This window comes from Lampetra fluviatilis, chromosome 8, assembly GCF_964198595.1.
Source record: "Lampetra fluviatilis chromosome 8, kcLamFluv1.1, whole genome shotgun sequence".
In the NCBI taxonomy this organism is placed as follows: domain Eukaryota; kingdom Metazoa; phylum Chordata; class Hyperoartia; order Petromyzontiformes; family Petromyzontidae; genus Lampetra; species Lampetra fluviatilis.
In genome coordinates this window covers 16,249,045-16,390,193 of record NC_136282.1, presented here as the reverse complement: position 1 = coordinate 16,390,193, position 141,149 = coordinate 16,249,045, and the positions used below count along the sequence as shown (strand labels likewise).

At 54.0% G+C, this 141,149-nt stretch overlaps 8 protein-coding genes across 14 annotated transcripts; 5 read left to right on the top strand and 3 right to left on the bottom strand.

The window, feature by feature from the left end:
- Positions 1–4,737: 4,737 nt before the first annotated feature.
- Positions 4,738–17,406, top strand: LOC144933971 (mitochondrial glutamate carrier 1-like). 2 transcript variants are annotated; one of them, XM_078859356.1, is made up of 10 exons: positions 4,738–5,453; positions 9,060–9,131; positions 9,512–9,637; positions 10,174–10,229; positions 11,719–11,809; positions 11,977–12,095; positions 12,743–12,944; positions 14,153–14,319; positions 14,804–14,879; positions 15,020–17,406. In XM_078859356.1, the coding sequence occupies exons 2-10, from the start codon at positions 9,112–9,114 to the stop codon at positions 15,171–15,173; spliced, it is 1,011 nt and encodes a 336-aa protein (XP_078715482.1). In that variant the 5' UTR covers positions 4,738–5,453; positions 9,060–9,111; the 3' UTR covers positions 15,174–17,406. The 2 variants fall into 2 exon arrangements, with proteins under 2 accessions (XP_078715482.1, XP_078715483.1); XM_078859357.1 differs by lacking the exons at positions 4,738–5,453; positions 9,060–9,131 and adding an exon at positions 10,923–10,985 and having other exon boundaries at positions 9,566–9,637.
- Positions 17,407–19,661: 2,255 nt separating this feature from the next.
- On the top strand, positions 19,662–37,859 carry PACSIN1 (protein kinase C and casein kinase substrate in neurons 1). Of its 5 annotated transcripts, XM_078859352.1 has the most exons (11): positions 19,662–19,891; positions 21,876–22,040; positions 26,293–26,387; positions 26,837–26,993; positions 27,811–28,046; positions 28,298–28,453; positions 30,639–30,814; positions 31,555–31,675; positions 32,259–32,386; positions 33,249–33,466; positions 36,445–37,859. In XM_078859352.1, exons 3-11 carry the CDS (start codon positions 26,328–26,330, stop codon positions 36,552–36,554), a joined length of 1,362 nt encoding a protein of 453 aa, XP_078715478.1. In that variant the 5' UTR covers positions 19,662–19,891; positions 21,876–22,040; positions 26,293–26,327; the 3' UTR covers positions 36,555–37,859. The 5 variants fall into 5 exon arrangements, with proteins under 5 accessions (XP_078715478.1, XP_078715476.1, XP_078715477.1 ...); XM_078859350.1 differs by lacking the exon at positions 21,876–22,040; XM_078859351.1 differs by lacking the exon at positions 19,662–19,891 and having other exon boundaries at positions 21,713–22,040.
- A 1,589-nt stretch (positions 37,860–39,448) lies between these two features.
- On the bottom strand, positions 39,449–47,517 carry SPDEF (SAM pointed domain containing ETS transcription factor). The gene is made up of 7 exons (XM_078859390.1): positions 47,348–47,517; positions 45,401–45,921; positions 43,896–44,102; positions 42,991–43,180; positions 41,490–41,543; positions 40,793–41,028; positions 39,449–40,020 (listed from the first exon to the last, which is right to left on the bottom strand). Exons 2-7 carry the CDS (start codon positions 45,840–45,842, stop codon positions 39,842–39,844), a joined length of 1,308 nt encoding a protein of 435 aa, XP_078715516.1. The 5' UTR covers positions 45,843–45,921; positions 47,348–47,517; the 3' UTR covers positions 39,449–39,841.
- A 5,596-nt stretch (positions 47,518–53,113) lies between these two features.
- SNRPC (small nuclear ribonucleoprotein polypeptide C) lies at positions 53,114–57,729 on the top strand. The gene is made up of 6 exons (XM_078858825.1): positions 53,114–53,192; positions 54,778–54,820; positions 55,248–55,356; positions 56,007–56,087; positions 56,404–56,502; positions 57,234–57,729. Exons 1-6 carry the CDS (start codon positions 53,185–53,187, stop codon positions 57,347–57,349), a joined length of 456 nt encoding a protein of 151 aa, XP_078714951.1. The 5' UTR covers positions 53,114–53,184; the 3' UTR covers positions 57,350–57,729.
- A 1,869-nt stretch (positions 57,730–59,598) lies between these two features.
- On the top strand, positions 59,599–80,903 carry LOC144933968 (bridge-like lipid transfer protein family member 3B). Its single transcript, XM_078859349.1, has 20 exons — positions 59,599–59,892; positions 62,788–62,950; positions 63,716–63,754; positions 64,603–64,694; positions 65,469–65,658; positions 66,725–66,865; positions 67,055–67,225; positions 68,024–68,210; positions 69,001–69,087; positions 69,959–70,141; positions 70,561–70,685; positions 71,415–71,556; positions 72,152–72,342; positions 72,725–74,004; positions 75,294–75,445; positions 75,970–76,109; positions 76,688–76,838; positions 77,236–77,546; positions 79,070–79,178; positions 79,963–80,903. Exons 1-20 carry the CDS (start codon positions 59,849–59,851, stop codon positions 80,325–80,327), a joined length of 4,263 nt encoding a protein of 1,420 aa, XP_078715475.1. The 5' UTR covers positions 59,599–59,848; the 3' UTR covers positions 80,328–80,903.
- Positions 80,904–81,769: 866 nt separating this feature from the next.
- Positions 81,770–91,587, bottom strand: TH (tyrosine hydroxylase). Its single transcript, XM_078859348.1, has 13 exons — positions 91,446–91,587; positions 89,624–89,836; positions 87,561–87,753; positions 86,884–86,971; positions 86,401–86,469; positions 85,334–85,384; positions 84,688–84,833; positions 84,162–84,297; positions 83,983–84,052; positions 83,779–83,835; positions 83,469–83,564; positions 83,084–83,217; positions 81,770–82,407 (listed from the first exon to the last, which is right to left on the bottom strand). The coding sequence occupies exons 1-13, from the start codon at positions 91,527–91,529 to the stop codon at positions 82,248–82,250; spliced, it is 1,497 nt and encodes a 498-aa protein (XP_078715474.1). The 5' UTR covers positions 91,530–91,587; the 3' UTR covers positions 81,770–82,247.
- Positions 91,588–92,323: 736 nt separating this feature from the next.
- PAH (phenylalanine hydroxylase) lies at positions 92,324–119,433 on the bottom strand. 2 transcript variants are annotated; one of them, XM_078859346.1, is made up of 13 exons: positions 119,266–119,433; positions 116,650–116,757; positions 109,809–109,992; positions 103,224–103,312; positions 101,862–101,929; positions 100,362–100,558; positions 98,468–98,603; positions 96,568–96,637; positions 95,841–95,897; positions 95,410–95,505; positions 94,602–94,735; positions 94,080–94,195; positions 92,324–93,313 (listed from the first exon to the last, which is right to left on the bottom strand). In XM_078859346.1, the coding sequence occupies exons 1-13, from the start codon at positions 119,317–119,319 to the stop codon at positions 93,267–93,269; spliced, it is 1,356 nt and encodes a 451-aa protein (XP_078715472.1). In that variant the 5' UTR covers positions 119,320–119,433; the 3' UTR covers positions 92,324–93,266. The 2 variants fall into 2 exon arrangements, with proteins under 2 accessions (XP_078715472.1, XP_078715473.1); XM_078859347.1 differs by lacking the exon at positions 94,080–94,195.
- A 9,258-nt stretch (positions 119,434–128,691) lies between these two features.
- On the top strand, positions 128,692–131,096 carry LOC144933995 (achaete-scute homolog 2-like). Its single transcript, XM_078859389.1, has 2 exons — positions 128,692–128,816; positions 128,922–131,096. The coding sequence occupies exons 1-2, from the start codon at positions 128,692–128,694 to the stop codon at positions 129,355–129,357; spliced, it is 561 nt and encodes a 186-aa protein (XP_078715515.1). The 3' UTR covers positions 129,358–131,096.
- Positions 131,097–141,149: the final 10,053 nt, after the last annotated feature.

Below are 141,149 nucleotides of genomic sequence, written 5' to 3'. Positions count from 1 at the left end.
TCCAATGTTCCATGAACCGTGCATCTCGAGGTGAAATAGCCCCTCGAGTGGTTGATTAAGGGCATTTTTACCGGCCAATTGCCATTGATATTTTGCCCATGTGGCAGTAATGCAATGCTAGTCTAGTCTGTGGTAAACTACCCGAGCATTTGGCTGTGTGGACACCGTTCAGTAGCGTACGACAAGAGAAGAGTTGTCACTGTAGTTGTCAACGGTCCATTGAAACCACATCCGTTGCATTGATGATGTCGGTGTCCTCCCAAGATGCAGCAGCCCAGTAGCCCCTGCACTTCGACGCAGACTCATAGACAGGACTCGTGCTCGACACATCTCAGGATCATTGTATCATCATATTTAAGCAATAAGTGGTGTTGGGGCGACGGGGTTTTGTGCTGCCATTACCAGCGGCACCCAGCAAAGGCCTTGACCATCGCTATCACAGCGTGAAGCTGTAGCTGGGCATTTTGTAATTTTAACAGCTGTCACCACGCCAACCTCTTAAGATATTTAAATATTACATATTTGAGTTTGGGTAGATTCTCAAGAAGGAAGCAAAGCCTTACATGGGCATCTTTGTCAAAAGGGACTCTTGAATGTGTGTGTCCTTGTGCTATCGTTACTGGGGAGAACAAATAGCGCCCACGGGTCTCTATGCAAAGCCAGGCAGAGGCCGCAGGCCCTGCACGGCCCAGGGCCCTGGCGCAGGTGGCGCCGCGCGTCTCTGGCAGACAGTGGCCCTCACCCTTAGCGGCAGTGCCGCACTGGCGGTTTCCCGCTGACCCTTATTTAATAGATGTATTACAATGACGATAATCCTTTACGAACAAACATCCGTTTTTACAAGTAGGGCAGCATCTGTGTGCCTCCTGTGAGGGGGCGTCCAGCTATGATTTGGCGTCCGCGTTCGGCACGAGGTCCCTGTTTTTATCTCGGGTTATCGTCGCTCAGGGACCCAGGGGCACAGCGTGCTCGGAGAATATGGCCAAGCAACGCTGATGGTGATGGGGCCACTCTTGCCTGCGAACCCATCCGGCAGCTTCTGGCCTCTGGAAATGTGGCCACCAACATGCGCTTTCCTGTCTCAACTTGTCCAGCGGATTGTCTCGTGCGTCGCGGTTTATGCAGGTGGCACGGTCCAGTAATATGAATTCCTCACTCGAGTTACGTGTTATTTATGCGGCATGCAGAGGCAGCTGGTTTTAATATTTTTTCCCAATGTCAGGATCTTGTATCGTACTCATTCCCGATTGTGTTACGAGCGTAATAAAGTACATAGCCGTGAGGCAGCAACTGGAAAGATAAAGTCTTAGAGCTCCTTACAGGATGACCACTCCAGAGTGCATGTGTGTGAGCCTCATGCTGGCTGTTAGCACACACGGCATGAGGCTTTCTTTTGTGATAATTTTAATGCAGTTTAGTCAACCTTAGTTTACTGTAAAAAATGTCTTAAATGCGAGAGGTTTAATTATGAAATTTCTTAAATTTGTGTAACATATGCCTTGTAACTACAATAGACTGCAACATGGAAATGGGAGCGTCTGAACGTGAACGGACAAGTGTGGTGCAACTTACCCTGGGCAGCCGCGTGGTGCACGAGTGACACTGGCGCCTCACAGAATGGACCTGGGGTTGATTCCCCACTTGGCTGCCTTTCTGTGTGCAGTTTGTATGCTCCCCCCATGTCCTGCATGGGTTTTCTCCAGGTTTCCCGGTTTTCTCTCATAATTAAAAAAAAAAACCTATACAATATAACTGGTGTTGCTGAAATGTCACTTAACCACTGACTGTCGTGGCTAAAAAGCAATAACAAAGACACGATGGAATTGTACAGAAAAAACCGAGTGACCGATAACCTTGCATATATTAACAAGCTTAGCCATCTCCTTACCTCTAAAAAGATGAGTCCATGCTCTTGCTCCTTAACTCTAGCAGGTCTGTTGAACTCTAGCAGGTATTTTAACTCTAGCAGGTCTGTTGAACTCTAGCAGGTATTTTAAATCTTGCAGATCTGTTTAACACGTAGACTTTCACACCCAATGTTATGATTTATTCGTTGAGTCAGATCACGGGGGTACAATGTCCATTTGTGTCGTACATCCTTCTTCACCCGACATAGCCACCAGACAATGGGCGTCCCGGCCTTATCTCATGTGGCCCCTTCGGCTGTGAAATTAACTTCTATGAGATATTCAGTCTGCCGAGTCCCTCTTTATTTAAGTCTTATTTCTCAAAGGCATTTTCACTTCACAAAAAATCATGTATTTTCACCCATGGGGTGTTCTCATCACGAACATGCATGGCTTTTATTATGTTTTCACTATTTGTTAAGTTATTTATGTTTATGCTCCATACAACACCTTGTCACCTCAGGGTGTAAGGTTCTTTACAAGTGTAAATTATTATTAAACGTGGCAATTTGTATTGAAGAGCAGGTCCTCAACATTTAATAATTTTATTCACAACAATGTTCAGCGTTGTGGATTGTTCTTCAATACACCAGTGCACTGAAGTAATAAAAATAGGTGCGTTTGTTCACGTGACAACTTTATTTGGCAGTCGATTGGAGGAGGGTGTACGACACACATTGATATCACAATCGTTGGATCTGACCCAAAATATTCAATTGTGAATCCAGCAAGTCTGGCCCTTGTTCTCGTCGCAGACCTCGGGCTAGCCTCCCTTTCTAGGTCTTGGTTTGCACCGGGGGTCGAAGTAAGGCTGGACACGGTTCCACGCCGACCCGTGGCCACTGCTGCTCAAGGAGCCTGGCTTCTAGGGTGGCCCAAATGCGGCCACCGCTGTTCTACCTCACCCTGCGTCCACCCCCACTAATCCCCGCCCGCCAGGCTGCTTTGGTTGGGCAAGATATGTTGGCAAAGGTGAACTCGGGCTCATTGACGTTGACAACGCAATGATGCGATCGCTGACCGAGCCTGTCTGCGTGTGGACAGAGCCACGGGTCACCTCATCTCACGCGTCACTTCATCAAGGGAGGGGGGGGGCGCATCGGGCACGATGTGTCGCTGTCTTTAACTAAGAGTGCTGTCGCGGTTACACTTGTCAGGAATTTAGAATGTTACACGGAACTTTTCGTTTTAAACTGATGTCAACTTTGCTACGTCAATTCGGTTATGTGTTGTATGTCAGGGACGCTGTACAATAAACCTTTAATTAAGGCTGGTGACATTGCATGACTGACACTGCGGGGGGTATCGGGGCAATGCGTGGAGTCGGAAGGAGGAAGGGGGGTTGGGCGGCAGATGGAGCATATCGCCGCGATTCCCAGATCAGAAGGGTGGGGGGTGCAGTCTGTACGGATGCAATCCTGGGAGTGAGTTTGTGTTGGCGATGGAGCGCCAAGCCCTTCTCCTCTCACCCATAGCAGCCCAGCAAGAGGCCCAACACCATCTCTGTCCCCAATCTTACCCCTAGCCACAACTCTGATCGCTAACCAACACCACCATTAACCCTATCCATGTGACTACTATCTCCAAGGATCCCTATTACTAGCACGAACCCCAACACGAACCCTATCCCCGATTTTATGATAATTTTACCTTATATCACGCACAATATTCAGTCACTTTCGCACCTACGATTAGCACGGTTGTATGTGTATGGTGCGAAAGACGGTCAACATACATACCAAATTAGGTATTTCGTGATCGTAAATGAAATATGCGGATCGAAAATAAAATTGCAAACAGAGAGCACGGGGTGCCAGAACAAGTGAGGTCCATGTGCAAACTCTGGTTTAATAGCAACATAAATCGGGGGGCTGAAGGGGGGGAGCCACGCTGTAGTTGAGAGGCACGTGTATTCCTGGAAATTGAGCAGCAAAGCTAAAATTATTTTTACCAAAGTTTTAACAAAATGAGTAGGAATAAGGAGGCACTTCTGATGCTATGGAAGGGAGAGGAAATGTTAATTGGCGGATTTTTGTTGTTGTAAGAGGACGTTTAGGATGAACACAGCCCAGTGGTGGTTCCTTATTTGTCCAGAGAGGACAGTGTTAGATTCTCTAGGGGGGCACAACAACAAAAGGCGCAGTCGGCGTCAATTAATCCGGAGCTGTCCGGGGCTGAGCTCCAGAATGTTCATCCCCATCCCGCCGCCGTAGGCATCGTGGGGGGCGTTGCACATTGTCGGGATCTCAGCCCCAGGCAGCTCCGGATAAAATTAAGTCGTGACTTGCATACGACATTCGTTGAAGAGGAATTCATTTGTAACTTTCCGCTCCTTAAAATATTCCACGAGAAAGTTTCCCCAGGTGGAGGTCGCCAATGACGGCGCCTCACGCGGTTGTGACGAATATAAATGCCGCGTCCATAATTACATTTATAGCGCGATTTTCCTCAAGGATCTCAAAGCGATGTACAGGGCACAGCAGCAGACACTGCATAAAACAAATATAAATAAATACATTTTAAAAATAATTTACTCAAAATCCATGCCGGAGGGGTGGCTCACGGCGGGGTTCGCAATTTGTGGCTCATGCCCCACCCCGCCCCTTAGTCACATGCTGCCGCCCGCATGTTCTGCAGTGGAAATAACCGATCACGCCGCGATCACGTGAACATATTGCTCCCATTGGCCCACGCACAACCACACGATCGCTTCTTATTGGCTATGATGTCGGGTGCCCGCCCTTTTCTCCCGCGAGCCGCGCTCTTATTGGTTACTTGGGCGCACCGCCCCCGAATGCGCGCTTATAAAAGCGCGTCTCGTTGGGCGAGGCACCCGAGCCCAGGGGGAGATAGCAGTGGAAAGTCAGTGTCAATCTGATTCAAATTCGTTTATTCATTAATTCTGAATTAATTACGACTGCTATAAGAGACTTAAGTCGTGTTGGCTTCATTACCAGGCGAGCAGAGCAGACAAGGTTACTAAGTGCAGGAGAGACAGGGTTTATACAGGGAGCATAGCACAGCAATTAACTCACTAAGTAAGGGCTATTAGTCTATAAGACAGAAACCAAGTACGTGTACTGCACATTAAATTGCAAACTACTTCCGATTATCACGGTTGGCTACGTACGGTACGAAAGAAGGCCATCGTACTTAACAGACAGGCTTCTGGCTGCACTCGACACGGTGACTTGCATAACCAGAGTACTAAAGCGACGGCGATTATTTAATTATCACTTCAGTGTCCGGCACTAACGCAGACACCGAAGTAGCGTAGACTGGGTTACTCTGTATCCTGAACAAGTACTGCAGACGAATACGAAGACCAATTAGTTACAGATTACATGACTTCGTTCTCTAGACTCCAAAGCAAAAGCCACTACTGAGTGCACTCCACACGACGACTTGCATCTGAGTAGTTTGAGACACGGAACATTGTGGGCACAGACCTCTTTGGGGACTCGGAGTGGTGGAGATCCGTGACACGACAGACCCCGACTGCTCTGGAGATCGTCAATCGTCGACTAAAGCCGCCTCACAACCTCGGTGATGAGCCACCTTGCATCGCACGACACGTATCTTTAATATTGCGTTGTGCTTGTGGAGTAGTTGTGTTGCGTTGTGCTTTACAGCAATGTATTTAGTCGATGTGGTGACGCGTGTCACTTTAAAATGAGACTGCTACCCTGGCCTCTCGAGTTCTCGGCTGGGTGAACGCGTGATTTGAAACAAGAGTGGTGGTCCCTGTGGCCAGCAGCAGGAACACTTATAATGTCCCTTAATAGCCGGTGATTGGAATCTGAGTGTGGCGGGTTTGTGTTTGATGTGACCGTGTCCATGGCGAGGCTTCCAAGTTTGTTTTGTCTAACGGGGGGAAAATTCAAGAGACGAGGAGAGTCATTGGCGTGACCTGGGTGGTGGTCGTCACAACCACGGCTCACTGGGGGCACCCCGAGTGAGCCCACGTCGGGGGGTGCCGAGCTGGACGAGGGGGACGAGGGGGGTGCCCCCAGGGTGAGTCCGTGACACGACACCACTCTGGTGAGTCGAGCTGTAGCTACGGAGTTCCTGAACCTGGCACGGTACCGCGATGCGACACTTATTGTGACGGGGCAGAGCCGAGACGCGGTGCCTCTCGGCTCTAAGCGAGGTCGCCACAGTTTGTAAACGTTACAGAATCACACGTTTATTTCCCGACTAAAGGTAAAGCTAAGAAGCAACTTTTCAAGGGCGACTCGGCAGGCAGACATCAAGTCGTTGCACTATTACAGATGTAAAGAAACGTAATAGCAGTGATGTTAGCGAAGACGCCCTGTGGGTGTCTTGGATGACGGCATTTAGCCACCGAGTCGCGCGTGGCGTGGAATGTTGGAGACGGCGGTCTCTGTGGTGGTGCAGGGTGGTGGGGATTGGGCGTGGAGGGGTGCAGAGGTGAGTTGGTGGTGGTTATGGTGACGTGTAACAATAGTTTGCAATGCAGTTGGTAGTGGAGGACATCCTGGATGGGGGTTTGGTCGTAGAAGGATGTTGGTGTTCGTGGTGGAAGGTTCGGGTGATATTGGTAAATGTCGGGTGGCTTCGATAGTTCTGGAATGCAGTTGGTAGTGGAGGCTTCGGCCGATTGTGAACGCGTCGTTTGACCGCTGAACCGACCACTGTCCACTACCCCATGCTATGGAATACGCGAGCCCCGACAAAGCCTGCCAAGTCGCATCAAGCAACGCCTCGTTCTTTATGGCCTATGAGGGGCACGGTGGAAGCGGCACGACGAACTCGTTTAGTGCGCTTTGTATAACGGGGGCATGGCATCTTGTGCTGATCGCCAGAGAAAGTTTAAAATGGAAAGTTAGAGAGATTGTGACCATTAAGGGTGCATGTGGCAGGGTAACGCGAGCCGGGCCTTCTGACGGGGGGGGGGGATAGACACATTCCTGTGGGTTCGTGACCACCACCTTGTGTGCTGGAGCAGCTCCACTTGAGCTTCGCATCACCGCGTCTCTACGTGCACATTAACATCCACGTGGTTGTTTTACATGATTTGTTTTTGTCAGGTGAGAACTCAAGAGACCAGAAGTTTTACATTCTCACGAGTGACGCGGGTAACTAAATTTAAGGATTCATCTTCTTGGTTCTTTCGGTAAAGTCACGTAGAAGGGAAGTAATAAAATAATACAAATAAAGCAATACTAATTCTCACGACGTTTTGGCCACAACGCAAGCAGCCGTCCTCAGATGAAGAACAGAGCTGTGGGAAAGACAGCGTCTTTCTGTCTTTCCGACAGCTCCGTTCTTCACCTGTCCACTATCCCATTCCACGTCGTGATAATTTTTGATGTTTTATTTTTGTTATTTCCCTTCCACGTGACTTTACCGAAAGAACCAAGAATATGAATCCCTACAGTCACGAAAGCTTTAAATCGAAATTTAAATTTAAGGAGTGGTGACATTTGAACGCTTATTGGTAGAATAGATGCACGTCCACATGCTCAGTGGTCAAAAGTTGCCGCATTGATACAAGTAGTAGGTCCAAGTATTTAATATTTGTTATCGCTGGCTGTGGTGGTGCCGCTGGTGTATTAGGTCTGTTTAGGTCAGGAATGTGTTTGGGCCACTGCTCGTGGTGGCACGGGATCGTATTAATCCCTCAATTTTAATCTGGTGGCTTTCGCGGCAGACCGTGGTGATGTCATGGATTCCATGTGAATGGAGCGATGCTTTTCCGTTGTTTCCACAGTATCTTGTTTCCACAGTCTCATACTTGTCAGCACATGCCTTGTGCCAAATGCTCTTGAGTCACGCTTCAGACATGAAACAATAATATGGTCGGTACCTGATTCGAGTGGTGGTGATGCAATGCGTTGGAAATGTAAATAACCGCACTCGCGTGCAATGCTGTATATCCATTGTGGGGAGTTCAGATTACATGCAGTGCCGAAGATGTTGACATACGCTGGGGTGGGGGGGATGCGTGTGTTTAGAAGTGGTACCTCCCTGCAGTGCAAGTGAATCGGCTGGAGAAGACTGGCAGTCCACTGTATTTTCTGTCTTCATCAGTAGACTTGGGTAGGACGCGTTATGGGGATAAGGGACACGATGGACGATGGTCAAGACTTAACAATGGAGTGGCAGCCATGGAGTAAAACGCAGATGGATTGTTGCTTCGCAAGACCATGAAAGCTTGCGGGATCTTGGGTATGTTTTCATGCAGCAGTGGATTCTCCAAACTTTTTTTTGGGGTTGGGTCGATCTTACACAACAAATACCTCTTGTGGATAATATTGGTGGCGAATGCTTACGTGTTAAAATTCCATACATGTTGAGCTCATCTTTCTACTGTCCATCGTGATTTAAGCACCCTCGGTTTCTGAATACAGTATGCATCTAGTTTTAAGTGCAATTCAAATGGTATGGTAAACGCATTTAGTACCGTTTTAAAACCTATTTATAACAATGGACTTGCAAACCAGAGGTCGTCAATTATATTCCAACTCCCATTGTGGCATTTGAAACAATGGTGCGAGTTTTTCAAATCTCCTGTGTTTGTCCACGCAGCAATATAAACACCACAGTCAGTTGGTGGGCATGTCGTGTGTCGGTCACCGCTTCCAACGCTTAGTCAACGGAGAAGAGTAGACCAAATACCCTCTCGGGTTCGCTCGAGTGGAGGCCCTTCTGTCAGCAGTGGCATGTGAGGCATTTCAGGAAACTTAAGTAATCCCTCCGCATGTCACAACGAAGAGAAACCGCATGGCGCCAGTGTGGCGACAGACTTGCAGAAGTGACTGTGTGTGTATGGCCCAAGTGGTGACGCGTTGAGGGGACAGTGTTGCATCAGCTTGGGTGAAGGACGAGGGTGGCCCCTACGCCCAGCCCTACTGCCGATGCCCTTAAGCAAATACAGTAGAGGGAAGTTAAGTGAAGGGGTTTGTGCATAGTGGCGGGTTACATTATCTAAATAAAGTAGCGAGTATTGGTTTCCTGTCTAGGTTTACCAGTGGGTTTCTGTGTCAAGGCTTACCGTGGGAACGCGGAAGAGTTATGAGGCAGTAAATATTACATTCATGGCTCGGTATGCTGAGGGTTGTGTACCTTGTGTCTACTGTGCCGTCCTTTTGTTGATATTCAGCTAATGGTCTAACTTTCTTCTTACAGATTTGACGCATTTTCTAACGACCAGCTCTACCCTTCAGTTGACTTCAATAGCATGGCGGACAAGCAAATCAGGTATGTGGAATACGGTTCTGGATGCACGTCGATTTCCGAGTTGGGTCCTACACTGGCAAATGCTGCTTTGTTCATTTAGTGGTTAAGTGCAGAATTTCCGTTTTGGATTTTTTTAAATAAAAAAAAAGACTTTTTCCTCATTTCAGTGCCTTAAAAAATGTCAGCTCACTTATACATTGCCACTCATGGTCTCTGCGAGCCAACTCATTGTGAAGAATTTGTTCACTGATAGTTTGGAAGTAGTTCGCAGCTTTTTAAGTATTCATGGTATCACAATCAAGGAAGTTAATTGGCCATTTCTAATGGGAATGTTTAGAAAACTGCACAAGATGTTTAACGTAGTAAAGCTGCTCCACTCTGCGCGATGCTTGTCTTCACAGTTTGCCAGCGAAGCTCATTAATGGTGGCGTGGCTGGCTTGATTGGCGTGACGTGCGTCTTCCCCATCGACCTGGCCAAAACCAGGCTACAGAACCAGCGACAGGGCCAGCGGGTATACCGCAGCATGTGAGCAAGTGCACGCACCCATTCACTGCTACCCATACACACCCAGCGTCAAAGACAAAGATCCCCACTGTAGCCTTTACAGGCTTCTTAGGTTTGCGCAAGTGCTGTGAAGAGAGCGCACATGAAGGCGGTGGGTGGCTGGCACTGCACCTGGCCGCATGTCTCCCTAGTGGTGATGTTTACACACCCCACCAGGTACTGATTTGAGGCGAAGTCGACCTAGGGAAGGGCCCAGGACCGGTTCAGATACTCGTCACTGGTGTTTGCCGTGCCTGGTTCGTAGTGCGGCGCGCCAACTGCTACACTACCGCTCCACTCCGCTACCTCCACACACCCATCCACACCCAACCTACACCCATACATACCCAGTTTCACACCCCCATCCACCTCTCCATCTACAAGCACCCTCATCCTGTTGGTATTCTTCTGGGAAATGTATCCGTCATGCGTTTACAGTGGGTCTAGAAGCACTATAAATAGAGATGTGTTGCGTGAGCCATGTGTGATTTCTAATAGTGTGATTTCTAATTGCATAGGTTTGATTGCCTGGTAAAGACGGTGCGTAGTGAGGGCGTGTTCGGCATGTACAGAGGTAAGCTTTTAAGTTTCTCACTGTAACCTTTTATGATTATGTTTTCATCCTAAAGCTCAACTATATTGGAAGGGAAATTGATTACCAGAATTGGCTGCAGAGAATTTTGCTGCCTATAATAATTGGGATGTTAACAGATACAAACGTGAGTCGTGAATAGCATTGCTAAGCAAGTAAACTGTCACGCTGTGGAAAGTGTTTTTAAAGATGATTTAAAAATATGACAGTATAAACTTTGTTGGATACTGGGCTTTTGCCAGCTTAGCTGGCTCTGGACAGGATGTATTTCACTGGACACCTCACAAATGACATGCTCCATCTCGAGAGGTTTTCCAGTTGAAATATTTATATACTGAGGATGGGGAATTGCATGTATGGGCAGTCAAAACGCGGTTAACACGGTCAGCACGGGTTTCTTGATATGACACAGTGTTCATCGATTTATTTGGGATTCTGTTGAAATCTTAGTTTGACATGGAACATGGCATTTACCAACCCGGCCTAGTGGTCGTGGGGCTGGCTGCACCTGTAAGATGCAGAAGGCCCAGAGGCCTCGCTGACCGAAAAGGTAGAGGCCGTGCGCAGTCCACGTGGCGTGCACGCAGAGCCCGGCTGGGAAATGTGCTGACTGTGTGGCCGCGTGTGGGCGCGCCGCTTTGTGTGCTTGTTGCAACTGTGTTTTTCATATTGCAGACACTGGGATCAGTTGATTCCTTTGCTCACTGGTCTCCATGGGACTGACGGCTAGCCAATCAGGCGAGGCCCCCAAGGATCATACTGTACTGTTTTTATTAATGGATTTGTCTCCCACTCTCTCTGCCGTACGAATTGTGGCGATGCCTCTTGCTCAGTTACCCTGCGACCTCCTCTCCTCCGCTCCTCCCTTGTTAACGAGCCCTGTCTGGGTTCGTTCTCCTGAACCCTTGCACTTCAGTCCTGTCCTTGATGGTCTTCATCAGTTTACTTTTCTCTCAGCTAAAATCTGAAGATAATTTTCTAATAAACGTTTAATTTTAAGTTTGTATTATAACATTTTCTAACAAGTAATCCATGTTAACTGCAGTAATGCTGTGACAGTAATTGCACATTTATAGTGTTGATTTTGCGTACATAATGGGGAATGTTTAAGGTTTTCATTTAAAATAATGTTTCACTATTTTATGAGGATTACGTAAACCTTTGCACAGTGGTGTTTTGCTACGATTTGTAATTTCCCCTAGCGCCGTCTCGACAGTTCTGAACGCCTTTGACTACTCGACCTTGGCCTCCTTCTGGCTCACACTGCACTCATCCGGTTATGTGTGGCTGCCTCTCTGAATCTTCTTTTTCTCTTGCATGCTCTTTCTTACAGTAAATGGCTGTAGTTGACCATGTTTATCTAAATAAGGGTGCACCCGGCTCTGCTGGCGTGTGAACACAAGGGGGGGGTATGCGGGGTATGTGCCCATGGCGGCGTGTGCTCACACCTGTTTTGTCTGTGCCCACGCAGGAGCTGCTGTCAACCTGACGCTCGTCACACCCGAGAAGGCTATTAAACTCGCCGCGAACGACGTCTTCCGCCAGCTTCTCTCCCGTGACGGGTGAGCATAACTTCGCCGTAGATTTCCACAAGCGACCTATTCAGGAGTGGTGACAGAACCTCCGAAATGTAAAATTGAGAGGTTTCATTTGTTCAGTGTTAAACGTTTCATGGAGCTACTTCAGCACAACGGTAGGCTTTGATGAGCAGTATCTGCTGTCGGTGTAGGAACGGCCTGAGCGTGTGGCGGGAGATGGTGGCAGGCTGTGGAGCCGGCGTCTGCCAAGTGGTTGTCACCACTCCCATGGAGATGCTCAAGATCCAGTTACAGGACGCAGGCCGCCTGGGCAAGTACCCCACCCCCCAACTTGTGATTTCACTCCCTCAGTCATGCTCTCACAAACCTATTGCACGTCAATATCGGTGGATTTTATAATATGTAGCGGAATACACATCTATGTACATGAGTACATGGCCCAACACTTACAATGTTCCGCATGCGGGCTTCGGTTCTGGCTCCAGTTTCCGCCAGTGGACGTTACGTGCCTTGTGCTGTGCCAGCCTTGCTCAAGTGCATGGGGGTGGGTTTTGGTTAATTAAACACGATACACTGGATGGTAAATCCACACCAAATGAGCCACACCAAGATAATGGAGTTCCAGGCTATGCACACAGACTAACTGACACGTGCACAAACATGCTATGCTCAGCACCTGAGCCACTGTTTTTATTTGTCTTTAAGATCTCAGACAACGTTGTTCAGCACTTGGTGATATATTAAACGTTTTAACTGTAAATAATAAGGTGGGAGGCCTGTATTGTCCCAACGTGTGTACACACGTAGTTAACTCATTGTTTGAAAGTATACTTACGTTTTAACTCTTGTTTGAACATAGATTTTGATCCTATGATTTGGGGCAATGTTAATTTTGCCCAAGAAGCATTGCAATGTGTGCACACTTTGGGGTAACGTTTAGTGACTGCTTCACTACAGTGGCACAGCAGAAGCTGTCTGCAAACATCTCTACAGCTGGACTGGGGAGCGCAAAAATGGGTGCCGTCACCCCAGTGCTAAGCCGGGCCTACGTGGCGCACTCGGCTCCGCCGCCACGCTCTGCGGTGAACATCGCCCGCCACCTGCTGCACACGCAGGGCCTGGGTGGCCTGTACCGTGGGCTGGGCGCTACGCTGCTCAGGTAGTGACACAACCTCAACGCATTCGTCAATAACACCGCTCTGTAATGGAAAATGTACGTGTGTGTGTGTGTGTGTAAAATAGGTGACGTTTCAGGCAATTACCATTCTTAATAGCGCATAGGGAAATTGGAGACATTGAATAAAAGTTGTAATCTGCATTGTATACCATATACACCACGGGGCCCTAATTTAATTATAAAAACGTTGCCAGTTGAACAGTCTCAAATTGGCAAATGAATGTGTTACCCTTTTCTGGTATTTACAAACCCTTCACAATTTGAAAAGTATACGCATGCATTCAATTGTATTAAAAGTAAAACCCTGAGGTGATGACAAACACCATCGCATTCACACACAGCAGGCTGTGATGTGCTAGCTGTCAAGCTTGTTAAATGTGCCCGAGGTCAAACCTATCGTTAACTCCGTTAGGTTCTGATCTGTTGTACTCAAGCAGGAACTACAGTGGTGGTGGAATGGTTTGTTCCTTGCAATTTGGAGATCGCCGATTTGATTCCATATTCTGGCACGACAGGGAAAAAATGGTTCAGGTTTCTCAGACCCCCCCCATCAACCGCTTGTCCACCCAGCAGTCTAATGGGTACACCACTGCTGATGAGCAGGCCATGCATGGTGGGGTAAAGCGTAGGTACGGTAAGACATCTGGCACGCATAAAGAGTAGGCCAAATACAGCAAATCCTCATGAAAAGTGCCACGTTAAGCGGAAAACTCTGAAAGCAAAAAAAAATCCCAATAAATAATGCAACAATCAAGTTTGGCAAGATATGATGCACGCACACACAGTAAGATGCCGGGACAAGTCGGGGTATGCCACAGCGTTACTTTAACAGTCCGTATACTGTATCACTCCGCTCAGCTGCGCAGCTCGAGAAAGTAGTTAATTGTCGACTGTAAAAGAAACGTGTTTTATAACGGTGCGCGTCCCACGTTATAACGGGAACATTCAGCGTGTATGCCCTAATGGAAGAACTGCATAGTGTGAACACGCGCTAAGCAAGGTCTCACCGTATCCTCTTCAGAGTTCGCTCTGGTGGAGGCCAATTCTGCCAGCAGCGGCGTGGGCGCGCGGTTGCAGGTCGTACCTTTACCTGTTACTCGAGCAGTGGAATTGTCTTCGTCTAACATTCATGCTGCATTTAATGACAGTGTTGTAACAAACCTGCTGCTGTGCTGTGCTTTGCTGTTTAGGGATGTCCCCTTCTCTGTCATCTATTTCCCACTGTTTGCCAACCTGAACGAGCTGGGCCGGCTGGCTGGCGAGAGTGGCCTGGAGGGCAATGCCCCTTTCTACCACTCGTTCCTGTCGGGTTGCCTCGCCGGCTCCGTGGCGGCCGTCAGCGTCAGCCCCTGTGACGGTGAGGGCCGGCCACGCTCCTCCAACTTCGGCACTCGTTCTCAGCCACGGCTCGGCTCACAATTGGCTCTGGCTCAAATGAGTCGGCTCACGGCCATGCTTAAATTGAGCTGGCTCTGAGCCCTACTGCTGAGCCAACTGATGAAATGTGTTTACATTTGATATGTATTTAAATATTTAATTTTTCAAAATTACTCTATAATCCAGGTCACCTTCAAAACAAAGAATGCTGTTGAACATTTGTGTCTCTTTTTACTTTTTCCATAAATTATAATGTGGGTGCTGCTAAAAACAGGCTGCCCCGAAATTCATGAACATCTCGGTGCACTCATACAGGCTATTTCACTTACGATCACAGAAATGTTGAATACCATTCCATGACATAAAAATTACTTAAGTAAGAACTGAATGTCCATGGATTATGGAGTCTGGATTACTACTGTAGTTGTACCCGTATGAAACGCTGCTCTGTATTTGGTGTGCAGTTGTGAAAACGCGCTTGCAGTCTCTGCACAAAGGCGCCAGTGAGGAAACCTACAGTGGCATCGTTGACTGCGCCAGGTCAGTCGCTGCCACCTCCGCATGGTGACATCTGCAGTATTTTCTTTACTTGCTGCAAAGATCCTACCGTTATTGAATGTGTTTTAACGCGTTATAGTCGTCTCAAGTTGACCGTCTGTTTGCGTCGCTGTCGTCCGCAGGAGGATCTGGGTGAACGAAGGACCGGCGGCCTTCCTGAAGGGTGCCGGCTGCCGTGCCCTGGTGATCGCGCCACTCTTCGGCATCGCCCAAGTTGTCTATTTCCTGGGGGTCGGAGAAACCCTGCTGGCTGCGTTGAACGAAGCTCGGGTGTAGTTGACGCTCGCGAGCGGTGCGAGGGACGTAGATCCTTTGCGTGGTGGTTGTGCGCATGAACGCCTGCGCTGGTATGCTTCTGAACGTTGGGGGAATGACGTGGACGCGTACGATCGGCGTCATTAGTGGGCCGTGAGTGCCGGCAGGTCGCCGGTGAGTTGCGGACGGCGCGCCGTTACCAAAGGAGATGCTCCGCTCTCGGTGGGATGAGATTTTCTCTTCCCGAGGCCCGTCTCGGTCGTCACAAACTCTTGGTGTCACCGGCACCCAAGAGGGCACAGATGCGCTGACGCTCGGAGGCAGGGCTGCCAAGTGCTTGGATGGTGTACAGCAGAGGTGTGAAGAGACCACCATACAGGAGGGTTGTTAGCTACACAGTGGGATTCTAGGAATATTGAAAAATATGTTATTTATATTTATGTCTGTCAATACTTGTATTTATCTGTGTTCAAAAGTTGTGCTATATTCTATGGTACCATGAACCTGAAGACAAACGCATCCAAAGATGTAGACAGTGTGAGGACCAACCCATGAGAGTTGCACTGCGTTGTGGTTGAAAGTGAAGCCAAAGACTGAGCGACACATGGTGCTGCTTACAAACCTGATTCTAGCCCAGCAGCCAGATGCTGTGTATTACTTGAAAGCACCGTAGGGAACATGAAAACGACTCCAAAAATTGGGACATGTATGGATAATTTAACCATTCCTAAAGTAATGTGCAGTGATGCATTACGAGTCCAGATTGAAGAGTTATGCAGGAGGAGCCTTACCGGACCCCACCTTGGATTGTTTGCAGTGACACCGTCGCTAAAGAATATCTCAGTATTTGGTCAAATGTATCTGCCATGTTGGATTGTTTGGGAACCAGTGCTTGTTTTACATGAACCTCAAGCTTGAATTGTGAAACCAAAAGCTACCCATGTGCACCTGCTCGATTGAGTGACGGCGCCGACATTGGCGCGAGGCCTTTGGTCCTCTCGGTGGCAACTGGATGAGTGCAGCCATCGCTGTCATCGTACCCGCAGCCCTAAGCGCCGTGTGGGTGGCGATCCCTTGACCACTGTAATATTTATAATTACTGAAAAATAGGAACAGTATTGGTGCTCTAAATATCTCCAGGGCAGTCTGATGGTAATATTGGCCAGATGCTGTGGCTGAGGGATCCCTGTGCCAATCCACACTGGATTGCTCAGTTTGTAATTACTAAAGTAGCATGTACAGGAATATGGAAATGTGCTGGTTGGGGGCCCCAGTAACCGTAGGACTGTCACTAATGACACAGCCCATTACTATGATGTAACGTATGTTAATGTGCATGACAAAAACTGGTATTTCTTATCGCTGCAGGGAAACTAATAATGAGACCGACGGTGAAGTGTTGTCAGGCCACCTTGCTGTAGCTGGTGCCAAGCCACACGCACTGCTTTCCCATCGTAGACGCGGTCGGCCTCGACCTTCTCCGACTGCCCGTCTGCCGTAGGGGTGGGCGGCTGCCCCAGTAGCACTGTCGTGGGTGCCCTGTCGCGGTCCCTTGACGTGGCTTCTGTGGTGGGATGGCCTTTCTGGGTCACCAAAGCATGTTCGGTCCAGCCCAGCGGCCCGCACTGCTGGCTTGGGTTAAAGGATCCATACACCTCCAGTCCCACATTCTAGGTGTGGCTCAGCTCCAGCTTGGCTCCCAACTTGGCACGGCCATGGCATGATCGGCGAGGTTGCTTTTAAAGACACGAGCGGCCAGGCTCTGCTCACCCGAGGAAGAGCCAAGTCTGAGCCGTACCGTGCCTAAGAATATGGGCCTCGCCAGCGCGTGACTGTGGACAGGCTGGTGCAGAGCGGTGATCGTGTAACCTGCCCTGTATGTTGCGCGCGTGTAGATGCACAGTCATATAAGCTTTAATACAACAGTGTTTATATGTAAGTGATGACACTTATTACACTTGAAAGGGTGACACTGACATTGCTGCCCTCAGGGCCGTCTCCTGCCCTTGTTTACCTGTATTACACCTGGAGGAAAACCATTTGAAATGCACTGCGACCTCGATCAGTAATTCTGTTTTCACATTTTGCTTGAGTGCCCTTGCGCGATTTTCCTCTGTAGCCTGTCTTGTAGTCGCACTGTAATTTGTACATAGTCTGTCACCTTTTATATTCATACCTTATTTTTTATTTCCTTTCTGTACATGTTGAGTGCGTTTTTGCATACGTGTTGGAATAAACGCTATGTCACAACGTCTGCAGCTGTGAGCGTTCTGTTGTAAAGGAGAACTCCACATGGGCGTCGGTGGAAAACCAGATGACGTGGTTCGTGTCGGCGCAGTGTACACGCAGCTTTGTCAAAGCTTTTGCCTTCACGCATCCGGGTTTGCAATACACATGAGTCTGGCTTGTTTTAAGTTTAGAAATCGCTGTTGCAAGGGGCAGATTGGCGCACTACTGAATATACATTCGAAGGCCACGTGCATTATCTTTCGTGACGGGGAGTACAGTCAACTCTCCTGCAATGCTGCGGTGGGATGTGGGTCCCAGGAGTGTTTGTCTCTGTGGTCGAGGCAACCCAAAGTGAGAGACAGATGACTGGATGCAAGGTGGTCCAACCTTCGTGCTGCACTACATACGAGTTGTGCACATCGTGTTTGGATATTTTGCATAAACTTTGACAGACTTTCAACTGCCACGTTTCTCCAAAATGTTTTGCAACTTCACTTTTAAAGAGGATTATTGTACCCTCGATCTATCAGTAATCCAGCAATCCTGGGTCCTAGCTGCTGCTGCTCTATCGATGCACACCACCACAATTTGCGTACCCAGGTGAGAACTGGAGCCAAGGAGGAGAGTATGTTGCAGTGGTGATGGGCTCGGTTTGGCCTGCGAGGGGAGTAGCTTCCCTTGTGGCCTTCCTGTGCGGGCGCTGATCGTGTGATGAGAACGATGGCTGAATTCATCAGCGAAAGGATGGAAATCCGTAAATGCATGAGATGATGCTTCGCAGGTTGCTGTTGATTACATCTCGGGTTATGTGCAAACTGTGAAGTGCAACATTTCTAATTATCACTCCGTATCGTCGGGTACATTCCCCACAACTTCATCCCAGCGCGCACTCGGCCCAGCGCTGTCAAACTACAAACACGGAGCTGTGGTGACGTCTTCCTAAAGGAGAAGTCCGTTCGTTGTGTGCCGATGTCGTGCTACAAATTTCCCACGTTTGAAAAACTTTCATATCGGCTGCATTCGGCCGCCTTATTCTAGCTGGTGCGTCGGGCTTCTCAGCGCCTCGCCCGTCGCCCCCATGGATGGATATCCTCGGGCCTTCTGAAATGCTCGAAACGTTTAGTTGACGGGCAAGCGAAACGCCGAGCTGTTATAATAGATTCCTCGTAAACTACTCAATTGGGATTGCACACGATATTGCCGCCTACTGTGAGCCTACTGCAGGCTGTGTGCGCCTGCTTGATTGATTACCTTGAGCGAAAAGAAGGCGCCAATACCAAGTATGCTCAATTATAATGATTGATAATTATGTATATGACGTGAGAAGTCAAGGGACGCGATACAAGGTGTCAGTCATGAAGGGCAGGGACGCCAGCGGTGTGGTCATGAGCATGACATAAACACCGTGGAGGGGATTTCACGGCATCGGTTGGGTTGTTGTTGCCTTGAGCGTTTCAAAGCGCCGCCCGTGCGCCAAGACTCAGTCGCAAGGAGGGTGATGGAGGTAATTGAAGCGCACTGCCCAGACGCCAAGTGGCGGCTTCGTGGATTGAAGCGCATTGCACACTCACGATTATGGATTCCCTTCCCCGGGTTACCAATGCTACCCATTCATTCGTACATCACCGACCAGATCGCATGATCCATAGTCACAGGTTTATGATGTGTACAAATACTTGTTCTGTCGGACAGAGCCGGCAGCTGTCTCATCAACGTGAATGGGACAGAGAGCGGCTCTGTCGCGTGGCACGCATTGCGAAATCAACACTCGCTCCAGCCAGCCCCTCACCCGCCAGCCAGCCCCTCACCCGCCAGCCAGCCCCTCGCCCTCCATCCAGCCCCTCGCCCTCCATCCAATCCCTCACCCTCCATCCAGCCCCTCACCCTCCATCCAGCCCCTCGCCCCCCAGCCAATCCCTCGCCCTCCATCCAATCCCTCACCCTCCATCCAGCCCCTCACCCTCCAGCCAGCCCCTCACCCTCCATCCAGCCCCTCACCCTCCATCCAGCCCCTCAGGGTGATGGATTGGCTGGAGGGATAGAGGGAGTGAGAGAGGGGTGCAGGGAGGAATGGAGGCAAGGAGGGAGGGATGTAGGGGGGGATGGAGAGAAGGAAGAGAGGTGGGGGGTGGAGAGGTTGGGGGGGTGGAGAGGGGGGATGGAGGGAGAAGGGGGAGTGGAGGGAGAAAGGGGGGGGGGTGGAGGGAGAAAGGGGGGGGGGATGGAGGGAGAAAGGGGGGGGGAGAAAGGGGGGGGATGGAGGGAGAGGGGGTAGGGAGGGAGAGTCTCCCTACTAATCCCAGGGCTGGGCAGATGGAGGGTGACCCAGGAAGTGGATGGTGCTGAGCTTCGCCAGGACACGCCTCCACCCCCGCGCCGCGTCCTTCACTCGTATCCCTCCCCGAGCTCCTCCATCTGGCGCGCTCCCCCCGTCACCTCTCTCTCTCTCCATCTCTCCCCGCGCGCCCCTCTGGCCGAGGCGGAGAGGAGCGGAGCCCCCTCGCACCCGGGTGAGTGGAGGAGATGCGGGGAGCCGCTGCCAGCGAGCCCCGTTAACCCCTCTCCCAGGCGCGGGCTACGCGGGAGGGAGATGGAGCGAGCGGGGCGGGCGCACCGCGGCGCTGTCCTCGATTTGTTTTCATCCCGGCATGTGAGCCGTGCGGCTCTCTCCGTGCCTGTGCAACTGACATCCCCTGCGTGTGGCGCGCGTGTGTCTCCTCTCCCTCCATCTCGCTCCCTCCGTCTCTCTCCCTTCATCTCTCTCCCTGTCTCTCTCTCCCTCCATCTCTCTCCCTCCGTGTCTCTCGCTCCGTCTCTCTCTTCGTCTCTCCCTTCGTGCTGCTCCGCCATCTCGCCGCGCGCGGTGCCGTTACGTCCGCGCGTCGATCCAAGCACAAACAATCCGCGGGGACCTCCACAGCGGAGACGGAGCGCGGATAGCGGCGCACTTCGCTCCCCGCGCGCATTGTGCAGCTTCGCGTGTGCGTGAGTGCAGCTGGCAGCACCTGGTGACGTGTGTTGGTGCGGCACCATGAGTGGGTGCAGACTGCAGTGTCGACTGCCATGCCGTGTATGAGCCCCCGCTGCAAATGTCACCCAAGATGATGATAATCGTAACCATCAGCTGCTGCTGCTGCTGCTCTTGCTGCTGTTGCGTAAACAGCGCAGAGCGCGCATCCACCCCAACATGCACGCGGTCGGACCGAGTGCAGCAAAGCTCTCTTCTTCACAGAGCTCTCTTCTTCACAGAGCTCTGCAGAGATGTCTTCACAAGGCTCTCAGAGCTCTCTGAGTGCAGGGCGCTGTCTCACTGCAGTGCGCTGTGCTGAATGCGGTGTACATCATCGAAGCAGTAGAATGTAGTTTGACGGGGTGCAGCGTGCGCTCTGTCGCTGTGTGCAGGTCTATCTGTGCGTGCACAGCCGTCTCAGACTGCAGGGTGCTGCTGTCTGTAAATAATAGCAGCCAAGGCGAGGGTTGCAGACCCAACCACGATACCCTGGCAGCCGTGTTGCTGGACACCGCTGAGCGAGGCCGGACAACTTGGCAGCATTTATTTAACAGGCCACGTCCTGCTGATGAGCACACGCAACAACAAAACACTCAACACGTTCGTCAATTACACTGTGGCCTGAAAAGGAAGCGTATATACAGTAATAAGGCAACGGTTCGGGCCATAGCCCTTTTTCATAGCACATATATAGGGTTCTGCTGATGAAGGTCCGAGTGTTTGAAGTCGGTCTCGGATTTGCGGTGGAGCTGTAACTCGGTGGGTTCAGGAGACGCAGAGGCCAATGGTGAGAGAAACTCGCCCATAGTCCACCACACAAGGGAGCCCCCCGCACGTGGGATGGGGCCCTGCACTGCTCCCTGCAGCACTCCCCTCCCGGTCCCCCCTCCCGGTCCCCCCCCCCTCCCGGTCCCCCCCCCTCCCGGTCCCCCCCCCTCCCGGTCCCACCACCCGGTCCCCCCCCTTCCCGGTCCCCTCCCCCCCCTCCCGGCCCCCCCCCCCTTCCCGGTCCCCCCCCCCTTCCCGGTCCCCCCCTCCCGATCCCCCCCCCCTCCCGGCCCCCCCCCCTTCCCGGTCCCCTCCCGACCCCCCCCCCTCCCGGTCCCCCCCCCCTCCCGGTCCCCCCACCTCCCGGCCCCCCCCCTCCCGGCCCCCCCCCTCCCGGCCCCCCCCCTCCCGGCCCCCCCCCCTCCCGGCCCCCCCTCCCGGCCCCCCCTCCCGGCCCCCCCCCCTCCCGGCCCCCCCTCCCTTCCAGCTCCCCTCTCACTCGCCTCCTCCCCTCTCCCTGCACGGCTCTCATCCCTCCCTCTGACCCTCTTCCTTTGACCTTCTCCCTGACCTCTGACTCCTCCTTTCCTTTGAACCCCCCCTCGCCGCCTCGTCCCCCTCCCTGACTTCCTCACCACACACGGCAAACGATTTTCGCATTCGGTTACCGGTTACGGGAGTGAGGAACCGGTAACCGATTCAAGCGGAATGTTTAGTGATGAATGCACCAATAGGCACGCGGGAACGCACAAACGCCACGGCGAGAGGGCCGAGTCACCATCCGCGCGGCGCGTTTGCTCCGTCGGTCTCCGTTGAAGGGAGAGGCGCCGCGTCACGCCGCCCCTTGGCCTACTCCTCCTCCACGTTGACCAACCGTGCTGGTAAGTGGTGGGAATACCCACACTTTACCCCACCGCACGCGATCTGCCCATCGACTGACTGCGGCGCACCCGTTCACGCTGCTGGGTGGCCGCAGGCAGCGGGGAGGGGGTTCAGGAACCCGTCCCGTCGTTGCGGCTGCCGCGCCGGGAGATGGAGTCGAAGCGCGACCTCGGCCCGCACGGCGAGCGCGGCGGTGTGCCGCTCACCGATTGCACCACCGTGGCACCTGCCACGAACGCAGTCCCTTCACCGTTTCTTTCCGTTCCTTTAATGCGGTCACCAGTAACGCAAACAACCATTTGTAACCACCCCATAACCACCCCAGTCTCAACCCCCCACGAGAGAGTCCAACACGCAGCGCGCGCGTGCGTCGTGGTGGACCGAGACGCCTGGGCCAGGGCGGGGGGGGGGGCTGTGCAGAGGTGGCCCCGCGTGGCCCCTCGCGCTGGGGCGGTGTGAGGAAGAGGCTCTGGCGAGGAGGAGGAGGAGTGGGAAGCCACGCGGCGATGTGATCACTCGTGCGGCGCGCTGTGCGGTGATGCGGTCACGTGATCCACGTCATCCGTGAATAACACACACACAGGGTAACACTGTGACTCACACACACACAGGGTAACACTGTGACTCACACACACACAGGGTAACACTGTGACTCACACACACACAGGGTAACACTGTGACTCACACACACACAGGGTAACACTGTGACTCACACACACACAGGGTAACACTGTGACTCACACACACACAGGGTAACACTGTGACTCACACACACACAGGGTAACACTGTGACTCACACACACACAGAGTAACACTGTGACTCACACACACACAGGGTAACACTGTGACTCACACACACACAGGGTAACACTGTGACTCACACACACACAGGGTAACACTGTGACACACACACACAGGGTAACACTGTGACTCACCCACACACAGGGTAACACTGTGACTCACACACACACAGAGTAACACTGTGACTCACACACACACAGGGTAACACTGTGACTCACACACACACAGGGTAACACTGTGACTCACACACACACACAGGGTAACACTGTGACTCACACACACACAGGGTAACACTGTGACTCACACACACACAGAGTAACACTGTGACTCACACACACACACAGGGTAACACTGACACACACACAGGGTAACACTGTGACTCACACACACACAGGGTAACACTGTGACTCACACACACACAGAGTAACACTGTGACTCACACACACACAGGGTAACACTGTGACTCACACACACACAGGGTAACACTGTGACTCACACACACACAGGGTAACACTGTGACTCACACACACACAGGGTAACACTGTGACTCACACACACACACAGGGTAACACTGACACACACACAGGGTAACACTGTGACTCTCACACACACAGGGCAACACTGTGACTCACACACAGGGTAACACTGTGACTCACCCACACACACAGGGTAACACTGTGACACACACACAGGGTAACAATGGGACACACACACGCGTGCGATGTATGTTCTACTGCGTGTGTATTGTGTGGGTAATGTGAGTGTTGTGTGCGATGTCGGCATGGGATGTGGGTGAACGCTGCTGCTGCTGCTGCTCCTCGTTAACATTCAGTGCAGCAGCAGCAGCAGCGCGGCCAGTGCGGCAGGGCGCGTGCAGGGGGTGCAGCGATCGTGACGGCGATTGGTGATGTGATGTGTGACGTGATGGTGACGTGATGGGTGTGCGATGTGATGATGGTGATGTGGGTGATGATGGTGATGTGTGCGGTGATGTTTTGTACAGTCGCTGTGTAATTCCAGCCTGAAACGCGGTGCCATGAATAATGTCGCCTCGTTACATCCTGAGAATGTCCTCGTGATCATGCTCCAGCCAGCCTCGCAGCAGCAGCATTACGGAAAATAGCGAGTGAGAACTGAAGCCATGGATACAGTGATGTGAGGGATGTGTGTTTGTATGGTGATAAGAGAGATGTGTGTTTGTGTGGTGGTGTGTGTCTCACACATTTGTCACTGGGTGCTTCTAATTTTTGTGAATGATGAGAAAGATGCCAAAGCTTGACTTGTGTAAGCATGCCATGTGTGCACGTCTGTGTGATATGTGTGCATATTGTTTGATGTGTGGGCATATTGTGTGATGGTGTGTCTGTCTGCTACATCAGAGGTGTAGAGAAATTCAAAAGGACCTACATCTTTGCTTTATTCATCTGGTCAAGGCCTATGATATCATCCATAGGCTAGGGCTTTGGGTCATGTTTCATGCTTTCAGGGTCCCTGACCTGCTCACAATCATTAAGGGCCTTCACAATGGTGGCCAGGCCTGGGTAAAGCGCGTGGCCTGGAGTCGGCACCATTCCCTGTTCAGCTTGGGGCGTGACAGGGATGTCCTCTGGCTCCTGCATTATTTAATATATTTTTGAGACTGTAGTTCAAAAAGCTTTCCATAGCTGTACCGGAGGAATTTCCATCTGGTGCAGACATAATGGGAGGCAGATCGATGCATGTGCGCGGTAAAGGCATGGCTCCCTATTGATCAACCATATTGTGTATGCTGATGATCTGGTAATTGCTGCTCACTCTGAAAATTAATTGAACCAACTGCTGCTGAACCTGGAACATACCATCAGCCCCACCAACACTAATCAGTTTTGTACCAGTTTAAAAGGGTAAAAACCTACTACTATATTTTGTCACTGGTAAAAGAGATCTCATAGTGTAAATGCTTACCCCGAGCTCTCATTACTCTGATATTGCACTGTGTTTGAGTTGTACGCCTTCTGGTGTCATCTGGTCCAACACCAATGGGGACTAGGCTCTAAAGGAAGCCGTCTCGGGTGTGGACCAATCAACTTCAAGGACAGTGCATATTATTATCATTATCAGAGTTGCTTCTTTTTGTTTGCTTTTTTGACTACTTGTGTTGTGGTTATTGCAAACATGATGCCTTGAATAAAGGTGTCAGTTTTATACCAGTTTAAAAGGGTAAAAACCTACTACTAATCACCTGCCTAGGTATTTTATGTCAGGAAATACTCCACCCCCTCAACTTCCCATGAGTGATGGAGTAGTCGTGGAGAGAGTGGAGATGTTGTTATACTTGAGCAATGTGCTTATAAGCAGGTGCAGTTTTTCAGCAAAGGTCTCACTCCGAATCAGTCGAGTGGCATCTTATCATCAGCTGAAAAACACTACCTGGCCTGTCACTGCACATTAAGCCGTAGGCTTGTGAAACGTGGACCCCTCTAATGGAAAATCTGTGCCAGTTTGAAACATTCAGGCTAGCTTGTCTGCGATCCATCTTGGATTTAACCAGGCTGGATTGTGTGAATACTTTGAAAGATCTGGACACTTCCTATTGGTGAGCTCATCCAGCATGCAATGCTGCGTTGGCTGTGTCATTTAGCCTGCATGCGCAGCCACCGCATGCCGAAGCAGCTTCTGTTTGGCTGGATAAATAGGGCTAAACTGGTGTGGAATAGGTTAGAACAGATCGGTGGAAGGGTACAGGATGTGAAGCTGAGTAGACTTGCCGATGTCTGGTACCAGCCATGCCAAGATCGGCACGGCTGGTAAGGATTCTACTGGACAGTTGGAGGTAGTCACCCTCCAACAACAGCGAAGGGCAGAGGAGCGGCGCTTACAACGACGAGCAGAGTGCTGGGCAGATATAACACATCGAGTTGGGACAGTAGGCGGCACAGGTGGTGCATCTGTCAGTCATCTCAGTCCTTCAACCCATTGGCACCTCGGTCTATCCCATGACCTCCTGCCAGGAGCGAGCCTTCACTTGGTCTCTAAGTCCAACGAGCCTGGCACAAGCGCTGTGGTGACGTCACCATCACTTGGTGGAAAATGGTGGCTGCTGTTGGTGCAGGTGGGGAGCGGTAGTGTAGTGGTTAGGGCGCTGTACCACGAACCCAGCGTCGGAAATTCGATTCCCGCGCAAGGCCAACACTAGTGATGATTATATTAACCAGTCTTGGGCCTCAAATTAGTACCTGGTGCGATGTGTAAATATTGGCATGAGGGAGCCAAAGGTGGCCATGCGTGGTGCTGACCACCCTTATGGGCCGTGCCGGCCTTCATAGGTATTCGCACCTCCGATTAGCATGGTTGGCTACGTTCAATAGAAGTTCAACATGCATATACATACATGGGTGTTTGCTAGCAGCACTTTCCCCAACAGTCTGTTAAAGGCTCTACGGTCAATCTGTGTCTTTGTGTGGTGTGCAGTGCGGCACGAGGTGTGAGCTGTGACCCAGTGCACGATGTCTGTGACTTACGATGACTGCGCGGGCGTGGAGACATCCAGCGAGAGCTTCTGGGAGGTGCAGGGTACACACACACTCGTGTACACATCACACAGACGTGTACACACGCGTGTACACATCACACAGGCGTGTACACACGCGTGTACACATCACACAGGCGTGTACACACGCGTGTACACATCACACAGGCGTGTACACACGCGTGTACACATCACACAGGCGTGTACACACGCGTGTACACATCACGTAATGGATTAAGGCCTGCCCACGACATGGCCACCTCTCTCGTGGTCCAGTGCCACTCCCATCCACTCCACTCCTCCTGCACGTGGACCGATCTCGTTGCTCCGTCTCCACGGCAGCTGTGCTCTTGGGAACGATCGCTGGACATCTGCAAAAAAGAGATTCCTAGCTCATCGGATTCCTCCAAATCAAGATTCTGACTCCTGTGGCTGCCGTTCCATCACCGGTCTCCTCCATCGCGCCCCCCCCCCCCACCCTGACAGGTGGGGAACTACAAGCGGACGGTGAGACGCATCGACGACGGATACCGGCTCTGCAACGACCTCATGGCCTGCATCCAGGAGCGGGCCAAGATTGAGAAGGTCTACTCCCAGCAGCTCACCGACTGGACCAAGAAGTGGAAAACGCTGATCGAGCGCGGTGAGATGCACCACAAAGTCCCATGCCGGTTCGAACCTGGCGGCAGCCCTGGTAATCACTGGTGTTTGATAACCGTAACATTGCTACGTGCCGTGCCGCCTGCTTCCCAGGAGACGTTAAATATCCCCTTATGGCATCGTGTGCTACTCAATGAGGATCATACACACAAGCAATCATCGCCTCCTACTTGCAGCAGCGTTCAGATGCTCTCGAGTTGCGTGCCGCGTGTAAAGCGCTCTTGAGACGCCGCCATGGCGTGAATGAACCATCGTCATCATCGTCACACGCATCTCTCTCACACCAAGGCACGACAGGTCTCCCTACACCAGCAAAGACAAAAATCCCCCGTATAGCCTTAACAGACTGTCGGGCCAAATGCTGTTAGCGAGCACCTATGAAGGTCGGCACGGTACACGAGGAGGTGGGCGGCCAGCACCACGCTCGACCACCTTTGTTTCCCCAGAGGGAATGTTTACTACACACCGCACCAGGTACTCATTTGAGGCTGAGTCGACGTAGCGGAAGCCAAGAACCGGTTCAGATATTCGTTACTGGTATTGACCGTGAGTGGGAATCGAACTCGGGTCGCCCGGTTAGAGTAGATGCCTATAGGCAACACCGCGTCCTCGCAGTGTACTGACGTCGCACGCACTGAACGAGTAGAGACGCCTGTATGTGTCCGGCTCGTCTCGGTGAAAAGCCGGTGGAAAAACACCACCCATGCCGTGTTGGCACGGCTCGGGTGTGCAGGAGAAAGTGGTATCGGTGGCGAATGGCGCTGGTGGTGGCGGCCGCCGCTGTTGTGGTCGTTGTGTAGGCCCGCAGTATGGCTCCATGGAGCGCGCGTGGCAGGCCCTGATGACGGAGGCCGACAGGGTGAGTGACCTCCACCACGAGATGAGAAACCAGATCAACAACGAGGACCTGGAGAAAATCAAGAACTGGCAGAAGGACACTTTCCACAAGCAGCTCATCGGTGGCTTCAAGGAGACCAAGGAGGCGGAGGACGGCTTCCGGAAGGCGCAGAAGCCCTGGGCCAAGAAGCTCAAGGAGGTTCGGAAATAAATCATGGCTTTGATATTAAAATAAATCATGGCTTTGATATTAAATAATTGTGGGCGAAGTCCTGCGGCCTCCCTTCTTGTGGCCGCAGTGAACTCGCACCACTGACGAGGGGCAATACAGAACGCACGTACTAGTATTGTGTGTGTACCCCGTGTGTGTGTGTGTACCCCGTGTGTGTGTGTGTGTGCTCCGTGTGTACACACTCTGTGCGTGCGTACCCGATCCGGTGCATGGCGCAGCTGGAGGTGCTCAAGAAGGCCTACCATCTGGCGTGCAAGGAAGAGCGTCTGGCCGTGAGCCGCGAGACCTCCACCAAGAGCGACCCCGGCGCGCCGCCCGACCAGGCGAAGAAGCTCTCGGACAAAGTTGAGAAGTGTCGACAAGACACTCAGAAGGTGTGGGGCACAGCGTGGGTAACGGCGGGGAGAAAGGACACGATTGGCGCCTAATCTTGCATCAAACCGACCGGCATCTGTCAAAACGGCAGCGTGTTGTTTACCAAGCCTCGCCTGCTGGTGAGATCCATGAAGTGGAAACCAGTCCAGGGTTTTGTTTGATTAAATGATGCTGCTCGATGATATCGGTCTGGAAAGCTCCGGGGCCGATGTGGAAGCACGAAACAGTTTTGCGTATATTGCCTCTCACTAACATTTGCTCAATTACAGCAATAATGATTGGGATGATAGTTGGTGCCGAGCCATGAGGTCGTGAGGTCGAGGTGCAGAATGAATTAATTAATGGGGGGATGATGGTCACCACCCATGTGCTCTGTAGAGGACCCATTGGGCATTGTTGCTGTGAAATCATTCTGAATGTGCAGAGCGTTCAAACCGAGTACCATACGCGAGGCATTTAGCGGAGAAAGTCTATCGTGTGAACTTGTGCGTGTGTGAAGGAGCCACACCAGGTTGAGCAAACATCCGTGTGTCTGCTAATGCCGCGTGACTTGGTCTCCTGACACTTGTCTCACGTTGTCTTTTGAAAGTAGAATTCTCGATTTCAAGACGACGTCTCTTATCCCCATGACTACCGAGCAGCTTAGACGTTTGCCCGTCCGTCCATCGCCCGTGCAGTTCTCCGTGTCCAGAGACTCGTTATCTTGTTATCTCGCGATTAACTCTGCGGTGGGCTGTACCAACGGTGTCAAGATTGGCCTCCTTGGAAGAGGCTCGCGAAGGTTGCTACTGGGTAGTTGAATGCAGTCGCCCTCCAGCAACAGCGGAGGGCGGATGAGCGATGCTCACAACAACGAGCAGAGCGCCGGGAGTCTAAAACACAGCAATTTGGCACAGTAGGGGGCATAGGTGGTGCATCTGCCAGTCATCTCAGTCATTCAATCCGTGGCACTTCGGTCTTTCCCGTGACCTCTTGCCAGCAGCGAGCCTTCCACATTTCACGTGGCCTCAAAGTGCACCTGGCCTGGCACGGGCGCCGTGGTGATGTCACTGTCACTTCGTGGCCAATGGTGGTTGTGTTGGTATGTGGGGTGCTGTGTGTGTGGTGTGGGTGTATAAAATAGGAGCGTGCTCAAGGTTACCAGATGTCCTGAAGGACAGTACTTTTTACTTGTCCTTTAATATGATAAACTGTCCTTTAATATGATAAACTGTCCTTTATAAGGATGCACAAATGTCAGTAAGATTAAAGCACGGGACGTGTGATGTTGCACACTGGAAAATATGCAGCGGGGAACGTAGCCGTGACTTCAGATGCAATCGCAGCCTGGAGCGGCACCTCACGCGCCTGCGTCTCCGGACGCTGTGCTCGCGCAGCGCGATGCAGGCACCCTGGGGACACGGTCTTTACTAGCCCGCGTTCGAGGCCTCAATGCGAGTCCCTCTATGGGTCTCTATGTGAGGCAGGGGAGAACAGAACGGTCTTGATCCTGGACTTGAACATGGGCAGAGTTTACAGCACGGGACAGCAAAGGGGAATGACAGAGCTCCCACTGAGCGAGGGTTGACTGGGGACTCCGACACGAAGCCTCGGTTGCCGGAGTGGAGGGCAGTATAGTGAGATGAGTGGGGAGAGTTTGGCATTGGCGAGTCTATGGAAGATCTTGAAGATGGTGAGTGCGATTTTGTAGTTGATACGGGAGTGGATTGGGAGCCGGTGGAGGGATGAGAGTAATGCGGAGGAGTTTGGCAGTAACATTGTGAATGACCTGAAGTTGGGAGCCGAGGGGAAGGGACGGCTGAAGGAATGACGAGTCTGTAAATAGGCAGGGGTCACCGATGCTGCTGCTGCTGTTAAAGCAGAGGACATCGAGTGGGATTGGGCAACAGGACTCATCATGGGAACAGTTGATGAGAGATGAGAAGCAAAACTCGCTACGGAGTGAAGATTGAGTGCCGAGAAGAGAGGCAAAGGGAGATGGCGGAAGGGACGGCAGCAGAGAGACGACATGACACCGGAGTTGGGAGGTCACGACCGGGCTAGGAGGAGAACGTCTTTCCCCAGCAGTGGGGAGTTACCGGCCGACAATAACAACACACAACAACATTGCCACTCGTCTGCAGGGAGTTGCGGTAGTCAAATGAGGATGCGACGATGATGATGATGAGGGCTCTCCACTCACAGGCGAAGGAGCGCTATGAGAAGGGGCTGGAGGAAATGGGCCGGCACACGCCACAGTACACGGAGAACATGGAGGCCGTGTTCGAGACGTGTCAGCAGCTGGAGCTCAAGCGCCTCTCCTTCCACAAGGAGGTGCTCATGGACATCCAGCGCCACCTCGACCTCTCCACTAACTGCAGGTGGGAGCTCGGCCACGGCTCAGCCGGCCCCCGGGCAGTCTGCTCTCTCTGGCCTCACGACGGGCCGGGTTTTTTGGTCGCCACAGAAATGGAGCGATGCAATCATTTTAAACGTTACTATTGCAGCGTCGCCGTCCTGCTGCGCACGCAGTGTGCCGCACGCGCCGTGTGTTTCATTGGCAGAGTCGTGAGTGGACTTAGCCGACAGTAATTGGGATGGAGGTGAAAACAGAGTGGACGGTGGAGTTATGGGGCCGCACGCGGCATCGTACACCTGGGCCTCCAGGAGCCCACCGACATGGCACAGCCTGCAGCCTGGTCGCAAATGGGCAGCGCAGCCTACAGCCGGGCAGAGCAGCCTACAGCCGGGCAGCACAGCCTACAGCCAGCCTCACAGTCCAGCCTAGAGCTAGCCTCACAGTCCAACCTAGAGCCAGCCTCACAGTCCAGCGTAAAGCTGGACTGTGAGGCTATCGAGCTGTGGACACAACCACCGAGCGACTGTTGGATCCCTTCATGGGGTTGCGAGGTTGGGGCGCGAGGCCAGGAGCCCGCACAGTTTCTACCTCATGCTGCTCATCGGGGTGCAGTGGTGTTGTGTCGAGTGGCGTTGTTTGTAGTGTAGTGGTGTTGTTTGTGTTCTATGTAGTGGTGTTGTTTGTGTTGCGTGTAGTTGTGTGCAGTGGTGTGTTGTAGTGTAGTTGTGTGCAGTGGTGTTGTTTGTGCCTCGTGTTTCCCAGCTACGCTAACGTCTACCGGGATTTCCGGCAGTCGATTCTGACGGCGGACGAGCAGGACGACCTCAAGTGGTTCGCGGCAAATCACGGCACCGGCATGGCCACGAACTGGCCCGCGTTCGAGGTGAGACGAGTCCACTCCGCCGCCACAATCGTCAGCGGCCACGCTCGATCCGCTGCCGGATGAGGGCCTTCCCAAGCAGCCACCAACCCTTTACGATCCCCGTCGCGCCAACTCGTTGTATCGCTCCGTCTCCTCGTAGGCCACAACCCCGGGGCGTGTTCCCTCATTGATTTTGGCCGCTGGCCGGCATCCCTCCGAGCCGTAGTGACGCACCGTGCCCACGCCCGCTTGCGTTCGGCAATCGCGCGGACGATGTAATCCACCTGTGGTTCCGCCACCGTGTGGCTGATTTGAGCGGTGAAGCAAATCCATGGTCGTCCATTGATAGTTACCCCACTCGGATCATAATCTGGGGAAAGAGCTCCGGCGCGCGCCTTCGGGCTGCGCCGCCGCACCATCCGGCACGACGTCCGACGTTTTTCCCTACGCTCCAGAAGATATAGCCGAACATGCCATATCTGGACGGTGAATCCGGTGTGCGAACCGTTGCCGTGGCGGTGCCCGTTGTTCGTAAAAAAATAAAAACCGAGAAAAAGAGAGCGACGGGATCACAAACACGGGGATGCGTGTTTGTGGGCGGCAGGAGTACTCGCCGGACGCTCCACAGACCACGAGCCGCAAGGAGAAGGGGGGGGGGCCACGCAAGACGGCCGAGGGGGGGGTGGCGCAGGGCCCCACGGAGTCGCCCAGCGTCCACGGAGGCTCGGCACGGTGAGAGCAGCGCAGAGACACCCAGAGCAGAGACGCCCGGTGTAGAGAGAGACACTGGAAACAACCAACAAGCACACTCGGCACAGCAAAGAGCAATTGCACACATACCAACCACACTAATCATAGATGTACACCCACTACTCGCACTGAGCAGGGAAAGACACACGCACCACAGTTATATTACATGCTGCGGAAACACACGCAACTACAGCCACACGCCTTGAATTTTTTAAAAATGCAAACCTTGTCCAAGATCCCACAAGTGAATCTCGGTTTCCTGTGCCATCACTCACTGCGTATTGCACAACTAAATCACGTGCGTATGCGCGCGTGTGTATATGTGAGCTACGATGCGCCGGGCGGCTAAAATGCAGCAAGGTGAGACAGTAGGGGGAACAGCTGGTGCATCTGTGAGTCATCTCCGTCAGTCAAGCCATGGCACCCCTGAGTATGTTGCGTGCTTTGTCAGCAAGTCTTTGACATTTCACGTGGCCTCAAAGTGCACCTAGCCTGGCACAGGTGCCGTGGTGACGTCACCGCTACTTAGAGGCGAACGGCGGGTGTTGTTGTACTACAAACCGGGCGACCCAAGTTCGATTCCTGCTCACGGCGAACACCGGTGACGATTATCTGAACCGCTTTTGGGTCTCCCCTAGGTCGACTCGGCCTTAAAGGAGTACCTGGTTCGGTGTGTACATTGTCACTGGGGAGACAAAGGCGACCGGGCATGATCCTGGCCACCTATCCTCTCGTGTACTGTGCCGACCTTCATAGGTGCTACAAGCTAGCAGCACTTGCCCCAGCAGTCTGTCAAGGCTATAAGCGAGACCTTTGTCTTTGTCTCACGTGCCGCGGGTCTCAGCGCGAGCACGAGCGAGGCGTCCGGCCCGGCGGACTGGTCCGATGACGACACGCCGCTCGCAAGGGGTGGTCCTTCTGGGGGACGCAGCAACGGGGACAGGAACCCCTTCGACGAGGCGGACGGGGGGTCCGCGGCCGGCTCCGGGAATGGCGGAGGCCGAATCCGCGCCCTCTACGACTACCAGGGCCAGGAGCAGGACGAGCTCAGCTTCAAAGCCGGTGCGGCACGCCGGCATCACCAGCACCACCACCACCACTACTACCAACACCACTACTACTACCAACACCACTACCACCACTACTACCACTACTACCAACACCACTACTACCACTACCACCACTACCACCACTACCACCACTACTACCACTACTACCAACACCACTACTACTACTACCACTACTACCAACACCACTACTACCACTACTACCACCACCACCACTACTACCAACACCACCACCACCACCACCACTACTACCCCTACTACCAACACCACTACTACCACTACCACCACTACTACCACTACTACCAACACCACTACTACCACTACTACCACTACTACCACTACTACCAACACCACTACTACCAACACCACTACTACTACTACTACCAACACCACTACTACCACTACCACCACCACCACCACTACTACCAACACCACCACCACTACCACCACTACTACTACCTCCACTACTACCAACACCACTACCACCACTACTACTACTACTACCACTACCTCCACTACTACCAACACCACTACTACCAACACCACTACTACCAACACTACTACCTCCACTACTACCAACACCACTACCAACACTACTACTACCTCCACTACTACCAACACCACTACCACCACTACTACCAACACCACCACCACTACCACCACTACTACTACCTCCACTACTACCAACACCACTACCAACACTACTACTACCAACACCACTACCACCACTACTACCATCATCACGACTACTGTTACCAACATCACTACCTCCACTACGACCAACACCACTACTAGATCCACTACTACCAACACCACTACCAACATTACTGCTACCAATACTAACACTACCAACACCACTGCTACCACTACCTCCACTGCTACCACTACTACCAACACCAATACTACCACCACCACTACTACCACTACTACCACTACTACCACTACTACCACTACTACCACTACTACCACTACTACCAACACCACTACTACCACCACTACTACCAACACCACCACCACCAACCACTACTATCAACACCACCACCACCACCACTACTACCACTACTACCAACACCACTACTACCACTACTACCACTACTACCACTACTACCAACACCACTACTACCACTACTACCAACACCACCACTACCACCACTACTACCAACACCACTACTACCACTACTACCACTACTACCACTACTACCAACACCACTACTACCACTACTACCACCACTACTACCACCACTACTACCAACACCACTACTACCACCACCACCACTACCACCACTACTACCACCACTACTACCAACACCACCACTACCACCACTACCACTACCACCACCACCACCACTACTACCACCACTACTACCACCACTACTACCACCACTACTACCACCACTACTACCAACACCACCACTACCACCACTACCACTACCACCACCACCACCACTACTACCACCACTACTACCACCACTACTACCACCACTACTACCACCACTACTACCAACACCACCACTACCACCACCACCACTACCACCACTACTACCACCACCACCACCACTACCACTACCACCACTACTACCACCACTACTACCACCACTACTACCAACACCACTACTACCACCACTACCACCACTACCACCACTACCACCACCACCACCACCACCACTACTACCACCACTACTACCACCACTACTACCAACACCACTACTACCACCACTACTACCACCACTACTACCACCACTACTACCAACACCACTACTACCACTACTACCAACACCACTACTACCACCACCACCACTACCAACACCACCACCACCACCACTACTACCACTACTACCAACACCACTACTACCACTACTACCACTACTACCAACACCACTACTACCACCACCACCACTACTACCACTACTACCAACACCACTACTACCACCACCACCACTACCAACACCACCACCACTACTACCACTACTACCAACACCACTACTACCACTACTACCACTACTACCAACACCACTACTACCAACACCACTACTACTACGACTACCAACATCAACCACTACTGTTACCAACACCACTACTACCTCCACTACTACCAACACCACCACCACCACCACTACTACCTCCACTACTGCTACCAACACCACTACTTCCACCACTACTGCTACCAACACCACTGCTACCAACACCACTACTACTACCACCACCACTACTACCACTACTACCACCACTACTACTACCACCACCACTACTACCACTACTACCACCACTACTACTACCAACACCACTACCAACACTACTGTTACCAACACCACTACTACATCCACTACTACCAACACCACTACCAACATTACTGCTACCAACACCACTACTAACACTACCAACACCAACACCACTACTACCACTACCTCCACTGCTACCACTACTACCACCACTACTACTACCAACACCACTACCAACACTACTACTACCAACACCACTACCAACATTACTGCTACCAACACCAATACTAACACTACCAACACCAATACTAACACTACCTCCACTGCTACCAACACCAATACTAACACTACCAACACCACTACTACCAACACCACTGTTACCACTACTACCTCCACTGCTACCACTACCTCCACTGCTACCACTGCTGTGGTAGTCGTGGAGTGGCGAGTGGTCGTGTAGCGGCTAACGCCTGCACCGCGCTACAAATCCACGAACCCAGTTCGATTCCCGCTCACCACTAATAACGGTGCTAATATCTGAACCGGTCCTGGACTTCCCCTAGGTCGACTCGGCTTTGAAAAAACGAGTACCTGGTGTTGTGTGTACACATCATCAACGGGCAGAAAAATATGGTCGGGCATGGAGCTGGCCACCCACCCCCTTGTGTGGTGTGTTGGTCCTCACGAACAGCACTTGCCCCTATGGTCTGTTAAAGGCTACACTGGGTATCTTTGTCTTTGTGCACCTGCGCAGGCGACGAGCTGACCAAGCTGGAGGAGGAGGATGAGCAGGGCTGGTGCAAGGGCCGCATGGACGATGGGACGGTCGGTCTCTTTCCTGCCAACTACGTGGAGGACATCTGAAGCTCCTCCAAGCGACGCACGGGCACCGCCCAGCGGTGTCCGTGCCGGCGGCCCGCACGGATGTACGAGCTGGGCGTGCACTTTCGTAACTCGCAAAGCCCCGCGTGCGTGCGTGCAGCGTGCATGCAGCGTGCGTGCAGCGTGCGTGCGCGCGTGTGGACGTGCACGGATGTATACACTCGGAGTGCACGTCCACGCGTGGTTGTACGTACTCGCTGACCTGAAGGGGATAAACACGACCGTGTACATGGACACACACCACACATCTGTGCAATGGAACATACGCCCGCACGCACGAACAGTGGCCGCACCACTGCCCCTTCCGTGCTGGTTTGTCCAGGACTTAAATACAGCATCGAATACTGCCATAGTCACAGCCTATTCACCTGTACAGAACGTAGCTGAGGTAATTTAATATCGGGTCGCTGGAATAGAGGGGTTTATTTGCCCAGTAGCTGGGGAGGAGGCGCCACACGTCGGAGCCCCCCCCCCCCCCCCCCCGTGCTTCGTGTGCATGAATGGTGCGTGGCTTGTGACGTGTGCTGCATGACGTCCATGGTGCTTCTTGTCTCGCGCGCCGCGCGCACACCCTCTGCACTTCCAGTCCCGCGGGATCCTAACCCCCTCGGGGGTAAAGGTGCAGCCGCTGCAACCGCCGACTTGCGCCCCTGCTGGCGGAAGGGGCCTCCGCCAGGGGGAGTTCCGCGCGGCGTGAGGTCCGCCGGGCCACGACGACCACGCGTGGTGGGAGCGGTGGACGTTCCGCCGCGGTGGGGAAAGCGACTTTGGAATCGCGAGACGTGGGCGCGTGCCACCAGATGGGTCCCCGCACCCGCTCGTGAAGTTCCACCGCTGACGACTCTTATCCGTGACAAAGTGGGGGGGGAGGGGGGGGGGGCGAACTTCGCAGATCCTGTCCGTGATCTTCCCAGGAACCGGCAGGCATCATTCTCTTTGTAGGACGCTTCCAGCTTCCAAAGTGTGTGTCTGTGGCCTACATAGGGACATGGGCCTCGGTTACACGGCAAGGGCCTCCGTCCAGCACAAGCAGAGAAAATGGTTCCGGGCCTTAAACGCTGGAGGAGCAGCACAAAGCTTTGACGGCACGTGCAGTAAATACTCTGAACATTGCTTGTGCTCACCTCCCTGGCTTTCCACATTGACATTGGGAATCCCCGTCCGTGTCACAACCGGGAGGCCCTCAAGAGCAAGTGGGGAGGCGACGAGACGACTCTAGTCGCTGGCAAAAACCAACTTGCCGTACTGCACGGTTACGTTGACCCCACCCAACCTCCCCCCCCCACCTCCCCCCCCCCCCAATAAGAAATAGCGACACGCACAGGGGTGCTGCTTTCAAACAGCAGGAGGGCCCGACTCCCATCGTGTCTTGCGTGCACGTCACGTGACCCCCACATTGCATGTGCAGTACTCGCTGCATGTTAGGGTGGCCCCATTGTTCAGCTCTCTGAGTTACAGCCATACTTCTTTCAATGGCAATACACCCAAACATGCAGCCCTTGAGCGGGTGGTCTGGACAAGGCTGAGCGTATTGCGCACGCAATGTGCTGGTCACATGATATGCACACAAGGCACTATGGGAGTCGGGTGCTCCTGCTGTTGGTGAACAGCATAACTTTGTGTTTTTATATTTTTGTGGTGATGCAGCGTTGGCAGTGGTGCACAAGCATGTATAACAACACCCTAAATGGTGAATAAGACTGGCCTTAAAATGAATAATACAACATACGACGTTTCGTGCAATCGTCCTTAATGGCACAGATAAGGAACGAACGTCGCCTGTCGTGCATCGTTTTTCCTTTCAAGGCCGTGGCGTTATGAAGGCACGCGTTGGGTTCTGTGGTGCTGTGTGCACCTTCCTGCTGCGAGGGGATTCCCCATCGTTCACCGACAGGATGGCCGAGACTGCCGAGGGCGCGGGTCCATGCGGCCCGCGTCTACGCGTGCGGCGGGGACGCGCGGCCAGGGGGCCTCCGCCCTGGAAGCGCTGTCGAAAACTGTTCCGTGCGCTTTCACCCTCCCACCACGTTTTATTTTTATTCCATGGAAAAGTCACTTACACTTTAGTCCATGCATGTGTGCAGCCGCACACTTCTCAGTGCCCAGTCCACACTCCTTGCTTCAGAGGCCGCTTCATGGACGTGCGATTTGCGTTCGGAGTTTCTGCGGCCGCTCCGGGCCGAGTCGGTGTCGGGGCAGAGGGGCGCGCGACGCTCCCTGCGGCTGGGATCGGGGGCGGGATGGAATACAGGGAGGTCACTGCGGTTTGCGTCCTCGTTCTAGCGTTATTTATATTGATCGTGAATGTGGAATGGGTTCGTGTTCGATGGTCCCGGGTTGTTGTGGATCGGGTTCTGGGGTTCTTGCCGTCGAGTTGGATGGCCGCCGTGTGGCAACATGGGCAGTGAAGTGGTTCGCACTGTCGGGGTCGCAGACACGACAGGAGTGGGATTTGTGTTATTGGCTAAGGGTTCGTGCATTTGGGTCATGGTTCATGTGATGAAGTTCATGTCTTAGGTTCAGGGCTTGTTCTAGGGTCCGGGTTTGTGTGTTTAGGGTTAGGGCTTGTTATCGTGTGAGGATTCACGTTTTGGGATTCCGTAAGTCGGGCAGGGCATTCTCAATTAGAAGTCTTCTCATTGTGACGACCACTCTGACCCGCCAGAGTGTGGTGAGCATGAGAGTGTTCCACTGAAGTGTGCTTGTCTCTTCCACAACCCCATGACGACATTTTCTCTGTTACCGTCTGTGGTCCCGGTCACCTCGACCCCCCCCCCTCCCCCGTGCAGCCGTGCTCTGTAGTTCGTGATCACCGTAGATTGAAGCAATACGTCGAGTAGTGACGTGAGTAGTGCCGTAGGCTCGTCCATGTGCTCGTTTTTTGCTGTAACTTTACCATTAAATCTATAAGAAATGTGATAAATATAAAATACAATTTCTTGAGTATATTAAAGTGATACATGAGAGATGATTTGCTGGTCAATGTGAATTATAATGAACAATGTCATAAAATAAAAATTTAAAATCTGCTCGTGTGGAGGCTTTAGGGTGGATTATCAGGTCAATTATACGACAGGATCGTGACTGGTGGTGGTGGTTTCGGGCCAAGTGCCTCGGGGAGGCCTTCATCTAGCAGTGGATTGACCACGTCTGACGATGTCACGGAACATCCCCGGCCGGCACTGCAGGCGCTCCGCTTGACGCAGCGGGGGACACCGCACCCCGGCGTGCCGGGCCGGGTGGGGACACCGGCAGCTGCGTGCCGGGGCCTAGAGCGGCTTCACGAACTGGTAGACGAGCCTCTGGGAGATCTCCGTCTTGCGGATGATGCCCTTCTTGTAGTACTGGCGGATGGAGCGGCTCAGCTTGTCGTAGTTCATGGCGGGGCGGTTCTTCCTGATGCCCCACAGTCGCGCCACCTCCACAGAGTCCTCGATCTTGAAAATTCCTAAACAACAATAACAACAAAGGCCGCGTTCCTGCACAATCCGCTGCGGCCGTTTCACCGCCCCTTTACGGTGGTGACAGAACGAGGGGAGTTTTAACCACGGCTATCCTCATGACATTCACCAGATTTCATCACCGCTCGGCTGCAACCGAAATGGTGCCTGCCCGTGCCACAAACCGCTCCGTGGGGCGGTGACGCGGCCTAGCGGGGGAATCCAGCAGGCAGCCCTGGCCAATTTTGCGAGTGTATCGACCATGAATACGCACCGTCTCCTTGACGGTGGACGTTAAAGGTTGTGGTATCTTTTGGATTGAATAGACCATTGTGGGCTGGTGTAATGGTCCACATTTTAAAATAAACACATTGACAGACTAATTCATTGCGATGGCCTGTAGCAATCATCACCCACTCCTGGCAGACTCATGCAGACGGACGACTGCCACTGGGGGTGCCTTGGGAATGTTGGTGGTGAGATGTGATGCAAGGCGCTGTGAGTTGTGAAGGCATTTGAGCGGTGCCGGTTAAATGCAAGAATAATTGTGTTGTTATACCACCGGAGCGGCTGGGATATCTCCATGGATGCTGGAGATATCCCAACTCCCCAAAGCCCCTGAACTGTCCTCACAGCATGACACGGGAACTAAGAACACGCGTGTCCCGTGTCGTAGGAAGAACAGAGCCAGTGCATGGGTCTGGGGTGGAGGGTGCAGGAGTGGGAGGGGTGTGAGGAACGTTGTACGTGCGTCGGAGTCGGCTAGTGGTACCACTGCACCTTTGTCACGATTCAGCCAGCGGATGAGGCGGCTTCCGTCGCGCGGGTTGAGAAGCAGCTCCCACAGGAACTGCCACAGGTGGATGGGCTGTGGGGGAACCGGGGGCTGTGCCCGGGGCGGCAGCTCGGGGGCTCGGGTGGGTGGGGGCCCCTCCGTGTGGCTGCTGCCCGGCGGGGCTGGAACACAGGTGAGGGGCCAGGTGGTGTCAGCTGTGACCCTCTGGACGTCGGTCGACCTGATTGTGTTTGTTCAGTTCAGTTGCTCTGGCGTCGCGATGATTGCTGCTGCTGTGTCACCCCAGTTTAGTAATTTGCGGTGTATTTTTTTTTTCAAATTCGGAAAATGTTAACCTTGATACCGACACACAACCGTCTACTTACTCCTCAATTCGAATGACGTCACGAGATCTGTAACGTCGACTGTGAATCATACAGTGCATAGTATTTTAAGGTTAATGCACCGCTGTATTAACCAGGGTGACCTGCCAAATATGAACCGCGAACCTCTGCAACGAGCGGTAAACGCGCTCCTTCTGGGGAGCGCCACCACCCCTGGAGTTGGCCATTGTGTGACGATGCCCTATCTGACATTGAGGCACTCCTGGGAAAGTACCTAAATAAAACAAATCACAAAGACAACTGATTACCGAAGAGACATCATCGTCAATGTGTGACGATCGCGCGCGATTGTGCTCACCTGCGCACTTGTGGCTCGCGTCCCACGTGTAACCTGTGCCCCCGGCTGCTTGGTCTGTTGACACAAGTTACGCGTTCATTAGTCAGACGGGACGACGGAAGCGCACATCCCAGGGAGATTTGCCATCTTGCGGTCTTCCTTAGAAAAGAGGCTTTTAGTCTTAATCAGCTCTTAACTGAAAATGTTTTTTTTGTATTGACGAGTTACCAACATTTTGTCAGCAGTGGTAACACTCGTGCCCTTAATGGCAATAAGTCCCTGGGTTCGATTCCCAACGCGGGTGCCTCTCTGTGTGGAGTCTGTGTGGAGTCTGTGTGTTCTCTCCCCCTGTTCTCCAATGCATTGCAACTGATGTTTACCAAAACACATCCCAATGCTGAAAAATAGCCTGCAAATTACTCAATGGGAATTTCGCACAACAGCAACATCGCCCATACTGCAAAAACCTGGCAGGATCCTCCTGAAAAAGAGCATTGAGAGGATTTCCTGGGTAAACAAGTGTAAAAAACAATAATTAATAACACATGTCATATACAACACATATTTGGTTGGATTTAATGTATGCCATATTTGTTCAAGCCTCTAAATATTACCGTGTTTCATGCATATGGAGAGTTTAAAGCCATCCGTTTAAAGTAATTTCTGAATAAATTACACTTTGATAAATATTGCATACGTAGCTTTCAGCAAAATACATTTAACACCACAAATGAGCCATTACTGCCTGTTTGATAGAGAGTGGTGCAATGACACAAGCCACAAATATTTGACCGCAACCACAACAGAGGGATATTTCCAGAGTCTCGTGATTACATTTGGGTGCGAGGAGGCAGCGTAAATGGGCCGTGACAAAGCCGAGTGGGCACGCGTTCGCTGCTCGTCGCTGCAGAGATTCGCGGTTCGAATCCAGCGGGGCGCCCTGGTCAATACTGGGGCTGTATTAGCCAAACAAGACAGCAGACGTTAAAGATCCCGTGACATCATCCAGTGAAGAGGAGCGCATTCTGTGCTGGAGCCATAGTCCACATTTTAAAAATAGCCTCACAAAGCGCTTAATTGCAAAAACAAAGTAATTGTTGCCCCCTACTTTGAAAACACAACAGGAGTTTCCTAAAAAGAGTGTCGAGACACAGTGAGGCTTCTCCTGGGTAAACCCGTGTCTTTAAAATCACGTACGATGGTGGTGAGGTGCTTGCGGCCCGTGCCAGGGTAAATTAAGTTACATTTAAATTTTTTTATTTTCGCAGCAGCAGCAGCAGCACACAGTTGCACATCAGAAAGCAAGAAACAGTCTCCACCTCGGTGATGCGTGCAGGTGGATTTATCAGCAACCTGTGTAGAGGCATTGGCTACATCAGCTTCCTCCACTGGAGCTCGGGGCAGAATGCCACATGGGACCCCCTTATTCATTAGTGGCAAAACAGGCCCATTGGGGATCTTTGTGTGAGGCCCAGGGCACTGGTGCGTTACACATTTGCTCCGCACTCCAACTATCAGTCACCTGCACGCGTCACCGCAAAGCGAAAAACCCGAAACGGAGCAGCGCTTCCCTCCTCCCAGGCCACCGGTGCCGCTGTTGTCCTGCGCGGGGTCACGGAGGTCGCGATCGTCGGCGTGAGGTTCCCTGTCGAGCCCCGCGCCGTATCGTGCCAGGTTCGAGTCGTGGGCAGAAGCATCCTGGAGCTTGGCAGCTACAAACGCACACAGAGATGCACAAATGAAAACTCTCCTCTGGTCAGTGTGCGGAGACTGTGGTCACCACCCGGAACAGAACCATGGAACATAAAACAACTTAATGCCCGATTCACAAATACGAAAAAGGAGGCATCACAGCGACTCACTAGTCCTGACACAATCATCTTGCTCAATCAGCCCAACGGTAAATTACAGCTGTTGCCCGACATCAACGTCAGCCATACGGATATTTTTTATTTATTTATTAGGTATAACCCTGTGAGCCATGCGGCTCTTGACTCGGGTGCAACCGCAACAAAACGAAAACATGAACAAGAAACATCTTCAAGTGACTACACGCGACAGGAAAAAAATCCTTGAAAAACAGCAAAGTCTTCCAGAAAAAGCACCGCATTTCAACGCTCTGTGCAAAAATCCCAGTGGGATGCAAGTCAAACAATAACAACCATACGACAATGCAGATTAAAGTTATCAGGCCAACTCTATACTACAACAAACAAACATGGCCAGTACTCTTAGGTTGTTTCGGTAAAGTCACGTAGGGTAAAAATAGATAATAAAAATAAAATAATAGAAATAGCAATAGAAATAAAAAAACATGGCCAGACCAAACGGAGAAGCAGGAGAAGACAGCTGGGACCTTTACTCCCAGCTGGGGCTGTTTCCCCTCCACCCGGGACGTACTACCGAGCCGGCGGGTGTCGCGCGTACCTGTCTTCCAGATGTCCAGGTGCGCGTGGAGCAGCTCGCCGCCCGCGGGGGCGCGCGTCCTGAAGTCGCCCTCGCCCAGGAGGCAGAGCTGGGCGCCCCGCAGCCCCGAGAAGGCGGCGGCGGCGCCAAGCCGCGGGGGGAGCGAGTAGTGGCGCTCGGCCCACGCCAGCCAGCGAGACGCCTCCACGCCGCTCCACCTCAGCGGGTCTGCAGCAGCAGCAGCAGCCACCGCACACACGCCGCACCACGCCGTCCATGAGGTAGCGGAGTGGCGCAGCGGTGACAATCCTCGAGCCTCACGGCAAGAAAGAGATAGGTTCGATTCTCGACTCGGGCGCCTTTTTGTGTGGGGGTTCCATGTTCTCGCGCTGTTCTGCAGAGTGAGTGTGTGCGTGAGTGGCCAACACCAGTGACGAATATCTTAAGCGGTCTTGGGCCTCCCCTAGGTAGACTCAGCCTCAAACGAGTACTCTGTGCGATGTGTGAACATCACCACTCAACAGTTTGTTAAGGCTATACGGAGGCTCTCTGTCTCTTTGTATGTGTGGCTCTGTGAGTGTGTCAGTTGGTGAGTGAGGGTGAGTGTGTCGGGACCGGGCGTTGTGATGATGATCATTCACCCCTCATATGCCACGCCAGTCTTCATAGGTGACCTCTTAACAGCTCTTGCCCCAACAGTCTGTTAAAGGCTACACGGGGGCGATGTGTCTGTGGTGAGTGTGAGTGCGTGTGTGTGCGTGGAGTTTGCTTGTTCTCTCTGTTCTGTTTCCTCCGGGTTCTTCACATTCCTCCCATAGCTTAAAATCGCAAACTATGCCACTGGTGTTGGCCAACCATCCTCATCCTGACACATTAACTGCAAATTACTCAGTCGGGATTACACAGCAGCAACATCGCCTCTGGTGTGAAACGACTTCAGACTGTGCCTGTACATGAGAACAGTACCTTCCTCGTGATAGCCTTGAGCTCTTACAATGAAGGTGCGAATACCAAATGTCCTAAATTCTTCTTGTCGTGGTTATTATTATCTGTCGACTGGCTCTAAGAAACCCGGCATGAACAGGAACATGTGTGTGCTAATTCAGGATTGTGGGTTTATAGTCCAGCTGTATGGATTCGTAGCCTAGGTTTGTGGGTTCGTAGTCCGAGTACCGGGATTCTCAGCCCGGTTCATGCAATGAGTAGGGTGCTGATGGTGCAGCGAACCGAGTGTTGAGCGTGAAGCGTGTGCAGGGTATTGATTGTGCAGCGTGCCAGTCGACACTGTGTTTAAGTGGAGTACAGCTTGAACACCATCCGATATAAGGAAGGTGTTTCGTTTTTTTTAATTAGGCGAAATGTGTATTTTATAACATATTTTACATACGTTGAACATTGTATACTTTTTATTATTTTGCGTATCTCAAATGTTAACGGTGTAATGATGTTAGGTTTACATGTGAAGCGCTCTGTGACGATGTTATCGTCAAGGGCGCTATAGTAAATCATGTTTGGTGGGTGACCACCTGCTGGGATGGACAGGAGCTTGCAGGCGGCAGCGATGTCGCTGAACACCTCTGCCACCACCAGCGCCTGCACCTGCTCCAGGGCGCTGGCACTGCCCAGCGCCTGCTCCAGCAGGGAGCTCTCCGGCGAAGACGTGTGATGCCCGCAGCTTCCGACGAGCTCGTCACCCTTTCTGGGCATGTGGCCCGAGTTCTTCACCGACGAACACAGCAGGCCGGCGAGTTCACCGTGGCCTGGCGTTCCACAGAACACCGGCTCCTCCTTTCCAGCGTGCAGCGCGATGGCGCACCGCAGTGGCGTTGACGTGCATCCACCTGGGAGCAGCGCAGAGGGGCGGCCTGCGTGCTCGTGTCGCCACGCTGCTTCAGGAGTTCCTGACGGACTGAGATGCGTGTGAAGACTGGCGGTCCGTTCGGCCGGGGAGTGTGCCGGCCTCTCCATGGCCTCAGGAGAGCCGGTGACGGAGGCCCTCTCTCAAGTCTCCAACGGCCGAGGGGAGCTGGGGCGGCGACGTCACTCCCTGACGAGAGAACGCACAGCGGTGGAGCACTCGCTTCCCACTGCTGGCTTCTCTACGCGTGCGCGTTGCCTGCCGGGCAGCGGTGGAGCTGTCGCGTGAGTGTGCAGGGGCTGTAGCTGCGCCGGAGCCCACGGGCTGGAGGGGCCTCGGGCGTGAGGCTACCAAGAGGAGGGGAAGTTGGACAGGGGGCCTCCGTTCAATTTTCCCTCAATGAAGCATTTGGCCTTATATTCGACTACGGTGACTTTATTTCTGTGCACAGTGGTCGAAATGTAAACTTAGATAGAAGTCCAGGTGTTTTGAAACATGTTCGTCCTGCAGCGGCCCATGTTCACCGTCGTCGTGTTCCCTGTGTGGAATCATCGTGGTGCAGGAATAGGAACCGTTTTGAATAGTGCCACGTGTCTGGTGTTGCGAGAAGTGCTGGTGTGGCTTAAGGCATTACCTGCCCTGACTATGCTCTTGCATCGCGGTTCATATTCGCGGTTACACTCCTGCATATGCCTGGTCACCCATCGAGCAGAGTTTGGACAACTCAACAAACCCCCACTGCACAGGGCTGCTGGAAGACCACATTTCTCTAGTTTGGACTGCAAACTAAATCTCGCCACTTGCCTCGAAGCGCTTGCGAGAAAAACAACCTGCTCGCCAATTCAATGAAATTAGAACACTCGTTCATCGTGTCCGCTCTGTGGAGTTTTATGATAAGTTTTCCACACAGTTGGGTGATTTAACTCGTAAAATAGCATGAACGCAAAGGAATGTCGGTGTATTACTTCATGAATGAGGGAGGGTTTAAAGCTAATAATAATATCCAAGATATCCGCACTGAAACTCATCAACTCTGCTCACTTATTTTAACTCTGAGCATTCCGATTATCATCAGCCAAGTGACCACGGCCTGCATTCCGCTATCATTATCATGATAATCCTAAACAATGGTCAATCTACTGCTGGATGAAGCCCAACCCCCCCCCCTCCACAAGTCGTGCCAACCTCTCACGATCCCGCAATGCAACAACCCACCCTGTCCCTGGACACGAGCTCATTTCATGGTTACATCACCCGGTGGTTGACCTCTAAACGCCTTTCACCCCTTGGCTGCCACTCCGTTATTATTCTTGACCATCGGCCATCAGCTGACGATATTCTCTCTCACACGTGACATCTGCGTGTAGCCACATTGCTCACGGCTGCGATGCACTTTCACCAGGGCAAGTGACGTTCGTATTTATGAAAACTTCGGTTGGAGCACAATATATTTATTGCAAGAAAATAAAACAAATCGCTGCAAGTAGAGGCAGATTAAAAATACATTTCAAGTGACTGATAACGTACTTGACTAAGTAGTGGATTGATAACGCACGTGCGTAATGACGCAGCTTCCTGAGAAAGTTCTTGATAAGAGTACTTGAGTGAAGGTTACCTGCGATGTCGCTCCATCAGTCGAGGAAACCCTCCTTTGAATCCTCACGCCGCTTCAAACCAGAGTCCACAGCTGCTGCCGGGTGAAGGCGGCAGCCTCCACCTCCTCCTCCTGTCAGGGGCAGTCAGGGGGCTGTCAGGGGCCTGTCAGAGCCCGGTCTCGTCTCCTCGCCGTGTGAAGGCGGCAGCCTCCTCCTCCACCTCCTCCTCCTCCACCGCGGCGCCGTCTCCATGGCAGTAAAGGCGGTTAGGGCGTCCGTGGCCATTGCGCCTCCGTGCCGCGGGCTTCATTACGAGATTCGTTTGAGCAGAGCCAGGATTAGAGACGGGGGACGGGGCCCCAAGCCCCGGGGACCCGAGACCACGACGCGTGATTAACGCGGGGAGACAGCGGCAGGGGAGATGAGAGGGGATGAGGAGGGGAGGGGGAGGAGAAGCGACGAGGGAAGGGAAGAGGAGGGGAAGGTGGGAGAGAACGGGAGAGGAGATGAGGTGAGAAGATGGGGAAGATGGGATAGTCGGAGAACATGGAAAATATGACCAAATCGAGATGAGAGAATATGAGAACACTAGAGCAGGGGAGGAGGGAGGGTGGAGCAGATGAGGGAAGGAGGAGAGAAGATGGAAAGAACTTCGGGAGAAGTTCACTTGAGTGCTGATGCACCGCAAGGGGGGGGGGGGGGGGGAGCAATTTACGAGTTCTCAATAACACATCCACTAATTAACACATCCACCCATTAACACATCCACGCATGAACACATCCACTCAATAACACATCCACTCATGAACGCATCCACCCATGAACACATCCACTCATTAACGCATCCACCCATTTACACATCCACCCATGAACACATCCACCATTAACACATCCACTCATTAACACATCCACCCATTTACACATCCACCCATTAACACATCCACCCATTAACAACATCCTTACTGCACGGCGTTGGATACATCGCAGCAAATTGCTGATGCAACACGTTTCTCCAGATGTTAAATCTGTAATCATTACAGAGAATCGCGGCCATCATTCTGCCCCCTTTTGGTGGAATCTTGTATCAAACCTACCCCTGGTACGTTCCATCACGCACGGCAGATTCTACTCGAGGGGAGACAATTCCGAATGTCTTCTTTAGCCGGATTCGCGAGGGGTTATGGTGGTGCCTAGAAGGAGCTGGGCCAGGGTTATGGTGACATGTCTTCCGCAGGTTCTCCGTACATTAGAAAGTAACCAGCCAAGTTTACTTTCTAAGTTCTACCAGAGCGCGTGTGCGTTCTACGCGGTGTAGAGGCGGGATTTCCAGAAATCCGAAAATAAAATTGTTCGCGAGTTTGGTTCCACGACCTCTGAGGTAGACGCGGCCAAATTGCTGCATTTATGTTCATGAGTAATCAGTGTTGTTGTCCACCCGTAGCCATTCAACGCTGAGATGCTTCACAACGTGTCTGCAAATACCACGGCCGCGTGCCTCTCGCCATACCAACGTAGCCCCAACGTTGACACGTGGACTAACGTTGGGCCAACGTTCGATGTTAACTGGGTGTGAGAGGATGTGTGATTAGCACACGAATAATAAGTGCTATACTCCATTGTGTGTGTGTGTTAGTCTCACACGCCAAATCCCCTGCCTGTATGTTGATTTGAAGTGGATCGCGTACTGATCTGCACTTTTACATCGCGATTTCCTCTGCTTATGGGCAAGTGAGCGCCCGCCCTTCACCATGAGCTCAGAGCTCGCGTTTCCCCGCATAATCAACACGGGTGCAGTGACGGTAACACCGCGAGAATGTTATACGAGTCATGGTGAAACTCTGAGGGCATCTATGTATAGTATATTGAACTTACTGTAACGTTGACCCAACGTTTGGCCGATGTTACATCTCTACTGGGGGAGTGACTGTGAGGGTGACACCGTGAGTATTTAAGGTGATACTGGTAGGAACGAAGTGGACCAGACCACCAATAGATTAATGTGTCCGTCCGTCCGTCCGTGTATCAACATCGCCCCCTACTGCAAACACTTGGCATGACCCTGTCCGACAAGATGGCCGCCCGCTCCCCCTGCGATCTGTGAACTAAACAAGATGGCCGTCGCTTCCGGCGCCTCACGGCGAAACTTTAAACTTCGCTTCAAATTTACTTTACTGAAACGCAGCACGTTTTTTTTTAACACAGATACATTTATTAACACAGAGACGAGATACATTTAATCGCCTTATTTATGCACGAAAAGCACGGCGCGAGGCCTAGTGCGGCAGGCTTCGCGAGGCCTAGTGCGCCAGGCTTTGCGAGGCCTACTGCGGAAAAGGCATCGCGAGGCCTACTGCTGAGAAGGCTTCGCGAGGCCTACTGCAGAGAAGGCTTCGCGAGGCCTACTGCAGAGAAGGCTTCGCGAGGCCTAGTGCAAAAGGCTTCGCTAGGTCTACTGCAGAGAAGGCTTCGCGAGGCCTAGTGCGGCAGGCTTTGCGAGGCCTAGTGCGGGAGGCTTCGCGAGGTCTAGTGCAAAAGGTGGTGGTGGGGGGTGGTGGGGTGGTGGTGTTGGGGGGTGGTGGGGGGTGGTGAGGGCTGGTGGGAGGGGTGGTGTTGAGGGTGGTGTTGGGGGGTGTTGGGGGGGGGCTGTCAACTGGTGTAGGAGGCGGTGCACTTCTCTGCTTCAATTTTCTTGCGATTTATTATCTGCACACAAACAAAACCACCGAGAAGTAAGACGCGCCACCCAGCCCTGCCCCCCCGCCCTCTCCCCCAACCAATATTTGAGTGATATTATAATTAAAAACAATGATGCAGCACCCCCGCTTTTACATTAGTAAGCAAATCACAGCAAGATGAGTTTTTTGCACACTACGGGCAACACATTTTCTCCAGTCACTGCCTTAAACCCGTTCAGTCGACCGAGTGGAACAACAGAATAGGCGGCTAAATACGGACTGAGTGGCACATAGAACACATTCCTGCGGATGGAGCTGGTAGGAACGTTGGGTTGCTCGGTCAATGGCCAGGGTCAACGGCGGCGTGGTGTATTCCGCAAATATGCCCGACTGTGAGGGCGGGCACAAGCCGGCGTGAGTAGGTTAAACGTTGAGTTTTATAAGGACACCACGGGGTGACCAGCCCCTCCCCACCCAGCCCCTCCCCACCCAGCCCGGTCGATATCCCTGTACCGGTACTAAGTATTATTCCTACCAGCCCACCCCGCAGGGTCCTGTTTTATCTATTCAACCAGAGACAACGATAACACTGGTCAACAAAAAAAAAATTCTGGCCTGGACTTTTGCAGCTGTTTTAGACACATTTTAGGGTGCTGATTCCAAATCTGATCTCAGATTTGCTCTATCACATCTCATTTTTATGCTATCGGCATACCCCATTTTCATTGATTTTACCCGAAATTAACTCTGTCACTTATGATTGCAAGTTGTTGCGAGTCAGTGACTGCTTTAGTGTTAAAATATGGTGCTGTATTTTTAGGATAGTGTGTTTATAATACCATTTTATGTAGATATCCACATTTATTTAATATTTTTTTTCTGCAGGGCGTGATCTAACAATGTCTACAACATCCGAAAGAAGGAAATGCAGTAATGACCCAGATATCTTCTGCTACATCTGTGGCAGCTTCACTTTGCAGGATCAAAGGCGCAACATCAATACCTTTGTCAAGAAAGTATATCTTGCCTACTTTAAAGTACGACTTGGAGACCAAGACAAAAATTGGGCTCCTCACAAAGTGTGTAAAACCTGTGTTGAAACTTTGCGATCATGGTCTGAAGGAAAGAATGCTAAGCTGAAGTTTGGTGTGCCAATGGTTTGGAGATAACCTACAAACCATTTGGATAACTGCTACTTCTGCCTTGTCAATGTAAAAGGTTTCAATAAGAAAAACAAACAACACTTACAATACCCAGATATCCCATCTGCCAGACGACCCGTTGAGCACTGTAAGGAAATACCTGTGCCTGTATTTACTGAGCTACCAGAGATTGATGTTGAATCCCTCAGTTTACCTGCTTCTACAGATGATGATGATGCTCAGATCGAATATACGCCATCTGATGCAGATTGTGATAAAATGTCTCTGTTTAGTCAGCCTGAATTGAATGATCTTGGAAGAGATTTGTATTTGCCAAAGCAGTCTGCTGAATTGTTGGCTTCCAGGCTGCAAGAGAAAGGACTACTCAGACCTGACACTAGTGTCTCCTTTTATCGTAACAGAGAAGCAGCACTGCGAAAGTGCTTTCATTCAGATGGTCAACTTGTTTATTGTAATGATGTTGAAGGGCTTCTTCTCAATATGGGACTGCCCGCATATGATTCAAGTGAATGGAGACTTTTTATTGACAGTAGTAAAATGAGTTTGAAATGTGTGTTACTTCACAACAGAAACATATATGGTTCAATCCCAATAGGACACTCTGTAAAAATGAATGAAGAGTATGCCAACATCAAGATTGTTCTGGATAGATTAATATACCATGTTCATGGATGGCTAATTTTTGTTGATTTGAAAATGGTAAATTTTCTGCTGGGTCAGCAAGGAGGTCACACAAAATACCCTTGTTTCCTGTGCTACTGGGACAGTAGGGCTACATTAGAACACTGGGTTAAAAAGAACTGGCCACCAAGAATCAGTTTGACGCCTGGTGACAAGAACATCAAGAATGAGCCTCTGGTTGATAGGGATAAAATTGTATTTCCCCCACTGCACATAAAACTTGGGTTAATGAAGCAATTCGTCAAAGTTCTTGATCACACTGGAGACTGCTTCAGCTATATATGTTTAACCTTTTCAAGTCTCAGTGCCAAGAAGCAAAAGGCAGGAATATTTGATGGCCCTCAAATAAGAACACTCATCAGGGATCCACACTTTGTTACAACAATGACTGCGGCAGAGGCTAGAGCTTGGAATGCATTCTCTGATGTGGTGCGGAATTTCCTTGGGAACAGGAAAGCGGACAACTATCGAGAGATTGTGGAGGAGCTGCTCTTGAGTTTCCAAGCACTTGGATGTAGAATGAGCATCAAGGTTCCCTACTTACATAGTCACTTGGCCCAGTTTCCAGAGAACATTGGTCACGTGATCGAAGAGCAAGGTGGACGCTTTCATCAAGACATTACAGTTATGGAAGAACGTTACCAAGGCCGATGGGACTCAAACATGATGGCAGATTACTGCTGGTCCTTGATGAGAGACATTCCACAAGCTGTACATCGGAGATCGTCAAAGAAGAGGTCGTTTATGCAGATGCAACATCACTATTGTGAATGACCTTTTTGTACATATTTTTCTTATCTTCACAATTCAATTCTTACATGGTAATATGCATTCACTCACATTGATATGCAGTCACTCTCACAACGTTGTGCTACGGCTCATTAAATGTTTGTTTCATTATTATTGTATACTATCTTATTCTTGTATGGATGTCTGTTTAGATATTCGTATATGAGCATAAATTTGCTGTTTTTATTGAAAATGCAATATTTGATATCTCAAAAACCTGATGTGATAGACAAAAACTGATGCCAGATTTGGAATCAGCACCCCAAAATTACCTTAAAGCCATTGGAATACCTTATGCCAGAAAAAGTGTGTTGACCAGTGTAATCGGTGACGCTGTAATTGTGTCACCGCCATGGTGAGGGTAACCACAGCAACGCTGATGCCGCATTGCCAGGGTGACGGTCGCCAGGGTAACGACGTTGCATTGCCATGGTGATCGAACTTCGCATGAACCAGAGCGCTGCCACGTGACCGCCGTCATCGCTATAAGAGCGCGGCGGCGGCGCGCGCGAATGACGTCAGTCGGGGCCTGTGCGGGGAGGCGCCACCATGCCGAAGTGAGTCGCCGCGGAGCGCCATCGGCCGTGGGCTCTCCTCTGCTTGATGAAGGCCTCGTCACTAATAGTCGTGGTCTCTCCACTGTTAGATGAAGGCCTCGTCATTAATAGTCGTGGTCTCTCCACTGTTAGATGAAGGCCTCGTCATTAATAGTCGTGGTCTCTCCACTGCTAGATGAAGGCCTCGTCACTAAGTGTCGTGGTCTCTCCACTGCTGGATGAAGGCCTCGTCACTGATAGTCGTGGTCTCTCCACTGCTTGATGAAGGCCTCGTCATTAATAGTCGTGGTCTCTCCACTGCTTGATGAAGGCCTCGTCACTAATAGTCGTGGTCTCTCCACTGCTAGATGAAGGCCTCGTCACTAATAGTCGTGGTCTCTCCACTGCTTGATGAAGGCCTCGTCACTAATAGTCGTGGTCTCTCCACTGCTTGATGAAGGCCTCGTCACTAATAGTCGTGGTCTCTCCACTGTTAGATGAAGGCCTCGTCACTAATAGTCGTGGTCTCTCCACTGCTAGATGAAGGCCTCGTCACTGATAGTCGTGGTCTCTCCACTGCTAGATGAAGGCCTCGTCACTAATAGTCGTGGTCTCTCCACTGCTGGATGAAGGCCTCGTCACTGATAGTCGTGGTCTCTCCACTGCTAGATGAAGGCCTCGTCACTAATAGTCGTGGTCTCTCCACTGCTTGATGAAGGCCTCGTCATTAATAGTCGTGGTCTCTCCACTGCTGGATGAAGGCCTCGTCACTAATAGTCGTGGTCTCTCCACTGCTGGATGAAGGCCTCGTCACTAATAGTCGTGGTCTCTCCTCTGCTTGATGAAGGCCTCGTCACTAATAGTCGTGGTCTCTCCACTGCTGGATGAAGGCCTCGTCACTAATAGTCGTGGTCTCTCCACTGCTGGATGAAGGCCTCGTCACTAATAGTCGTGGTCTCTCCTCTGCTTGATGAAGGCCTCGTCACTAATAGTCGTGGTCTCTCCACTGCTGAATGAAGGCCTCACCATCATCATCATCATCGTCGGCCTCTGGCCATCCGCTTCTGGATAAAATTATTCTGCCATCTAATAAATAATCCACCTATCACCTGCACACCAGCTGATGTATCATTCCCGTTTTCTCCTCGCGACATCATCGGGTGTCCAATACACGGAGGGCGCTTTGTAATGCAATTATGTTCACGTCTAAAACAATTAAGTGTACAAGAGACGTATCAGTAGATTCGGCAATGAAATCGGCTCGTGTGCTGGGTGGATTGTTACATCGTAAGAACACGAGGGATGGCGACTTGGGGAGACCTTCATCCAGCAGTGGGCTGATCATGGTTTATGATATTGACGCAGCCGATTCCGTGTCTAGAATCTGCCTTCGCTGTTAGATTGACGTGTCTCCGAGGCCTGTTTCATCCCTGTAAGCGGGTGTCTTTTGTAGTTCAGCGTCTTCCGTGAGGGCGTGTAACGGCACTGCCCGTTGTCGTGGAAGCTGGCACGGGTAACTTGGTTCATGGGTCTTCTTTAAGTGTCTGCGTATTGTGGGGTCACTGCGATTTTGACTTGTCTCGTGTGTGCCCCCCCCCCCTTCTAGGTACTACTGCGACTACTGTGACACGTACCTGACGCACGACTCGGTGAGTTTCCAGCTGCAGACCGCAGCGCTCTGTTCTGCTTGTTGAATAAGCGCAGCCTGCGTCTTTAACAAGCTGCATGGGTTTGGTGTCAATACATTTGCGGTATTGCTGCGCGATACGTTTTTGGGTAGTATCTCGTATTAGGCATTTTGTGCAACGTTTCGCACCACGTGTTGAAACCTTCAAGACACTGATTTCGGTTCAAAACTTAAATTAAAAAATCTCTGGGCACTGAATTCATAACTGTTGCTGAAATGAGTTTCATTCATGAAGCTCCCAGAACATGGAGTGAAACGTTGGACATGCCGAGCAACACGCGGAGAGCTATACAACACAACCACAAACATCTTGTGCGGGAGTAAAGTCGTAACGTGTTTGTGCGCGAACTTGTGTGCTGCGTGTAACAACGTGTGATCTGTGCTGTCAGCCCTCGGTGCGCAAGACGCACTGTGGCGGTCGCAAGCACAAGGAAAATGTGAAGGACTACTACCAGAAGTGGATGGAGGAGCAGGCGCAGAATCTCATCGACCAGACGAGTATGCGCGTCCTGTCAGCCAAGATGAACACAACTTCCCTTTGTCCAGTTAAACGGTTTCCGGGATCCGTTGGATTTGGCTCGCTAGCTGCAGCTTTGGTTTGCCATGCAGAGCAATTGCAGGGTGCACGCTGGGAATGTTGTAACTGCATTGCATTCGGTGACATGGATCGGTGGTAATGCGTTCGTCATTTGTTGCAGCGGTTCGCGATTCAAATTTGGCACTCCCTCGTTAGTACTGTGGGTGCATATTAACCATAAAATATGCAAAGGCTGGTTTATAGTGGATGTTAAAGATCCTATGATCTCATTTGAAATTATTAGGCCATTGTGTGGTCCAAATTTTAGAAAAATAGCCTGCAAAATACTCAACTGAGATTAGACATTAACATCACTCCCTGTAAAACTACTGCAAACTGAAATACAGCACCTTTCTGATAACCTTGCAGTATAAGAATGCACATATTAATTGCACTAATGGATTGATTTGATTCTCAAGCTGAGCACTGCTGACCTAAAGGCAACTGACTGTTTTTTATAGTTTGATTATTCTAGTATTTTGTCTTCACAAGCATTTGCAAAGAGAAATTGCCTCAACAGTATTATGTAGGATACATAGGAGATGTTCTCTTTATGTGCACGTGTGTGTAGCGGCTGCGTTCCAGCAAGGCAAGATGGGATCTGGTCCTTCTGCAGCTGGAGGGTCCATGATTCCGCCTCCCCCAAGCCTCGGCAAGTTAATTTCCTCCAACTGTGTTCTTTCAGGTTGGGCTGCGTGTTGAGCATATCTTCCACATGCTTTCACCACACTACTGAGGATGCCCTCAGTAGCATGTGGCGAAAGTCTGAGAGGATAAATTCTCAACGCGTGGTCTTGTATAGAAGACCACACTTGAATTAAAAGTGGTTACAAAATTTGTATGTGCTAAAAGGTGCATTTCCTCATTTGCCTTCTCAGGACAAAATGTTGTGTACCCTGGTGTATGGATACTATAAGTTAGATACGAGTGAATATTTTTTATACTTGCTTTGTTCCACATGGGTTCAGGAGGGCCTGGCCGACCACCTCTACTGGCAGCACCCATCGGAGGGCCCCCCATGATGCCTTTGTTGGCACCGCCCCACGGCATGATGCAAGTTGGACCGGGTAAGATGAAAGCCATGGAATACCGTAGAATTGCTTTTGACATTCTAAAGTAACTGAAATTAAACGCACCTCCAATTAGAATGGTTGGATACGTACGGTGCGAAAGAAGTTGATCATACATACACACGTCATGAAAAAATTCTAAATTATTAAATAGCCATGTGTCAATGGCAAATCATTCAAATAATTAGGTTTCATATCAATCCTCTAAAAACCTTATTGTGTTCCACTTGAAATGTTGGCATGAAGTACCCACCACAGTGGATGTACATTTTGTTTTCCTTGAGCTGTTTTATTCAATAATTAGCAGAGCAAATATTTGTATGCTTACTTACAGTAGCTTCAAATTTACAGTTTTTAAATATTATCTGGAGTATATTGGTTTAAAAATAATATCATTTAGAAATGGAAACCCTGCAGTTGATACAAAATCAATACTTAATGTGCTATAAATATGTGTATGTATATATATGGCATATGCACACTTTGCACCTGGGACTGACCTCTTATTCTCTGCTGCTCCCACAGTCTGGAACTCCCTGACCCAGCCATCTGTGTTGTTGACTCCCTTGCCTCTTTCCAAGTCCAGTCCTTAGACCTTTTTTCCTATGTCTATGACCGACTGCTTCGAAATGTGTAATCTTCCCATTGTTCTCTGTACAGCGTCATGAGATGCAGTTGTTTTTCGAGACTATATAAATCCATTGTTTTCTCGCTTGTGACCTTTGCAGGAATGCGTCCCCCAATGGGTGGCCACATGACAATGCTTCCGGGGCCCATGATGGGCCCCCCGCGTCCGCGCATGCTGCCCGCTCGCCCCGGACTGGGCCGCCCCATGGACAAGTGACCTCCCACATGAGTGCCCGCTATTGCTCACAATGGGGGAAGCAGAGTGGCTACTCGGTGCACTGACACGGCTTGGCCTGAAGCAGTGTTTATCCCAGGATGTGTTAAGGAAACATTACATACTCTTTGGGTCTTTCGGTGAAGTCACGGATAGAAAAATAATAAAAAATCACGACGTTTCAATCGTAACACAAGCAATCGTCTTCAGGTGAAAAAATACAGCAGGCGGACTGCTGCCGCAGCATTCCGCCTGCTGTATTTACTTAAAAGACCCAAAGAGTATGATTTCCTGCAGTCACGAAAGCTTTAAGTCGAAACATTACATGTTGGCATTCGTGACATCTGTCTTTCTCGTTTTTTAGTTTTTACATTCAATAAAACAAAGAAGAAACTTGTTTTGATGCGTATTTATCGAATACATTAAGTTTGTGGGAAATATTTGTGACGTGATTTGGTAAAACGACATTATACACTCCTTCATGCAATCATCTTTGTCACCCACCTTGTAGCTGTAAAATATAAATTGTATTAAGCGTAATATTCCAGGCAATACACTTTTAGAGCAAGAGGGAATATTAAGGCTTGTGTACTACTTGGTAGGTGTAATTTTGACAGTGTGGTACCATATAATATAGTAAATATATAAATTATTAAGATTGTAGCGGACGTGAGGCCGACGGCACTTATTGTATGGTTAATACACACGCGTCTTTTACCGGGGTGGTCTGCATTGGAACCGGCAGCAATCTGCACATGCGTTTGTGCTGGGCCATGTCACTGTGCCATGTGACTGGCCAGTAGGAGTTTCTGGCAGCTCGCGGTTACCAACTCGGACATACGAAGGATTAGGAAAAGCACTGCTGCTGAACTCGCAGTTGGAATGGGACCGAATTGAAGCGTTGCCTTTATACAGAATTGTGGGATACGGTCAGGCAGGTCTCGTATCGACTGCAGCAGCTGCAAGATCTGGTGAAAAGAAAGTGTTCACGAAGTGGTGACGCCAATGGCTGTGGCCGTGAGATCCTGATCTATGCACCACGAAGATGTCCCAACATGTCGCTGGCTGTCCACCTGTCGAGCTCCACTCAACTCCAGTAGACAACTTTTCCCGTGTTCGTCGTGTCAGATATGAATGAAATTCGGGACTAATCAAGGGCTCTACTTTGCATTGAGGGGGGAGAGGCATATGGCTAATTGGAGGTGCACCGAGGGCGGCAATCGTCTACCACCTGCGAAATGTTCATTTGGTCGCCGTCCGTCATGGACCAGTTTCCAACTTATTTTGACCTGGGGACCACTGTCAACACTCGACATCATTTTTTGGACCAGCTTAGACCGATGGCATTCTTCTAAATTTAAAACTTTCCTAAAACGGCTGTAAAATGTGAAGAATTGCAAGCGATTAACCTGCATTTGACTCTCATTAGTAAGATTGTGAGTTGTGCGTTGGGTTAATCTGGGGTTTTGTGCAAAAAATTGGAGCTCCAGCAATTGTTGCATGGACCACTAGACCACAGGTGGGGCATCTGAGGTTTTTCATTTGTGAAATTGTAAATGAGTTGCGTTTCTTGATGTATATTTAATTTTAGACACATTTTTCGCTGCGTGTCTACGTTTCCGTGTCTTGTGTCTCCTTGTCTTGTGTCGCCATGTCTGTCTCTTTATGTCCAGATGTGTGCCCTGATGTGACTGGAGAATTCGGGACACTTCATGCAAAAATGTCAAATATGTGGACAAAGGGGTCTGCAATTATGCATCCCTACTCTGTCTCACGTTGTCTCTGTACTGGTCTTAATGTCCCTCTGCCCGGCTCTGGATCCCTGTCTGTGCCTTACGTCTGCTCATGTGTGCGTCTGTACCTGTGGCCCACTGCCTTTGTCCATGTGTCTGTAACCCTGTCTGTGACTGTCTCCATGTCCCGCTGTCTGGCTCTGTTTTCCTGTTTCATTGTGTATCTCAGGTTCTTCCTGTCATGTGTCTCCATGTCCCTCTACGTGTCTCCGTCTCCCTTTTATCCCGTGTCTATTTGTACCCCTTGTCTCTGCACACCTCTTGCGTTTGTCGGTGACAATTGGCCCCCCGTATTGTATTGCCTGACTGAGGGGCGCTCTCCCCCCCCCCCCCCGTTGGTTCCCCCTTTTCCTCCACCACCTCCCCCCCCCTCAAATTGGGGGATTCCCCCCAAATCCCCCCTCCCCCGAGCTCCCCTAGCCCCTCCCCTCCAACGGGATGTGTACCGGATGCCCCGGAAGTGGTGGCGGGGGATTGTGGGTATCGCGCGTGTCTGTTGGGGTCGCGCCGCCTCGGCCACACGAGACGACCGCGGGTGGCGGTGCAGCTCCCTCCGTGCCGCTGCTGCTGCTACTGCCGCCGCTGCTGCTGATCGTGGGTTTGGGGGGGAGGCGAGGCGAGCCGCTGCTGGAGCCGCGAGCCGCACGGGGATGGCGCTGGGAGGAGAGGCGCGTCGCGTCTCGCAGTGACACCGACGACTCCGCGCACAATGGCGGCGCTCATTAAGAAGCAGATTCTGAAACATCTGTCCAGGTGAGACGCGAGACGCGGGTCCAGGTGAGACGCGGGTCCAGGTGAGACCGGGTCCCGAGACGCTGGTCCGGGACAGTGTGTGGTCCTGAGATTCATACCTAGAGATACGGGCGCTGAGACTCGTGTGAGCGTGTGGTCCAGAGACTCTGTCCAGGTGAGACACGGACCCAGGTTTTGACACCTGTGCAGGTGCACATACACGTGTAGTATACTGCCTCGCTCCAGAGCCCTCTTGCATTATGCACACCTAGGGTGCCTTGTCTGTATTTGTACCATTAACTATTAAGTGTATGGGCGGTGCAGACGTAAATAACCAGGTTTCTATGAGGTAACCAGGTCCCCGTCGAAAATGAGCATTTCCAGTGGGGTTTACATGTGCCAAAATAAAATACCCAAATAGTTTTATTATATAAAAAGTGTTCCACAGCAATTAAGGGGAAAATTAAACGGTATGACCGAAGTGTAGTATGATCACGTCTGTGTTATTGTCACACTCTAAACTACGGTGCGGAATTTAGTTATTTTAATCATGAAAGTGAGGTATATTACGTGTTATTATATAGTCTCCGCATTATTTGTTTTATAACTGCATACTATTTAACATTACTGTTACAGTATTGAATGCGTTTTTAAACACGTACTGTATTCTTTGGTTCTTTCGGTAAAGTCACGTAGATAAAAAAAACATGTAAAAATAAAATAATAAAAGTGAGCGTACTGGCAGTCTATAATGTAGGCTTATTCTGGTTCTTTGAGTAATACAAATAAAATAAGAAATAAACACAAAAACCACGACGTTTCGATCGCAACACAAGCGGTCTACTCAGGGGGCAATGTCAACAATATGCGACACAGTCTGTCGCCAAACACATCCACAGAGCGGGTTGTGGTCACCTTGGCTTTAGGTGTTAAGGTCGGCTCTGTCTACGGACTCTGGACGGAATCTGTTGAGCAGGGCCCATGACCGGCACCGCAGATCGAAGCCAGGAAGGTGATTGGTGGGGTCAGCGATGAGGACCACCGATGAGTTCCACTTTGGTGCACACAGGGTGTCTCTATGGCGAGCGGGTGGCTGGTGGGGGGTCGAACATGTCCAGATGTAAAGCAAGACTTGTATTGGGACAAATCTTCACCATATTGGCCGTTGTTTCCTCACAATGAATGTGAGGGGGAGATGTAATCGAGAATACAATCTGTGTGTTCAATGTAACCAGTTTCGGACTTTCTGTTCCATAAGCGTATTTGGTACCATTAAACTCATATCTTTAATATAATGTTTTTCTCAGTGTTATGCCTAAGGGAAATGCGGAAGATGTTGTAGTTGATAGGATACAGGGCTACTTTTGGCACGCTTCTTCAGTCTCTGCTTGTGCTGCACAGCCCTGGCGTCTGTGCCGTGGACCTTCAGGCGTTACTTGTGATTGCCATGTCAGTATTTCAACAATGTGGTCACCTCGGCTACGTAAAGGGTGCGACCCTGGTACCACTGTATACGATTGTGGTGCTGTAAAACTGGCGTTGTCTGGCCAAGGGTTAAGGAGGAGGGGCAGGGCTCTGCAACATGGGATGATGTCTCTTGTTTGATAGTGCAGGCTTTGCCATGGTACGGCGATACACCGCAAACCGACGCAGTTGCACTTCACAGGGCCCCCCTTACAAGTCCCATCTTGAAGTGCCACTCCCCTTTGGAGCTGAGCGCCATGACTATAAATAACCTGGATGCAATTCCTCATTAACGGCCACCAGGAAATGGCTACTGTCAGTCCATCACTGTGAGTGGTGCTCACCCCTTATTGAGACGAGGAATGGTAATCCACGCTGCAGCCCCACTAGCCTGCTCACCTGCTCGTGTTTTCTGCTGCTGGATTGGCCAGGTGTTAGATGATGGGGTGCGAGCGATAGGAGTTGTGTTTGAGACTTTGGCATTTCCATCAGGTCCGTCACTCGGCACGGCCCACAAGTCTCGCACTTACTTCTAATCCTGTCGCGTGACCTTGTTTAAAAGTGAAAAGTCAAAGTGATGTCCTGCTCAAACGAGCATTGAGGTGGTGGACATTCTCTCTTTACAGCTCTGAGCCAGTAGTGTAAGTTTCACATTGCTATGGTAGGGTTGAGTCTGTCCATACTACTACTGCTGAATATCCATAGCGGTACCTATTTTATTCACCCTGGAAGGTTGATGGGCTGGGTCAACACCCAAACAAGATTTGAACTTGCAACCTTCTGATTGCGAGCTGTTTGTTCTACTGCTGTACTGCTGAGCCACCTGGCTCGATTGTTTATAGGGAGAGAATAACAGTCAATGATTAACAAACGCTAAACAGGATGAGTAGTGATATGATCTACTTTTGTCCATTGTGTTCTGCACTGGCTCTCACCCCTTGTGTATAAGAGGAAAAGCTGCAATGCCCGTCGGTTAATTGTAATGCATTTTGTGCCAATACATTTTTATTTAGGAAGGGAGGATTTTCATATTTGTTGTGCCAAGTGAAAGTCTTACATCTTGATGACTACTGATAATACCATTGGTGCTTTGAGTGGCAAATTTGTGCCAGAAATGTGCCACGTGTATAAGCAAAAATAAAATTGGCTTCACTTGATTTGACCATTGCTCTAGAATGGTCATGAATATATTTGGAGTATCATCATTCATGTAATGAAGGTATTGTGACAGTCGTTGGGAAATTCATCAAACCTTAGTTAACAGCTCTTGTCCTCCAGATAGACTTGACCACCTTCACCATATGATAGTAGAATTTCTACCCCTGGCTTAGGGCTTTAAAGAACAGATGAGCACTGCCTTAAAGAGCAGGAAATAACTTTGACTAGTGACACTATTTACAGTCATCAATTATTTGACCGTGTGTTCTTGGCGTTCGTGTGGGATTTGGGAAGGTTTGCCAAAAACCTGTCGCCAGACAAGATCAATGTGAGCACGCTCAAGGGCGAGGGTCACCTCAGCAACCTGGAGCTCGATGAGTCGGTGATACAGGACGTTCTGGACCTGCCCACGTGGCTGGCAATCACACGCGTCTTCTGCAACCGTGCCGCTGTGCGGGTAAAGTTTACATGCACACACGAGACAACGATCACTCGTGTAGTCTATGCAAGCTTGATCTAGCAACACAAAGGTGTGCATTGGATTGAAAAACACCTCTTCCAGACCACCAGTGCAAAATAATAGTGATAGTGCAAATCTAGATTGCAAGTGCTGTTTGCGAGCACTTATGAAGGCCGGCACTGCACCTATGAGGGGGTGGCATGGTTAGCAGCAAGCCCTGCCGTGTTTATCTCCCCAATGCTGATATTTGCACACTGGCCAAGGTACTCATTTAAGTCGAGTTGACCAAGGGGAGGGTCCCGACCGGTTAAGATATGCGCCACTGATGATGGCCGTGATAAGGATTCAAACTCATATTGTCGGGTTCGTAGCACAGTGTGCTATTACACTATTCTTGTGCAGAATGCACACAAGCACACACACTAGCAGAACCTCACACACTGTTGAAGTTTCAATTGGTTTCCATTTTTCTGATTTTACAATCAACATGTTGTGAAAGTGACGGGAGTCAAATCTAATGACTTTTGCGACAAGAATGGGATGCATATTTACGCGCGATTCCTGCATTAGTTTATGTTTAATGCTTGGTAAATTGTTTATTGACATTTTTGCAACTTAGATGGTTTATTTAGCAACTTTTTGGGGGTACGTTTACTAACTTTACACGTTAAGGAGTCGATGATGCTGTCGCTACACATGCAACAGGCACTCTCTGATACCAACGGATCTGCAACATGTGCTGACCGTGCCTGTTTTTTGCAGATCCAATGGACAAAGCTGAAGACGCATCCAATTTCTCTGGTAAATTATTTATCATCTGTGAACTGCGCTTTGTAATGGATGTATAGTCAATTCAACTAAGTCGCAGACGTACTCTTTGGAGGCAACACATTTATTGATACCAACACAAAGGGGTAACTGCCCCTTTACCAGATAACAACCTATGGTGGTTGACCACCAGGCTAACTACGCTGATTACACTGGGAGTAGCTACAACGGACTGGATCCCGGCTTGGGTCTCTTCTCGGATGTAGAACGTAGATTTTCAGGATAACAACAGCATCGCTGAACCCTGGTCCCTCTGGGAACCCGGTTTATATCCTTACTGGTCGTGGCTGGCTCTGCTCTTGGCCACGACCACCTTCTCAAACCCTCTAGCAGAATATATCGCACGCCGTGCCTCGCTAGAGCCGGCATTACCCAGTGACATCCATGATGTCACTACAGATGTGTCAGATGGTTAGTCATGACTCGAAACACCAAGCAACGCTTATTATTTCTCTGCTTGTTTACTCAGGAAAGCCTCACTGAGTCTCAAGATAATTTTTAAGGAGGGTCCTGCCAAGTTTTCGCAGTAGGGGGGCGATGTTGCTGCTGCGTGTAATCCCAATTGTGTAAATTGCAGGTACTTTTTCAGCATTGTATGTTTTTTAGTTATGGGCGGCATTAAGAGAAATATGAAAAAAACCCATGCAGAACAGGGGGACAGCATACAAACTATAAATAGAAATGTGCCCAAGTGGAATTTTGAAATCAGGTACCTTCTTAATGTGAGACACAAGTGTTACTACTGCGACACACCACCCTGTCGCCCAAACCACGCTGCTGTGTTTACAACAATTAAAACTACGCTGCTCTTTTTCTCACAGTTTCTCGACAAAGTCGAGGTGGAGATGATGACGTGCGAGGAGCCAAGGCGGCCAAACGGGCCCTCGCCCATCGCCACCATCTCAGGGCAAAGGTGAGTTATAGTGCTGGCTAGCCTGTCGTGTGTGACTGCTTTTGATTATAATTTAGAGCATTATTACTCTACTTGTTTACCCAGGAAAGCCTTGGAGTCTCAAGACCCTTTTCCAGGAGGGTTCCACCAAGTCTTTACAATAGGGGGGTGATGTTGCCACTGTGTTTAATCACAATTGAGTAATTTGTAAGTACATTTTCAGCATTGGGATATTTGGCCAATACCAATTACATTGTGTGCGTTTTTAGCAATGCGAAGAAACCAGTAAACCGAATTCGAATCTTATCCTTGAGGAATCTGATGAGCTATGAAGCTGTTGCAGAACAGGGGGAAAACATACAAACTTCATACATTAAGGTTGGCAATTGGATCCAGACCCTTCTTGTCATGAGGCCCGATTGTGACCACTGCGACGCCCTGCCTCCTCCCGCAATGGTTGGGCATAATGTCTTGCACTTCCTGGCACTTGTTGATAAGCGCATCTTGAATTTACTACACGTGATTAAGTACAGAGCTTTTCTCATGCACTCGGATGGATGGCAGAACACCGCTTCCTTCTGTGCAATTAGTTGTATTTGTTTTATTTGTTAAATTTGAGAAGCTTTTCCAGCTCACCCTGAATTATGGATTGTCTGGCTTTGAGAGTTTATAATGTACCATTAATCAGCTGGTAATTAATTCAATGTGCCAGGCATGAGTATCTGATGAATGTGCTGCGCAGTAGGTGCTGGTTCGTAAAAGTGTTTGCTGGGGTGTGTGCATGCGTATCTGCAGTGAGTACGGGTTTGCAGAGAAGGTGGTTGAGGGCATGTCCCTGTCGGTGAGCTCCATCGTGGTCCACGTCCGAGCCCAGGCCTTCAACGCCTCATTCCAGCTGTCGCAGCTCCGCGTCTACAGTGTGAACCCCAACTGGGAGGGCAGTGACCTGCGCTTCACACGCATTCTTGACCCCAACCGCGGACAGGTGATGACCTTTGAGCCTTCTAGCCTAGTGTGATTAATTGAGAAAAAAAGTGCCGGGAGAATATTTTCGTCTATTAGATGACTCAGGGCCCTTTAGAAAATTGCAACCACCTCAATATTTTGCTTATGCGTATGCTGTAAGATAGCTCCACAATTTATATGGTGGGTGAGGCTGTACATTGCAGTGTTCTTGAAGATTATCATTGTTTCAAATTGCGGTGATGGTTGAGTGGCAGTCATCTCCATATCAGGTCTGGAGGCGGTGATGGAATTCCACAAATGTAACTCCACCGCTCAAGTAACTGTTGTCCTGGCATTGCTGAATGGTCAATGGTTATTGCTGTGTTTCACTGACCAACAAGTTGTATTCCATTGTTTCTGGCTGTGAGACTTACACCTTTAAATGCCAAAACGCGACACTTTTTTTTACTGATTGGCCGTGTCGAGTAGTGGAGGGCTGCGACACATTTATAAATAACGCGATCTGACCCAAAAACCTTTATTATGAAAAAGCTTCATGTTCGCCATAAAATGCATTTCTTGATGCCCCAGTGACTTCTAATGGCCCCCTTATTCTTTTATCAAGAGCTAGCAGTGCAAACGGTGGTTCCGTGTCCCACAGGAGAGTGAATTGAATAACTAATACATCACATTCATTCGAAGCATTAGAGCCGCTATTCTCAACCTGTGTCGCGTGCAAATCTTGGGGAGCACGAAAACTATTTAGGGAAGGCGAAGGCTGCGGCATGAACACTGTGCGGGAGAAGTTTTAAACATGTATGAGGAACGCGTTGGCTAGAGGTGTGAAACTGTGATTGGTGTATCGTGGGAGTGTAACCTTCATTGTGTTTTTGAGACTGGGGGTGGTGGAGGTGGCAGGGATCGGTGGTTTGGTTTGGGGGGCTGCCAAACGAAAAAGGTTGAGAACCACTGGATTAGAGGCTTTGAATGAACGTGTAATGTTATTTATAACATCTCCCCATTAAATTAGGAGGGTCTCCAAAATGGATTGGCGTGTATTGTGAATGAATGGCTCGAGTAAACGGTACGCATTGCGGATCGTGCAGGTGCTGACATTTAAGGAGGCCGAGTGGCAGACGTTGCGGATCGAGGTTGACGCCATCCACTCGGAGGAGCAAGAGGCTGCTGCCACGCCGCTGCGACTCATCACCAACCAAGCGCGCCTGCGCATCGTGCTCAAGCGCACCGTAAGCGACGCTCAGCCGATCCCCTCCGTGGCCCATGCACGCCTACAGTAGCTCGTGTAGAGTGCACTCAGCCCATGCAGTTCGCCTGTCGATGACCTGTGTCTTCTCTCTTTGCTCTTCGGATGCCTTGTGTCTTTCCTCTCTCTTTGCATTGTGGGTGACCTGTGGCTTTCCTCTCTCTTTCTGCAGTTGACAGATTGCAATGTGATCTCCTCCAAGCTGACTCTACTGCTGGATGACCTGCTGTGGGTGCTCACCGACTCGCAGCTCAAGGCCGTGGTTAAGTACGCTCAGTCGCTCGCAGAAAGCATCGAGAAGTCTACGCAGCAGCAGAAGAGCCTCGCTTCTCATCGTGTTCAGGTAATGTGCAGCGCTGAATGCATTTAACGAGTCAAAGTTTTAAGAATACATTAAAATGGCGCTTTGCTGTACTTCTGGGTTGTTTGGCACGATGTCTGAGCTTTCGCTCCAGGCACTGGGAGCTTCTCATCTCAGTTTCTGAGCAAGCTCCCAGCATGTGGACAAAAACATCTGCCATTGTGCCGAACAACACACGGCACAACCGTGAACACCTACAGAGTACATGTTTAAATGCTTTAATTCAGTAAAGGTGCCGTTTGAAAACATTTCTGAATGCACAAAGGACCTGGTGCGTAAAACAACGTGAGGTGAAAATATCTTAACGTCATTTAAAGCGGTCGGAAGTTAAGATGACATTTTTTAAAACACGTCATCCTAAAGTGTTGTCTGGCTCAAGATGTAAGTATAAATAATAGATTATGTTTTTTTTAATGCATCCAGTCGCATTGAGTGCCTGTGGTGTTGTGTGTGTACACATGGTGTAGTGATTAGTTGAGTGGTGGTGCAGTGCTAAGTGCACTTCGCAAGAAACCTGGCAACCTCTGGTAATTTCCAGGCCAGGGCTGACATCTATGACAATTATCTCAGCCATTTCTGGGCCTGCTCAATGTCTGCTCAGCCTTTAAATGTGTACCTGGTGCCGTGTCTAAGCATCGGTACCGGGGAGCCAAAGGCAGCTGGGCGTTGTACTGGTCACCCAACCCCCTCGTGTGCCGTGCTCACGAACAGCACTTGCCCCAAAATCCTGTTAAAAGCTACACGTGGGATATTTGTCTTTGTAAACACGTGTGCGTACAGACGCCAGCAAACCTGTCGCCCGGCAGTCAGTCAAACACCCAGGTGTCGGAGCAGCCTGACCCCAAAGGATACAAGGAGGCGATCAGCTGTTTCTTCGAGCGCCACGACGTCAAAGAGCCGTCGTATCACTCGGTCATCAAGCGACTTGACCTGCACCTGTGTGACGACAACTGTACGGTCAACCAAGGTGGGGCGGCCGTCGTGTGCGGCCCCTGTGCTGTGCACGCCCACATTGCACCTATGCTAAGAGCAAGATTCCCCATTCACTCGCCTTTCACTGGAGTACACACTTCATCACAATTCAGCACAGTTTGTAATTAAGCTGTGACTTTCATCATTGTCGGACATTGTCTATCCACTGCTGGATGAAGGGCTCCCAGCGCCGTCGCCATCCCACAAGGTCCAGTGCTGCTACCTTCCATCCCACTTGTGCATGAACTGATAATCAAGGCTGCTTTAACTTTAGAATATTAAATAATTAAAATGTACACGTCATTATTTTGTTTAATAGTGTATAATTGCCATGTTTTTTGCATGATTAAATCATTTTGCCGAGGTGGCTCAGCGGTAGAACAAGCTGCTCCCAATCGGAATGTTCAAATTAAAATCCTGGTTGGGTACCACTTTGTGTGGAAGTCAACGGTAGTTATCTTATGTACAGGCTAGCAACCTCAATAGGATTGTGGAATTCCCCCCACTGGCTCAGGGTTGTAAACAGGAGATGAGCCGGAAACTCTGACTTCATTTTAGAAATGGTTTCCTCCCAAAGCTAAGACACACAATGTGTTGGCCAAACACCCAAATTCTGAAGTGACCTACAAATGACTCAATTTGGATTACACACAACAGCAGCATTGCCCCGCCTGCAAAAACTTGGCAGGACCCTCCTGAAAGTTATTCTTGAGACTGGGGATTTTCTGGATGGAAAAGCGTCGTAGTAATAATAATTGTTGTACTGTGCATTGCTGTGTGTGAAGAGCCAACCAAGCGCCGGGTTCCCGGTGGGGCCATGCAGCTGACGATCCACCGCCTCACCCTGGACTACTACCCCTACCACAGGGCCGGTGAGCGTGCCTAGCGACAAGTTTCCCGCAGTCGGTTCGGTGCGGGTATTATGGTTGCGGTTACACGATAATACTGTGACGTGCCGTACGGTGAAAGGTGCCACGATAATCACCTCGTCCGCTTTGTCGAATATCGCGGTGTTGTGATTATCGCATTTGGCACTGTCGCTGTTCTTATAAGTCATCGTAGTAGTGGTCATTTAATTATTGTGTAGGTGACAGCTTTGCGATATGAGCATTCTGGATTGTGCAATGATGATAAGACTTTTGGCAGGCTTCTGTTGATTGCACTGTAGTTGAAGAACTTCAGTTATTTATCTGAACTGGATCATACAGAAAAGTTAATTTGAGTGGGAATGAGAACTACTTTTACAATGTTATAGGATATGGATATTGCGATAGTATGTATATCATGACATTAATATATATATACACATGTCACCGCTGTGCTGTCATGGTCCAGCGGTAATGCAGTTGTCACTTGTTGCAGAGGTTTGTGGTTGGATTCTGGTAGGCAGCCCTGGCTAATGCTGCAGGTGTATTAACCGTAAAATACATTGCCGTCTATTCTTCAGTGGACGTTAAAGACCCTGTGACATTAGTTGAAGAAGACTAAGCAATTGTGTGCCGGCTTTATGGTTCTACTTTAACAAATTTTACATGTTACCCACAAATTACTTGATTGAGAAACAGATCAATTGTCACCCCCTCCTGTGAAAACTTAGCAGGACCCTCCTGAAAAAGACTCCTGAGACCCGGTGAAAGCTTTCTGCCTAAGCAAGCAGAATACAATAGAAATATATTTATCAATGTGTCGTGAAAAGTGATGTGGCAACCGGAGCGGGTATAACTGCGGGTATGTGGCCTGCAGGTCAGCCGTGCGAACACTGGGAGCACTACAACGAGTCTACAGAAGCGCGCATGAAGTGGGCGTCGGGTCTGCTGGAGGAATTCAGGAGTCAAGTGGCACAGCTGAAGGTCGCAGCTGGAGACGCGGGCACCATGCCCCCGAAACTCTGCACCACTAGGTCCCTGTCTGACTTCTCCATCTCAAGTGAGACCCCAACAATGCTACCCTGATCCCTAACCCGAACACCGCCCTACATCCACGGTGATGTAACAGGGGTTGTAGGGTTACCTTGATGAATTGTCCCCAAAGCCCTGGGCGGCAGAGTGGCGCAGTGCTAACGCTTGTGCTATTGATGCCCAGGGCCGTAATATGTGCTCACTTGTGGTAACCGCAACAACTGCAGGATCTGGCAGAGGGCAGGAAAGTTTGGCCGCGAGCAGTGGTGGCATCGGTGGCTTTGGCCACGATGACACCTTTATCCTGATACTCGGCTTATCGAGCTTGGCACGTGAACTATGCAACTTGTTGTCTATGTTGGATCCCCGCCACAGCAAGACGTGGGTTCCGGACATATTTGCTGATGAGTGCGTTTCTGTGTTGGTATTGACCGGGCAATGGCACAGATGACTACAAAGCGGAGGGAGTGAGCAGAGGCATGGGCGCTTCAGCTTCCGCAGCGCAGCCGTCAAACACCAAGCTCCTGTCAAGCTGCCTCGTGCTGCGGGTGGAGGATATCGACGTGTATCAGGTATTCCCCACGCTCCGGTAGAATAAGGAAGGCAGAATACCAGACAATACAAACGAGACGATACAAACTCGGCAAAAAAATATAAATTGCTGAATCAAATCGTGACTTGAAATCATGACAATTCATCGAGTCCCCCAGCAAGTGAATGGTTGCGTACTTACTGCGCAGCCAACGCTTACACCGTTGGCCAGGGTGCACTGCGTTCCCACACGTGCAATCTCCTCCTGTGTAGATCTGACACCATGTAACGTGTCCCGCTCACAAACAGCAGGAAGGCACGACTCCCATCATGCGTGCGTGTCCTGACTATGGGCCATATTATCGTCGAGTCCATCAACTCAAAAGTTGACGGTGTGGCCATCCCAGCAGGCCTAAACAATAATAGTGCCACACGTTCATCTCCATTGAGTTGGTGGATGAGACACGGCTGAGAGCACCATACCTGCAAGGTGGTGGTCACATGACGTGCACGCAAGGCACGATGGGAGTAGGGCCCTCCTGCTGTTTGTGAATAGTACCCCTGTGCGCGCTATTTAAATTTGTTCCCAGTTGGCACACGTTCTGCTGCGCTGGTTTTTCTCATCTTTCATGGAAAGAATTGGATTTGAAGATCCTGCCTGTTGTGTGCATTGTTGCCAGTGTAGTGTGTGTACACAAGCCCTCTCACCCTTGTGGTATTTGATGAATGTTTGTGTTTCAAACAATAGTTCTTGACGTGTGTATTTGCAGGTATCCACAGCTGACATGAGACAGGGCACCCCTCAAAAGCTGCTCTCCTGTAATAAAAAGGCACTGTTTCTGCCACCCGAGATGTCAGCCATCCACATGGAATTTACCGACTACTACTTCCCGGAGGAGAGGCAGTTTCCCAGTAAGCTTTTGCCTTTGCCTGTTCACCACTACGTCGCTCTTGCTCAGCTCTGCATGGCACTGGTGTACTGGTTAGAAAGTGATGCGTTTGTGCAACTTGTTCTTACACTGTAAAGAAGACAACTTGGCACACCTTTACACGAAATATTGTGCTGTGTTAATGTACATTTTCGTATGTGCTTGTACATTGTATGCAACATTCATGATTGGCCATGGTCAATCCACTGCAGGATGAAGGCCTCTCCAAACTGATGCCGCCTCTTCCGTTCCTGCGATGTAACAATCCACCCAGCACCTGTACAGAAATGGATTTTGTCGGTCCGTCCCCTAGCTGGACATACTATTGGACACGATTCCTTCCTTAGCTGGCACTCCGTTATTATTCTTCACCACTGCCCATCATCCCTCCTAGCATGTGACCTCCAAACCCATTTTGACTACAGTGTGCATGATCTCGTTAACCTACATTATATTGTCTAATCCATGTGTTCCTCTTTTTGTCTCTGTGAAATTCCAAGCATGCATATCTCTCCACGCTTTGTTTGCACACTTCTAAATGTTTTTTCCCGTACTCAAGCCTATGCAACTGTTTTCAGTCCCCAGTTCCAACCTATACGTGCAGCTGAACGCCCTGCAGTTCACCATGGATGCACGCAGCATCCTGTGGATGAACCGCTTCATGCTGGACGTCAACCAGAGCCTGGAGCACTTCAAGGCCCTGCAGGGTGCGGAAGAGGTGCACCCTGCGGAGCACATCGACATCCGTGTGGATGGCCTCATGCTCAAGGTGATCCCAACACGACCCCGAATGACGGTGCCACTTATGCGGCAGGGTGGCACGGTGGCGCCGCTTGTGCCTCAGCAGGAAGGGGCCGGGGCGCTGGGTTCGATTCCAGACTCGAGCACCTTTCTGTGTAGAGTTATTTTTATTTTCTCCTGTCCTGAATGGGTTTCCTCGGGTTTCCGGTTTCCGCCCATAGCTAAAAAACACACAAACATCCCAATGCTGAAAAATTTCCTGCAAATGACTCAGTTGAAATGACATAGCAGCAATATTGCTCGCTTATTGCTCGCCACTGCAGAAACTTGGCGGCACCCTCCTGAGAGAGTCTTGAGACTCGGTGAGGCTTTCCTGGGTAATGCATCTTCTTTCCTGTGTCGTCGTTTAGGTTGTCTTTCCAGCGGAAAAGGTTGTAGAGCAGCCCGGGCGACCGCACGCAATCTCCCTTCAGATCTCCGACATGGTCACTACCAATGTACGCCACGGCCTCAATTGCCAGCGCTCCGATCTCAAACATATCCTCACGCGATTCCAAGAGTCGAACTTTTACCACGGCGACTTCACTAGCTTTCCCAAATCGGCGGAAAGCGTGCACAGCGTGAGTCCCATGTTTTGGCGCCATGCAGAAGGGATGGACACCAAGCTGTACCGCATCGAGCGGGACGACGTGGCAGCAGACCTAACCCGCGACGCACTCAAGACCCACGCGTCCGGCGACGTGTGGGCCATGCACCTGTCGCAGTTCTGGGTGGACTACGAGGGGCGAGGACGCCCGCTGGGATGCGTCGACTCTTTCCCCGTCACCCTGTGGCTCTGCCGGCCCCTTCTGAACTCTTGCGACGCCACGAAAAGCGCTGGAGTGTCCGCCGGAGGGCAGGTCACCGCCGCCGCCCGAGAGCGCGGTGCGACGGAGCGACCGCGAAGACGCCCGGAGGAGGATGGGAGCTCTCCGGAGTCGGGGGGGGGATCCAGCCCGGGCACGGAAGAGGGCGCCGGCACGTTCCCACAGGCGGATCTTCACGTGTTGATGTACAGCCCGGCGCACGTCAGCGCCCAAATCAGCCATCTGCAGTACGTGTTCTTGCTGCGCCTTCAGCAGGCCTTGCTATGCCTGCAGGAGCAGGTGCGAGAAGACCACCAGAGCATGACGGGGGTGCCGCCACAGCACGGGAGCGTGAGTCTCGCCGTGCTGGTGCCCAGCGCGGAGGTGGCACTGCTTCTGTTGCCTGCCCCGGAACCGGCGCCCAGCAGCAAGGGCCACACCTCTGAGAGCACCAGCTTGTCAGGGTCCGACATCTCGCCGGGAACCGGTGGCTTCAGAAGCCGGGGAAAGAGTGACGCCGATTCCGGTGCCAGTGGCGATAGGGCAGGAGACCGCACGTTCTGCGATGCGCCGGACCTCTTGTGCTCCCCGACACCCGAAGAGGTTGACGGGGGTATGTCGAGCGAGACGGACCCTCTCCATGCCCACAATAGCACCAGCGTGCACCTGGCCAGCAACAGCCCGTCGTTTGGTCAGAGTGTGGAGGAGCTGGCCACCTCGCAGCGCCTGCAGACCGACATTGTGAACGCCTTAACCATCACCAAGGACAAAACCAAGGACGCCTTCATCATCACCAAGGTGGCGCTGAATTCCACCATGCAGAAGATTGGCCTCTCCACAAGCCGGTAAGATATCATTGTTCACTGAACACGTAGGTTTTCGCAGACAATCCTGTGATTCATAATTGATTATTGGATTAGGCCGCATGATTTTCTGGCCACAATCCGTGTCACCCTAACAACCCTGGAATGATTTCCCGGATCTTGTCCTGATGTGTCGCTTAGTTCAAATGTTTTTTTTGAGAATTGTTCTTCAGTTTACCGATGGGCTGAAATGACGTTAGATGCTTGTACATGTGGGAGAGTCTTAATGACACAAATTTGATCGGATCATTACGTGGCCTAACCCAAAGAACAATTATGATTCATGATATAATTGTGTTTGCTTTTTCCTGCTCAGCCACATGCACAACAACAACTGCTGCCATTCGTCACTTGAGACATGACCACTGCACTTGTGCCAGGATCGATGCCACATGCACACATACACACACTCAAATCTTAACGACCTCCATTGACCTTGCATTCCTTCAATCCGCTGACCCAGAATCTATTTGAATGCAACCGTTGCTGTAATAATTAACTCGAGTCCACAGGCCCGTCAGTGTTGCCCTTGTGGTTTTGTTTTTGTTAATACGTTAACCTTCCCCATCGTAAATGCCCTTTGCCCATTGAAGAGTTTACTTGCAGTCAATTTATATTGGTGTGTGTTTATTCTCGTGATGTTGTTCGTTCTGGTGTACGTCTTTAATTACCTTATGGCTCATTACATCTAAACAGTCACCTTTAAATACGTAATTTGCTTTGTGTTATCTCTCCATTTTATTTGTATGGCCATCATGACCCAGTTGGCCTTGTAAAGTATCCCATGTAGGCCCAACTTCTTACCTGGTAAAATAAACTCTGACACTGTCAGTGCATGTAATTGGCAAATGCTTACTTGGAATCAAAGTAGTTTATTTGAAATTATATGAGATTAAAGGGTAATTTTTACAACCAATAGTTTTTTTTAGGCTGTGCTGTCATACGTGCTGATGTACATGGCATGTGTGCGCAGGGAGTGGGGGTGCAGTGGTGAGCACACTACTATGATCTCGACGACTCAAATTCGATTCCCACTCATGGCCAACACCAGTGACAATTATCTGAACTGGTCCTGGGCCTCCCCTAGGTCGACTCAGCCTCGAATTAGCACCTGGTGCAATGTGTAAAACATCGCGACTAGGAAGACAAAGGCGGCCAGGTGTGGTGTTGGCCACCCACCATCTCCTCTTGTGCCGTGCCGGCCTTCATAGATGCTCGCTCAGAGGAATTGCCCCAGCAATCTGTTAAGGGCTATCTTTGTCTGTGCACAGAGAAAGCACAGGCAGACAACACATGGAGCCGAGCATGTCCATGAGCAAGCTAAGCGGAGAGTGTGGCGAGGGCATGGAGGAGGACTCCATCTCGGTGGACAGCGATGGCTCGGACAACTTCATCGTCTTACACATGGACACCCCTGCACGAGGTGGTGGAGGCTTTCCTCTATGGCCTTCGGCTGAGTCCTTGTCTCCTGGGCTCATACACTCCTCCCTCTTCCGCTTTGCGTTCTGTTTATAACTCTTTCCCACACTCATTTACCCGAGAAAGCCTCACTGAGTCTCATAACTCTTCGGGAGAGTCCTGCCAAGTTTTTTTCAGTTGGTGGCGGTGTTGCTAAGTGAAAATCACAATTGAGTAATTTGCAAGTAGCTCTTCAGAATTGGGATGTTTGGCTAATAACAGTTAGATTGTGTCTTTTTTTAGCTATCGGAGGAAACCGCAGAACCGATGGGAAACCCATGTAGAGCAGGGGAAGAACGTACCCATTCCACACACAAATGTGCCCGAATCAGGAATTGAACCAAGGCTCCGTCTTGTTGTGCGGCACGAGTGTTACCACTGCGCCACCCTGCCACCCAGCGTTTCGTCCCCTCTCACCCTTTCACCAGGCTACGCCGACTCGGGAGACACAAACATTGAGAGAGATTTCCTTGTATGCGGCGGTTGCAGATAAAATGTTGGGCGGATTGACCGATGGGGGGGGGCACCTCCAGAGCCCAGCAGAGAGCGCCGACGGAGCCCTGGGACGACCGTCCCCGGAGCCCAGCAGCTCCACTTCGTGGAACGAAGGCGACCCCGTCAGAGACCTGGTAACGAGCTGCCCCTTCCCTTTACAACCCTCGTGGCCACTCGCACGGACGGTTGCGAGTTCAAATCCCAGTTAGGGGTTGACTCGGCCCTTCGTCCTGTGGGTACGATAACACGAGTACCAATTCGTGGGGAAGTGAACGATGATTGTCCTCTGGGTAGACACGCCCCCACCATGGCAACGTGGAGTTACCACCACTGGCTTCGTGCTGTGAATGGCAGATGAGCACAACATCATTCCCTTTGTAGCAATAAATTACTAACTTGTTTACATTCAAGTTTCATTTGTTTAACCATGTGGGACCTTCGATTTCTCACCTCCGATTAGCACGATTGGTTGCATACGGTGCAAAAGAAGTTCTACATACAGACCCAAGAGACCAGGACTGTCTCGTTTGCAAAAGTGGTCTGCATCACGACAAAGCTAAATGTTAAATCGCAATGTAATGCAATCGCCACAGATACCTGCACGCCTCCTTACGCACCTACGGTTGCATGCACGAAGCGGCCCCTGCCCAACACGCGGTCGTACGCACCCTCACTGGTGGGCGCTCCCCATGCCCTGTGCCTGGCACCGCAGGCCTCGGTGATGCTGCTGCACGTGCAAGCGTTGGAGTGCAGCGTGGACGCGTTGGAGGGCCGCTCTACTGTCGCTCTGCAGCTCCGCGGCGTCCGCTGCGAACAGCTGGGCAACGTCAGCGCCAAACAGTACCTGAGCGCCCGCAGTGCCAGTGAGTGTGTGTGGCGGGGAGTGTGGTGGTGGCCGTTACATCAATTTTGTGGATGGACAGATTCGTGAAGGAGGCTTGTTGTGTGCTTTAGATATTCTGTTATAAATGGCAACGCAACCAGGGCCCTGGCCCACACTCCTACAGCTGTGGCCATGAGCTGGGATGATTAAACTCCATTCATCGAGGTCGGCAGGCGGCTCAGATGTCGGGAGCGCTGAGCCGGCACCACTGAGGACCTGGGTTCGAATCCAGGTGGCCTGCTGGGGATAGTCAAGTAATTAACCAGAAAAATTGGTAGATAAATCGATTTCTCAATTGGATGGCCCGGCTCGACTGTGGATGACATTTGTTACCGTGCACGCTTTCATTGACTCCTGCTGCTGCGGTGTTCGTTCAGGCTCGGGGGCACGGAGCGCGTCGGGAGGCACGCGGGGACCCGGGGAGCCCCCTCAGATCACGCTGCGCCTGGAGAGCCGGCTCGCTGACGACAGCGAGGCCCTCTCGCTCTCCGCGATGTCTCCGGCCACCGGCCCCCGCAACCTCCCCGTCCCCGTGCGAGACCTCCTGCAGTGCCACGTGCGGGCCGTGTCTGCGTCTCTGTCCACGTCCTATCTCTCCAATTTGGGCTACTTCGTGGAGGATGAGCTCATCCCAACCGAGGTCCTGCCGCTGGTGCTGAGCGTCTGTGACTGCAGCATCACCATCAGGGTCAGCGCATGATGATTTTTATTATTATTTCTGTCGGTGAAATGGCCAAGTGGTAGCATGTTCGCTGCTCGTTAAATATCCCATGACATTCGAAAAAGAGAAGGCTGTGTGTGCCGGAAGTCATGGTCCAGATTGTTTTATTTTGAAACATTACACCACTAATTGTTTCATTTGAATAACAAAGACAACATTGTTTTTACTCTAATTCCTGTTTGGCTGATCTCTGTCATCATGAGGTCCCCTAAGAGAGAAAAGGAAACTCCAGCTGGACACTGGAATGGTTGAAATGCGATGTCAGGCGCTTTGAGATACTGGGCATTGAAGTTTGAGTTTTTAGCTTGTTTTATTTAACCAGATTGCAACTCTCATCTCAATTATTCCAATGTCCAGCTGGAGTTTCCTCTTCTTTCTTAGGGGACCCCCTGATGATGACAGCTCCCCCTGTGAGGTGCAAGGCACTGCAGCACATGGACGTGCGGTCAGGGGAGGCAGGGGAGGCAGGGGAGGCAGAGCCTCACCTGCCATACTCCAATGAAAATAGCTGTTACGAAAAGTAAAAAAATTATCAAATCAAATAAATATTAAGATTTTTCCACCGATCTGTATTATAAATGTCATTTCTGTACGATTCCAAAAAATGTTATCGTCAAAATCGCCAAATTTGTGGAGCTCCGCAGCAAATACAGGAAGAGACGAGAGGTGAGGCAGCGATACGCTCAACCTCCCCTCTGATTGCGCAACCCCTCGGTAACTGGATGTAGCGCGGGCAATAAGCGCGTGCCGGTTGCCATCTCAGTATGTCACCAATGTAATGTTTGTAGACCCCTTCATTTCATGTCCCCACCTTCCATACTCCAGGTAACTTATTTCACGTACGTGTATACAGATATTTAGGCTCGCTGGTCTCGTCATGAAACTGCAATGAAAAAGCACCAGGGTAGGCAGCTATCACATCTGCCTCACTGAGGGGGATGTGTCTGACACGCCCCCTCAGTGAGGCCACGCCCCCCTCCGTGAGGCCCCGCCCCCCTTGGTGTGTGAATCTGCCTCCCCAGCCATTGACCTCACCACACGTCACTGCTGCAGCACCAACCTGCAAGCGGCCATTCGTCTATTAGTGCGGGAGATGTTTACGTTTCAAGATTATTTTGTTTACTCAAGTAGAAACTCGAGAGAGCCAGGAGTGTCTCATTTGCAAGAGTGACCAGAATGACAAAATGAATCACTTGAAAACTAGTAGAACAATCAAGCAAATGGAAATCGGTGCAAAATCAACTAAATTAAATTAGAGCATAAACAACCGTGAACACAGTGCAGATACCTAATCAATATTTAACAATATATATTCCCAGTAATATAATTTGGCTCAGACAATTACATTTTTAAGCAACATTGAAATTAAACCACGGAAACATTAAGTTATACTTGCGGTGATAATTGCAATTGTACATAAAGAGACGAGGGCCTTGTCAAATATCCACACTCCCAAAACGAGTGAAGATCCCTCTCGTTGTCTTTTCCAGGATGACGGCCCATCTATGAACGTGGCCTCCCCAGGCCCCGTGCCCGTGAACGTTGCCATCTCGCACGTGTCCATCCAACGCGGCCCCGACGGTGTCTTCTGCATCTCGGGTACCGGCGTCTGTGCACGCGGACCTCGCTGTCACGCACCGCACACCGCCACCGCTATCGTCATCACAGTCACTTTGACCGCTTTGTTATACAAATGACCGGTCAGGTGGTTAAGCGTTCGGGCGAGTTGCTCGCAATCTAAAGCTTGCGAGTTCAAATCCTGATTGGGGGGGGGGGGGGGGTTTACTCAGTCCATCATCACGCAGGGGTTGTTCAAATAAGTACCGCATTATGGGGAGATCGACGGTGATTCTATAGACTCGTACCCTTCGTAGGAATGTGGAACTCCTGCCACTGAAGTGAGGCTGTACGCAGGGAATGAGCGCCGCCTCAACGTTGGTTTCATCACAAATGACTGGTTGGACTCGCACTGCTGTTATCACCACAGCTGCTTTCAACTGTATCGTTACAAATGACTCGATTTGGGCCTCACAGCAAGTAGGGACTTGGGTTCGTTTCCCAAATTAAGTGCTTTTCAGTGTGTAGCTTGTACGTTCTCCCCCTGTTCTGTGTAGGAGTACCTCTGGGTTTTCTGAATTCCTCCCGTAGCTTAAAAAAGACATACAATGTAACTGGTGTTGGCCAAACAGCCTATTGCTGCTGAACGATTACTTGCAATTTACTCAATCGGGATCACACACAGGAGCAACATCGCCCCCTGCTGCAAAAAACTTGATAGGACCATCTTGAAAAAGAGACTTGAGACTGTTGGATAAACAATAATTGCATCCTATCTGTTGTGACGACTGCATGTTCCCTACTGCTGTGTGTGTATGTGCTACAGGGGGGCCAGGAGAGGGGCCCAGCAGTAGTCACGCCTGCCTGCTCTGCACGGCCTCAGACCAGAGCCTTGGGGGCCACGTTGGCGCTCAAGGTGCCGCCGCCCGTCGATTGAAGGAAGGAAGGGGGAACGGAAAGACGGATCGCGACGGCGAGACGGAGTCTGGGCAGGGGAGGCCAGATGAGACTCGCGAGGCGGCGGGGCGTCGGGGCCATTCCGCCGGGGATGAAGACGACGAGGCGGAAAATCTGAAGCGGCGGCTCGCGGCCACCAACTTGGCGTTGGCGGAAGCGAAGGCCGAGGTGGAGTCGCTGCGACACGAGCTCTGTCGCTTACGGAGAGAGTCCCTGGGGAGACCGTGTTCATGAGGGCGCGCGAGGGCTCGTGCACCGGGGCGCGTGCGTGTGTAATGTGAATGTACAGAATGCACGGCGGGTATGAACTGAGCGTTTAATTCAAGGCTACTTCAGGGGCTGTACTGCATACACACAAAGAGGACGTCGACACGTTGGAAACGTTGCGTAGCCAACACTGTGCGGCTGGGTAGAGCATTCTCGGTAGAATTGCTTTGTTTGACATAAACATAAGCGCACATTCACCTCATTGTTCCCTAGGTATATGCGGCGGTGGCACTAGAGCCCCAAGCACAATGTGTGTGTGCGTGCGTGCGTGTCGCCATCTCTCATTGCTTAGCACTTGTTGCATAGCTACATGCAGGATGGGGGGGGGTATACGTGAGGTGGCCCAATGTGCAATACACAGCGGCGTGGCGAGCAGTTGTCGTACCTCCGAGGTGGATTCAAAACATAAAGCACCTGCCATTGCAATTTTTTTCCCCAGCACTGCAGGTTAATATTTTTTAATGTTTTATTGTAATTGAAGGTCTCTAACGCGCAGTAAATTAAGGTGCAAAGATGTTGCGATAGTGAATAGAAAATAAAATTGAAGCAGAACGTTTGCACGCCGTGTTAAGTTCGGGGTGTCCGCGCCACCTTGGGCAGTGCACTGCACGAGCATCCAAATTGGCGTAGAGGCGCATTCAGTGAAAGCGTATTTGGCTCTATTTGTAACTTTTACAAATTCAAAGTGGTTTCCTGCTCGAAAGTATTGAGGCCGTGCTCATCTCTTGCTTACGGTCCCCTCGCTTCGTGGCGGAAACTCCGCATTCCTGTGGCAGCGGTGAGTCTCCACCACTGGTAGGTGTTTAACATCACTTTTTTCCCCACGATCACACGACGGTACCCTTCAGTCATCAAGAGCTACCACGGCAACCTTGCTATCACATTTTGTGATATAGATATTGAATGCTTCGATAGAATACTTGTTAGCATTTGCCACTGTGGGTGGTACCGCGGAGCCATTTTCCTGGCCAATGTCTCTGGGACTTTTTCGCTGCGTCTCTGCTGAGCTTTCCACTCTCCACTGATGCCTCTTGAACGCACAGTGGCGACACACGCACGGAGACAGACTCACGGAGGGCAGGGAGACGCGTTTAATGATGCAGCGAGACAGCGAGACACGAGAAGACAGCGGCAAGACACGCAGAGACAGAGCCAGACAATGCGGTCACACAGCAAGGGGGACTTGAGGCCAATTCGGACATTCACGACCCTAACCATAAACTCGCCCTGACGCAGTGGCCCCTAAAACGAGAACCCTGACATTGGGGACACGTGTGTCCCTATGTTCACTAACAGGACACACGTCTACGTGTTCACCAGCCCAGGAAAGTTGTCTCATCAGCCCAGAGCACATCTGCCTAGATGTTTCCCTTAAAGGACACCTTTGAACCAGGAGATAGATGCCCACGTCTTCAATTTATCAGACTTCTATCCGTTTAGAAAACGCTTGTCACGTGTACACAGACCCCGAGGACACACGTGTCCACCGTCCACCAGCTTATTGAGCACGTGTCTACAAGCGAGGTACCCAGTCGGTCCACGTGTCCACAAACGTCGGGGACTGCTTTCAGCAGGCCGGGCGAGTGGGGTGGGGGAGCTTCCCCGCTACCCTGCACCACCAGACTGACCTCCTTTTTGGCAGCTCTCATTAAGATGAACATCTCGTGGCCAAAGACGTTGATGCTGCCGCCGCCACCACCACCACACCTCGCCAACGCGTTCTACCCTCTGCCAGATTTCACAGCTGTCGCACAGTCGAGACACACGCACGTGACCTCCAAGAGCTGCCCCTTATGGGGGTGCGGGGGGTGCAGCTTTCGGTAGCGAAGGCGGGGAACCGGGTTGATCTCACCCCCCCGGGGACTAAGAGGAGGAGGGCGGGGGGCGCTAGGCCATCCTGGAGAGGGCGCAGGAGAGCACCGATACTTGCTCCTGGAGGGCGTCGACGGCCGTGCGCAGGGAGCGCGTGGAGTCGAGGGCGTGCACGGAGCGCGTGACGGGGTCGAAGCGCAGAGCCACGGGGCGGCGCACGCCCTGCGCGTACTGCCTGCTCCACGGCAAGAACAAAGGTACCCCCCCCCCCATGTAGCCTTTAGCACACTTGGGGGCAAGTTCTGTTCGCGGGCAACCTTACAACAGCAGCATCGATAGCCACGACATTTCGGGCGCAACACAAGCGTCCTACATCAGGTATGCATGCTTTCCCACCTGATGATGGACGCTTGTGTTGCGCCAGAAACGTGATTTATTTTATTTTCTACCTACGTGACTACCCAAAGAACCAAAGAGTATGGATTCCTGCAGTCACGAAAGCTTCAAATCAAGAACATACAACTTGTAACTGATATTGGCCAAACACCCCGATGCTGAATAATGTCCTGCAAATAACTAAATTGTGATACTACACGGCTGCAACAGAAACATCGCCCCTACTGCGAATCCACCTAGCACCTTCTCTACGGGAACTAATATCGCTCCATCTCCCCGGTAGACGCCATCTCCGACGAGGTCATCCCCCTGGCTGCTACTCCGCTCAGTCTTGACCTTTGGCCATGACCTCTCCTCGCCATGGCGTGTCCTGCAGCCCAAGCCCGCTCACTTTTCTTCATACGAATGTGAAGCCGCGGGAAGCAGGTGGATTGTCTGCTCAGCTATTTAGTTGCTTTGCTGTGCTTGACAGTCGGGTGCTGTGGCGAAGGTGTGACTCGGGTGTCCAACCACACCTGAGCTTGTCCTTGGCGTCCTCCAGGCTGTCTGACACGAAGTACACGGGCTGGTAGGTCTGGTCCTGGTACGGCTGCAGCGCCGCTGCCTCCGCCTCGAAGGCGCGGTACTCGGGCTCTCCGGACAGCGCGAACTGGGGGAGGGCGGAGTGGGGTGCGTGAAGAGGGGCATCGATTGATCGAGGGGTTGTTTTCTGTGACAGGTGAGCAGTGACGGAGCAGGCGAGAAGGATAGGAGTGAGGCAAGTGAAGGGGGGGGGGGGTGAGACGGGCAGGTTAGGGGGGGGGGTGAGACGGGCAGGTTAGGGGGGGGGTGAGACGGGCAGGTTAGGGGGGGGGGTGAGACGGGCAGGTTGGGGGGGGGGGTGAGACGGGCGCCACTCACCTCGAGCTCCCCGAAGGAGGAGAGAAGCCCCGCCCCGTACGCCTTCACGTGCCCCTCCTGCTTGCAGAGCCCGAACTCCACCGTGAACCAGTAGAGCTGGGGTAGAGGGGCACAGGTGTGGGTCTCGTCGTGCACAGGTGGGTAGAGGGGCACAGATGTGGGTATCGTCGTGCACAGGTGGGTAGAGGGGCACAGGTGTGGGTCTCGTCGTGCACAGGTGGGTAGAGGGGCACAGGTGTGGGTCTCGTCGTGCACAGGTGGGTGGACGTGGCGATGTGTGAATTGCGGGGGGCGGGGTTCCGTTCCTCACCGTCGCCAGTTTCTCGATGTCTTCATCACTCGCTCCCAGAGACGCCAGTCCAATGTTCTACACGGGGGGGAGGGGGGGTGTTGGCGGTCTCTCCGTGCTCACCAAACTCCACCTTACCCCCCTCACTCCGTTCACTCGGCCCCCCCTCACCCGCCCAACTACGTTCACCTCACACACCACACTCACCCCGCTCACCCCGCTCACCTGTGAGAATTGCGCAAAGGTGCTGTCCGCCAGCATGGGCACGTGACCGAGCAGTTCGTGACAGCAGTCGCTGTGAGCACGTGGCGCAGAAGCACGCGGGATGGGGGGGGTCACAGTCATCGCAATGCACGCGAGTTGTGTGCGTTGTGAGTGAGTGCGCGTGTGGCGAGTGTCCTCACGGCTCGGGGGAGTGCATGGGCGAGGACGCGTGGCGGATGTACTGCGTGCACTGGAACACGCGGAACGCGAGACTCGCCAGGAAGTCTCGAGCCGACAGCAGCCCCGCCGCGGGGCGCAGCTGGAACCCTGTGCGCTCTGGGGGGCGAGGGGTAGGGACAGTCGGGGGTGGGCAGAGGAGCAGACAGGCATGCCGGCATGTGAGTTGGTTGGCGAGCGCAGCCGCGGTTCAAACACCCGCCGCCTCTTGATGACCCAACTGCGCCTTACAGAATTTAACCAGGGAGCCACTCACATGGAAACTCACTCGACCACTCATTCACTCACTCAAGACATTCACACACCCACCCACCCACCCACATACCCACTGACCGACCTATTTACTCATCCACACAGGAGCAGACAAATAGTCAATGGAACCACCCGTAGGCACATCCATCCAGAACCTCCGCAACCCAACCCGCACAACATCCCCAGCCTCTCGATCCCCACAGCCGCCCTGCACCCCCCACCCCGACCCCCCCGCACCCAGAAGGAACGTGGACACGTCCTCGAGTTGTGGGATCGAGTCCTCGCTGTAGCCGCAGTGCTGCTCCAAGAGACGGAACGCGTCCACGTGCTCCTTACACGCGTGTGTCGGGTACAGCCCGGCCAGCTTGCGGTACACCTCCCCCCTGGGGGGAGCCAGTGGGGTGGGACATCGCCGGTATCATCATTCAGCCGGGTGGTGGTGGTGGTGGCTGCGCTGCCGCACGCGGCTGCCTGTGACCCAGCGCTGTGGAGGCAGCACCGAGGGTTGGTGGGTCACCGCACACAAGGTGCCGTACCCTGGCTCGCCAGGAGAAGGCGTTACTCAAGTGGACTAATCGCCATCTGTTTCCATCTGTACGGGGATGGGGTGTTTCCTCTGTCACGCCAGGGTTCTTTCCTGGTGCCCCGATTTCCTCCCCACGTGTATAATAATCACAACTCCGCATCATCACCATCATGGCTCTCTGATGTGCTTGCGAGTTGTACCGCCTGTTGTTCGGAACTACGCCCGACGATTCGCTGCTCGTACCGGGAGCTTCTTGAGGTACTGAATGGAATTTAGTTTCTCAATTCAAACATGTCTTCTCCTCCCCCCTTTCCTTCCCCGTGCCGCCTCCTCGCTGTGCCCACGTCGCTCACTCACCACGTGGCTACTTCCTCCTGCGTGTAGTGAACCTGCGGAATGAGCTCCCCTCTGTGGGGTGGGGGACAGAGATGGGCGGGGAGATGGGGGGGTCAATTTAGCGGCGGGGGCGACACGGCTCCATCATCAGCTCATCTCGGACACAACAGAGGACATCAATAAATAAAACATTTCAGCTGGGACTGTGTTCAGGTCGCAGCCAGCACATCACAGACAGCCGACATCTCACGAGCGAGCGTCGTGCCACCTACTCCAGTCTGGCAGCGATCCCCGTAGGACATTGAATGGGACATGCAGTGAATTGAAGCCCTGGGCAGAGACGCTTCCACAAACATCCTGCCAGCACCTCGCACGGGGAGCTGGCGAGCCGCGTGTCCACGTGTCCACGCGGCCTTCCGTGAGCTGAATGTGGTGGCACCAAGGGGAGGGTGCGGGGTGAGTGTGGCGAGAGTGCGGGGAGGGCGCGGGGAGGGTGCGGGGAGGGTGGGGGGAGGGTGCGGGGAGGGTGGGGGGAGAGTGGGGGGAGGGTGGGGGGAGGGTGCGGGGAGGGTGGGGGGAGGGTGCGGGGAGGGTGGGGGGAGAGTGGGGGGAGGGCGCGGGGAGGGTGGGGGGAGGGCGCGGGGAGGGCGCGGGGAGGGCGCGGGGAGGGCGGGGGGAGGGCGGGGGGAGGGCGCGGGGAGGGCGGGGGGAGGGCGCGGGGAGGGCGGGGGGGAGGGCGCGGGGAGGGCGCGGGGAGGGCGGGGGGAGGGCGCGGGGAGGGCGGGGGGAGGGCGCGGGGAGGGCGCGGGGAGGGCGCGGGGAGGGCGGGGGGAGGGTGCGGGGAGGGTGGGGGGAGGGTGCGGGGAGGGTGGGGGGAGGGTGCGGGGAGGGTGCGGGGAGGGTGCGGGGAGGGTGCGGGGAGGGTGGGGGGAGGGTGCGGGGAGGGTGGGGGGGAGGGTGGGGGGAGGGTGGGGGGGAGGGTGCGGGGAGGGTGCGGGGAGGGTGGGGGGAGGGTGCGGGGAGGGTGGGGGGAGGGTGGAGGGAGGGTGGGGGTGAGTGTGGGGAGGGTGCGGGGTGCACGCGCTCACGTCTTGTAGGCGAAGGCGATGTCCGCTATTTCTCGGCGCCGCTGTTTGTACGCGGGGTCCGTGAATCCCTGTGGAGATCAGAGAGGAGACCCCCTCACGGACCCGACAGACAGAGCAGACCCGACGTCTGCTCACCGAGACTCCACGGACCCTCGCTCCCATCATCAGCCACGAGTCGTCGCCTCGTGGCCCAAGAGGCGCAGGCAGCTGGGCGCGAGTCAGGGACGTGGTTGTGGTGCGTATCGCGTTCCCTTCCTCGAGGCCGTCGCCCCCCTCGCCCTGCTCGGCTCGCACGCCGAGTCAACCCCCAGCCACGGATCTGAGCTTGCGACAATCATCCATTGTCTCAAATAAGACCGGGTTGTTTTCCGTGTTGTGTTTTAGTTTTAAGTTCTATAATTTATAGGAACTGTAAAAGGGGGCACGAGAGATGGGGTCTGCGTCCCCCCTCCCCCGTGCCCCCCCCCCTTCCCCCGCGCACCGGGGTGGTCGTGGTCCAGCTCGGGCTCGAACTTGGTCACCAGGTGGTTGCACCGGTCCAGGTCCTGCAGTCTGCGCGGGAACCACGGCCCTGTGCACGCGTCACGGTTCGTGAGAGACGAGGACACCCCCCCCCTCAGCCAATCCCCCCCCCCCTCCGCCAACCCCCCCCCCCCCGCCAATCCCCCCCCCCCCATCTGCCCCACCCCCCCCACCGTAACCTCAACCCCCGGGATCCCTCCGTCTGACCCCCCCCCCCCCACCATTTATGAGATAGAGCGTTGCCGCCTCGCACGCCGGTGTTTGTAAAGGTGTTCCGGTTGTCTCCGTGTATGATGATGATGCCAATGCGCATCGTGCACAAAACCCCCAATCTAGCGGCGGCAGGATCCTCCTGAAGCAGGCGAAGAAGAAGAAGTCACGCGACTCCGCGTGACTCTCCTGGATGAGTGACGGATCACGACGCTGGTACCCCCCCGCCCCTCCCTTCAATCCCAGCACCTACAGCCCTCGACCCCCGATCCGTTCCCCTCATCACTTAACCCCTCTCCCCAATGACCCCCCCCCCTCATCCTTTTCACCCCCCTCACTCCCTCACCCCCCTCACTCCCCTCACTCCCCTCCCCTCACTCCCCTCCCCTCACTCCCATCCCCTCACTCACCCCCCCTCACTCACTCACCCTTGTCCTCGCGGCCCGTGCGCACGTGCTCGGCCACGCGTCTCAGGGCCCCCACGAGCGCTGTGACGTCAGAGGCGCGCGCCTCGCAGCGCACGAGCAGCTCGAGCCCCCACCCCGCCGCCGCCCCCCCCGCCCCCCCGGGGTCCCGGCGCGAGCGCCGTGACTCCACGTGCAGCACGTGTGCCTCGAACGTCTGCGCGGGGGACACGTGGATACAAACGCACACACGTGGGGACACACACGTGGGTACACACGCACACGTGGGTACACGCACACACGTGGGGACACACGTGGATACACACGTACACGTTGGAACACACACACGTGGGTACACACGTGAGTACACACGTGGGTACCACGCACACACGTGGATACACACGTGGGCACACACGTGGGTACACAGGCACACACGTGGGTACACACACGTGGGTACACACGTGGATACACACGTGGGCACACACGTGGGTACACACGCACACACGTGGATACACACGTGGGCACACACGTGGGTACACACGCACACGTGGGTACACACGTGGGTACACACGTTGGTACACACGTGGGTACACACGCACACGTGGGTACACACACGTGGGGACACACGCACACACGACTGGGGACACTCACGTGGGGACACTCACGTGGGGACACTCACGTGGGGACACACTCACGTGGGGACACACTCACGTGGGGGACACTCTCACGTGGGGGACACACTCACGTGGCGACACACTCACGTGGGGACACACGCACGTGGGGACACACTCACGTGGGGACACACTCACGTGGGGACACACGCACGTGGGGTACACACTCACGTGGGGACACACTCACGTGGGGACACACTCACGTGGGACACACTCACGTGGCGACACACTCACGTGGGGACACACGCACGTGGGGACACACTCACGTGGGGACACACTCACGTGGGGACACGCACGTGGGGTACACACTCACGTGGGGACACACTCACGTGGGGACACACTCACGTGGGGTACACACGTACGTGGGGACACACGCACGTGGGGTACACACGTGGATACACACGCACACGTTGGTACACACACACGTGGGTACACACTCACGTGGGGACACACTCGTGGGGGACACACGCACACACGTGGGGACACTCACGTGGGGACACACGTTGGGGACACACACGTGGGTACACACACGTGGGGACATACGCACTCACGTGGGGACACTCACGTGGGGACACACTCACGTGGGGACACACTCACGTGGGGACACACTCACGTGGGGACACACTCACGTGGGGACACACTCACGTGGGGACACTCACGTGGGGACACACTCACGTGGGGACACACTCACGTGGGGACACACTCACGTGGGGACACACTCACGTGGGGACACACACACGTGGGGACACACTCACGTGGGGACACACTCACGTGGGGACACACGTGCGTGTGGACACACGCACACGTGGGGACACACACACGTGGGGACACACTCACGTGGGGACACACTCACGTGGGGACACACGTGCGTGTGGACACACGCACACGTGGGGACACACTCACGTGGGGACACACTCACGTGGGGACACACGTGCGTGTGGACACAAGCACACGTGGGGACACACACACGTGGGGACACACTCACGTGGGGACACACTCACGTGGGGACACACGTGCGTGTGGACACACTCACGTGGGGACACACTCACGTGGGGACACACACACGTGGGTACACACTCACGTGGGTACACTCACGTACTTGGATACACGCGCGTGGGGACACACGTGCGGGTACACGCACATACGTAGACGAACACAGGTGGGTGGAGCATAAAAGAAACACAATATCGGTGACGAGTATATGAGCCGGTCCTGGGCCTCCCCTAAGTCGACTCAGCCTCAAATAAAAACTCGGCGTGGTGTGTAAACATCGGTACTCGGGAGACCGAGGGGCCTGATGTGGTTCTGGTCACACCACTGCCTTCGAGCGCCGTTGGCGGCCTTCATAGGTGTTCGCTTACAGTACTTGCCTCAGCAGTCTGTTAAAGGCTATCCGGTGCATCTTTGTCTTTGTACCTCGAAAACTTTGATGGCTCGGGAGAGCCCTCGCCCCCCTCGGAGCGCGCACAGCAGCGTGAGGGTGGCGCGCGCGCCCCCTCCGGGAACTGCCGAGCCCCCCCCCTCCTCCTCGTGCCCCTCGCCGCTTGCCTCCTCCCGGCCACCCCCGGCCTCCCGCTCCTTGCGCGCGTCCGAGATGAGACTCTGACGGCGACCCGTGTAGGGGGGGCTCTGGGGACGGGGGAGGGGGTATGGGAGAAGGCAGGGAGAGGAACGGAGAAAAGGGGCCGTCAAATTTATACGGCGTTCCGCACGGAGGGCCCCCGGTGGTCCAAGATCTATCGCTGCTCCGTCGCCTTCACGCCTCCTCCGAGTCGACCGCAAGGGTCGGGCGTTGGCAGGAGTCGAGTGTTGTCGAGTCGTGTGTTGGCAGGATGGTTCTAGTTCACTTAGAGTTCCGATGCTGTTGGGTTTAGGATGGTTCGATCTGGATCAAGGTGGCGGAGTGGGTACCACTTGTCCCTCGCAGCAATCAGTGACTGGGCTCTAATCCTGACTCGGGCGCCTCTGTGTTTCCAGTTTGTATTTTCTCTCCCTCTGTTCTGCGCGGGTTTCCTACGGATTCTCTGTTTTCCTCCAATAGCGAAAATACATTTTACCAGGTAAGGCCCACTGAGCGATATAGATCTGTTTCAGAAGCGACCTGGCCACAACTGATAGCTCAACAAAGTGGCTCATAACGTAGAAATGTATAGCTGGCAAATATTCTAAACGCGTTTTTTTCCTAAATGTAAAGGGAAAACCCGGAGAACCCGGATAAAAACCCACGCGACCACGGGGAGAACATGATCGGGATGGAACCCACGACTCCCTGTATGCCAGGCGAGGTTAACATCTGTTACTGGTATTGGTTAAACATCCGATCGCTGAAACATTACCTGCACATCACTCAATTGGGATTGCACGCAGCAGTAGCAGCAGCAACACCGCCCGCTGCTACGATATATTAGCAGGGCCCTCCTTAAAAGGAGTCTTGAGACGCAGTAAATATTTCCTGGATAAACAATGATAACACCACTAATGATCAAATATAGAGGTCAGGGTCAGAGAATGAGCATCAGAGCTATGGTTAAGGTTACCGTCAGGATAATGGTCGGGGTTGTAGTCAATGGTTTGGGTCAGGACAGTGGCCAGGGCTGCGGTGAGGGTCCGAGTCGAGGTCAGGGCTGGGGAGCCCATGGACCAGGGCGCTCACCGCAGCGCACACCAAGTGCGCCCTGCACCGCCGCTGTACACGTAGACGCGTACACGTGGACGCATACACGTGAACAGGAGCACGTGCAGAGATGACAGAACCGGACAGAGTCGGGCAGGTGAAGCGGCGGCGTGAGAGGAGGGTTCTTACCTGGTTTCAATCAAGGAGGTGTGTGTGAGAGAGAGAGAGCGGTGGCGCTGTGGTTGTACCTGTGTGGTGGAGACACCGCCTCACCGTTGCTATTTTTTATTTACCTCCGATTAGCACGGTTGAAAATATACGGTGCGAAATAAGTTCAACATACATACATTCATTGCCCGAAACGTCGCACATTATATATATAAAATGTGCGTATATAATGTTTGCGTAGTTATCCTGACGAACGAGTTTAGTTTGGGTTGTTATTTGTGCTTGTACACCCCTGCTCAAGCTGATATCACAACAACGATATTGTATGGCTGATTCTCAGCCGGTGTCCCACCTGATGGTTTAAACATCGACTGTGTGTGTGTGAGTGATTGGTGGCGCCGCGCTTGCGCCTGCAGGGGCGGTGGTGCGGTGGATGCGTGTGAGTCGCTGCCTCACCGAGACGCTGTCTGCGCGGCTGCCGAGCTCGGAGCCCGCGCGGCGGAACGGGCGCGACAGCGGCGGGGAGTCGGGGCTCGGCATCGTCACGGCGGCGGCGGCGGCTTTCGGGCGCCCGGGGTCTCGGGACCTCCCTTATAAACCTTCGCGCCGCGACCCCCTCCCACTATCCCCCCCCTACCCCCCCCCCCCCCCCAGATCCCCATACCTCCCCGGCTCCCTCCCCTCCGTTCCGCGCTCCGTGTGAAGAGCGGACCCCGCTCCCATCTCCTGCGCCTCCTCCTCCTCTTCCCCCGCGCGAGGAGGACGCGTGCGTCACGGGAGGCGACGTCGTGGGACCTGGGGGGTAATTTACTCTCCCGGCCACTCGAGCAGACACTCACCTCGACCAGACACTCACCTCGACCAGACACTCACCTCGACCAGACTCCCACCACCAGACTCGCGCATCACCCAGACTCTCCCATTCTTGCCACCAGACCCTCACTCACCGAGACATTCGCAGCAGTATGACACATCGACCAGCTAGCTACTCGCCAGCACTCAGACCATCACCACCAGACCACTAATACTCTCAGACTCGCATTGCCCTCACGGTCCACGCTCATCTCCCGAATAGAGTCCACCATATGCACGCTCCCATAACTCACCAACTGAGTCGTTATTCAAGCATCCAACAAACCAGTCACCCGCCCAGCAACTCATCTACTAACCCCCCCCCCCCCCCCGCGTCGTGTACACAGCCTCTATTCATGCGTCTCAAGAGGACGAAGACTGTTTATTTACTTATTGCGCGAACAAATACAATCTACAATCATGCTCTAAATCACCACAATCATTAACAGTACCATTCACAGTTTAGTCGTCATCATCACTCCAGATCCCAACTCATCCACCTGCGGTGCTCTGGCCCCGACTTATGGGCCATCACGCGCCTGTAATCAATCAATGATTGAGTAATGAATCAATTAATTAAATATTAATAACTTAATTGCTGAGTTATTCGAGGCTGCACGAGTCGCGCAGAATCATCTCGCGGTGTGTTCGGGGAGGTTGGGGTCATTGGGACCCCCGACCCCAATGACCCCAACCTCCTTTCCTCCACCCCCCGCCTCCAACCCCCGCCCATATTTAAAAATCGGAAATCAACTTTCATGCCCCCATCTCCTGACACCTCTCGAATGCGACTGAGCCTCCATGGCGCAGGTGAATGTGCGAGTCATCCCCCGACCCCTCCCCTTCGTTCACCACGCCGTCTCCTCCAGAGCTGCCCCTCCCCTCCCTGGGCCCCAGGTGGTGAAGGGCCCCGGTGCCGCCCCCGCCCCTCTTTGCATGACAATTGGCCCAGGGGGAGGGGAGTGGGAGGGAGAGGTGGGAGGGAGTGGATCTCGAGCTCGCGCTCAGATCAAAGCACGGCGCATCTCATTTGTGGAGACAGCGGAGCTCGGCGTGACGACGGAGGAGAGGTCGTGACGTAGGACAGCGAGGGGCAGAGGGGGCAGTGGGGAAGTCGAGCGGAGCATAGAGGGCAGAAATTGATCAGGAAAGAAGGGCAAAGAAGGGCAGAGAAGGGTAGAGAAGGGCAGAGAGGGGCAGAGAGGGATAGAGAGGGACAGAGAAGGGCAGAGAGGGGTAGAGAGGGGCAGAGAAGGGCAGAGAGGGGTAGAGAGGGGTAGAGAAGGATAGAGAGGGGTAGAGAAGGGTAGAGAGGGCATCCACGGGTAGATAGGAGTCGAGAAGCGCGGCGCGGTGCCCGGGGGATGGAGGTGGGGGGCTGCCCGACTCTCCCCTCGGCTGGCCCAGGGTCTCCCCGACTCTCCACTAGGCGTGCAGCTTCTGAAGAGCGTCACAGATCACGTCCAGCCCCCCTGTACCACACACACAAAGACAAAGATCCCCCGTATAGGCTTAACATACTTTTGGGGAAAGTGCTGTTAGCGAACACCTTTGAAGGGTGCAACGGTACACGAGGGGGTGGGTGGCCAGCACCACGCCCGGCCGCCTTTGTCTTCTCGTGGCGATGTTTAAACACTGCACCAGGTACTCATTTGAGGCTGAGTCGACCTAGAGGAGGCCCAGGGCCGGTTCAGATAATCGTCACTGCGTCACACGCACACACACACACGACGGTACGCCAACCTTATACAGGATGACGTCACGAGCACCTTTCACAAGTACGCGCAGGTGACGTCACGCGTGCCGGTGAATTCAAGGAGGGGGGGGGGCGAGAAGCCCGCGTGGGAGTGCGGCAACGGACGCGTGAGGGGCGCGGAGGAAGAAGAAGGAGTGGGCGCCGCAGGTGTGTGGGCAATGGAGGTGTGCTTGGCAGAGTGGTGAACATGTGAGCGCAGGTGTGTGGGCAATGGAGGTGTGCTTGGCAGAGTGGTGAACATGTGAGCGCAGGTGTGGGCGCAGGTGCTCAGATGTGAGGCGTATCTATGAAGGCATTGGCACAGGCGTGTGTGTGGGTAATGGAGGCATGAATGTGGAGGTGAGTGAATGAAGATGAGGACAGGTGAGCGTCGGGAGGTGTATGAATGAAGTGAGGTGCACAGGAAGGCGTCGGGATGTGTGTGGATGAAGGTGAGGGGCAGAGGGGAGCGTGTGGGGGACAGGTGCGGTGAGCATCCGCACCGCGCACGTGGCTGGCGAGTTTCCGCAGCTTTTCCAGGGAGTCGAGCACCTCCATGCCCTGCGTGTAGGGGTTGTAGTTCACGGAGAACGGACGTGGGATGGTGGCAGCGAACTTCCTGCGTGTGCACACAACAGTCGGTGAGATCTTGAGCCAGAGGTGGAAATTCGACATTCCCATGGTGAGAGCGAGTCAAGCACAGGGCAACCACTGTTGACTTTTACACAAAGTGGTGCTCGTTTTATCGACCCCGGAGGGATAATGGCATCCGTATAACCCCTCTAACTCCTAACCCATAACCTCAATCCCTAAACCCCACACCCTTATATAAAACTCATTTCTCTAGAACAGTTTTTTGTGTTTCGTTTGTTGCCCTTCCCCCGCACCTCCGATTAGCACGGTTGGCTACGTACGGTGAGAAAGAAGTTCAACATACTTACAAACCCAAATCCTAAACTTCCAACCCTTAACCCCCAACCCCAACCCGCTGACTCCCAGCCCCTGACCCTGCGCCCTGGCCGTACCGCATCTTGTCCTTGGCGTCCTCGAAGCTCTCGGCCACGAAGTAGACGGGCTGGAACTCGGTGATGGGGTACTCCTGGCAGGCAGCCTTGGTGGGATCGAAGGGCCGCAACTCCGGCTTGCCCGACACGCAGTGCTGTGCACGCACACGGCCCGGGGGGAGCGGGCGAGGTGGGGAGGTTACCCACCCCTGGTCTAGCGGGGGGTCCCTAGACACACCGACTGCCTCCTTATGATAATCGAGTTTCCCCTTTTTTCTGGCAACAAAACAGGCGTTACTTCATCCTCCCCATTCCTCCTCCTTACTTCCTCTTTATTCCCCCCCCCCTCTTTTTTCACCCTTAATTCCTGCTGCCTCCCTTGCACAGGACCCGCCTAGATGGAGTGGCAGGAAGGAGAGGGTGCATCGTGGCTTCTCCACCTCTACCCCGCCCCCCGTGCCTCGCGCTCCGAGCCACAGACCGGTGCGGCCTGCACGCCCCCAGTAAGCGCGGGGTGAGACGGGCAGGTTAGGGGGGGGGGGGGTGAGACGGGCAGGTTAGGGGGGGGGGGGTGAGACGGGCAGGTTAGGGGGGGGGTGAGACGGGCAGGTTAGGGGGGGGGGGTGAGACGGGCAGGTTAGGGGGGGGGTGAGACGGGCAGGTTAGGGGGGGGGGTGAGACGGGCAGGTTGGGGGGGGGGTGAGACGGGCAGGTTAGGGGGGGGGTGAGACGGGCAGGTTAGGGGGGGGGGGGTGAGACGGGCAGGTTAGGGGGGGGGGGGTGAGACGGGCAGGTTAGGGGGGGGGGGGGTGAGACGGGCGCCACTCACCTCGAGCTCCCCGAAGGAGGAGAGAAGCCCCGCCCCGTACGCCTTCACGTGCCCCTCCTGCTTGCAGAGCCCGAACTCCACCGTGAACCAGTAGAGCTGGGGTAGAGGGGCACAGGTGTGGGTCTCGTCGTGCACAGGTGGGTAGAGGGGCACAGGTGTGGGTCTCGTCGTGCACAGGTGTGGGTCTCGTCGTGCACAGGTGGGTAGAGGGGCAAAGGTGTGGGTCTCGTCGTGCACAGGTGGGTGGTGGTGGCACACAGGTGAGAATGGAGAAGGACGAGGTTCACAGGTGTAAGTAAAGGAAGGGTTCGTGAAGTGGGAGGGGGGAGGAGTGGGTAGAGAGAGGCGGGGTGAGTATAGGTGATGGTGGGTTGATGGTGAGTCGAGGTGAGTTTGGGTGAGGGTGGGACGAGGCGGCTGAGAGGACTCACCGTTGCCAGCTTCTCGATGAACTCGTCCGGAGCGCCCAGTGACGCCAGACCGATCTCCTGCGGAGGAGGACACAAACAATCTCCGCTGTGTGGCGGTGACGTCTCCTCGGTGAGGACGAAGCGCACTTTGAAGTGGCTCAGGCTCGCTTGCAGGAGGGTCACGGGACAGACCCACGTGTTAGGAGTGATAGGAGGCAGACACACCATCTGTACCCCCTACAGCCAAGTTTCAGTTGTATCCACCCAGTACTCTCCTCGTTGTGAGTTGTTTTACCCGTCTCCTGTTGTTACCCGAGGCCGGTCGACACCCGTTTAGCTGCTTGGGCATGCGATGGCTGGGCATGCGGGGTTCATGACCCAGCCAGGGCGGCTTCATCTGCCGGAAGAGCTCACTGATGATGGGGATTGTTTCGAGATGTTTTAAGGATCTATGAGCTCCTCACATGTTCCAGCCAGGTTAAACCCAGGATGGATCGTAGGTAGGCCAAGCCTGTCACAGATATACAGACACAGGCCACAAAAATGCGTCCCTCTATACACAGACGTGCGTACCTTGTACGCACACACACTCAGACATACCTGCACACACACATGTGTGTGCACCGGTACACACAGCTGCGTGCCGGTGTGCGCACACGCACTCGTGTGCATCTCTAGTCGCACGTGCGTACTTGTACACAAACACATGCTGGTGTGCACCTGCACGCACACACGAACGCACTCTCACCTGGGAGAACTGGGCGAAGCTGGGGTCCGCGAACAGAGGCACGTGACCCAACAGCTCGTGGCATATGTCTCTACAAGGGGGGGTGGGGGGAGGGACGTGGAGACGAGGCAACACGGGGTGGGGGAGACGTGACATTTTCCATTTCCATTTGCGTCTGCAGCGGCCTCTGCCCCCCCCCACACTCATCCCCCGGCCCCCCCCCGGCCTCCCTTCCCAGACGCCCCCCGAGTCCCGTCGCCCCCCAGCGTGAGTCGCGCGTGGCTCGCATCGCCGACCGTCGGCTCAGCTACCATCTCCATCAGTTACCATCTCCATCAACATCTCCATCAGCTACCATCTCCATCAGTTACCATCTCCATCAACATCGACATCGGTCACCAACACCACCGATTATCACGGTTGCGAAAGAAGTTCAACATACATACATCTCCACCTCAACAACATCACATCCATCACCACCACCCCCGCCATCTTCGTTGTTTCTATTACTAGGGGTCGGGCACCACGCACCCCTCAGAGCCCCGGTGTGAGCAAGCGGAGTGGTGGTGGGGGGGGTCGCTAATTCACCTCCGCGCAGCTGTGCAAACCACGGCTCCGAGATAGGCGCGCGTGCCCGTGTGTGCGCGCGCGCGCGTTTGTTCATTTGCGCACACGAGGCTGTTGTGTATGCGCGTGCTTGTGTAGGTGCGTTCGTGCATACACGTGCGTGTGTGCACGTGACACAGCTGCACACGTGACACATCTGCACACGTGTGTGTGTGTACGTGTGGTATGCGTGCCCGCGACACATCTGTGCACGCGCGTGCCCCGTGTCCCGCGCGTGCATCTGGTCTCGCCGCGATAAGAGCTCGCTCTGTTTGTGCAGGGCGCGCGTCACGGCCCAGAGCAGCGCCGCGTCCGTTAATCGCATCTCGCGCGGAGATGCGATCAGGTCGGAACATCCTCCTCCCCCCCCCCTAACCCATGCACCCTGTGCCCCCTATGACCCTCTACCCCCTTCAACAAACACTAACAACAGCAACAGGCGCCACACACGCACGAGGGTGCAGGCGCACATTGTTTGGGGGTGCCTATACCTCGACTTTAATGTAAAGACTGCGGTGGATGTACACACGGGCGCGTGTGTGGTTATGAATGCAGGGGTGGTGCAGTGGTTAATGCGCTGCGCTCGGAACCCGTCAGCCCAATTTCAATTTCTGGCCACGGCTAAGAATCAGCAAAATCAACCTCTCGCTGACCAGCGTGCTGAAGTATGGCCAAACCAACTCCGATGACCGACACGACGGGGGGAGAAGAACTTTATCCTTCGGTGGATTGAGAATGTCTGGAATTGATGTTGTGTTATATTACGCGTTCAGTTGCATGCGCAGGATTTCTCCGGAGAAATATTGATCCTTGTTCAAGTGCATATTGCCGTGAATAAGCGTCTTGCCACTCCCGCATTAGCCATTCCACACGCACCCTCTACCCACGCACCCTCTACCCACGCACCCTGTACCCACGCACCCTCTACCCACGCACCCTCTACCCACGCACCCTCTACCCACGCACCCTCTACCCAGGCACCCTCTACGTGTGCACCGGATGTGTAGCGCCGCTATTGTTATCATTGATGTGGGAATGATGTTCTAACTATACGTAGTTTTCTTTTGTGTTTTTTTATGACATTTGTCTTTCCTGGAAAGCTTCATGAGCCGCAGGACTTTCGTCCAGGCCGATCCTGTTACGTTTTGGGGCGAGGTTGCCACGTGTTTCTCAATTGAGTAACTGGCAAATAATTGGCCAGTGTGGTGGTGGCGTAGTGTGCGTATCGCGTGCACGTAGTCTGCAGCCTATCTGGTGAGGAGGGGTGTTTATGATACATGGTGAGAGAGCGGTGAGTGGTGAGTGCACGGCTCACGGCTCGGGTGTGTACATGGGCCGGCTCGCGTGGCGGATGTACTGCGTGGAGTGGAACACGCGGAATCCGAGGCCGGCGAGGAAATCTCGGGACGACAGCAGCCCCGCCACGGGCCGCAGACGGAACCCCGTGCAGCCTGCGGGGGTACGGGGGGGGTTATTGGGGCGGTGTATTGGGGGGGGTATTGGGGGATAGCGGGAGGTGCGGGGGAGAGACACGGCGGGGGTCGCTGGTTACAGGATGCTCGGGGAAGGTGAAGGGGTGGCGGGGCGACAGGTCACGGCCAGGGATTCACTCGCAACAGCGGTGGTGCTGGAAAAGGGGAGGTCGGGGGGGGTCAACTGGGAGGTCACGATGGGTGGTCGCAGAGAAGCGCAAAGTCGTGGAGAAGTCGCGGAGCCTCACGGAGGCAGAGAGGAGAATCGTTCCCGTGCAGGAGATGGTGAGATGGATGGCAGCAGCAGCAACAGCACGTGGCCGTGAGAGATGTTGACGGCGCGCGGGTAGGCCTTCATCCAGCAGTGGATAGACGATGGTTGTCCCGGTGATGGTGATGATGATGAAGAGATGGACACTTATAGAAATGCGGTCGCTGATCTCCATCACAAATTTGTGAGCACCCCCCCCTCACTATACCTCTGATCAATCGCCCTGAATGGTGCCCGATCTCTTCTGATCTCAGAAGCTCAGCATGCTGCAGCCTGTTGAGCCACTGGCTGCTCGATCGACAGTTGTGCTCTCATCTCATCTTATGGTACATACCTATGTTGAAATTATTTTGTCACGTGCGCAGTCAACCGCGCTAATCAGAGCTGCGGGGAAGGACCACACACGATGTGTAGAGCGTCTCACCTTAAGCGGGAACACAATCTGAATGATTGAGATGGCAAGGGCGTGCAATGTCCGAGGAATGCGGGACCGTAACAGAGGGCACACGGGGGTTATAAAGGGCAGGGGAGGCACGTCAAGGAGTGGAGGGGCGATGGCTGGGCAGAAAGAGAGAATGGGCGGTGGGAAGAGGGGAGGTTGCAAGGGAGAAGAACAGACAGAGGTTCAGGAGGGGCTGCTGCATGTTGAGTCTATGGTAGTGTGGAGTCTATGGGCAGTGTTGAGTCTATGGGTAGTGTTGAGTCTATGGGCAGTGTTGAGTCTATGGGCAGTGTTGAGTTTATGGGCAGTGTTGAGTCGATGGGCAGTGTTGAGTCGATGGGCAGTGTTGAGTCGATGGGTAGTGTTGAGTCTATGGTAGTGTTGAGTCTATGGGCAGTGTTGAGTTTATGGGCAGTGTTGAGTCTATGGGCAGTGTTGAGTCTATGGGTAGTGTTGAGTCTATGGGCAGTGTTGAGTCTATGGGCAGTGTTGAGTCTATGGGCAGTGTTGAGTCTATGGGCAGTGTTGAGTCTATGGGCAGTGTTGAGTCTATGGGCAGTGTTGAGTCTATGGGCAGTGTTGAGTCTATGGGCAGTGTTGAGTCTATGGGTAGTGTTGAGTCGATGGGCAGTGTTGAGTCGATGGGCAGTGTTGAGTCGATGGGCAGTGTTATTTAATATACAGGCAAAGTTTGCTCCAGTGGAGGGGTGCAAGGAGGGAGAAGGGTCAGAATTGTGATTGGCCATAGGGATAGGGAGGGACAGTCACGGAGAGAGAAGATTGGTAATGAAGAAGGACGAGAGGAGGGGACGCGGAAGGAGTCGAGTGAGGCGAGTCGAGTGAGGCGAGTCGAGTGAGGCGAGTCGAGTGAGGCGAGTCGAGTGAGGCGAGTCGAGTGAGGCGAGTCGAGTGAGGCGAGGCCATGAAGAGGTTTAAAGGCGAGCGTCAGGCATGTGAAAAGAGAACGGAGTCGGAGGCGGTGGAGGGAGGGTTCGTGTGATTGTGGCCGCCCTGCCGCACGCACCCAGCAGGAATCGGGACACCTCCTCGAGCTGCGGGACGTTGTTCTCGCTGTAGCCGCAGTGCTGCTCCAGCAGGGGGAACACGTGGTTGTGCTCGCGGCACGCGTGCGTCGGGTAGAGCTTCTTGAGCTCGCAGAACACCTTGCCCCACGTGGCCACCTCGGTCTTCGTGTAGGTCACACGTGGGATTTCCTGCCCACTGTGGGGAGTGGGGGGGGGGGCGTGGGATATGAGAGGGAGAAGGAGAGGGGGGGGGGGGTGAGACACCAACATCTGCCTACCGAGATGAACGTGCCACGTTTCCACGACCCGCGCTGGGCCCTGGTTGCTGGAGCTGCAGCGCGGCTCGGATCCTGCTCTCTGCTGGTCGTGGGAACTCGGCTCACACCTTGGCTCGTGAATCTCTATGCCCCCCTTGCCCGAGCTGATCTGCTCCAGCCCCCATCTTAGACAGACCTGCAGGGGTCCCACGAGTGGAGCGGTCGGTGTGCGCCCCGCAAAGGACCCACGGGGTCCGTGGAGCCCGCGAAGCTGCCCACCCCCCTCCCCTTTCCAGACCCCGCTTGTCCCCTGCGTTCGAACCCCTTCTCTCCTCGGGACAAACATGCAATTTGAGCGGAGATTAAGAAGAAGAGTCTTGAGACAAAGGCCGCGTCTCGCCCCCATGCTGCTGCGATGCCGCCTCTCCGCTCACTGCGCCAATTAAACATAATCGCCGCCCTTTGCTGAATGAGCGGGGAAATTGCTGGACCCTACGGGTGGAGGGGGTAGGGGGGGAGAGGAAGGATTGGTGACTCAGACGAGCTTGCACTGCTCCCCCACGCACCCCCCACGGCATGGAGAGGGAGACTGCTCGCCCCTGGTGCGAGGGAACGAAGGGAGTGGAGTTTGCATGGAGGAGTAGGCGACCAGTGTCCGTGTGTGTTGTGTGCACACTGCAGTAAGGTGGCGTGCAAAGTGAGGGTGTGTACACCTCGTACTGCTGCAGGATGTGTGTGTGGTGCAGTACCGTAGCCGGTAGTGCCCTGCGCTACGAACCCAGCAACCCGGGTTCGATTCCCGCTAACGGGCAACACCAGTGACGATTATCTGAACCGGTCCTGGACCTCCCCTAGGTTGACTCAGCCTTAAATTAGTGTCTGGTGCGGTGTGTAAACATCGCCACTGGGGAAACAAAAGCGGTCGGGTATGGTTCTGGCCACCCACCCCCTTGTGTGCCGTGTCGCCTTAATAATTGTTCGAGTCTGTCAAGGCTATAAGGGGGATCTTTGTGTCTGTGCACTAATCAGCTCCCTAATTGAGCTGTGATTGAGGCCGCGTGGCGGCAGCTGCTGCCCGCGTGCGCCGAGGGTGAGACCCGAGTTCGAGTCCTGGGTGGGGTGGTGCGTCCCACTGACTTCTGCCTTCAGCGTCCGGCGCCTGGGGTCAAGTTACAGGTCACGGGGGGAGGGGGGGTACCGACTCACGGGGGAGGTCCCGACTGGCACGTGCGCGCCTCTTACTGGCGGTAGTTGAAGGCGATGTCGGCGAACTCCTTGCGGCGCGCGCGGTAAACGGGGTCCGTGAACCCCTGTGCGCACGGGGAGGAGGGAGGGGGGCATAGAGTGGGGAAAGAGGATGGGGGGTAACCCCTTTAGCGGGGCCCGAGGAGAGGGACCCCCTCCCAGTGGCATCCACATACCCCCGTCACCCCCCACCCCTATATCCGGCTCCCCCAAGTCCCGCGGCGCGAGGCGCAGCTGCTCAAGAGCGGCGCGCTTCATCGGCTGGGGGCCGCGGGGGCGCCCCCCCCCCCATCTCCCCCCTCTCCCCCCCCCTTTCATCACGAACACCGCTCCAGTATTGACCCCCCCCCCTCAGCCGCACACCTCCCCTCTTACCCCCTTGTCGCCTCTCCCCCGCACGACCAAATCACGGCTCGAGGTTGCGAGTCAATACAATCAGAGCAGCAGCAGCAGCGAGCACCGCGTCGGCAACAGCGACAACAAAATTACTGCGCGGCAGGAGCGGTGACAGCGGCAATCACGAGCAGAGTGGCAGCGCTGGGCCACTTGGCACGGCCACTTTTTGGGGGAGGGGGGGGGGCGGAGATGTTGGGTTCATCATCATTATCAGCAGCCATGATCGATCCACTGCTGGATGAAGACCTCCCCAAGCTGTCGCCCTCTCTCTGAGATGTCACCGTCCGCGCTACGGGCGTCTGATGCGTTCTGTGTGCATAGGGTCGCGTCTCGACACTCAACACGCACCCACGGTGGTCACTACACTGACCACACCATGACCAGCGTGGTGAAGTATGGTCAAGCAAACCCCATTAGGACCGATGTGGTATTGAGAAGCCTTCCTCTAGCAGTGTATGGACAGACGTCTGTAAGCGTCTAAGACAGCGAGCACAATGCACGTGGTGCGGGTTGTTGTTGTTGTTGTCGGGTGCGTGCGTGCTGGGTGTGTGTTGGTGTTTGTTTGTATTGATGTGTGTGTGTTCAAGTTTGTTGATGTGTGTTTATGTGTGGGGAGCGGTGGCGCAGTGGTTAGCGCGGTGGCGCAGTGGTTAGCGCACTGCACTACGAACCCGCGATCGAGTTCGATTCCCGCTCGAGGCTAACATCAGTGACGATTATCTAAACCGGTCCTTGGCTTCCCCTAGATGTACTCAGCCTCAAATGAGTACCTGGTGCGATGCGTAAACATCGCCACTGGGGCGACAAAGGCGGCCGGGCGTGGTGTTGATCACCCACCCGCTCGTGTGCAGTGCCGGCCTTCATTTGTGCTCCTCGCTAACGGCACTTGCCCCAAAGTGTGGGAAGGCTATGCGGGGAGTCTTTGTATTTGTATCGGTGTGTGCATGTATCAGTGCGACTCACGGGGTGGTCTGAATCCAGCTCGGCCCCGTAGCTCAAGATCTGGTTGGCGAATCGATCCAGGTCCCCAATGGTTCGCGGGAACCATGGGACTGAGGGGTAGGGTGAGGAGGGGGGAGGGTCAATGGAGTCCCATCATCACCACACGACGATCCATCATCGCATCACACAACGGAAGACCCATCACCACACGCGGAACCATCGCATCGCCATCACGAGAAGAGATGTTTCATCGGGGGAGTTAGGAGCCAGAATTCGGAGAAGTCGGTCAATGTGTGCCGGTGTCATGGTCTACGTTTTAAAAATAAAAATGATCGCAAATGGCGCAATTGCGATCACACGTCGCAACATGGCTCCACTCGGGCAACACAACTGACGGGACTCACTGGGCGAGGCGTGGGACCCCATGTCAACGACTCACCACCCACGCTGGTTCAGAGCGGGTTGGTGGAGGGGGATACGAACGCAGGCGGGTATCCGGGTTGGTAGCGCAGTGCGCTAGCTCGACATGGGCTTTGTTCAGTAGTGCGTGTCCTTGTGTGTGTGCGTGTGTCAGTGTGTATGTGTGCGTGTGGTGTTCCTGGTTCTGGTAGACTGAGTCTCCCCTAGGTAGACTCAGCCTCAAATGAGTACCTGGTGCCATGTGTAAACATTACCACTGGGCTATAGTGAGTGTTGTGCTAATGTATGTGTAGTGGTTCACACGAGGGAGGCACAGACTTCGTTGGAGGCAACACGTTTATTGAACACTAAACCCTCACCACGAGGGTTATGCCTGCCCCCGCACCAGTTGCCCTCGGGAGGTGTCTCCTTCAGGGTGGCTATGTCTAGCTCACAGGGGGTGGCTATGTCTAGCTCACAGGGGGTGGCTATGTCTAGCACACAAGGGTGGCTATGTCTAGCTCACAGGGGGTGGCTATGTCTAGCTCACATGGGGTGGCTATGTCTAGTACACACAGGGGGTAGCTATGTCTAGCTCACACAGGGGGTGGCTATGTCTAGCACACAGGGGTGGCTATGTCTAGCTCACAGGGGGTGGCGATGTCTAGCTCACAGGGGGTGGCTATGTCTAGCACACAGGGGGTGTCAGGACTTCTCCGGGTGACGGCTTCTGGCTTGGGTCTTGCAGCAGCTGCTGGACCCGTCCGGGGTTCCCGCTTTTAGCCCCAGACCCGTGGGGCTCCTCCGCCCCACGGGTCCTGGTCCCGTGGTCCCCCCAGCCCCCTCTCTGGGGACCCCGGGCTGGTGCCTCCGGTCACCAGGCCCTCCGGGTTCATCCGGAGTGCCATGGCCCCCTGTCACCCCTGTGCCGCCCCAGGCGCTCTCGCCCCCTCGCCCTCGTGTGTGGTGTGCGCTGTGTGAGTGGTGTGTGCTGTGTGTGGTGTGCGCTGTGTGTGTGGAGTGCGCTGTGTGTGTGGAGTGTGCTGTGTGTGGTGTGCGCTGTGTGTGTGGTGTGCGCTGTGTGTGTGGTGTGCGCTGTGTGTGGAGTGCGCTGTGTGTGGTGTGCGCTGTGTGTGTGGTGTGCGCTGTGTGTGGTGTGTGCTGTGTGTGGTGTGCGCTGTGTGTGGTGTGCGCTGTGTGTGGTGTGCGCTGTGTGTGTGGAGTGCGCTGTGTGTGTGGAGTGTGCTGTGTGTGGTGTGCGCTGTGTGTGTGGAGTGCGCTGTGTGTGTGGAGTGTGCTGTGTGTGGTGTGCGCTGTGTGTGTGGTGTGCGCTGTGTGTGGTGTGCGCTGTGTGTGTGGTGTGCGCTGTGTGTGGTGTGCGCTGTGTGTGGTGTGCGCTGTGTGTGGTGTGCGCTGTGTGTGGTGTGCGCTGTGTGTGGTGTGCGCTGTGTGTGGTGTGTGTGGTGTGCGCTGTGTGTGGTGTGCGCTGTGTGTGTGGTGTGCGCTGTGTGTGTGGTGTGCGCTGTGTGTGGTGTGCGCTGTGTGTGTGGTGTGCGCTGTGTGTGGTGTGCGCTGTGTGTGTGGTGTGCGCTGTGTGTGTGGTGTGCGCTGTGTGTGGTGTGCGCTGTGTGTGTGGTGTGCGCTGTGTGTGTGGTGTGTGGTGTGTGTGGTGTGCGCTGTGTGTGTGGTGTGCGCTGTGTGTGGAGTGTGCTGTGTGTGGTGTGCGCTGTGTGTGTGGTGTGCGCTGTGTGTGGTGTGCGCTGTGTGTGGAGTGCGCTGTGTGTGGTGTGCGCTGTGTGTGGTGTGCGCTGTGTGTGGTGTGCGCTGTGTGTGTGGTGTGCGCTGTGTGTGTGGTGTGCGCTGTGTGTGGTGTGCGCTGTGTGTGTGGTGTGCGCTGTGTGTGTGGTGTGCGCTGTGTGTGGTGTGCGCTGTGTGTGTGGTGTGCGCTGTGTGTGGTGTGCGCTGTGTGTGGTGTGCGCTGTGTGTGTGGTGTGCGCTGTGTGTGTGGTGTGCGCTGTGTGTGTGGTGTGCGCTGTGTGTGGAGTGTGCTGTGTGTGGTGTGCGCTGTGTGTGTGGTGTGTGTGGTGTGCGCTGTGTGTGGTGTGCGCTGTGTGTGGAGTGCGCTGTGTGTGGTGTGCGCTGTGTGTGGTGTGCGCTGTGTGTGTGGTGTGCGCTGTGTGTGGAGTGCGCTGTGTGTGGTGTGCGCTGTGTGTGGAGTGTGCTGTGTGTGGTGTGCGCTGTGTGTGTGGTGTGCGCTGTGTGTGTGGTGTGCGCTGTGTGTGTGGTGTGCGCTGTGTGTGTGGTGTGCGCTGTGTGTGGAGTGCGCTGTGTGTGGTGTGCGCTGTGTGTGGTGTGCGCTGTGTGTGGTGTGCGCTGTGTGTGGAGTGTGCTGTGTGTGGTGTGCGCTGTGTGTGTGGTGTGTGGTGTGTGTGGTGTGCGCTGTGTGTGGTGTGCGCTGTGTGTGGAGTGCGCTGTGTGTGTGGAGTGCGCTGTGTGTGGTGTGCGCTGTGTGTGGTGTGCGCTGTGTGTGTGGTGTGTGGTGTGTGTGGTGTGCGCTGTGTGTGGTGTGCGCTGTGTGTGGAGTGTGCTGTGTGTGGTGTGCGCTGTGTGTGTGGTGTGTGGTGTGTGTGGTGTGCGCTGTGTGTGGTGTGCGCTGTGTGTGGTGTGCGCTGTGTGTGTGGTGTGTGGTGTGTGTGGTGTGCGCTGTGTGTGGTGTGCGCTGTGTGTGTGGAGTGCGCTGTGTGTGTGGTGTGCGCTGTGTGTGGAGTGCGCTGTGTGTGTGGTGTGTGGTGTGTGTGGTGTGCGCTGTGTGTGTGGAGTGCGCTGTGTGTGTGGTGTGCGCTGTGTGTGGTGTGCGCTGTGTGTGTGGTGTGCGCTGTGTGTGGTGTGCGCTGTGTGTGTGGAGTGCGCTGTGTGTGTGGTGTGCGCTGTGTGTGGTGTGCGCTGTGTGTGTGGTGTGTGGTGTGTGTGGTGTGCGCTGTGTGTGGTGTGCGCTGTGTGTGTGGAGTGCGCTGTGTGTGTGGTGTGCGCTGTGTGTGGAGTGCGCTGTGTGTGGTGTGCGCTGTGTGTGGTGTGCGCTGTGTGTGTGGTGTGCGCTGTGTGTGGTGTGCGCTGTGTGTGGTGTGCGCTGTGTGTGGTGTGCGCTGTGTGTGGTGTGCGCTGTGTGTGGTGTGTGGTGTGTGTGGTGTGCGCTGTGTGTGGTGTGCGCTGTGTGTGGAGTGCGCTGTGTGTGTGGTGTGCGCTGTGTGTGGTGTGCGCTGTGTGTGGTGTGCGCTGTGTGTGGTGTGCGCTGTGTGTGTGGTGTGTGGTGTGTGTGGTGTGCGCTGTGTGTGTGGAGTGTGCTGTGTGTGTGGTGTGCGCTGTGTGTGTGGTGTGCGCTGTGTGTGGTGTGCGCTGTGTGTGTGGTGTGTGGTGTGTGTGGTGTGCGCTGTGTGTGTGGAGTGTGCTGTGTGTGTGGTGTGTGGTGTGTGTGGTGTGCGCTGTGTGTGTGGTGTGCGCTGTGTGTGTGGAGTGCGCTGTGTGTGGTGTGCGCTGTGTGTGTGGAGTGTGCTGTGTGTGTGGTGTGCGCTGTGTGTGTGGTGTGCGCTGTGTGTGTGGTGTGTGCTGTGTGTGCTGTGTGTGGTGTGCGCTGTGTGTGTGGTGTGTGGTGTGCGCTGTGTGTGTGGTGTGTGCTGTGTGTGCTGTGTGTGGTGTGTGCTGTGTGTGTGGTGTGCGTTGTGTGTGTGGTGTGTGCTGTGTGTGGTGTGCGCTGTGTGTGTGGTGTGTGCTGTGTGTGGTGTGCGCTGTGTGGTGTGTGCTGTGTGTGTGGTGTGCGTTGTGTGTGTGGTGTGCGCTGTGTGTGCTGTGTGTGGTGTGCGCTGTGTGTGGTGTGCGTTGTGTGTGTGGTGTGCGCTGTGTGTGCTGTGTGTGTGGTGTGCGCTGTGTGTGTGGTGTGCGCTGTGTGTGGTGTGTGCTGTGTGTGTGGTGTGCATTGTGTGTGTGGTGTGCGCTGTGTGTGCTGTGTGCTGTGTGTGGTGTGTGTTGTGTGTGTGGTGTGCGTTGTGTGTGTGGTGTGTGCGCTGTGTGTGGTGTGCGCTGTGTGTGTGGTGTGCGCTGTGTGTGGTGTGTGCTGTGTGTGTGGTGTGCATTGTGTGTGTGGTGTGCGCTGTGTGTGCTGTGTGCTGTGTGTGGTGTGTGCTGTGTGTGTGGAGTGCATTGTGTGTGTGGTGTGCGCTGTGTGTGTGGAGTGCGCTGTGTGTGTGGTGTGCGCTGTGTGTGGAGTGCGCTGTGTGTGTGGAGTGCGCTGTGTGTGTGGAGTGCGCTGTGTGTGGTGTGTGCTGTGTGTGTGGTGTGCGCTGTGTGTGTGGTGTGCGCTGTGTGTGTGGAGTGCGCTGTGTGTGTGGAGTGCGCTGTGTGTGTGGAGTGCGCTGTGTGTGGTGTGTGCTGTGTGTGTGGTGTGCGCTGTGTGTGTGGTGTGCGCTGTGTGTGTGGAGTGCGCTGTGTGTGTGGAGTGCGCTGTGTGTGTGGAGTGCGCTGTGTGTGTGGAGTGCGCTGTGTGTGTGGAGTGCGCTGTGTGTGTGGTGTGCGCTGTGTGTGTGGTGTGCGCTGTGTGTGTGGTGTGCGCTGTGTGTGTGGTGTGCGCTGTGTGTGTGGTGTGCGCTGTGTGTGAAGTGCGCTGTGTGTGTGGTGTGCGCTGTGTGTGTGGTGTGCGCTGTGTGTGTGGTGTGCGCTGTGTGTGTGGTGTGCGCTGTGTGTGTGGTGTGCGCTGTGTGTGTGGAGTGCGCTGTGTGTGTGGTGTGCGCTGTGTGTGTGGTGTGCGCTGTGTGTGTGGTGTGCGCTGTGTGTGTGGTGTGCGCTGTGTGTGTAGTGCGCTGTGTGTGTGGTGTGCGCTGTGTGTGTGGTGTGCGCTGTGTGTGTGGTGTGCGCTGTGTGTGTGGTGTGCGCTGTGTGTGTAGTGCGCTGTGTGTGTGGAGTGCGCTGTGTGTGTGGTGTGCGCTGTGTGTGTGGTGTGCGCTGTGTGTGTGGTGTGCGCTGTGTGTGTGGTGTGCGCTGTGTGTGTAGTGCGCTGTGTGTGTGGTGTGCGCTGTGTGTGTGGTGTGCGCTGTGTGTGTGGTGTGCGCTGTGTGTGTAGTGCGCTGTGTGTGTGGAGTGCGCTGTGTGTGTGGAGTGCGCTGTGTGTGTGGTGTGCGCTGTGTGTGTGGTGTGCGCTGTGTGTGTAGTGCGCTGTGTGTGTGGAGTGCGCTGTGTGTGTGGTGTGCGCTGTGTGTGTGTAGTCGAGGAGGGGGCTGGTGATATTGTGCCCAAGAGCGATGGCATTTGTGCGCGTTCGCGATCGCAGGTCCCTGCTCCCCCCCAACCCCAAGTCGCCCCCCCCCCCTGCCTCCCCTCCCTCTGGTCTCGTGCCTCCCGCCCTCTCTCCCCCACTCGAGCCGCCCGACATGTTTGACAGCGTGGATTGGGAGACGCAAATTCGCTTCCAGCAAACAAATTCAGATAAAAGACAAAGATCTCCCATTTAGCTTTCACCAGGCTGTTGGGCAAGTGCTGTTAGCGAGCACCTATTAAGACCAACACAGAACACGAGGGGGTAGTGAGGCCAAAACCACGCCCGGCCATCTTTGTCTCTCCCGGTGTTGATGTGTCCACACCCCGCCAGGTACTCATACGAGGCTGAGTTGACCTCGGGAAAGCCCGGGACCTGTTCAGATATTCGTCACTGGTGTTGGCTGTGAGCGGGAGTCAAACTCGTAGCGCTGCGCGTTACCCAATGCACTACAGTTGTTACACGCACACACGGACACATCAAGCCAAGACAAAAACACGGGTACAAATAGACTGACGCACACACACTGGGACACAGAGACACGCACAGACGCACACACAGCCTGGCACACACAGACACGCAGCTCATTCGTATCGACTCCGTTAATGGGATTGACGCGGTGGTGAGGTGATGATGATGTGGTAGCAATGTGATGACGATGTACCGTGCCCTCTTCCGTCGGCCTCAGGTTATCACAGGTCAAGGGGTAGTTGGGAGGGGAGGATGGGTAGTTGAGAGGGAGGTGGGAGGGGGGTAAATGGGAAGGGAGGACCAGGACCTGGACCACACGATGGTCGTGACGAGCATCGCAGGGATGATGGATGTGATGGTATTGGGGGGCAAGGGGATGATAGAATCCGTATTTATATGAGGGGGGGAGGGGGGGGGGGTCTGCGTGCTCCCACCCGCGTCCTTGCGCTTGTTGCGCGACAGCTGCAGCACGGAGCCCGCGGACTGAGAGCGCAGCTCGAGTAGCAGCGCGTCCAGGGCCCCGGGCCGCTCGCCGCTCACGCTCGCGTAGAACTCCCACTGGTCGGGCGCGTGGCGGCACGGGCGAGACTCGATGTGGCGCAGGTTCAATCCCTTCTCCTGGCAGGGGCAGACGTGGTGGGAGAGACGGCAACACGGGGTGTGTATCTGGTGTTGGGGCCGAGTGGGGGTCTTTTGGGAGCTGCGGTGCGTCCCGCAGGGGACCATCTTCGGTGCTTGGCCCGCTCGTCTCAATGTATCTCCTCCCACTTTGAAATATAATTCCCAGTTATGTCGACTATAATCATATTCTGATGACCAACAGCGATGCAACTTCCATTGACTCCACATCTCGACTCGACCACTGCAACCCTCTCCTATAATGCTCCCCCAACCCATCAACTCCAGATAACCCAGCGTGTCGCCGACAGACTTCTCACCGCGTCTCCACCATTCTCGGGTCGCTCCACTGGCTCCCACTCTGATTCTGCATCAACTTTGAGATCATTAATGGAATCGCCCCTTCCAACCTCTCCCCTCTCAATCTCTCTCATATCCCCTCCGCACTCTCTGACCTCTGTCCTCGCATCTCTCTCTACTCCCCTCGGCACACACTCCACTCCAGCAAACCGACGATCTCTGTCCAAGCTCCCAGTCAAGCTTCGCTCAGTGGGCGGTCGCTCATTTCCCTCTGCTGCTCCCATGGTCTGAAGCTCGCTCCGCCTCGCTGCTGTCGACTGCTTGCCTATGCGACTTCTTTAAAATGAACACTGCCACTATTTCCGAGCACTTCTGGAGATGTGGTCGCATTTCGACGCTCTATGAATCCACGTCATATTGCACGATTGCGCTGTTTGTAGGGGTTTATTAGGGCTCTGTTTGGGGTCTGTAAGGTGGGCGTTTTAGGGGCGCTTTGCCGCTACGGCCGCGCGTCTCTCAGGGCGCGTCCGGCAGGTACCATGTTGACGTCACCACTGCACGCGCGTGGGCGTCTAATTGCCTTAATTGCATTTAATTGCCTTTAATTGCCTTGTATTGTTTAGCGTGCATCTCGCAATTGACGGGATCCCAGCCACAGCGATCAGAGACGGGGTTCTTTGTGACCCGAGAAACCTCTTAAAGGCAGAGGATGAATTAGAATGTCAAAGAGCCATGCACACGGTGCGCCTTGCGCGCTTGTGTTCGTAGATAGTTCCCGTGTACCCCGGCAGCGTGCTCGTGACCAGATCCGGAATTGGAGCAGAGGTTCCACTTCATCGGCTGCGTAACGCTGTGCGGAAGATATCCGGCTCTGTCGCTCCATACGAAGCTTCGGGCCTTCTCGGCCACAGTCGTGCCCTCCCTTCTCGATGCTGCCCCGGTTTGAAACATTCGGGCTGACCTGTCTGTGAGGAGCTCACAGATCCTGGAAAGATCCTCCGGCAGGCGAGGTTGCTTTGCTTGGGGCATGTAGCCCGCATTCACAGCCACCGCATGACCAAGTAGCTTCTGTATGGCCGGATAGAGGGAGCTGAACGTGGGTGGCAACGGCTCGGTAATTAATGTGCCGATGCGGTGAGGGATTACTTGGAGCTGGTTATATTTGCTAACGACTGCTACCAGTGCCATCAATACCGCCCTCTATGGGGGAGGCTCGTAGAGAACGCTACTAGACAGTTGGAGGCAGTCGCCCTCCAACAGCAGTGTAGGGTAGAGGAGCGACGCTCACAACAACGACCGGAGCATCGGGCGTATAAAACGCAGCTCGTCGGTACAACGGGAAGCACAGGTTGTGCCTCTGCCAGTCATCTCAGTCAGGCAACCCATGGGACATGGGTCTGTCCCGTGACCTCCTATCAGCGGTCCTTCCACACTTCCCTTCTTTGTATTTAAACTGTCCGTGTGCGGCGTGCGGGGTGTGTCGTGTCAACAGCGCAGGGGTTCTGTGGTTCATCTGGCAGTCACCCCGGTCTGGGCATTAGTAACACGTACGCCTCTTCCGTGACTTTCTACCCGCGAGCTTTTGCCACCTGCCGTGGCCTCAAAAGGGCACCTATCCTGGCACAAGTTCCGTTGTGATATCAACCACAACTATCATTGAAGAGTGCGCGTGTGAGTGCAGGGGAGCAGTGGCGCAATGATTAGCGCACTGCGCTATGAACCCGGCGACCCGACTTCGATTCCCGCTCACGATAAACGACAGCGGCGAATGTATTAACCTGTCGTGGGCGTCTCCTGGTCGGTGTGTACTCGGACGAGTACCTGGTGTGGTGTGTAAATATCGCCACTTGTGATCCAAAGGCGGTCGGGCGCGGTGTTGACCACCACCCCCCTCCTGTGCCCTGCCGCCCTTCATAGGTGCGCTCGCTAACAGCACTTGTCCCAACAGTCTGGTAAGGCTATACGGGGGATATTTGTAATGTGATTGAGTGGGGAGCGGTGGGAGGGTGGCTAGCACCGTTGCGAGACGAAACTCGGCCACTTGCGCTCGATGTTTTATTACGGGAAACATCGACAATGGATAATATCTAAACCGGTGCTGATCCTCCCCTAGGTCGACTCAGCCTTAAATTAGTACCTGGAGCTTCTTCAGGAACAGATTGGAATCAGGGTGGGGTGGGGGTGCAGGTGACAATGGTCCAGTCTCTTCAGTTCGGACTTTACCGACCAGCACTGATGAGCGCAGTGCAGCATGGGCGCGGCCTGCATGGCGCGTTTAATAGGATGTTTAATAGGATGTTTAATAGGATGTTTAATATGATGTTTAATAGGATGAACTCACAGACGTCCGCGTGGTAGGCGGTAAGTGCGCATACAATAAGTGTATGTTGTATAGGGAGGGACAGATGCGTGAATGAGTTGACAAGCAGCAGCTGCCCCGTTCGTGTTGTTCGCGCACTTCGTGCCGCAGCCCTGCGGAGCGCAGACCCGGGACCCTGCGGGGTGGCGCCGCCTCGCGTCACAACATGTCACATGTGACTCACTCACACACACCTCCATAATACACAACATGTCACATGTGACTCACTCACACACACCTCCATAATACACAACATGTCACATGTGACTCACTCACACACACCTCCATAATACACAACATGTCACATGTGACTCACTCACACACACCTCCATAATACACAACATGTCACATGTGACTCACTCACACACACCTCCATAATACACAACATGTAACATGTGACTGACTCACACACACCTCCATAATACACAACATGTCACATGTGACTCACTCACACACACCTCCATAATACACAACATGTCACACGTGACTCACTCACACACACCTCCATAATACACAACATGTCACATGTGACTGACTCACACACACCTCCATAATACACAACATGTCACACGTGACTCACTCACACACACCTCCATAATACACAACATGTCACATGTGACTGACTCACACACACCTCCATAATACACAACATGTAACATGTGACTGACTCACACACACCTCCATAATACACAACATGTCACATGTGACTGACTCACACACACCTCCATAATACACAACATGTAACATGTGACTGACTCACACACACCTCCATAATACACAACATGTCACATGTGACTGACTCACACACACCTCCATAATACACAACATGTCACATGTGACTGACTCACACACACCTCCATAATACACAACATGTCACATGTGACTGACTCACACACACCTCCATAATACACAACATGTCACACGTGACTCACTCACACACACCTCCATAATACACAACATGTCACATGTGACTCACTCACACACACCTCCATAATACACAACATGTCACATGTGACTCACTCACACACACCTCCATAATACACAACATGTCACATGTGACTCACTCACACACACCTCCATAATACACAACATGTCACATGTGACTCACTCACACACACCTCCATAATACACAACATGTCACATGTGACTCACTCACACACACCTCCATAATACACAACATGTCACATGTGACTGACTCACACACACCTTCATAATACACAACATGTCACATGTGACTGACTCACACACACCTCCATAATACACAACATGTCACATGTGACTGACTCACACACACCTCCATAATACACAACATGTCACACGTGACTCACTCACACACACCTCCATAATACACAACATGTAACATGTGACTGACTCACACACACCTCCATAATACACAACATGTCACATGTGACTCACTCACACACACCTCCATAATACACAACATGTCACATGTGACTCACTCACACACACCTCCATAATACACAACATGTCACATGTGACTCACTCACACACACCTCCATAATACACAACATGTCACACGTGACTCACTCACACACACCTCCATAATACACAACATGTCACATGTGACTGACTCACACACACCTCCATAATACACAACATGTCACATGTGACTGACTCACACACACCTCCATAATACACAACATGTCACATGTGACTGACTCACACACACCTCCATAATACACAACATGTCACACGTGACTCACTCACACACACCTCCATAATACACAACATGTCACATGTGACTCACTCACACACACCTCCATAATACACAACATGTCACATGTGACTCACTCACACACACCTCCATAATACACAACATGTCACATGTGACTCACTCACACACACCTCCATAATACACAACATGTCACATGTGACTGACTCACACACACCTCCATAATACACAACATGTAACATGTGACTGACTCACACACACCTCCATAATACACAACATGTCACATGTGACTCACTCACACACACCTCCATAATACACAACATGTCACATGTGACTGACTCACACACACCTCCATAATACACAACATGTCACATGTGACTCACTCACACACACCTCCATAATACACAACATGTCACATGTGACTGACTCACACACACCTCCATAATACACAACATGTCACATGTGACTCACTCACACACACCTCCATAATACACAACATGTCACATGTGACTCACTCACACACACCTCCATAATACACAACATGTCACATGTGACTCACTCACACACACCTCCATAATACACAACATGTCACATGTGACTGACTCACACACACCTCCATAATACACAACATGTCACATGTGACTCACTCACACACACCTCCATAATACACAACATGTCACATGTGACTGACTCACACACACCTCCATAATACACAACATGTCACATGTGACTCACTCACACACACCTCCATAATACACAACATGTCACATGTGACTCACTCACACACACCTCCATAATACACAACATGTCACATGTGACTCACTCACACACACCTCCATAATACACAACATGTCACACGTGACATACTAACTCCCATTTTGATCAGAGGCGTGCCCAGGTGACCTCTGTGTGTTGTTGCTTTTAGTAACTTGATAACGTGAGAACCGCTGGGTCAAGCGAGTATTCTATTATATCGATTACAATACATTTACGGGTATCATTACCGTCATGTTGAGAGTCAACATCCAGAATTCGTTTTTAACAAAGGTTGGTTGTGAGATCGACTACAGACAAAAAAATAGACGAAAAACAGTGAGACTGCATTGCATAAGCGTGCAGACAATGTATTGGGCTTTGATGATGATGATGATGATGAGGGAGGGAGGGTGGAAAAGGAGGGTGAGGAGGATGGCGAGGAGGAGGAGGAGGGTGTTGCAAAACCCAACGCGACACCCGAGCGCTCCCTGATCCCAAACTTTGCGCAACGGCGGGAGGGGAGTTGCGTCACAAACCTCGGGGGCGGTGCCCTCTGGGCTGAATCTCGGCCGCAGTAAACAGCGGGCTTGGGGGCAGGGGGCAGTGGGCTTGGGGGCAGGGGGCAGCAGGCTTGGGGGCAGGGGGCAAGGGGCAGGGGGCTTGGGCGCAGCGGGCTTGGGGGCAGGGGGCAGCGGGCTTGGGGGCAGCAGGCTTGGGGGCAGGGGGCAAGGGGCAGGGGGCTTGGGGGCAGCAGGCTTGGGGGCAGGGGGCAAGAGGCAGGGGGCTTTGGGGCAGGGGGCAGGGGGGCAGCAGGCTTGGGGCAAGGGGCAGGGGGCAGCTGGCTTGGGGGCAGCGGGCTTGGGGGCAGGGGGCAGCGGGCTTGGGGGCAGCGGGCTTGGGGGCAGGGGGCAAGGGGCAGGGGGCAGCGGGCTTGGGGGCAGCGGGCAGCGGGCAGGGGGCAGTGGGCAGTGGGCAGGGGGCAGCGGGCTTGGGGGCAGCGGGCTTGGGGGCAGGGGGCAAGGGGCAGGGGGCAGCGGGCAGCGGGCAGGGGGCAGCGGGCTTGGGGGCAGCGGGCTTGGGGGCAGGGGGCAAGGGGCAGTGGGCAGCGGGCTTGGGGGCAGCGCGCGATGCAGTGACCGTCTTTGTCCGATGACTAGCCACAAGCCGCTGCGAGGGTGACCGGAGTTAGCGTGATGGTTTATGCTCCTTTGCAAGCTCAGCGAGGTATTGCGGTTCATTTGTGGCAAGCGCTTTGTGTGAAATGAGTGCGACCTTCCACATGGGCCCGCGTGTCAGTACTGGGAAGACAGCGACGACCGGGCGTGGTGCAGCTGGCAGGACAACCGCAGTCCATGCGCCGTGCAGCCTTCAAGAGGTGCTCGCTAACAGCGTCTGCCCCCACGGCCCTTCAACGGCTGCCCGCAGGAGTCTGTGCCCTTGAGTGTCGCGGTGGGGTTGTGAGTGTTTCAGTTCACACTGAAACCAACTACCCCCCCACCTCCTGTCACCCCCCCTCTACCCCCCTCCCCCCATTCCCCCGGGCCCTTACCTCGAACACGCGCAAGGCCCTGGCCAGGGCCCCCACTTCCTCCCGCACGGCGAAGAGGATCTCGATGGGGCCCCCATCGTCGCTGCTCTCAGCCAGGTACATGGACTCCTGCGTGGGGACAGTGGGGAGGTTAGGGCTGGGAAATAGACCCTCCAGGTAGCTGCATTCCAGAAGAAGAGAGGTGACGGCTTAGGGTTAGACTCGGAGAATAGGGGTATGGTTCGAGTTCGGGTTAAGAGCATTGTTGAGTTCAGGGTGGGGTTAGGGGTGGGGTTAGGGTTGGGATTCGACTTCGTGTTTAGGATAGGGTTTAGGTTAGCGTTAGGTTTAAAGATAGGGAGGGTTATGGGGTAGGGTTGGGGGACTGGGCTCGGGTTGGGGAGTATGGTCGTGGGTTTGGCCACCCACCCCCTCTTGCCCTACAAGTTGAGCAACTCCGAGTTTCACCTGCAGGTGGGGGGGGGGGCACTAAACAGCGCGGGGGAATGAATCTGAGAGATTAAAACGAGAATATGAGCCCCCCCACTCTCCTCTCACAGCCCCCACACCTTATACCTCGCACTTTATGAATTCTCACCAATTTAGGTGACGGACGCCACCACTTTGCGATGTTTAAACAGAACCCCTGGCTGCCCCCAGGGCCCCCTGGCTACCCCCAGGGCCCCCTGGCTACCCCCAGGGCCCCCTGGCTGTCCCCAGGGCCCCCTGGCTGCCGCTAGGGCCCCCTGGCTGCCTCCAGGGCCCACTGGCTGCCCCCAGGGCTCTCTAGCTGCCCCCAGGGCCCCCTGGCTGACCCCAAGGCCCCCTGGCTGCCCCTAGGGCCCCCAAGGCCCCCTAGGGCCCCCTGGCTGCCCCCAAGGCCCCCTAGGGCCCCTTGGCTGTCTCCATGGCTCCCTGGCTTCCCCCAGGGCCCCCTGGCTGCCCCCAGGGCCCCCTGGCTGCCCCTAGGGCCCCCAAGGCCCCCTAGGGCCCCCTGGCTGCCCCCAAGGCCCCCTAGGGCCCCTTGGCTGTCTCCATGGCTCCCTGGCTTCCCCCAGGGCCCCCTGGCTGCCCCCAGGGCCCCCTGGCTGCCAGTAAGACCATTGTTCCGCGTGGATTTCTCTAATCGCGGTTTCTAATCTCAAGATCCATAAAGGGCCCACAGCATCAAGCAGCCCGCAACAAACAGCGCGGGATGTTTCCTTCAGGGGTATAAATGTCCTTCACGACGACTACTACAGTACTACTCCTACGAGTGACGAGAATGAGTCCAATTATAACGGATCGAGAGTCAGATTGTCAGTTACAGTTATGAGTGTGGCTGGGTTTTACGGCCCGACTTGTCCATCGTATCCTGGAGGTGTTCACGACGCCCAGGTTGGCGGACACCGAAGGCTCCCCGCACGCACGGCTCCACGTGTTTTGGAGTTAGGATGGAGTCAACACCCGGCCGTGACAACGCCGAGTTGACGTTGACTATAATTCAGTCGCGACTATGATGATGATGTTAATGCCGATTACGTGGGGAGGATGCTGAGAGTGTGGGGACGCTAATGCTGATGATAGTGGGGAGGAGCGGAAGTAGAGCGGCCAGCGCACCGCGTTACGAACCCGGCGACCCGAGTTCGTTTCCCGCCCACGGCCAACACCACCAGTGACGATTATCTGAATCGGTCCTGGACCTCCCATAAGCCGACTCAGTCTCAAATAAGTACATGGTGAGATGTGTAAACATCGCCACTGGGGAGACAAAGGCGGCTGGGCGTGGTGTTGGCCACCCACCCCTTAGTGTGCCGTGCCAGCCTTCACAGGTGCTCGCTAACAGCACTTGTCCCAGCAGTCTGGTGAAAGCTACATGGGAGATCTTTTTCTTTTGTTTGAGTTTGTCTTTGGTGAGAACAGCAACCTCACGATTGTATTTTTTTACGTTTTGGTGAGATAGGTGAATGTTGTTGATGGTGGCGGCGGTGGTAGTGGTGGTTGTGGTAGTTGGTGGTGGTCGTGATGATGATACTTTGATTGGGACACGGAGGTTCTTTATTGCGGACAGGTACACTCTAATTTTTCCAAAATCTGAAAGTTGTGGAACCACCCAGTTTCGTCTCTTGGCATCTCAATTCTGCCATCTCTGTCCTCATGTAAACTGACTCTATTTTAAAATCACTAAGGTGGATGTGTAAATAAAAATGTACAACATAATTTATATTATTATTAAAGTTTTATTTTATAATCTGTAATTGTAGAATGCTTTGATGTTGTCTGCCGGCCGAGTCGGACCCTCGTGAAGTAAACTTCTGACTTCTGATTCTGAAACTTCATCATCCGTTGGCAGTGTTGAAGTGAGCACAATAAGATCACAAATCGACAACGTTTAAAAAAGCCTTAGAGTCGACGTTTCGGGAAATGGCCCCTTTTTAAAGCAGAGCCATCAAAATGTTGGGGTTTGCGGGAGGGATTCCGATGGGGGTTCGGGTGGTGACGGTGGCGATGGGGAGAGATGTGGATAGTCGTGATGCCTCCCTTCGGAAACTTTCATCGTTTTCTGCTTTCGCTCAGCGCATTCACGAATGCGCGTGTGTGCAATGTGACTGCTGTTAGGGGCAGGGTCTGGGTGGAGTGGGGGGGGTCGTCACTCACCGACTCCGAATGCTTGGAACCCGCGCCGTTGTGGGTCTTCGTGACCGCGTCCATCTCTGAGTCTCCGCGTCCTCAGTGACCGATGTCAACTCTCTGTCTCGATTTATCCGGAACTCTCCCCGTCTCGCTCTTCGCTGTCACTCTCGCTGTCTCTCTCTCGCTGTCTCTCGCTCTTCGCTGTCACTCTCGCTGTCTCTCTCTCGCTGTCTCTCGCTCTTCGCTGTCACTCTCTCTGTCTCTCTGTCTCTCGCTCTTCGCTGTCACTCTCGCTGTCTCTCTCGCTGTCTCTCGCTCTTCGCTGTCTCTCTCTCTGTCTCTCTGTCTCTCGCTCTTCGCTGTCACTCTCGCTGTCTCTCTCGCTGTCTCTCGCTCTTCGCTGTCACTCTCGCTGTCTCTCTCTCGCTGTCTCTCGCTCTTCGCTGTCACTCTCTCTGTCTCTCTGTCTCTCGCTCTTCGCTGTCACTCTCGCTGTCTCTCTCGCTGTCTCTCGCTCTTCGCTGTCTCTCTCTCTGTCTCTCTGTCTCTCGCTCTTCGCTGTCACTCTCGCTGTCTCTCTCTCGCTGTCTCTCGCTCTTCGCTGTCACTCTCGCTGTCTCTCTCTCGCTGTCTCTCGCTCTTCGCTGTCACTCTCTCTGTCTCTCTGTCTCTCGCTCTTCGCTGTCACTCTCGCTGTCTCTCTCGCTGTCTCTCGCTCTTCGCTGTCTCTCTCTCTGTCTCTCTGTCTCTCGCTCTTCGCTGTCACTCTCGCTGTCTCTCTCGCTGTCTCTCGCTCTTCGCTGTCACTCTCGCTGTCTCTCTGTCTCTCTGTCTCTCGCTCTTCGCTGTCACTCTCGCTGTCTCTCTCGCTGTCTCTCGCTCTTCGCTGTCTCTCTCTCTGTCTCTCTGTCTCTCGCTCTTCGCTGTCACTCTCGCTGTCTCTCTCGCTGTCTCTCGCTCTTCGCTGTCACTCTCGCTGTCTCTCTCTCGCTGTCTCTCGCTCTTCGCTGTCACTCTCGCTGTCTCTCTCTCGCTGTCTCTCGCTCTTCGCTGTCACTCTCGCTGTCTCTCTCTCGCTGTCTCTCGCTCTTCGCTGTCACTCTCGCTGTCTCTCTCTCTGTCTCTCGCTCTTCGCTGTCACTCTCGCTGTCTCTCTCTCTCTGTCTCTCGCTCTTCGCTGTCACTCTCGCTGTCTCTCTCTCTCTGTCTCTCGCTCTTCGCTGTCACTCTCGCTGTCTCTCTCTCGCTGTCTCTCTCTCTCTGTCTCTCGCTCTTCGCTGTCACTCTCGCTGTCTCTCTCTCGCTGTCTCTCTCTCTCTGTCTCTCGCTCTTCGCTGTCACTCTCGCTGTCTCTCTCTCGCTGTCTCTCGCTCTTCGCTGTCACTCTCGCTGTCTCTCTCTCTCTGTCTCTCGCTCTTCGCTGTCACTCTCGCTGTCTCTCTCTCTGTCTCTCGCTCTTCGCTGTCTCTCTCTCTGTCTCTCTGTCTCTCGCTCTTCCCTGTCACTCTCGCTGTCTCTCTCTCTCTGTCTCTCGCTCTTCGCTGTCACTCTCGCTGTCTCTCTCTCTCTGTCTCTCGCTCTTCGCTGTCACTCTCGCTGTCTCTCTCTCTCTGTCTCTCGCTCTTCGCTGTCACTCTCGCTGTCTCTCTCTCTGTCTCTCGCTCTTCCCTGTCACTCTCGCTGTCTGTCTCTCTCTGTCTCTCGCTCTTCGCTGTCACTCTCGCTGTCTCTCTCTCTGTCTCTCGCTCTTCGCTGTCACTCTCGCTGTCTGTCTCTCTCTGTCTCTCGCTCTTCGCTGTCACTCTCGCTGTCTCTCTCTCTGTCTCTCTCTCTCTGTCTCTCGCTCTTCGCTGTCACTCTCGCTGTCACTCTCGCTGTCTCTCTCTCTCTGTCTCTCGCTCTTCGCTGTCACTCTCGCTGTCACTCTCGCTGTCACTCTCGCTGTCTCTCTCTCTCTGTCTCTCGCTCTTCGCTGTCACTCTCGCTGTCTCTCTCTCTGTCTCTCTCTCTCTGTCTCTCGCTCTTCGCTGTCACTCTCGCTGTCTCTCTCTCTGTCTCTCTCTCTCTGTCTCTCGCTCTTCGCTGTCACTCTCGCTGTCACTCTCGCTGTCTCTCTCTCTCTGTCTCTCGCTCTTCGCTGTCACTCTCGCTGTCTGTCTCTCTCTGTCTCTCGCTCTTCGCTGTCACTCTCGCTGTCTCTCTCTCTGTCTCTCGCTCTTCGCTGTCACTCTCGCTGTCACTCTCGCTGTCTCTCTCTCTGTCTCTCGCTCTTCGCTGTCACTCTCGCTGTCTCTCGCTCTGTCTCTCGCTCTTCGCTGTCACTCTCGCTGTCTCTCTCGCTGTCTCTCGCTCTTCGCTGTCTCTCTCTCTGTCTCTCTGTCTCTCGCTCTTCCCTGTCACTCTCGACCTCTCTCTGCGATTCACGTCGAGTGCTCCCGCGGCCCCACTTTTATGGGACCCGTGGAACGACAACAAATCTCGCGTGGGGTGCGTGGGGTGCGTGGGGTGCGTGGGTGTGCGCGTGGGGTGCGCGTGGGGTGCGGGCACGGCCAATCAGAGCGCGAGAGGGGGCGACGCCCACGGGGGTGATGGTCGGAGTGTTGAGTGATGGTGATGTGATGGGTGAAGGTCTGCCGGTGTCGAGATGTCAACTACCTCGCCTGGTAGACACGAGGACGTGCGTTCGATCCAACCCTGACGCCTGCTGTATACTTGGAGTTTGCGTGTCTCTCTCTTTCCCCGTGGTCGCGTGGGTTTCTCTCCGGGTCCTGCGATGTTCCACTCCAAATTTAGAAACTTGCGTTTAGAGTATTTGGCTGCTATGAATGCCCACGTGACAAGCCACTTCGTCGAGCTGTCACGTGTGGCCAGGTCGCTTCGGAAAAGAGCTACACAGCTCAGTGGGCCTTGCCTGATGAAATAAGACGAATTGTTTAGTCTCGTTTATCTCTCACGGTCTCACGATGAAACAATTCACCCGACACCTGCGCACAACCTTTGTCGTCGCTCCATCTCCGCGGCGGATGTCCCTCTCGGATGCGTTTCTCTCCTTTGGCTGTCACTCTGCCAGTAGCTTCGACCACAGCCATCGTCCCGCCAGCGACGCGTCGTCTGCCCAAACCCTCGCACCTTCCTGCACTCTCTTATTGATGGCGTTGCTGTTCGCGCGCGTGTTCCCGCCTTCCTCTTTCTGTCCCCCATTCGCAATCCCGAGCGTGCCTCTCGCCGTGATTCTTGGCGCACTTCTTAGTGTTGTGATCCGTCCTCTTCGTCAGTGGCCGCGTTGCTGCTCCACGGGTCACGCGTCGCACTCTGGGCGCTTTGGAAAAGTCGCTTCGCACGATCCACGCTCAGTTTCCCACTCCAGCCGTCTCCCAGGCGCCTCCATATCTTCCCAAACTGATCTCTGCCCGCCTTCAATCACTGCCCGTGGATGGGGGAAGCTGGGGTTAGATGGGGCCGGGGGGGGGGGCGTGTTCCCCCATCGTGTTTCCCCGACAAAAATCACCGTGAGCCAACGATGCGCGTCGCCTGTGATTGCTGTGGGTAACGAGAGATGGTGTCGGTCGTGCGCGATGGGTCACGGTGATGTTGGTGGCGATAAATGGTGGTTGTGGTGGTGGGCGATGCGCGATGGGTGGTGGATGATGTGGATGTTGGTGATGGGTGGTTGATTGCGTTGTGATATGCGCCGCTGATGTTGATGTTGGGATCGGATCGCTGTGAACTCTCTCTTTGTGATTACGCCACAACGCGTGATCAGCGTCCGCGTGACTCCTGCACGGGGGGCGGGGGGCGGGGGTTGAATCCACTCGCCAGCCCCCGCTATCGCGACTCCCCCCGTGGGAGCCCCTTTCGGGGTCCCGGTCATCACCAGGGACTCTGACCGAGGGGTTGCCTCACTCTTCGGACGGGGGACCAGGGTCGGGGGCTTGGCGGCCGCATCCCCTTGGTGTGAGCGGTGGCGAGTGGAGCTCGGAGTGGGGCGGGGGTGGTTGGTTCTGTGACTGCGAACAATGGGAGACTCCACATTCAGACCGCGTGGTTTTCGAGAATCAAACTCGTTGGGTTTCTAATCATTTCCATACGATCTCCGTGGCTGATAAAAGATGAATACCACTTTTTAAGGAAGTCGAGTGGTTGTTATACGAAAGGACTGCCCCCCTCCCCCTGTCATAAGAATGTGAAATTTCCATCATTACATTCCCATGGACGGGTTCAGAGACAGTAGATGCGTGAACTCGGCGTTGTCGTCCGCGTGGTATTCTGTTAAACAATACGACATCGATGCGTCGTGACGCGTGTTCTTGCCGAGGAGTGGCGTTGCCCTTGAAGATTCCGGCTGAATATTGAACGCTGGGTTCAATGATCGGATCGCGTGGACCGTGCGTCCACGTATCTACTGATTGTGCCCCGATTCAGAAAACCCCACACTCGCATTGTATCTGTGCTGCTGCTGCTGTTGCTGCTTTTGTTGCTGCTATTGTTGCTGTTATTATTATTGCTGCTGTCTGTTGCTGCTATTGTTGCTATTGTTGATGTTGTTGCTGCTGTTGTTGCCGCTATTGTTGCTGATGTTGCTGCTGTTGTTGCTGCTATTGTTGCTGCTGCTGTGTACGACCGAACCGTCCGCATGCGCTCACAGCTCTAGCCGTGGCCCGCAGCGCCGCTCACTCCGGCGCCAGGGTCCCCACTCCCGCCGTGTTCGCTTCGCGCATCTGAAGTCGCAGTCGTTCTCATCCCTCTGGCGACTGACGCCGATCTCCACCCCAAGCGCGCGCAGGAGACGCGCCCTCTAGGGACGCGCCCTCACGCAGAGCCCTGGCGGCCAACCCTCGCGTCGCGACCAGAGCGCGCATCACGCGGTCCTTGACCACAGATCACGCGGCCCGTCAGAGCAAAGACCTCCTCGTCCAAGACCCAAACAATGCCCAACATCGCGGCTTCATTCCTCCTCGTCCTCCTCGACGACACTGGTGGAACCGCCAACCGCCTCAGGACAGCGGCGAGGGTTGGTGGATCACCGCACCCAGTTGTGGCGAACTCCCTTCTCGTGGTCGACTAGACGGTGTCGTACCCTGGCTCACCAGCAGAAGGCAGTACAGCAAGTTGACTCATCGCCATCTGTTTCCATCTGTGCGGGGATGGAGTGTTGCCCCTTGCACACGACGTGGGGTTTTCTCCGAGTTCTCAGGCTCCCTCCCCACGTGATCAATAAACACGGCTCGTCACTCATTGGCTGAAGACTTCTTAAAGTAAAAAGCCAATGTAGCAGCACCCGACTGCAAACGAGTCCGAAGACCCAAGGAGCGTGGCTCTCGTGGTCAAATAAGTCAAGAGTATACATAAGTGAACTTCCTATAAAGTAACAAAGTTCGGCCACTCGGGGCGGGCTCGATCTGGCGCGACCGGACGCGGCGCGGCGTCGTCGAGGCGGCGTGCGCTCTGCGGCCGCACGCCGCCTCTCCACGACCAGCCGCGAGCCAGTGGTGCATATTCCACATTCACATGGCGGTGCGAGTTAGCTCATAAGACTGCCACTGTTGACTTCCCCACAAAGTAGAACGCATTGTTTTATCGACCCCAGGAGGGATGATTGGGTGAGCCAATCCTCTCTCAGCCAGGATGAATCTCGCGAACTTTTCGATTGTGAGCCTCTCACTCTACCGCGGAGCCACCAGATGGGAGAGAGAGAAATGTACAGTATAAGAGCGGTACGGGACATGAGAGAGATTTGTATTAGAGCGGTACGAGATATGAGAGAGGTAGGAGAGACGCATGCAGAGGATATGAGACGTATGAGATAGAATCGGAAGAGACGCTGAGAGTTGGGAGACGCATTCAGAAGAGTCGCCTGATCCCTCTCGCACAGCGACCCAGAGAGATGATGGAATGTTCCCGGTCGGGTCGCTTAGAATGCGAAATGGAATCGCCCGCTGCTGGAGAAAGGCCCTCCCCACGCCGCGTCGGCCGTGGCGGTTGTCTGACCATACTTCCCCACGCTGGAATGTGTGGGGGTCGTCACGTCGCTTGGGTGACAGCAGCAGCACCGCAACCCGATCGGTGTCCCTGTCCCGACGTCACGGCTCGCGATGCCGCGCGCGGCTCAATCGCTTTGATAATCACTTACCACTGCTCCATTGATGGTGTTATAGTTAATGGGGTTGCTTAATTGCTCTGATAGTTAACGCAAGCGATATTTGATAATCTGCTCGTTCATTTGTCGAAGTGCTCTCGGAGTTTACTCGTGCTGCGGTGCGATCGCCTCGTGGGTCTCCGCGCGCCCCCTCGCGTCTCCGCTCCGCGTCTTTCCCCTCGACCCACGCGCCATGGCGAGCGAGGGTGATGCACGCCCCGCTCCCCCGCCTCTCACGGGATCGACTTGGAGAGTTTACGCCGCGAGACCCCAGAGGCGCGGAAAAGATGGTGACCTCGTCAGCAGGGGGCAGCAGTGGCGCGCAGGAGATGGACGGGGTAGAGGTTGTGGTAGGAGTCGAGGGGGCGGGGGGTAGAGTTCAGGGTTTGAGTTCGGGGTAGGGTTAGGGTAGAGTTAGGGGTGGGATTTAAGAGTAGGGTTAGGGGTAGAGTTAGGGGTACGGTTGACTGAGATTACTGACAGATGCACCATCTGTGGTCAACTTTACGTGCCAATTCGCTGTATTTTATCCGCCTGACGCTCCACTCGTTGTTGTGAGCATCGCTTTCATCTGCCCACCAATGTTGTTGGAAGGCGACTGCCTACAACTCTCCAACAGCGTCCTTGACGAACCTCCTCTACAGAGGCCGATGTTGACATTGATTGTACCAGCCATCGGCAAGTCCACTCAGTTCCACATTCTTCTGAATCGTGTCAGTCCATCTCTTCTCCCGCCCGTATCAGTCCATCTCTTCTCCAGCCCGTGTCAGTCCATCTCTTCTCCAGCCCGTGTCAGTCCATCTCTTCTCCAGCCCGTGTCAGTCCATCTCTTCTCTCGCCCGTATCAGTCCATCTCTTCTCTAGCCCGTATCAGTCCATCTCTTCTCTAGCTCGTGTCAGTCCATCTCTTCTCTAGCCCGTGTCAGTCCATCTCTTCTCTAGCCCGTATCAGTCCATCTCTTCTCCAGCCCGTATCAGTCCATCTCTTCTCCAGCCCGTATCAGTCCATCTCTTCTCCAGCCCGTATCAGTCCATCTCTTCTCCAGCCCGTATCAGTCCATCTCTTCTCTAGCCCGTGTCAGTCCATCTCTTCTCTAGCCCGTGTCAGTCCATCTCTTCTCTAGCCCGTGTCAGTCCATCTCTTCTCTAGCCCGTGTCAGTCCATCTCTTCTCCAGCCCGTATCAGTCCATCTCTTCTCTCGCCCGTTTCGCACCCATCAGCCTCATCTATCCGGGACTGTGCGCAGACTTTCAAGGATCTGCGAGCTTCTCGCACAATCTCGTCCGGTTTGAAGCAGGATGGATCGTAGGCAGGTCCGCCTGAATGTTTAAAACCGACGCAGATGTTCTTTTAAGGGGGTCCACCTTGCGCAAGCATAGATAAGAGAGGGCATGTTATACCTGTGGCTGAGAAGACCCAGACAGCTTCTACACAGCGTTATGCAGCCGAAGCATTCATACACACGCATACACAAATGTCTCCTGTGTAGCCTGCAGCTGCTCTCTCAGCAAGTGCTGCACGCGAGGGCCGGCACGGCATACCAGGGAGTGTTTTACACTCCGCACCAAGTACTAATTTAAGTCTGAGTCGACCTAGGGCAACGAGTCCCAGGATCGGTTCAGATAATCGTCACTGGTTCTGGCCGTGAGCGGGAATCGAACCCGAGTCGCCGGATTCATAGCGCAGCGCGCTAACCGCTACACCACCGCTCCCCACTACACACACGTGCACACACACACGTGCACACACACACGTGCACACACACACGTGCACACACACACGTGCACACACACACGTGCACACACACACGTGCACACACACACACGTGCACACGCTCACAACCTACACACACAGTATGACGAAGCATTCACTTTGCGAAGGGCGACAGCGAATGGAAAATAATCGCCCCGAGTTAGCGGCCTCCGTGTGTAGCGCTGCGTGGCGCGCGCGTGAACGCCGACGCCGCTCTCTGGCTCCTGAGGTTTCCGTCGGCTCGGGGGCTCTTGCAGCCAGACCGAGGCATGGCCATTGTCGCGGAGAATCGCGGATTACGGAGCGCATAGCGCGTGATACTCGAGAGGGCGCAACGCGCAATCTCATCAACATCGGCGTGACCATGAAACCAGGAATGTCGTCATGATACACGTCGACATCATCGTCATCATCACCGCTCTCATCGTCATCATAATTATTATTATCACCACTAACATCAAAACTGTCATTAAAACTACATCATGACTATCATCACCACTATCATCCATAATAATAATAAAAACTATATTATGGATGATATTGGTCACGAAAGCCTACGTGTTAAAATCACCACTATCAAGATCACCACTGTCATCGTCACCATTACTATCATCACCATCTCCATCATCACTACTATCATCATCACCACCACCGTCATTATAAGAACTATCAGTGTCACTATCATCATTAACGCAATCGCCACCATCATGATCATGAACATCATCATCGTCATCATCACCGTCACTGCCTCCACCATCACCGCGGACTCCACGGGTCCGCTCCGCCGCCCCCGCTAGCCCCCACCCTCTGCTCCTCGTGCACGCGCCGCGCGCTCCCCCGACTCCCCCGCCCCTCCCCACCCCCACTCCCCCGACCGCCCCCTCCCCTCGCTGTTTGTCCGCACTCGAGTGGCACGCGCCTGGCGCGCGCGTGCGGCCCCAGTGTCAATAGGCGACACAAAGCGGGCGGGTGTGGCCCGGGGTGGTGGGAGGGGGAGCGGAGGGATAGAGGCGGGGGGGGGGGTACGCCGGGACGAGGGGGGGGTGAGTCCCTCGCGCTCAAAACCTCGCCCCGGGGACCGTGCGCCACTTAATGCGCGGGAGACGGAGACAGAAACAGAGAGAGAGACAGAGACAGGGTGAGACAGAGACAGGGTGAGACAGAGACAGGGTGAGACAGAGACAGGGTGAGACAGAGTGAGACAAGCCACCCGAATAGAGCGAAGCAGAAGGACGAGCAGAGGGAGATTCTGCGACACCGAGACAGAGAAGCCACCTGCTGCATAGAGCCGAGTCGAGAGGCAGCAGCAGCGGCAGCAGCAGCGGCAGCAGCAGCAGCAGCGGCGGCCCGGCCAGGTGAAGAGGGCAAGAAAACCTCGCCGCGTTGTTCCAGCTACTCTGACAGCAGCACAGGTTGGCTGCTGTCCACCCCGGCGGTCCCCGTTTCCCACTGGTAACCTCCGAGTCCACCTTCGAGGCCACCTACGAGTCCACCTCCAGAGATGTCCGTGCAGGTGGCTCCTCCCTGCGCGTTCGCGCCCGCGGGTCCCATGATGAGCCTCATGGCTCCGGGCTCCCCGCACGCGGGGCTCGCGTCCCCCGCGTCTCCCGCGGCGACTCCGGCGCGAAACCCGGGCGCCGGCAGCAGCAGCAGCAGCGGCGGCAAGGGGCGCTCTGGGAGCACGAAGCACCACAACCACCTCCATCACCACAACCACCATCGCCACCACCACAACAACAACCACCACCACCACCGCGCCTCGTCGTCACCCGAGCTGTTACGGGTGAAGAGGCGACACCCCTCGGGGGGTCTGGGGGGGTGCTTGGGGCTCCCGGCGCCCGCGTCCGTGGCGCGTCGCAACGAGCGGGAGCGCAACCGCGTGCGGCTCGTCAACATGGGCTTCGCGGCGCTGCGGGAGCGCGTCCCGGGAGCCGGAGCGGCCAAGAAGATGAGCAAAGTGGAGACGCTGCGCTCCGCCGTGGAGTACATCCGCGCGCTGCAGCACCTCCTGGAGCGCGGCGACGGGGCCGCGCGCGCCGCGCTGCGCGCCGCGATGCCCGCCCACGGCGGAGACTGCGCCGCGCTCTCTGCGCTCGAGCTCTGCTGCTCGTCGTCGTCCGTCGCCTCCCCGCTCTCCTCGTCCGGCGCCTCCTCCTCCGAGATGGCGTGCGGCTCGCTCAGCCCCGACGACCACGACCTGGCTGCAGACTTTGCCGCCTGGTTCTGAGACTCGAGAGAGACAGAAGGGAGAGAGAGAAAGACAGAAGGGACGGGGGCGAACGTGGAGTTCCCTTGCAGAGAGGGCGGATGATGAGTCCAGGAGGAGCTCCCCCCCCCCCCACCATTCCCTGTTCCCCGCTGAGTTAAATGATCACCTGCACAGAGACGATGAGTGAATAGCGAGTGTGACGAAGCGGAGGGGGATGCGAGAGACAGTTACCGAGTCTGACTGTGGACTCGTGAGAGCGTGAGAGAGAGCGTGAGAGAGAGAGAGCGTGAGAGAGAGAGTGTGTGAGAGAGAGCGTGAGAGAGAGAGAGTGTGAGAGAGAGAGAGAGCGTGAGAGAGTGTGAGAGAGCGTGAGAGAGAGAGAGTGTGAGAGAGAGAGCGTGAGAGAGAGAGCGTGAGAGCGTGAATTCCTGAGCGACTCTTCAACCAGTCACGTGATTGTCTAAAAGTTCTGTCACTCGTCGAGACTCGGGACGCCGAGCAGCGGGGGATCAGAGACCAGGAGTCGTGACGCGGTCGCCGCCACCTTGGCAATGCTGTTACCCGGGAGGAGGGCCTCCCACGGACCCCCACGGAGCCCCGAGATTCAATATCTACCTTGCACCCCTCAGCCCCGATGTGTGTGACACTCATAGTCGCCGTCATGTCCATGAACACGAACGTCGGGGCGGCACGCGTGGGGGGTCGCTCCCAACGCGCGCCGCCCCGTTTGCCCGGGAGCGCGTCTCCTGTGCGTGTGACGCTGACAACAACAACAAGCGCAGGTCGGGTGGATAACATTCAGCGACTTGGCAAAGTGGGGAACACAGATGGGGGTATCTGCCAGTTATCTCAGTCAGTCAACTCTTAAAACCTGGGTCTGTCCCGTAACCTCCTGCCACCAGAGAAACTTCGATACTTCACGTGGCCTCAAGGTGCACCTAGCCTGGCACAAACGCCGTGGTGATGTCACCGCCACTTGATGGCGAACGACGGTTGTTGTGAATGCATGCGTGTGTGCCGAGGTGTGTGTGTGTGGCGAGCGGTAGTGCAGCGATTAGCGCGCTGCGCTACCAACCCGACGGCCCGATTTCAAATCTTGCTCAGGGCCAACACCAGTTGAAATTATTTGAACCGGTTCTGGGCCTCCCGTAGGTCGACTCAATCTCAAATGAGGACTTGGTGCGGTGTGTAAACATCGTCACTAGGGAGACAAAGGCGGCCGGGGGTGGTTCTGGCCACCCACCCCCTCGTGTGCCGCGTCGGCCTTCATAGGTACTCGCTAACAGCACTTGCCCCAAACGTTTATTAAGGCTATACGGGGGATCTTTGTCTTTGTGAGTGCGCCTGTTTATGAATGCTGGGGTCAGTTCCGTTAGCGAGCACCGCTTAAGCCAAAGCTACACTGGGGGCAGGGGGGGGGTTTGTGTTGAATGTGGCGCAGTTCCCCCCAGGGAACGAGCATCAGAATCACGTCGTGACGTTCACCTCTCTCGAGTCTCCGCGAGCTCGAGTCAGCCCTGAAAGATAATGTAAACGCGGTGTATAAATATCAGCACGGAGAGACAAAGGCGGTCGGGCGTGTTTCTAGTCACACCGTGCTGGCATATTCGCAGGTGCTCGCTAAGAGCACCCAGATAGTCGGATACGGTTATAAGGGGGACCTTTGCCTTGACGTGCGCGTGTGTGTGTGTATATGAATCTATATATTTTGTGTATATGCATTTATAAAAACTATACTGCGGCGAGGATAGCACCGTGCCGGCCCCGAGCTGCCTCATGTACTTGACTATTTTATCTCATAAACTCTATTGAGAACTCTGTGAGTGAACGAGGTCTCCGTGCGATTTAATAATACATCACGCAACATCTCGCACACAGACACGCAGAGACACATAGACACGCAGAGACACAGACACACAGAGACACACAGAGACACACAGACACACACAGACACACAGAGACACACAGACACGCAGAGACACACACAGGCACACATAGGCACACACAGAAACACACAGACACACAGACACACAGAGACACGCAGGCACACAGAGACACACAGACACGCAGAGACACACAGACACACAGAGACACAGATACACACAGACACACAGAGACACACAGACACGCAGAGACACACAGATACAAAGACACACAGAGACACACAGGCACACATAGACACGCAGAGACACACAGACACGCAGAGACACACAGATACAAAGACACACAGAGACACACAGGCACGCACACAGAAAGGCAGAGATAAACACAGATACACATTCAGATATGAAGACACAGACACATGCACACATACATGCAAATACAGTCATGCATGCATAGACCCACACAGATTCACATACGGAGACAAATATTCCCCATTAAGCCTGAAACAGACTGTTGGGGCAAGTGCTGTTAGCGAGCACCGATGAAGAACGACACGGCGCACGAAGGGGTGGGTGGCCAGCCCCACGCCCGGCCGCCTTTGTCTCTCCTTAGTGGCGATGTTTACACACCGCACCAGGTACTCATTTGAGTCTCAGTCGACCTAGGGGAGGCCCAGGACCGGTTCAGATAATCGTCACTGGTGTTGGCCATGAGCGGGAATCGAACTCGGGGCACCGGGTTCATAGCTGGCTAACCACTACACCACCGCTCTAGTTGGATACACAGACGCACACCTCTGAGCGCACCTACCGCTAACGGCACCCGTGAGCGTGCAGACCCTGTGCACGTTGGCACACGCGTGCACAGGGTCTGTACACGCGCACACACGTGCACACGCGTGCATAGGGTCTGTACACGCGCACACACGTGCACACGCGTGCCACGGCTGTGGCTGAGTGGGGCACCAAGGCGATGGGGGGGCTCGGAGCCACCGGGGTTGAAGGGCCGAGATGGCCCAAGAGAGAAGATCCCCCCCCCCTCCTCGCCACTCCTCCAGCTCGCACCCCACCACGCCCCCTCCCCTCGTCCCCCGCTCCCTCGTCTACACCATCATTAAAATGATCACGTGGCCGCGCGTGATTAAATGAGGAGCGGGGGGGGGGGTCGCCTCTGGGCGCGCCCCCCCCCACTCCTCCTCGCATCTGCAGGACGCACAATGGTCGTGTTGTGCCCAGTGACACGGAGCGTGCGCGGACACACACACACGGACACACACACATACACACGAACACACACACATACACACATACATACACACACACGGACACACACACATACACACTGGGACACACACACATACACACATACACACACACACGGACACACACACATACACATGGACACACACATACACACACATACACACACATACACACGGACACACACACACGAACACACGGACACACACACACACGGACACACACACATACACACATGCACACACACACACGGACACACACACATACACATGGGGACACACACACATACACACACACATACACACGGACACATACACACATACGGACACATACACACACACGGACACACACACACATACACACACACGGACACACACACATACACACGGGGACACACACATACGGACACACACACATATACACACACATACACACACGGACACACATACACACGAACACACACACGGACACACACACATACACATACACACACACGCACACATACACACGGGGACACACGGACACATACACACACACATACACACACGGACACACATACACACGAACACACACACGGACACACACACATACACACACGGATACACACACATACACACACGGACACACATACACACACACGGACACACACACATACACACATACATACACACACACGGACACACACATACACATGGGGACACACACACATACACACATACACACACGGACACACACATACACACATACACACATACATACACACACACGGACACACACACATACACACGGGGACACACACACATACACACATACACACATACACACACGGACGCACACATACACATGGGGACACACATGCACACATACACACACGGACACACACACATACACATGGACACACACACACATACACACATATACACACACATACACACGGACACACACACACACGAACACACGGACACACACACACGGACACACACACATACACACATGCACACTTCTTGTTCGTCCATCAAAGTTGATGATGACCATGGCACGTTTGTCATTTTGTTGGGTTTTGATGAGTGCGCAGATGGCTGAAGAGGCCAATCCGAGCCTGGAATTCCCTGTGGCACACTGGACAGGTCAGGGAGGATGTAGAGCTCTGAGGTGCAGCCACACGTCCTTCCTTGGTAGATTTGCGCTGCTGCCTCTTCAAGATAGCACAGGAGCGTCTCCTACTCTCACAGAGGACTGCACCGTCCTGTACTTTTCTTCTCCAGGCAGGTCGGTCCTGTGCACACACACACACGGACACACACACATACACATGGGGACACACACACATACACATACACACGGACACATACACACATACGGACACATACACACACACGGACACACATACACACACACACGGACACACACACATACACACGGACACACACACATACGGACACACACACATATACACACACACGGACACACACATACACACACAGACACACATACACACGAACACACACACGGACACACACACATACACACACACGCACACATACACACGGGGACACACACATACGGACACACACACATATACACACACACGGACACACACATACACACACAGACACACATACACACGAACACACACACGGACACACACACATACACACACACGCACACATACACACGGGGACACACGGACACACACACATACACACACACATACACACCACATACACACACGGACACACATACACACGAACACACACACGGACACACACATACACACACACACACACGGACACACACATACACACACACGGACACACACACATACACACACGGACACACATAAATACACACACGGACACACATAGACACGGACACACACACACGGACACACACACACGGACACACACACGGACACACACATACACACCGACACACACACATACACACACGGACAAAAAGACAAAAACAACGATACCCCCTATAGCCTTAATAGACTGTTGGGGCAAGTGCTGTTAGCGAGCACCTATGAAGACTAGAACTGCACACGAGCGGGTGGATGGCCAGAACCACGCCCGACCGCCTTTGTCTCTGCAGTGGCGATGTTTACATATCGAACCAGGTACTCATTTGAGGCTGAATCGACCTAGGGGAGGTCCAGGACCGATTCAGATATTTTCCACTGTTATTGGTAGTGAGCGGGAATCAAACTCAGGTCGCCGGATTCGTAGAGCGGCGCGCTAACCGCTGCACTACCGCTCCCCAAAACACAACACACACACGGACACACACACACAGACGTATGCACAGATGACTGATGCAAACACAGACGCACGCAGATGCTACACTTGCACGCCCCAAGTAATTCTAAGATCTGGATCTTGTCAGCGGCATCACCATCATCACGATCATCGTCACGAAGCGACGCATGAGGCACAAAGGCGCGCGCTGTCGGGCGGCGCGAGCCGGGAGGCGTTCTGACCCCACCGAGACCCCCACCCGGACCCCTACCGTGACCCAGAGCGGCCGCTCCCCATCCCCATCCCCTTGTCTCCCCATCCCCTTGTCTCCCCATCCCCTTGTCTCCCACAGCATCGCTCCCAATCCGGTCAAAGCAAGTGTGGGAGCACACGCCGAGACATCGCGTAGGGGGACCCCTTCTGGCAGAGCCCCCGAGCAAACCCCCTTCCTCGGGATCCCTTCTGGCAGAGCCCCCGAGCGAGCCCTCTTCCCATCCCGGAGTCTCTGTAGTCACGGACGATCTGATGCAGCCACGAGGCGACGAGGCTGTGTCCGCCCCCTTGGCCTCCCCCTGCGCCCGCAGGTCCTCTGGCCGAGATACTCTGGGGGAGCGGCGTGCCCAGAGAGTCGGAGCTGGGGTCTCCGTGCCCTGCAGGCAGCGAGCCTCACCTTGCCCTCCCCCGTGATCCCCTGAGCGTCCCCGCACGGGAGGCACGGAGACACGGAGCCGCGTCCTTCTGCTAACATAACGGCGACGCCAAACGCGCAGTGACTCCCAAGGCTCCTTTTCAGGCGCTTCCTGCTGGGATGTCTGGCCAGCTCTGTCCGACTGAATATTTGTTTGGATCGGTGTCGGTTGAAATCTGAGTATCCGAAAAAAACCCCACCGCGCACACGAGCAGACAACACAGCGCTGCACAGATGTATTAAATCCCTGTGCTGCTCTGCAAACTCCTCATGGTGATCCACCAATCATCATTTTAAAAGCGGGCTTGCCCCACCACTCACAGCGAGCTAGCGGGAGGAACATTGAGCAGTGAGCGGATAGCGAGGCAGGGCTGGGTCAGGGCAGGGCTGCTGGGTCAGGGCGGGGCTGGGTCAGGGCAAGACTGGGTCAGAGCAGGGCTGGGTCAGGGCATGGCTGCTGGGTCAGGGCAGGGCTGCTGGGTCAGAGCAGGGCTGCTGGGTCAGGGCGGGGCTGTGTCAGGGCAAGGCTGGGTCAGGGCAGGGCTGGGTCAGGGCAAGGCTGGGTCAGGGCAGGGCTGGGTCAGGGCATGGCTGCTGGGTCAGGGCGGGGCTGGGTCAGGGCGAGGCTGGGTCAGGGCAGGGCTGGGTCAGGGCAGGGCTGCTGGGTCAGGGCGGGGCTGGGTCAGGGCGGGGCTGGGTCAGGGCAAGGCTGGGTCAGGGCAGGGCTGGGTCAGGGCATGGCTGCTGGGTCAGGGCAGGGCTGCTGGGTCAGGGCAGGGCTGCTGGGTCAGGGCGGGGCTGTGTCAGGGCAGGGCTGCTGTGTCAGGGCAGGGCTGCTGTGTCAGGACGGGGCTGGGTCAGGGCGGGGCTGTGTCAGGGCATGGCTGTGTCAGGGCAGGGCTGGGTCAGGGCATGGCTGCTGGGTCAGAGCAGGGCTGCTGGGTCAGGGCAGGGCTGTGTCAGGGCAGGGCTGCTGGGTCAGGGCAGGGCTGCTGGGTCAGGGCGGGGCTGGGTCAGGGCGGGGCTGTGTCAGGGCATGACTGTGTCAGGGCAGGGTTGCTGGGTCAGGGCAGGGTTGCTGGGTCAGGGCATGGCTGCTGTGTCAGGGCGGGGCTGTGTCAGGGCAGGGCTGCTGTGTCAGGGCATGGCTGGGTCCTGGCATGGCCGCTGGGTCAGGGCATGAGGGATCGTGGAAGAGGCAACAGGAAGCAGGGAGTGGGGGCATGGACCCCTGCAGTGCCCCCCCGCGTCGCACCCCCCCCCTTGCTGCCGACGCCCTCTTCCTCCTCGTGGCCGGTAATTACTCTCCAATTAGCGCCGTTAATTAACGGCTCCGCTCTCAGGATTCATCCGCGATTCTGCAGGGGGCACAACTCCTGCCGCCGGGCGCACGCGCCTGTACACACACACACGTTGTGGGCGTGTTGATGCGCACGTGTGCGCACGCGTGCATACCTCCTGTACACACGTACACACCTGTACACACGTAACATCTGTACAAATACATATACAAATATCCCCCTTATAGCCTTCACATACTGTTGGGGCAAGTGCTGTTAGCGAGCGCCCATACACACGTACACACATGCGCACACCACACACGTACACACCACACACGTACACACACTTGTACACACACGTACACACTTGTACACACTTGTACACACGTGGAATCCCACACGCATTGGACAGCGAGAGGCGAGAGCGCGGACTCGGAACACAAACACGGGCGCGTGACGGGGGTCGTGAAAAATTAACGAGTGGTGGGGGGGTTAATCCCACGACACAAAGGATGCGAGGTGACGCGTGTAGTGTACACCCCCCACGTGCACACAGGTGAGACACGTGTACACTCACCTGCATGTACACAGGTGAGACACGTGTACACTCACCTGCATGTACACAGGTGAGACACGTGTACACTCACCTGCATGTACACGGGTGAGACACGTGTACACTCACCTGCATGTACACGGGTGAGACACGTGTACACTCACCTGCATGTACACAGGTGAGACACGTGTACACTCACCTGCATGTACACAGGTGAGACACGTGTACACTCACCTGCATGTACACAGGTGAGACACGTGTACACTCACCTGCATGTACACGGGTGAGACACGTGTACACTCACCTGCATGTACACGGGTGAGACACGTGTACACTCACCCGCGTTAACACAGGTGAGACACGTGTACACTCACCTGCATGTACACAGGTGAGACACGTGTACACTCACCTGCATGTACACAGGTGAGACACGTGTACACTCACCTGCATGTACACGGGTGAGACACGTGTACACTCACCTGCATGTACACGGGTGAGACACGTGTACACTCACCCGCGTTAACACAGGTGAGACACGTGTACACTCACCTGCATGTACACAGGTGAGACACGTGTACACTCACCTGCATGTACACAGGTGAGACACGTGTACACTCACCTGCATGTACACGGGTGAGACACGTGTACACTCACCCACGTTAACACAGGTGAGACACGTGTACACTCGCCTGCATGTACACAGGTGAGACACGTGTACACTCACCCACGTTAACACAGGTGAGACACGTGTACACTCACCTGCATGTACACGGGTGAAACATTTGTACCCCCCCCCACATATACACAGGTGAGCCAGATGTACATAGGTGAGTACATGTACACTCACGGCCCTTGTGTCAATCCACTGCTGGATGATGACCGTGGGGGTTAATTGGCCATACTTCACCGCGCAGGTCTGTGTGGGTTGGTGAAGGTGTGGAGAAAACACAACTCGTGTGCATAGACGTACAGTACAACAATGGATGCTGCTGCCCTTGTCCCCTGCTGTTCGCCACCTAATCCCCGCACAGCCTGTATCATCTGTTATGCATGGTGCTCTCACCCATGCAAGCCCTATCCAGGCTCAACCTGCTTTGCCTCCGAGCTCTGACGGGATCGGGAGAATATTGGACATGTACGCATCCAGGAGAGCCGAGGGTGCTCCCACTGCCTCATTGGGTGTTGTTTGAAGATGTTTCAACCCACGCCTTGCGCGAGGGGACAACACTCTATCCCCGTGCAGATTGAAACAAATGGCGATTAGTCCACTTGCTGTACTGCCTTCTGGCGAGCTAGGGCAAGGGCACGTCTTGGACGACCACGGGAAGGGAGTTTCACGACGACCGCTGTGTGCCGTGATCCACCAACCCGCGCTGCTGCTGCCGCCACAGCGCGGGCTACAGGCAGCCACCGCCAGGTGATCTGCAGCAGGCGGAAGAGTCACCAGGTAAGGCCACGGCGGTGACCTTGGTCTCCAGACAGAGCCAATAGAGAGACAGCGGTGGTTGACATTGAGTGGGGCAGCACCACACCCGCAACACAAACACAATCATAGCGGACACACGCGGGGGAGAGGACGCGGATCGCCAGGGAGAGCAGGGAGGCATCCACAGCAGGTGCACGTGACACACGCGTACGCAGGCAAGCCGCGGGTATACAGGTGAAGTGCATGTACACACACACGCGTGGCACGTGGGTACGGCGGGTAACAGGGGTAGGCCGAGTGTGCACAGCTACACGAAAACGACACGCACACGACACAGGTAAACCACGGACACAAAGGCGCACGCGCCGGGCTGATTGTGAACACAGCGACAACGTCAGGAACACGACCCCCCCACCCCTCCCCTGATACCCCCCCCCCGTCCACTTTCCTCTCCCTCCCCCCATGCGCGCCGCCGCTGTCGCAATAGGCGCCGAGTCACGTGTGCGAGTCACCTGTGCGCGCGGTGTGTCCACAGCCTTTGTGCGGCTCGGCACAATGAGGCCCCGGGGGCTATACCCCCCGCCCACTTCCCCCCCCAACCCCCGCTCCCCACCTTCCAACCCCCCCCCCTCCTCCTCCAACCCCCACGCCCCTCCACCCCCACCCCCTGCAGGTGCCCCGGTGTCGTGATGAGTGAGGGAGGCGTTAAACAAATAGCGCGCGGCGGGGACGTGGAAACTGGGAAATTAAATTAGAGCGGTGGACAAACAGCGCGACGCGAAACGTGCGGGCCAGGGGCCACGGGCAGGGCTGGGCCGGGGGCATGGTCTGGTTGGGACTTGGCTGGGTGGTCAGGGCATGGCTGTGTCAAGGATATCATCATCAGTCATCCTCATCAATTCTGTCCTCACCAGCACATTGCGCGCGGAGAGGGTGGTGAGGCTGTATTTGGAGTCGTCACGAAGAGATTTCGTCAGGGGGCGGTCCCATTACCCATCCTAACCACCCCTCTCATCATCCTCACCCCTTTCTCTTCATCCTCACCCCCCCCCCCGGTCTCTTCATCCTCACCACATCTCTCCATCCTGACCCCCCATCTTTTCATCCCCACCCGCAATTTCCACCCACAGCAACAACATCATCATCATGATGATTGTCAGTCATCGATCAATCCGCTGTTGGATGAAGGTCACCCCAAGCCGTCGCGTCGCCATCTCTCGCGACCCTGCGATGTAGCGATCCATCTAAACTCCACGGGCTCATTTCGTCGCTCCATCTCCACGGATTTCGGGGTTCCGAGTGGGGCCCCCGGCAGTGTTGGCCCTCGGCCATCAACCCCCATGGCCGCGATGTGACTTAGGACGTCTCGAACCCGCGAGTGTCCTCTGATGCACGCCACCCCCCCCGCCCGCCCACCCGCCTTGCTTCTTGGCGTTTTGTTGTTCAGTGTCCGACGACTGAACGGAGCTGGGCTCGGGCACAGTCCCCTGAGGGGTGCTGACGGATGGACACGACGGGCGACAGAGGCGGACGACTCCCCCAGAGACGGAGCTACGAGATCAAGATCAGGTCGATGGGGATGATGGCTGGAAGCCAGCACGAGACGGAAGGCGCTGGGGGTCGGGGGTTAATCCAGCAGTGGATAGACAATGGCTGCTACCGCTCATGAGTCGGTAGTGAATCTAGCCGTGCGTGGTGCTGGCGGGTTGACTAGTGCAACCCCAAACACGCACGGCTCTCTTCGCCTGGAAGCAGGAACGTGAACGAACATTCAACGCTGTCAGCCTAGGGGCATCCTGCGGTGATGTCTTACAGGAGGGGAACTTGTTTAGCGGACAGCACGCTGCTGACGAGTCACGAACCAAGAGAAACCGGAGCGGGGCCTGCCGCTGTAAATAAGACGGGGTGAGGGTGGTGAGGCGGGGTGAGGGTGGGGAGGCGGGGTGAGGGTGGTGAGGCGGGGTTAGGGTGGTGAGGCGGGGTGAGGATGACGAGACGGGGTGGGGGAGGATGATGGGGTCATCTTTGATTAAAAACTAAATTTTCAAGATCACATTGACTATATCGGTCAATGTGATAAAAGTCGATGTGTGTGTGTGAGTCTATGTCTGTTGGTATTAGTCCATATGTGTGTAAGTCCATATGTGTGTGTGAGTCTATGTATGTGTGTGTAAGTCGATGTGTTTCTATGTGTGTGGGTCGATGTCTGTGTGTGTGTAAGTCGATGTGCGTGTGTATCTTTTTCGCCCGGGCAACGCTGGATACTTCCCGCTAGTCATATATAAATAAGCCCCCAGTAGTGTACTGAAGAAGCTTGACCCAATTCATCATTCTGCCTTAAGATTTGCATTGAACTGTCCATATAGGACCCACCACTGCGATCTCTACATTGGTTCAAACTTACCATCTCTCAATGATCGACGGCTTGTGCATCAGATCGTATTTATTCACGATGTACTTACAAAACTACCTGCTGGATCTCC

Bases quoted from the DNA above. Each gene is read 5' to 3' on its own strand.
- LOC144933971 (XM_078859356.1), top strand. From the start codon at position 9,112: ATGGCGGACAAGCAAATCAG. The intron at 12,945-14,152 runs GTAGTGACACAA...TTTGCTGTTTAG, and splicing joins CTGGGCGCTACGCTGCTCAG to GGATGTCCCCTTCTCTGTCA. The intron at 14,320-14,803 runs GTGAGGGCCGGC...TTTGGTGTGCAG, and splicing joins CAGCGTCAGCCCCTGTGACG to TTGTGAAAACGCGCTTGCAG.
- PACSIN1 (XM_078859350.1), top strand. From the start codon at position 26,328: ATGTCTGTGACTTACGATGACTGCGCGGGCGTGGAGACATCCAGCGAG. The intron at 31,676-32,258 runs GTGAGACGAGTC...TGTGGGCGGCAG, and splicing joins CGAACTGGCCCGCGTTCGAG to GAGTACTCGCCGGACGCTCC. The intron at 32,387-33,248 runs GTGAGAGCAGCG...CGCGGGTCTCAG, and splicing joins GTCCACGGAGGCTCGGCACG to CGCGAGCACGAGCGAGGCGT.
- SPDEF (XM_078859390.1), bottom strand. From the start codon at position 45,842: ATGGAGAGGCCGGCACACTCCCCGGCCGAACGGACCGCCAGTCTTCAC. The intron at 41,544-42,990 runs GTGACTGATAGT...TTGTGTCAACAG, and splicing joins CTTTGCGGTGACGCGTGCAG to ACCAAGCAGCCGGGGGCACA. The intron at 40,021-40,792 runs GTGCAGTGGTAC...ATTGTTGTTTAG, and splicing joins CTGGCTGAATCGTGACAAAG to GAATTTTCAAGATCGAGGAC.
- SNRPC (XM_078858825.1), top strand. The intron at 54,821-55,247 runs GTGAGTTTCCAG...CTGTGCTGTCAG, and splicing joins CGTACCTGACGCACGACTCG to CCCTCGGTGCGCAAGACGCA. The intron at 56,503-57,233 runs GTAAGATGAAAG...TGACCTTTGCAG, and splicing joins CATGATGCAAGTTGGACCGG to GAATGCGTCCCCCAATGGGT.
- LOC144933968 (XM_078859349.1), top strand. From the start codon at position 59,849: ATGGCGGCGCTCATTAAGAAGCAGATTCTGAAACATCTGTCCAG. The intron at 59,893-62,787 runs GTGAGACGCGAG...GGATTTGGGAAG, and splicing joins ATTCTGAAACATCTGTCCAG to GTTTGCCAAAAACCTGTCGC. The intron at 76,839-77,235 runs GTGAGTGTGTGT...GTGTTCGTTCAG, and splicing joins CCTGAGCGCCCGCAGTGCCA to GCTCGGGGGCACGGAGCGCG.
- TH (XM_078859348.1), bottom strand. From the start codon at position 91,529: ATGCCGAGCCCCGACTCCCCGCCGCTGTCGCGCCCGTTCCGCCGCGCG. The intron at 86,972-87,560 runs GTGAGTGAGTGA...ACGCGTGCACAG, and splicing joins CACGGGCCGCGAGGACAAGG to GGCCGTGGTTCCCGCGCAGA. The intron at 84,053-84,161 runs GTGAGGACACTC...ACGTGCTCACAG, and splicing joins CCCATGCACTCCCCCGAGCC to CGACTGCTGTCACGAACTGC.
- PAH (XM_078859346.1), bottom strand. From the start codon at position 119,319: ATGGACGCGGTCACGAAGACCCACAACGGCGCGGGTTCCAAGCATTCG. The intron at 100,559-101,861 runs GTAAGAGGCGCG...CACTCCCCACAG, and splicing joins ATCGCCTTCAACTACCGCCA to TGGGCAGGAAATCCCACGTG. The intron at 93,314-94,079 runs GTGCGGATGCTC...TGTGTGGTACAG, and splicing joins ACTCGCCAGCCACGTGCGCG to GGGGGCTGGACGTGATCTGT.
- LOC144933995 (XM_078859389.1), top strand. From the start codon at position 128,692: ATGGCTCCGGGCTCCCCGCACGCGGGGCTCGCGTCCCCCGCGTCTCCC. The intron at 128,817-128,921 runs GCACCACAACCA...ACGGGTGAAGAG, and splicing joins GGGCGCTCTGGGAGCACGAA to GCGACACCCCTCGGGGGGTC.